Source organism: Strix aluco, chromosome 25 (assembly GCF_031877795.1).
Source record: "Strix aluco isolate bStrAlu1 chromosome 25, bStrAlu1.hap1, whole genome shotgun sequence".
NCBI classification, from domain to species: Eukaryota; Metazoa; Chordata; class Aves; order Strigiformes; family Strigidae; genus Strix; species Strix aluco.
The window spans coordinates 2,673,437-2,797,044 of record NC_133955.1 but is presented as its reverse complement, the minus strand read 5'-3'; the positions used below and the strand labels follow the sequence as shown (position 1 = coordinate 2,797,044).

Here is a 123,608-nt window from a genome sequence, read left to right as displayed (position 1 = left end):
TTGGTCCCCAGACTGGGATCCAGGCTGGGATCCAATGGAGGTCAGGGCACCCACTAATATCCCCAGACTGGGATCCAGTGGACTGGTGTGTTGAGGCACCCAGTATTGTCCCCAGAATGCGATTCAGTGGACTGGCAGCCACTCACCCACCAACATGTCTCTGCTGATACCCTCCCCATCCCAGATCAAACCTGGAACAATAGTTAATTACCAAAATACAACCATTCTCCAGCTGGACTTTATACCTCCACCATTATCCCTGATTTCCTGATGGGGAAACTGAGGCACGGAGGCTGGCACCTGGAGCTGTGGGGATGAGAGGTGAGGTGGGGACTGAGGACACCAAGCTCCGTGGGGACACAGAGCTGCAGGGGCATGAGCAGCCCCATCCCATCACCCTACCAACCCCCCAGCGAACCCAAGCTGGGTGAACTGACACACATGGGTGAGGAAGGTGTTGTTGGCTGGTCCTGCCACCACTGCTCCCGTCCCAGCCAGGGACAGACAGCAGGACACCGTCCCCCATCACTCCCCATGGGCTGGACTTAAAACCAGTCCTGAATCCCCATCAGGCTGAGAGTTGACTGCACAAAGCTAGCGGCTGGTGGGGATGAGGTTGAAGGGGCAAGCTCTGCTGTGGCCCCATCGCGGCCGAGCAGCTGTTGCCGTCCCAAATCTCCGGCGAGCAGGCACGTCGGAAATCCCGGGTGTCGGAGGAGAGGTCTGCTCCGCATTCCTCGGCCAGGAGTGGGGAGAGGGCCAAGCATCTCCCCGCCGCCTGCAGCTGCTCCCAAATATGTTATGACTTGTCACTGCGGCAGGAAGGGATGTCGGCAAGCCTGGAAAGTGAGAGGGGATGTGGGGCAGTGGGGTGCCTGGGGGGACGGGAAGGTGGGTCCCATTGGAAAAGGTATTTTGGTTGCACTCCTTTCCTGTTCTGAAATCCCAGCAGGATGATCTCTTGGCTGCGTCCTGGCCAGTTCCAGCCTTTCTCCCCATCAGCAGGATGGTGCCCACACTCTGGGGGTGTAGATGCCACCTTGACCACCTGGCTTGCTTCACCAGCTCCTAAAACCTGTTGCTTTTTCTGCCCTTTCCAGTGGAAGGAGCCAGCCAGCACCATCCCCACCATTGCTGCTCCAGTGCAGGGGCTGTGCAGCTCCGTGCACTGAGCAGGAATGTGCAACCAGTGTGTTCAGCTCCGTGCCCCAGGCAGGGACATGCACCACGTATGTGCAGCTCCATGCACCAGTCTGCAACACACTTCTGTGCTTCTCCAAAACTCAGCAAATCAAGACCATTGGCCATAGTGGGAAAGCAAAACAGTTGGGGCAGCCCCCAGACATCTCTCCGTGACCCCGCACTGTGGACCTGGCCACTGACTTGGGAAGCTGCCCTTAAGGAACAAGGACAAACCCTCCTCACTGAGATTTTCTCAATGGACGGGTATTTTTAGCTCGGGCCTCGTGGCTGCCTGTCCCCGCCGGCTGTGACGGGGTGAGCCGTCCCCGCGAGGCCTCCAGCAGCGGGGGGAAGGTCACCCCGTGACAGATCGCAGCACGTTCTGCCCGGGGCTCACACAGCATCGCCTTTGTGTGCCTCCCAGCCGCCACCATCCATCACGGGCTAACCTGACAGCCGGCAGCAGAGCCCTAATCCCCCGCCGGCTCCGAATTACCCGGGGCGCAGCCTGCAGCCGCCGTGGGCACCCATGGGACCCGGGAAAAGCTGCCCTGCTTGTCCTTCCTCCAGCAATCATCTTTATAGGGAGCTCAGGGTGGTGCGGGGTATGACGGGAGCCCCCCAGTAGTCCATATGCCAGGGTCCCTCAGTGATGGCTACTTGCTCAGGAGTTATTGTTATACCTGATTCAAAATTTGCTGGGATGAGCCTGCTGGACCGCTGGAACCCAGACCCTGCTGTGTCCCCCCACCATGTCTGGGCTTTGGGTCATCCTTGGCACAGAGGGTCTGATGGAGCAGCAGAGCCATGGCTGGGCAGGCACAGCGTTATCCCAGCTCCCCGTATTGGTGGCAGCATGGGCAGCCTGGATGAGACCCCCCCAGAAGGAGCTGGGGCTGCCACCCCAGCACAGGGTCCCTTGTTCCCAGTCCCCATCCCATGCTGGCACTAGCTGCCCTTTCGTCCCCACCTCTAAGGGCTGCCTCCTGCCTCCGCTGCCCACTTGGCCATGGGGACATGATGGCCCCAGTGGTCCATCGGGGCTGGATCTATCCACGTCCCTCCCTGCTCCTCTCCTGGCTGGGGAAAGGCCACAGCGGCGGCCAGTGCCTGCTCTGCCGATGCTGCCCCTCTTTTATGAAGTGCTAAATGCTTGACCGCGCTCTTGTATGGGTCCGCCACGTGCCCTGCAGAGCTGGTTATGTCACTGCTGGGTTCCTCATCTTCCAAACACACTCTTGCAATTAAAAAGACCCCATTTATATAGTACATCCAGGGCGGTCCTGCAGGCATTCCTCACCCAGTGACCTGGCTGTAGCTCCAAGGGCTCACCAGTGTTGTGTCCACCAGTAAATGCCACCGAGAAAGGTCCCCAGAAGCAAGTCAAACTGCTTGATGTGATGATCTGAAGTCCTTGGGCTTGGGTTATCCCTTCCTAACGGCTTCACGCCTGTCACCATCTGCTCTGCACACTCTCAGGGATGAATCCTGCATCTTCTGGACCGTTTTAGTGCTTTTGCTTAATGCAGGGGCCAAGCTGGCACTCTGATTTCTTTCCTTCTTGAGTATTTTGGGAGTTTGATTGATCTTGGGGAGAACAGGGTGAGCCTTGAGGATGTGGGTCCTGCTTTCCTTACTTAGAATTTTTTATAGATTCTAAAACTATGGGGAGAGGAAATCCCCAGGGCTGAGACCCCAGGAGAGCTGAAATCAGGGTGAGGATGCATCATACAGATCCTAGTCCCAAAGAAATCACTGCAAAGAGAGAAGAGCATTGTGGCAGGTTCCAAAAAGAGAAGAAATCAACACAAAGTGAGCAAGGGTGTCGGCAGTGAGCACAGGGAATGCAACATGGCATGGACTCTCCAGGGAGGGGGGATTTGGGGAAGGAAAATCCCAGCAGGGTTGGCCCTGCTCTTTGCTGACATTCTTTCCACTGACCGATCCCTCGGCTGGAATCTGGCCTGGAGCAGGAATAGGAGGAGATGGGAGATGGTTTCTGACGTTCCCAATGGAAAAAAAAAAATCCCTTCTGAATTAAAGACAACGCTGGTGAGACACAGTCAAGTGGTTGGAGTCAGTAGGGAAGGGCTGGGGATGGGTTAAAATCCCACCCATGCTGCTGCTCATGGTGCCCATGATTGTGCCTCAGTTTCCCCATTGGGAAGGTGGGAACAATGCATCTTTGCTGGGAGAGGGGTGTGGCAGGAGGGTGTTGGGGCTTTGATTATCCACACATAAGAAGCTGGTGCTGGAGAGCAGCTCGGATGAGGTAGATCTGGGGTGGGAGGGGATCCAGCCCAGTTAGACTCCTCTGACGGGGTGTGGAGACACATGGGACAAGGTGTCCTTTGGGCTTGGTGCATGACAAAAGCCACGATCATGGATTTTTGTGCCAAAAATGCCACTCTGGGATAAGGGACTCAGCCAGGGACCTTCAGGAAGCCGATGGTGGAGGAAAGGCTGGGCCTGGCGCTCTCCTGCCTGCTCCTGCCTGCCCGCCTGCTCCATTCCTGCAGGACAGGCAGGAGGGATGGGCAGCAGAGTGCAGGGGCTGGCACCGGGATGGGTGTTGCCCATCAAGGGGTGCCCACGAGGAAAGGGCTGGACCCTGGGGTTCTCCCTGCATCGGGACGTCTCTCCCAGGGGTGTATTCCTCCACTTCTTCATGGCTTCTGCAGGAACAGGATCAGGCCTTTTACACTGTGACATGTGCCAGCAGGATGGGGCCATGGGAAATATGGGGGGTGATTGGGAGCAGTTGGGGGGGAGGTGGAAAAGGCCAAGCAGTGGAGGATGCTGTGCTGGTGTCGGGTCCAACTGCAGGGAACCCATGGATCCGGGGTGTCGTGGGATTGAGGGAGGTAGCCATGAAATATGAGGGTGCCCCGTCTGGGCAGGCTGGCTACGAGGCCACCTTGGGCTCCCCCCACCCCAGCCGTAACTGAAGGGACCAGATGATGTAGGAATGCTGGGAGGGAGCTGGCAGCCACCCGCCATCCCCTGTGGCATCCTGGGTTCAAACAAAGCCCTTGTTCGCGGGGCAGCCGAGCTGCCCTCCCCGCCATGCCAGCTCCCCCAGACCCCCCCCGGCACGGCCACGGTCCGGGCAGTGTAATCCCCGCAGGGAGAGCACATGAAATCAGATGGACAAGTTTTGATGTGAGGCAGCAGCTTAGGGTGGGCTCAGGTTTCCTTTAGGTTTTCTATATTTATCTCCGTGATTTAATGCCAGCGCCGGGGTTTAAATGGCACCAAACAGTTGGTGTGGGGAGAGGGAGCAGCCGTCCCTGAGCCGCACACACATCCCCGAGCCGCCTGCGTGCCCATGGAGCTCTTTGAGACCAACCCTTATTTTTTCCCGGACCAGAGGTTTTATGATGGGGAAAATTTCCTGGGCTCCCGCTTGCAGGGCTACGAGCCAGCGGCGTTCCCCGAGCGGCCTGAGGTGGCCCTGTGTCCCGAGGGCAGGGTGGCTTTGGAGGAGAAGGACTCAGCCCTGCCCGAGCATTGTCCCGGGCAGTGCCTGCCCTGGGCCTGCAAGGTCTGCAAGCGGAAGACGGTCTCCATCGACCGGCGGCGGGCAGCCACCCTACGGGAGAAGCGCAGGTTGAAGAAGGTGAACGAAGCCTTCGAGGCGTTGAAACGCAGCACCCTGCTCAACCCCAACCAGCGGCTGCCCAAGGTGGAGATCCTGCGCAGCGCCATCCAGTACATCGAGCGCCTGCAGAGCTTGCTCAGCACCCTCAACCAGCAGGAGCGGGAGCAGAGGGACCTGCGCTTCCGCCCCACCGCTCCCCAGCCCGGGGTAAGTGCTCTGGGCATCCCCTGGGGTCCCCAAACCATGACTGGGGACCAGTGCAGGGATGATGCCTTATGGGGGTGATGCTCTGTGGGGTTGATGCTCTATGGGGGTGATGCCCTATGGGGGTAATCCCAAGCTCTGGGGCACTGGGTCCTGCTGGGGGAGCAGGATCCCCAACCCTGGGGCAAGGCAGATGCTGATGTTGTGGGCTGGTGAATGTGTCCTGCCTAAGGGCACGGGGCAGCAATGAGCCAGCCCCAGCTGTGTGCTCAGATCGCGGGGGAAAGGGGCCGAGAGCCGTCCTTCCCTGTGCATGGATGTAGTAGGGGCTGCGTGGTCCAGTGCTGGACACTGCATTGAACGTGGCATATGTGCCTGGGCTTGGGAGGGATAATAAAGACAAAAATGAAATAAATAACATAAATCTAATAAAATAAAATAGAATCTAATAAAAAGAAAAGGAAAGGAAAGGAAAGGAAAGGAAAGGAAAGGAAAGGAAAGGAAAGGAAAGGAAAGGAAAGGAAAGGAAAGGAAAGGAAAGGAAAGGAAAGGAAAGGAAAGGAAAGGAAAGGAAAGGAAAGGAAAGGAAAGGAAAGAAAAGAAAAGAAAAGAAAAGAAAAGAAAAGAAAAGAAAAGAAAAGAAAAGAAAAGAAAAGAAAAGAAAAGAAAAGAAAAGAAAAGAAAAGAAAAGAAAAGAAAAGAAAAGAAAAGAAAAGAAAAGAAAGAAAAAATGAAATTAAATCAAATAAAACAGAAAATAAAATTAAATCCCCCTGCTCACAGACACATGCCCACACTCGTGGTTTCTCCCCATCAAGTCTTGGGGTGACACAACCCACAAGGCCTCCAACCAAACACCATCGGGGGGTCACCGCCCGCTGCCTCCCCGGACACCCTCACAGGTACCAGCGCTCCTGGGCACAAACCCCAGAGCCTCCCTCCCCTCTCCCCCGCCGCCATGCCACTGCCGGTGCCACCACACGCTGGGGCACGGGGACTGTTTCCTGGTGGTCGCTGTGGCGCAGCACCCCCGGGCAGGGGACAGGGGACGAGGGGGTCGGCGTGGGGCCACCTCTGGTTTCTCGGACTGAAAGTGCCCATCTGGGAGCTGGGCGAGGATGCTGGCAGAGGTTGTGTCTTGCCGCAGCCCTGAGCACGGAGATGCTGCAAGCCAGGCCCCATTGCGCTGCAAGATTTTGGTCGTTTAACCAAGTTTTTGAGAGATATTTTTATCTGCCTTCTGATTTCTGGGGAGATGTTGGGTGTGCGCTTCCTTGCTGCTCTGAGCGAACTGTATGGAGAGCTATAGCTATCTGTGCATATGGAAAGGTATAGATAGCTACAGCTATAGATATAAGTAGAGATGATATAGGTAGGGATGATCTAGATGGTCTAGATAAATGTAGATGTACGTGTAGGTATAGGCATTGATCATATAGATACAAATATACATTATATAAATAGTTGCAGATATAGAAGTAGATGTAGATGGTATGGATATGGATCTAGCTATAGCTATATAGACAGGTATATAGATAGAGCGTCACAGAAATTCATCTTTCAGACTAAAGGATTTAAGGACCAGAACTGCGGGTACCCGGGTAGCCCAACATTTAGAGCTGAATAACGGACTGAAAAAGCTTTTAGGCTCCATCCTATATATTCTTGGGCTTTCCTGGTGCAAACCTAATTAATCCACTTGGGTTTGATTTGGGTGGATTTGCTGGCTGTCCCTGAAAATGTGCCCAAGACCGTGCTGAGCAGTTACCGTGTCACTGCTGCTCTGAGCTGTCCCTTCTCCCAGGCATAGTCAGGGGTTCACATTTTTTTTTTCTGGGAAAAAAAAAATCATATCTGTAAGAATTTCCTACTTTAGTGGGAAATAAATCCAAGTGTTAATTAATTTGCCAGTGCTGCTGGGAGCTTGTAGACCCAAAGTACCATTTCTAAGCTGCTACAAATAGTGGGGTCCTTGGGGTTGCTCCTATAAATCATATTTTGGGTTTAACCCCAGCTGGCATCCACTTCCAGATAAAGACACACACACACACAAAAAAAAAGTTAATTCAGAGCTTTGCTGAGTAACGGTCTCATTTTTCAGGCTGTCAGCTCTTTTCTCTGAAATAGCTGTTCAGCCCCAAATCCACAAATCAAACTGCCAAAAGATCTTCCCAGAAATCCCCTTGGGATGGCCTGAGGGTGTCCAGCCCGTGTGTCATTTTTTATGAGCCTGATTAGGTGATTTTTAGCAAAAAGCTGTTTTGCCCAAGGACATTCTTCCATCTCTAGCCCTTTCTCATAGTCACCAGGTAAAGAGACACCTTTTTTGCCTGCAGTGAGTGGATGGCCCCGTTTCCCCTGTGTCCAGAGGCTAAAAAGGAGGTTTTTCAGCCTTTATGGTTAACAAAGCATCTGGCCCATCCTGGAGACCCCAAATGCTGTTGGCTCCTCCAGCCGCTTTGCAGGTCAGGAGGGACATGCCCATCTCCGCAGGGGCGTTGTGCTGCCAACCCCCCCCCCACTGGGTGTTTTTGGGGTGGCTGGTGGGGTTTGGCCGGGATGGAGGAGATGATGGTCGGCATCTCGGCTCCTTGCAGGCGGCCAGTGAGTGCGGGTCCGGCAGCTCGTCCTGCAGCCCTGAGTGGAGCAGCCAGCTGGAGTTTGGCACCAACCCTGCAGGTAAGGTCCTCCCCGCCTCACCCCGGTGTCCTGCAGCCTTGCCGGAGTGGGGGGGGCAGCAGTGGGGGACACCACAGTCCTGAGGCAGAGCATTGCTGAGCCAACCCTCCCCAGGCAGGAGATGCTCAGAGCGGAGGACAAAAGGAGCCTTGTCCTCTCCCCACCCTGCTGTTGCAGAGAGATGAGCTCCCCCCAGGCTCATAAATCCTCCAACACCTCCTTGGCTCAATGCTCAGCAGGTTCAGGCTTCTCCCACTGCCTGATTTCACCAAGACCCCTGCTCTTAGGAGCTGAGAAACTGGACTGCAGCAGCTCAGGGCCCCAACAGCTTGATCCCCATCAAGGGTTTGTCCATCGCCGTCCCTCAGCTTGGCTTTGCCCGCTGCGGTGCTGAGCATTGCTGAGCATCACTGAGCATTGCTGCCCCGCGTTCCCTTTCCCTGCCCACGACCTCTCTGCAGCTGCAGATTTTTTTTTTTTCCATTATTGCAGTTATCCGCCCCCCACCCAAATCCACCTGCTTTTTTCCCTAGATGGCAGAAACTTCAATCTCATTTTCCAGTGGGGAATAAAACCTAAAAAGTTTCCAAAAGTTTCACTCCTTGTCGCCCTCTCCAGGGGAAGATCTGGTTGCCCCCTGGGTGGGAGTTGGGAGCAGGTCCCCAGGTCACTCTGGCTGCGCAGGAGGTCACAGGGTCCCCCCTGCGCGGAGCCAGGAGCCATCCCCAGCACACGGTCCCTGTCCTCAGCAGAGTCACCATCACCTTGCTCTCCGCAGATCACCTCCTGGCTGATGACGCAGCGGAGGACCGCAACCTCCACTCGCTCTCCTCCATCGTGGAGAGCATCGCGGTGGAGGACGTGGCCGTGACGTTCCAGGAGGAGCGGGTTCAAAACTGAGCCGGCGCAAAACCCAGCGGCTCTTTGAGCTGGTAATGGTTGGGAATAAGATGCCGGAAGGGTCCAGCTGCTGGAAATTGTATTTACCCCTCCAGCATCGTGGACTGCACTGCTGAAACCACTCGCCTCCTTTCCTACTCCTTGCAAAATGCTCCTGCCTGCCCAGCTGAAAAAAAATAATGGCGAGAGGTGGGATTTCAGCAGCGCCACTGCCCCATGCTGGTGGCAGCCCCAGTTCCCGCAAGGGCGGCCGCCCAGCGTTGGGCTCAGCTTTGCTCCTCGTCCGGGGGCGATCGGTTTTTGGGGGCCAATGTGTGTGCTGGGTTCGCTTGCTGATTTTTTTTCTAAGATGCTCTTCGACCAATGTCTCTCTCTGGCTGGTGTCCTGCGGGTGCCGAGCCCCGCAGAGGCTGCCTGCACCGTCTTTTCTACTGAACGCTGTGTGGAGTTGCCTTTTTTTTTTTTTTTTAATTATTATTTTTGCTAATTTATTTGGATTTTTTTTTAAAATAAAGGCATTCTTGTTTGAACTGCTTGGGGCTTCCTTTACTGCTGTCTCCCTCTGTGCAGGTCTCCCCTAATTCCCAGGTTGGGGATTTCTCCATATCAGAAAATCCAGCTGGACCTCAGTGTGGTAACTCAGTGGTGGGAACTGGATGTCCCATGCTTAAATCAGCCCAGTAGAGACCAGTGATTACAATGGTTTGCAACTGGGGCTCAGCCCTGTACCCCAAAATCTCTTGGGGGAGCTAAAGATTAATTATGCTTTTTATCTGGGCTCTAGAAAGAAGGCTCAAACCAGCACTGTTTTAAAATCCTGTTTATTGGAACACACATACATCCTTTCCTGACCCGATCCAGGGTTTGGAGTCCATGCAGTACCAATAATATGACGAAAGAAATAGGGCATCGATATAAAGGGCTCACTGACTCTTCAAATTAAAAAAATATTTAATACTGTATTAGGCAAATAATACACCGAAAAGACATTGTGACTGTATAGCCTCTCAGATATTGCACTTCCAGACAGCACATGATAAGTATAAGGTCATTCCAGCCATCAATAAATATCACATCAGAAATAGGGGCCACACAAGGCAAACGTGGCGTGAGGAGACGAAGAGATCCTACCCTACGGGGAAGAAATGGGAAGAGTTAAGAGCCTCCTGGATTGATCCCTGCCAGTTAGCCTGGAGGCAGGAGGGGAGAGCATCTCCTCTGCACCCAGAGGGGAAGGGATGAGCACGTCCCGGGGCAGTGGGTGCCCCTGTTGTGTCTCCACAGGCACCCAAGGAGGGTCCCCTCTCCTGTGGGTGCTGGGTACCGTCCCGGCTGGCAGCGAGCCGTATGGGGCGGTTCCAGCCCTTCCCCACGCAGCCCTTCGTGGACCCGCCATGCAGGCGCAGCCTCCCCGCTATGTGGCATCTGGCAGCACCCCCAAAATGCAGCACCCTGACTGCCCACCCCTTGGCAGACAGCTGCCCTCCTCACCCCTATGATGGCCGGTCCTCACCCCATCCCATGCAGCGCCGACCCCAGCACTGGCCCCAGCCCACCCTGGGGGCAGCCCCTTGCCCGGCCACCCTGGCGTGAGGATTTTCACGAGCCTGAATCTTCCTTGGCTTCAAGTCCTGTGGGCAGCAGCATCCCTGATGCCCGGGGCTCGGGCGAGTCAGTGCAGCAGCCCATGGTGTATTGGCAACATGAACCAGGCAGGAGAAAGGTATCCAGATATTGCAGCCCACTTTTGGGGTGTCTCTGCCGCTCCACCGGATCGCACCACGCTTCTGCCTGCGATGGAGCGGGCACCCAGCGAGCACATCCGTTAGCCCGGCCAGCATGGGGAGAGGTGGGAGACGAGCCACAGGCGGGAGCCACAGGGAGCTGGGGGAAGCGGTGGGGTGCACAAGCAGAAGGGACAGCATCCTTTTCGGTCCACAGCAGTGAGACTGCAGTGTCTGTTGGTTTAGGCCGAGGAACAGGCGCAGGCTGGGCTCTTGTCCTGAAAGGCAGCCAGCACGTGGCCATACGGATAGTGGGGATGTGCTGAGAAATGAAGTGGGAAAGGCCCCGTGAGGATGGCGGCTCACCTCCACCTGTGCACCCACAGGCCAACAGACCCAGATGGAGTCAGTAATGAATCCTCCTGGCACAGGGAACCACACCCAGGGTACAGCAGCATCCCAGGAGCCTCTCTGAAGTGCTTGACTATCTTTCCCTCACCCCAGTGGGACCCCCCCATCTAGTCCTGGGGTCCCCAGTGGAGCTGTCTGTCCAGGGACTGGACAAACTGTACGTGGTTGGGATGCTGAGCATCCCTTCTGTGTCATCTCTGGGTCCTGTGAGCCTCAGGCAGCAGTGGGCTGTTCCTCCACCACTGAGGTCACCCATGGTCCTCCATGGCATGGTGAACCTTGGTGAAGGCAGACACCCTGCCTGGGTGATGCCAGGCAGAGGACGCTGGGCCTCGTGGTCTCCTCTTGGTCCCCATCCAGCTCCAAGGCCTCAGTCCTCCTCGCACTTACCCAGGGCCAGGCTGGTTCCCATCACGCTGACCCTCAGCAGGAGTACGTCCGGACCGTGGAGGTCTCCAGCCTTGGTGACCCAGAGGCACCAACTAGAAGGGAGTCAAAGAGCAGAGCATGCAATTAGTGACTGGTCCAATTAGCTCTCAGCTTCTCACCAAAACATTTATTAGGCAGCATCTGTGCACTGAAGCCACATGAAAATGAGGGTCAAAGGAAGAGACACGTTTGGCCAGCTTTGATGCTCCCAAGGCTCCAGGGTATTTGGAAAGCTGCTGCTCGCCAGCCCTGCTCTTGGGCAGCCAGCATCCTGCTACCTATGTCTGGGGAGCAGACGCAGGAGTTTTGTCCCAGGCTTTTGTCCTCAGCTGGGTAGGAACTGCAGCTTCCAGGGATGGGGTGGAAAAGGTTGAACAGAAGTTTGATCCAAACCGCTGGATAAAAAGCTGTGAAATTTGAGCAAATCTGGAGACAGGAGGAGAGCTGAGCCAGGAGCTTGGGCTGGAAGGTGAAAGCATAACTTTCTAATTCTCATTCACACATTCATTTCTGAGCTTGCTGAAGACAGCTCTGCACCACTGGGGATGTGGCAGGTGGCTTGGGACAGTGGGACCACGGTGCCTGGTCCCGAGACAAACCAGGGTGACCTAGCAGGAGCTTGTGCCTCCCTACAGCTTTGGAAGGGACCAAGATACCTTCTAGAAAGGAGTCATGTGGTGGTAGGGCAGAGCCTGGGCCGTGTGTGGTCAGCTAAAACACACGACAGTCAGCAGCATGGGCAGCAAGCGTGTCAAAGCAGGTCCTTGCCAGCCCTGGGAGAGCGGCGGCTCAGCAGCACTCGGACTGAATAGAGCTGGTTAATTCAGTCCCTTCGGGGATGGTTTCCAAAACGCACGATGGATAAGACTGGCCCAGACTGGGCTGCTGCTTCCTGACAGCCCCCAATGCTACCCCAAGAGGCCCTGACCTGGATGCCAAACTCAGGGGGGAGTGACAGATATTTCATGGCCCAATCGAGTCCTCTCTCTCATCCTGGTGGTTTGAAACAAAGAAATCACACACCAGACCAGAGTCTGAAACAACTGAAAAAACATTTACAGCAGACAACGGCTCACAGATCACATGGATTCAGCATCACAGGCAATCAGCAAGCCTCTCTCCCTCCCTGACTTGGCACATCATTCCCTGTATTCACCATGAGGTCTGACCGGGGGTGGGAGAGGACCCTGGGGAGAAGGGGGTGACCTACCTTCTGGGGGCATTTTCTTGGCAGGGGCGGATGGAGGGGGCAGGGGCACCAGGCTGGTGACGCGGAAGCCGGCGGGCAGCGTCTCGGCTGAGCCACTGAGCATGTTGATGCTGTGAACATCTCGTGGGCGGAAGCGCTTTCGCCAGGACGGGGTTCGACGGAAGGTCTTGTCATCACCCTGTGAGGGAAGAGCAGGTTATGGGTCTGCCCCTGTGAGATACCAGCACTGCTTCCACCTATCAAGGGTGTGCCTGTACATGGACACCAACTCAGACAGTGCAGAAGTGTGTGATCAAATTGAGCCAAGGACACAGGAGACCTCTCTGGGATCCCATGACATAGGCTTTATCCTTTCCAGCTTGCCTATCTCTTTTCTCCAGCCTGCCTGAAAAGATGCCTTGGAGACACCAACACACAAGCCCCAGTGAAGACCCCAAGGGATGCATCTAACCTTGGCCAGATAATGGGATTTGGAAGTGCCTGCTCCTCTCCACGCTCTGCTGTCATATTGCATGGAGGAAAGCTACACATAGGTGAGATCTAGATAAATTCCCACCTTCAGTGACCCAGTGTGAATAGTTTTCTGGCTGCTTAACAGGGCATCTCTAACCCAGCAGCTTTACCCGCCGCAGATGTGTCATGCCCAATATTAAAGCAGCTGGGAAGGAAAGCCAGGTGAGCCTACTTGAAATTCAGCCCACTGAGCACGAGGCTAGAAATGATGCACATGACTCTTCCTCACCTGCCTCCACAGCCTGGCAGCACGTTCCTCGGGGATTTGTCTAATAGTTTTAGCTTATTCCACTGATACTGCTCATGCGACTGCTCTAGAAAGTCTGTAACGCACTATTTGACACCCCTGAACAAGGAGGGAGAGAGCAGAGGTCCTGCCTCTCCTGTTTCTTGTACAAGAACGGGCACTCAGCATGATCTGGACATGGGAGAGGTTTGGTACTCACATCGTCCAGCCTCCGATCTGTGCCCAAGGCGAGCAGGTTGTTGAACTCCCTCTCCAGCACTTGTCGAGCCTGAAATTAATAAAAAATTAGTATGCCCTGTCGATGGAAACAGTTTCCAGAACAAACTTCCATCCCAGTAAAGCCTGAGAATGACAGAGATAAAGCCCATGAGCCATTTGAAAGGCAGAATTGAATTGGCACTGGTGGAGTCACACCACAGCCGTGTCCCACGCTGGCCACCCTCCTCCAAAAATCCCCCAAGGATGCTGCTCTCACCTGCGTGTTCTGTGTGGGGATTTGCAACACGAGCGCCAGACTGTTGTGGTCGAAGTTTTCATCGAGGGCCAGGAGCGCCCCGTGCACCCCACTCTCAACGAGGTTGTTTGCATACTCGCGAAGCCCGATGGACTGGATCCAGTGAATGACCTGGTCATTGGTCCACACCAACACGTCTGCAAAAGAGCAAGGGCATGTGTCAGGGCCAGCTCAGACCACGCTCTTAGTTGTGTGTGGACCTGACGACGTCCTGAAGCCCTTTCACACCTCCCCAGACTGATCCTGCGACTCTCCTTCCCGAGCCAACAGCAATACCGGGTGCTCAAGAGCCAGGAACAGCTCGCTGCAATTTACTGAACTAAATGCTGAAACAACAGGCAGAAAACAACTGTGAAAATTAATCCTAAAAACCCACGGCTGCTGGTGTAATTAGGGGCATTATCAATAATGGGATGTAATCTAAGCAGCAGCCAGATGCGCAGGGAATCTCAGGACAGCCAACGAGGAAGCGGAGGCTGAGCAAGCTGGGGGGTTGTCCTGAGCATCTGAAATGGGCAGGGGAAGATGATCTGATGCTCAGACTGGATCTTTTCTTTCTTGACATCCTTCCTCCCTCCTCATGCCTGACTGGGGTAAAGCTGCATAAAGGCACTTGGAGCAATCTGTTGGGGAAATACTGCAGGGAAGTCCCCCCTGGAGAACAGCCCTGTGGGCATGGTTGCTCAGAAATAACGATCTTCCCACGGCAAATGCTGTGATAAAAATAAGGGGTAGGAGAGAGACCATCACTGGGCATCTCTTGGGAGGTTTCTCATCTCCTTTTCCAGTATTCGGCTGCTGACCTTTGATTTCGTGTTGGGTCTCTTCTCGCCTCCTCTCGAGCTCTTTGCGGTCGTAGTTGAGCCTCTTCAGGCACATGATGCCGTACTGCAGGCTGGTGCTGCAAGGACACGAGATGTCACCCAACCCTTAGGAGGGTTCAGCATCGCGGAGCAGGCGGCTTGTAGGGACCTGTGGAGGGACCCACTTCCCTGCTTGCTCTCCATGTGCCCGAAGGATGTTTTGGCTCAGGGCTGGGTCAGAACAGACTCAGCCCAAAGGGAAGATCTCAGCTGGAAAATGAGGAATGTCCCTTGCTTCCATGTTAATTCCCCGCTCCATCAGTTTTACCCTGCTCTACCTGCCTGAGAGCACATGGATCCAAATAACGATACTCTGTACTTGGCTGGAGAGGGAAGGGAGAACCAGCCCATGGGGGCTGCTCCAGGCTGAAGGGTTCATCCCCAGAGCAGGGAGGGCCCTGACAGGCCCACAGACACGGCCCTGTGGGTTGGAGTAGATGGTGGTACCCCATGACAGGGCTGGATACTGTGTTTGACGATCGTGGTTGGGATGGCATAAGCCTTCTCCAAGCTGGGCTGCTGGCAGATGACTGCTCTGCTTACCAGTGGGGTACCAGGTGGGACAAGCCTTTATTTTTGCCCATGGTTTGCTCCACAGCCAGGAAAAGGCTTGGTTCTCTGCAATTTTGCTGCAAGGAGTGTGGTGAAGGAGAAAGTTTGCTCCTATGAGCTGCCCCAGACCAAGCAGTTGAGTTTAGTCTAGAAGAGCCATCCTCCAGCACCAGGGATGGCCAAGACAGGAGAGAATCCCTCAGACTGCCCCATCCTCTGCTCCATGTGCAGACATTGCACCCCAGGGACCTCCCAAAGGAGAGGACTCACCGGTGGAAGCTGTCCACCATCTTCAAGTGCACTCTGAGATCTTTCTTGGTGAGATGGTCCAGCATCCGTGCATCAACAAGACACTCCATGAAGTAGCTGCGATACTGTGGGAGACCCAAGCTGGGCAGCCACTCGTTCCCAATCCACTCATGGTTCATGTCCCCATAGGCCAGTGTCTGCAGAGAAGCAAACAGAGAAGCTAGGAAGAAACCAGGGCTGATGGAGCTGCCAGGAGACTCCCAGGAGACCAGTGACAGTTCAGTGCTGCAGCCTGGGGGTCACTGTCCTGAGGACCAAACCTAGGTCAGAGGAGTTTAATTGTAGTTTGTACTGAAGGAGCCGCAGGGAACAGTCCTGTTGGCCATGGTCTGTGTCCTACTGATGTCCCTCAAGGAGACAAGGCAGTAGCCAAAAGACAAGCATAAGGGACAGCTGGACTTTATGACCAGCTTCTTCTGGAAAAAGCACATTCATATAAGTTGAAACAACTGAAAATAGGTTTCAGTGCATTCCCAACTGATTTTTAAGAAGCTTAGAAATCACCAAAAGATCTAATTTATGACTTCAAAATGAAAAAAAAGGTCAGTTTTGGGCAGAAAAACATCCACTCACTTTCACTGCAAGCTGATTCTGGGTCCAAAAATGAAATAAAATCCACCAGAAGAGAAGTAAAACATTTGAGAGTGACAAAACCAGAAGAGATGGATCCAAGCAGGACTCTTTCCTCCCACCTTTTCAATTCATAAAATGGTCTATATCCTGATCTCAGGGCTAAAAAAACAGTGGAAACTAAATATCTGTGCAGCTAGAAACCTGCCTCCCATGCAGGGCAGCTGGTCACTCTTAAGTGGGGGTTTTTAACACAGGATCTGTAACTTACAGAGGAGGTCCCAGAAAAAGCACTCTGCCTGAAGCACAGAAAGACACTGCTTGATGCAAGGTCCCAGGAGGACCACCCCATACTTGGAAGATGGCTCAGAGGAGCAACCACAGGGTGCAGGTTCAGACTCCAACAAGGACTTGGCGAATACTGATGCCCCAAGCTCATGTCCCGGGTGGCCCGTGATGTCCAGCAATCCCTCCCATAACCACCCCATGTACCGCCCACGGAAAAGGGTGACACAGGGACCTCACCTGTGCCCAGCTGCCTTCCTCTGTGTCCTAAGCGTGACACATGCAGCATGTCAATAGAAAGGACAGGTAAAGTCAGTACCCGGCGGCTCTGCACGGTGAAAGCATGTGCCACACACGCTGCATGGCATGACCCAGAGGGGATGGGGATTGGGCTCGGGAAGTTCGGCCTTGTCAACAGGGTGCTGGGGACTCCCTGACCCTGCTGGGCCCAGGTTTCACCCCATCTCTCAGACAAGTAGGGAGGATACAGGATGAGGCTTTTCACATGGGCCTTGGGCTGGAGATGGCACAGACACTGTATCAAAGACAGATGGATGCAGAGAGAAACCTAAGCCTCAGCTCATGGGTCACAACCCCCAGAGGGGCTGCCCAACCCAACTTGCTGATTTTGTAGCTATTTCCTCCCTTGTCAACCTGTGCTGGTTTTGCTCAGCCTCACAAAACCTGCCAAGGGAAAGGGTCATGTCCTGCCATAACTGTGAGCTCTCCTTCCCCAAAAGGCACCTGCCAGTTACAGGTCTGTGGTACTCAACCAGCAGACAAAAGCATCAATAAAATATCTAATTCACACAACAAATCCAAAATGCCCCTGCTCTGAGACATGGACATGGGGTTGTTGTAAGTTGCAGAGAGGGGAGAATGGCTACATCTCTCCAAAGAAGCCAGAGCTTTTGGGAGCACAGCCACATCCCTGCGAGGGACCCCATGCTATCAGCCAGTGGTAGGGACAGACACTGGGGACAATATTTGGGTGTGCTAAGGTCAATGGGAGATGACATTGACTTCTCTGGGTGCAGAATGACCAATGTGGGCCTCAATCTCATGCATTTATCTTGAGATCACTCTTGGTTTTGTCTTTCATTTCTTTCCTCTAGCTCACAACTGACAAGCTACTCTAGAAACCCAGCAAAACCCACAGGGGCTTGACAAAGGAAAATGCATCTGATGGTTTTTAAGCCAGTTTTAGAAATTATTGGGATATTAAAGGTTGAAAGATGGTTTCTAAACAGGTGCATGGTGCTGGCCAAGAGCTGACACATGAGACGCAGCAAAGATCCCCTTCCCTCGCGGGGTTTAGCGCGTTAATGCATGCCCGGAGCTCAGCTTGGTAACCGATACGCTGTGCAGCAGCAGTGGGGCCGGTCAGCCTCACCGTCTTGGTGGAAGTCGCCATGTTCTCCATCTCCTCGTGGGTCACCCAGACGTTTCCAGAGGACTGCAGGGAAAAGCGCAGAGTGGTCAGGGTAAACCAGCATGGAGCCATGGCCTCAGTTCACAGCCGTGCCTGATAGAGAATCAGGCCAGCATTGCGCTTGGAGCTGTACCGGGGAGACCCTGCAGTGTCCTTGCAGCTCAGGCTGGTGGCACCCCACTGCACATGGGGACCCTTGGGCTGCCTGTGCAGCCACGGAGAGCGCAGCAAGGACCACTGGCCCTTTGGCTGCCTTTTGGTGTTATGCTCATGGAGCCTACAGGCTTCTCTCTGACAGCTGTGACCTCAGCCATGGCCATCCAAGGCTTGGGGCCCTTCTGCTGGCTGCATCTCTACAGATGTGTCTTGGCATTACCGGGGCACCATTAACCCCTCAAGGGGTTCAGGGACCAGCACAAGACACGATCCCTCCATCTGCTCCATGTCCTATCCAGGGCAAGGCCGGGATCTGCAGTTGCTCTGTCTTGCCCCAGGAATTTCACACGGTCCCAAGGTATTGAAATGATTGAGAAAACGGCTGTGTATAACCGAGTTGGCCCTGTAAATCACACATGTGCTGTTTGGATGGGATTTTATCCTCTCCACGGCACAGTCCCTGAGCTTTGCTCTTTGCAGGCTGCTCAGCAGGGTCAGCCTCTTGCTGACAACCTCTGAGTGTGAGGACAAGAGAATTTGCTGGTGCCTCAAGCAAGGAAAGTGCTTCACGCTTGATGGCCATAAGTGATCTTTGTGCCTGAGGACAAGTGTCTGGTGGTTTGACTGGTCCATGAGGGAACGTCATCCCCTCCACAGCTGCACTTGCCTGTAACACTGGGACTCCCTGGTGACGGTGGACCACTGTGGTCCCAAGGAGCCAGGGAAAGGAGGGAAACAAGCGTGTTGTCCTGTGCCATGGTCTGTGGTCTGTCTGGGGGAAGAGCAGGTCTGTAGCATGGAGCACTTACCGTCCGTGAGGTGGGTGGTGCCGAGGGGCTTGTGAGTGAGACCATCTCCTGGATGGCCAGACGCAGCTTCAGGCGATGCAACGCGTTGCTGATGCCAATCTCCCTCTGGATCTCAGTGTCGGACAGGGCTGACATGATGGCTCCGCTCTTCACGTTGGCTCGGCAAGCAGCAACGTACCAGGCGGGCATCCCCACCCAGAGCTGCCAAAACAGGGCAAAGCCAGTGACTGCCTGGTTGACCTACCCTAACTTCCTCTGTCAGGATCAAGGCTGTCCTGTTTGAAGCTCAGTATCAAAGCTGGATACCCACATGGGGTCCATTTCTTTGTAGCTTGCACAGATGGCCTGAAGCAGCCCAGCATCCCTCTATCTGATGGACACAGCACAGGGAAAGAGCACTCACTGAGCCTTTCAACTAAAAGCTCTACTCAAACCACAACTCTACAGAATATGTGAGGGATCTGGGGATTTGCTGGGCTCCCCCACGTTTTGCAACCACCAACCGTGTGCATGGACCAAGCATGGTGGGACTGCGCAGGGCTGTACCGCTACCGGGGGAGCACACTACAGACCGGCAGTGACTGCAAAGCCGTTGGTGCATGGGGCTGATGCATGGGCACACTCTGCCTCACCTCCAGCCAGGAGACAACAGTGGGGCCATCCCAGTGAGCAAAGGGCAATCCTTTCCTCCGAGCTTCTTCCAGGAGTTCATGCCTGGAGGGGACAGAAGCAGAAGAGTGGTTTATTGGCAGCTTGTGGGGAAGGGAGCAGCTCTTGACCATGGGCAGTAAGAACCAGCTGGCAGCAAAGCAATAAAGGAGTTAAAAGGGCTCAGGAGAGGGTGGAGATGAGAAGCCTTTCCAGAAATTCCCAGTCCCACGCCATGGCTTCTCAGCCATCAGGCAGGACATTTTCTTACTGGGGCAGGGAAGGAGGTTCACTCACTTCTTCCGCAGGCGCCGATCCTTCTCGGCCTGAGCACCCAGCTTGCCAAGTCCCAGAGGGTCCTGCATGCCCACGTCCATGTCGGTCAGCAGCACTGTTGGGCAAGTAAGACATCCTCAGGTCAGCGTGACATCCCCAGGGTCAGCATGACATCCCCCAGGGCCAGTGTGGGCACTGTCACAGTCCCCATGCCAGGGAGTTGGGGGTGCACAACTGCAGCACAGGAGGTGAGAGTCTCCATTTCCAACCCACCCCCACAACCCCTCTGCATCCCTGGAAAGACCAGGGGGATCCCCACCTGCCATCCCTCCCATTTCAAGATGCTCAACATCAAAGCAGTGAAGGATTTAGGAGTGGAAAAGCAGCTCCTACCACAGAGCTCTGCAAAATCAGGGTCCCATGGGGAGGGAAGCAGATTTGGGGATACTAAAGATACATTGATGGGAGGTCACTATCCTCACTGCAGCTCTTGCAGAGTATTAAGAGTGATACCATGCTCAGGCCAGAAAGGGCCACGGGGCAGAAAGCACCAGGACCCAACTGCCCTGAAGCTGCAGGGAACCCAGAGCCAGTGGCCCCAACATCCCCCAAACCAGCAGGGGTGGCCCTGCTCCTCCCCCTGTCACCCCAACAGCACCCCAAAGCCAGACAGTGCCAGGAGGCGTGCAGAGAGCCTGGCCTGAGGACACCCGCCCGGCACGCACAGGAATAGGGCTGCTCACGGACCCTGCCCCGTGGCCCCTTCTCTGCTCAGCTGAATCAAGCGACCCTTCTCTTTTTTCCCGAACAAGCGCCCGATGGAGGATTTGATCCCCTTCCTCTTGGAGCCCTTGTGCAGGGAGTCCTGGCTGCTGTTGCTGCTGGGGTTGCTGGCCTGCTCCTCCAGCGAGCTGGGGATGGAGGAGGGAGAGGAACAGCAAAGCCTTCAGGTTATTCCCGAGCAGCGCACAAGCCATGGCAAACCCCAGACCATCCCACAATCCCACGCTTGCCCCATGTAAATCCTCAAACCAACAGAGCAGGCACTGGTGTGAGATCCAAAGGGTGCTCCACATACCTCTTCCCATCCTCCTGACTTAGTGCGGGGTGGCCCAGCTTCTCCAGCCGCAATGTCCTGGGTGAGGATGGGGGGGATGTTTCGCATTTGATGGTGGTTTTATCCTCTCGGCTTTCATCCCGAGCTGCAGGTGACTGAACAAGCAGAGAAGCCATGAGGCTGGGTGGCCAAAGCCCAGCTCCATCGTTGCCCTGCTGCCTGCCTCTCTCTTGCTCCATGGAGGCATGGCCAAAAGAGCCACCAGGGCCCTGAGGCTTTGCCACGCTCCAGGACTGACCTGAACTAGAGCTCTGGCAATGGCTCGAGATGCCCAAGCAGATGGGGAGGATGTGGCCATATGGCCAAGATCCTGGGACTAGGGAGGAGGGAGGATGCAGCCCCATGGTCCATGTCAGGGTGTGGGGACAGAAGCTGCTGGCCCTCAGCAGAGGGCTCTGAGGAGCACTGATGGGAATGTCCCAAAGACACCCTGTCGCCAGAGGGGACACACAACGTTTGAGGACCCAGAGGCTTTCTGAACTTCCCCATGTCCTGCCAGACCCCCCAGGCTGCCAGCCAGCACATCTCCAAGCACCTTACGGGATCCCCATGATCCTCCTGCTGAATCCCTGGGGTCCCCAGCTCCATCCCGCGCCTGCTGCACCCTGACCTGGTGTGGACAAAGCCAGGAGCAGGCTGGAAAATGGGCTTGGACAAAAACCAACGGGATGGGAGCCACTCACTAGCAGTTTCCTCCGGTGCTTCCTCAAGTCGCTGGGCTGATTGCAAGGGGGAAAGCGAGAGAGACACAGAAAGGGGGGCAGTTAATGGAGAACCCCCCCGCAGAGCAGTCCCGGGGCCAGGCGTGCCAGGCTGGGAGACAGCAAACGTGGGCACCCCTGTTCCACATCACCCTCCCGCACACCCGTGCGGATGCTGGGGCACCGCTCCCACCCTAGGCAGCCACACGCACACCCTGTCCAGCCCCCCCGTCCGCCCTGCGTGCCTCCTCACCAACGTCATGATCCCCATACGGTCGAGGTCCTGAGCGGCGCTGCGGGAGGAGAGCTTAGGGGTGGAGCGGCCACTGAGCGGTGGGGATGAGCTGGCCAGGGACAGGGCCGTCAGCGAGGTGGGGATGGAAGCCCTTTTGCAGAGCTGGGTGAGGTTGAGGCCCTCCATGCTGCCACTCGTGACACGGGTCTCCAGCTCCTCTGCACGGAGCTCCGTGGACTCCTTCTCCTCTTGGATCATCCTGGGGGAGCAGCGGGGCTCAGGTCTCCTGGCTCCCCACCTTTTTGGGAAGTTGACTCACACCTCCCTGCCATAGGATCTCCCTACCCTGGGGAAATGCACCTTGGGTGTTGTGACTCAAGCCCCCGATCTCCAGGAATGGCAGCAAGATCCATCAGGATCCAGATAAACCAGAGCTGAGACACACCATGATTTCTTTTAATATTCATGGGGAACTTTTTTTAAAAATAATGATCCTTTCTGTGAGACAGCACTGATGCAGCGGAGGGACAGGGAGACACGTGCAGGAAGGACCAAGCCCTGTGGCTGGATGTCCTGGAGCCATTTCCCTGGCTGAAACAGGACCAAGACCTCAGTTTTAGGGCATCAGAGCCTCCTTCCACTGCCTGGCAGTTTGTTGCCCCCCCCGAGCTATATCAGAGCAAGGCAGTGGTGGGTTTTGGCCATGGTCACTACCTGATCTCCTCGTTAATGGCATCCAGCTGCTCCTGGAGCATCATGGCCAACGTCTGGGCATCCGAGTGCCCACCAGGGGAGAGCACGTCCATGGAGCTGAAGAGTGTCTCGCGGTCATCCTCATCCACATCCGAGATCTCGGGGTCGCTGTCGAAGGCATGAGGCCCCGTGGCCAGAACACTGCCTGCCTGGGCCTGCTCCCAGTCCTGGGGGAACAAGGTCCACTGGTCCTACACGGCACCCCCATGTTTCCAAAAGCCAAACTGGAGACTTCCATGCAACAGTCACACCTCAGCACAACTCCAAAGGGAAACACTTCCTACTGTGTTAACCCCATCCATGTACCAGGTAAAGGAAATTGCCCCATGTCCCCAGATCATATGAGACCAGCATGCAAGGCAGGAGGAGTCCCCAACCCCAACTCTGCCCCCATGCTGGCATGAAGATGAATTACCTTGGCTGGCTCCTCTCGCCGGGCGGCAAATCGGCCTTTCTGTGCCCGAGGCAGTCCCGGGGCTGTCCCAAAGGGCTCAGCGGGGGCATGGACCACAGCGCTAAGTGGGAAGCGCAGGTCCGTGGCGCTGCCCATATGGGACCTGGGGAGAAAGAGCCCTGTTGCAGACATTGCTCCATGCAAGGATGCCCTCATCCCCAGACTGCTCCCCTTGCAGTCCAGGCTTGCTCAGGACAGAGGAAGAGGACAAGGACACTCTGGGATGCCCACCCCAGTGATGCTTGCCTGCTCTGCATGAAACGATGCAGAACCAGATTCTGGAAAAAGGTGCCCCATCTGCCCCCACTGGCCCTGGAGATGTGCTCACAGACCGTAGGAAGCTCAGCCTTGGGCCTACCCTCCTGCCACCTCCTCCTTCGCTGCAGTACCCACCGGGGCATCCACCCAGTTCTGGCCAAAACCACGCTGTGCAGTGGGTCTGCCGCAAAGCCGTGGGCTGAACAGTCCCCTCCTGTCCTCCTCTCTTGAGAACAGCTTGCACCTCCCAACTTGTACAGCACGTCTTGTGCCTGTCTTCCCCATTCCCATGGTACAGAACAAGGGCCAGCCAGGGAGATTTTCTCCTTTCTTTTTATGTTTTCTTCAACGTTTTTATGAAAAAAAAACCCTGTTGAATAAAATCCCATTTGAAACAGATCTTCCAGATGCAGGGACGTGAGCATTGTCTGAGATGTCCCAGCAGAAACCAGCTGGGACTTCTTCATCCTCCTCCTCCATACTCAGGTTAGTGCTTGGGAGTAGGTCCCCATGCCAGGTGGAGCAATGGCTGCTGTTGGACATGAGGCCACTTTTTGCCACTTGTGGTACTCACTGAATATCTCCACATTGCCTGGTTGCTCCTCCTCACCCTGAAGACCCAGCCACACAGCTGAGCAAAGCGCCTTCCCGGAGCATGGGGTCATTACTCCCTATATCCATTTCCAGAGGAAGCATGAGGGTTTTTTTAATTTGAGATGACAAAAGCAGTTGTCTAAGGCAGATCAGTGTTTTTTCCACCATGGTGGGTCTGGGTTGCAGTACAGATGCAGATCTGGGCTCCCCAACCCAGCATTCTACCAAACCCAGACGAAACCGCTAACACGAGCAGCTTGGCTTGGCGTCAGCTTGGTGTTTGCAGACGAAGGCGCAGACCAAGTTTCTAGGGAATTTAAGCTGTGGAGCCGCTGACAAGCTGCTCCAGAGCTAAAAACAGATAAAGGTGCCTTAGACAAAAGCTGACATTTCAGCTGAGGGATTATTCTAGCCTCTGTAACTCTTTCTGATGATTTTTCTCCCAAGAAATTAAAAAAAGAATAAATCACCCATCTTGTTCTTATTCAAAGAGGTCCCACACATGCTCCAGACACTCCTCTGGCTCTCAGCTATCGTTCACCCTCACAAGCTCTTCCCCATTCTCCCCATTTCTTCTCTCCATGACAGATACAGGGCCTCCAGGCCTTCTCTCAGCCACAGCTGCTGACAGATTTGAAGCTGGTTACACCAGCTCCTTTCCATCTTTTCCAGCCTTCCTGAGAGGTGAATTTTCCCACTGGTGGTCGCTCTCATTGTTCTCTCGCTGACTCAAGCCCACATCAAAAGTGCTCAGGAGAGGATGTGGTCTCCCAGGTGGCCACAGCAATGCAGTGGGGTGCGTGTCATGCTGGCACCCTCCTTTTCTACCCCCCTGGTTTCTTGCAGCAGTGCTGGGTACCCCGGTCAGTGCTGAAGGGTGAGACCTCTCCTCCTGGTGCTCTGGGCTGGGACCTTCCTATCTCCCAGCTGACTTTAAATGAAAGGGTGTGAGAGGACCATTACAGAGAGGAAGGGAAAAAAATGGGGTGGTCACTCTCCTTTGCCTGCAGCACCTCAAAAGAGGTTCCTCTTTCTTCACTGGCCCACCCCCAGAATACCACAGCGGGGAAAGGCATTCGGTGAACATCCAGCTTTCATAGAAAATTAAATCCTAAGCCCTTTATGTTGAAAAAGAAATGATGCCCAGCAGTTTTTCACCCTTAGAAGACCAAATTTTTGGCCATTCAGTTGGGCTGGGCCATTCTCAATGGTCTGTGTCTCATCCCAGGACAGATCTGCATCGGGGACGGTACATCTGGAGCCAACGCTGCTGGCTTCAGCTTCGTGAAACCAGAAATACCTGAAGCCAACAGCACTTGGGGCCCTAAAAGCAAAAGACCCCCAAAGCCGTGGGTGTGGGATGGAAGTGGGGCACGCACAGGCTGGCAGGGTTTTGGCAGGCAGCCCTTACCTTGTGTGCACGCTCTCCACGAACGTCCCACTTCTGGTCTTGAGCTGATCGACCTCCAGCCTCAGTTTGTCGATCTCGTCAGACAACCGTCGCTGTTCGAGGAGACAAAAGACAGGCAGAGGTTGGTTTTACTCTGAAAAACAGCCAGGTTTGGGGCAATCCACATCCTTAGCTATTTCCAGGTTTATATTCCCTTTAAAAATCCCTGTCCAAGGTTCAAAGCACTTTTGACACATTGGTAAAGAAACAGCTCATGCAGGCAACAGTGAATGACGATGCTGGGGCGATGCTGCAAGGGGAGTGATCACAGGCCAGACAGACAGACACACGTGTGCTTGAAGCGATGCTGGTTTGAGAGACAAAGGAAAATCGGTCCCACTAGGGTGCTCTGGTTTTGCTCCAGACCACACAGACACATTTGCCTTGGCAAAGGGCTGGCAGCGAGCGACCCACTAGCCAAATTTGATGCTGGCCCCGTCCCTCCCGCTGCCAGCCCCGTCCTCATCAGGAACCTGCACCTGCACTAAGTGCTGTCCTGCGGGAGATGTGAGGTGGGAGGCTGTGGGCAGGCAGGGAGGGAGGGGAGATGGGATCCTTCAGGCACAGCAGGATCCAGTCCCACGGGCAAACAGGCTGAACCAAGGTGGGTAACATGCAGGCAGCATCATGCAAGACTTTGAGCTCTGCTCCGAGCTGAGCAGCCATGGCCGGGGAGCACGAGCAGTGCCCACACATCCTCACTGTGGGCAGGGAGTATCTGGGAGAGAAAGGCCCTGGGCAAGGGGGAAAGCAACCCCCTGATCCTCCCAACCATGCATGAGACATGGGGCACATCTCAAAAGCTCCCTTTGCTTCAAAAAGCTGCAACCCTCAAGCTTTCCAGCACAGGCCAATGTGGACTCATGTTGCAGACCCTACTTAGATGCTTTAGCTGAGAGCAGGGGAGGCACGAAGACCTATGGGGCCTTCTGCAAGCTGGGCATGGAGCAGATCTTCCCACCAATTTGAGTGAGAGGGTTGAGAAAGCCTTGGGGGCGAAGGGGACATGGCTGTCTGAGCAGCACTGTCCCTCACAGCCAGGCTGCACCAAAGAGCACTGGGGTAAACCCTCCTCTAGACACGTGGGCGAAGCCACCCCGGCCTCGCTGCTGTCCTCGGCAGGGGGTCAGGGATGGATGAGCATGATAGAAATATGGAGACGGGACAGAACGTGCCTGTTAGGGAACCGAACCGGGGGTCTCCGGGGAGGTGGGTGGCAGCTTCCATCCAGCCACTGCGTGGGTTAGTTTGTGGCCTCCTGCTGCTGGGCGCTTTGGGATCCCAGCTCCTCCGAAACTAGGGTATTTTAGGAGGCGCCACTGCCACTAGCCGGGGATTAGAAGCGAGGAAGCGCAGTCACTAGAGCAGGCTCCCTGCAGCGGCATTTACCTTGTCGTGCTGGTGTTCCTCTATCTGCTTTTGGGTATTTTCCAGCTCTTGTAACAATGTGTTCTTTGAAAAACGAAACAAAAGAAAGGGGAACAAAAACAGGAAAGAAAAAGAGAGACCGTTTAGAAAACGGCCATGTGGCCTCCCGGGGATGGCCAGTGTGGAATCGATGCGTGGATGGTGTGACGGATGCCTGGCAGGAGGGACTGCAATGGCTCCCTGATCTGTCCCTCACCTAGCTGCCCATGAACTAGTCTCCTCTGCAAACCTCCCACTCCTCAAGCAGGGCTGCCACAGCCCAACTCCTGCCCCACACCAGGGCCAGGGCATGGTCATGGAGAGCAAACAGCAATTAGAGATTTGATGGGCAGGGCTTGAAGATTAGGAAATATGTCTGAGAGATCAACTCCTCAAGCACCTGGATAAAGGGCAAAAATTCCCTACATCTAAGGTAGGGAGTAAGCAGGGGGAAAAGAACATGTTTGCAGCTGCCTGACCTACTGGTCTTTTTTGGGATGTGCTGGCAGCCAAACAGCATCATTTTTGCCCACAGAAGACCTGGAGGAACTCTCTTGGGTGAGCCAGTGCCAGCAGCAGGCTGGGGAGCAGACTATGCCCCTTCTCAAGGCACCACTGCTCTGACCCCTGTTCCTTCCTGGGGTGGGAATTTGGACTCAGCCCTATGTGTTGGGTCCTGCTTTTTATCCAGAGCCACTGAGCTGCTGAACGACTGGACACGCTGACACAGTTGGGTCTGGTCGGGGACGGGAGGTGCAGAGCAACAGGGAGACAGACCTGGATCTGGAGGGATCAGCTGAGGGATGCAATCCCTCTGTGCTCTGACTTGCCAAGGGGAGGCTGGTCCCTGCAGGAACCCAAATAGAGGTGAATTATCAAGGGCTGACCTCCTATTGGCGTTGTGAGGTTAATCCTCACTCTGAGACACCTGCTTTCCCAACTAATTGCATTCACGCTGGGGCAGCAGCAACTCCAGCTGGCTCCTCAAAGGAAAGCCCAGTTCCCCAGGGGGAGTGTGGTGGGATCTGGGAGGCTGCTCACAGACTCTGCCCTGGCTTGGAGAAGGCAGATCAGTCTGGGCTTGGGAGACAGGAGGGTTTCAAGGCAGCATGTGGAGGGGATGGGGAGGTGGAAGAGGATGAACGCTGAATTTTCTCCTGCAAAATGCACTAGGGTTTTGCTCCGACAGCCAGGCGCAGGCTGCAGTTGAGGCTGTGCCGGAGGAGACACAGGGAAGTGAGGGAACAGAGAAGGACAAATCCTACTGCTGTTGGAGGTGAAAGGCAGTGGGGAGTGGGTCTTGCTGAGCAAGGGCCAGCCAGAGGCGAGGGTGTGATGCAGAGCACGCTTCCCTGTGCTCCCACCAACCCCGGTGCCCGGCTGGCGTCCTGCATGTGATCATTTCTCCATCCCTGCACAGGTATTTCCAACCCGCTGTGCTGTGGCTGGCCAGGGCTCTGTGCTGGAGGGGCTGCGGACCCCTCCACCCCCCAACCAGCCCCCCAGAAGACCCCCTGCCCCCCAGCCACTACCTTCTCCTCCAAGGCCGCCATCCTCTCCTTGAGGTGCAGCTGCAGTCGCTCATTGGACTCGCTCAGCAGACGGTCCACAGTGTCCGAGAGACGCTTGTTGTGCTCCTCGTTCATCTTCTCCCGCTGGCGGGCCTGCAATGGCAAAGAGTGACCAGCCACATCAGACCATCAGCTCCTCCTGCCATGAGGGGCTCAGTGCCCTCCTGCCATCCCATGCTTCCTGGTGGTGTCAGAGCTGATCTACCAGGCCCAGCTTTTGTGGACAAATGCAGCCCTTCCAGCACAGATTGGATCCTCCACTGGGGCTCTGCTGGTCTCTGCCATTTCCCAGCCAAGGATGAACAGGAGAGAGGACAGGATCCCAAGAGATCCTGCCAGCCTGACCCTCAAGAAAAAGTTTGACCTGTGCACCTGCCAGGTACAGCCACAATGGGGGCACAGCCCAGACCCCAATGTGTGCTGATCCTCTGGATTTGCAAAGGTCTCTCCAAGTCTCTGCCCTAGCCCAAAACAACCCTGGGTTTCTCCAGGGGCACACACTCCACCTGGGCAACCCAGGAAAGGGGCATCACAGCCTCCTGTGTGGACAGCCCAGCCACGGGCTAAGGAGCATGGCAGGGATTGTGCAGCCCATGACACATCAGCTCGGCCTCTCTGGCTTTCTGAGGGGCAGCACCCTTTGCTCCCAGTGCCCATCCATCTTGCCCTGCTGCTGATCCAGGCTTGGGGGAAGAGCTGCTCCTGCATTTGGGATCCCCGCTGCTCCAGGAGGTGATGCTGGGAGAGCAGTGGATGTGGCCAGCTAACAGCAAGAGTTGGATGCCTGGGAGAGGGGGAAACCACAGCAGAGAGTGTCATAGCTCTTGTGTGGCTCTAGTTTAAGAGATCCTGGATGGGGATGAGGCTCCTCTCCCCATTCTGCTTCAGAGACACCAGCAAGACAGACCTTTGTGGCATGCCCGGGTACCCAGCCACCAAGGCAACCTGGAGGCAAGGACCCACAAGGACTCTCCGGTCCAGGCTGAGTAGCACTTACCCTGGCCAGCTCCTGGTTCTTCTCCTCTAGCTGACTCTCTAGCTGCCGGAGGTGCTCCTCGATGCTCCCGTGCCTCTCTTCTGCCTGGGAAAAGCAGAGCAGCCCTCTCGGATGACGCTCCCCAAAACCACGTGGGCCCTCTTGCATCCCTCCCTCCATCCCTGCACCCACATCCTTCCCTGGGATGTGATGTTCTCTCCCACTGCCTGCACCCCTGCCACGGTTCACGGTGTGCTGTGAGCCCAGGACAGCCCTGCTAGCAACGTGATGGGAGATGGAAGTGCTCTGTGAGCAACTAGGCACCCGTTCCAGCACCTGGGAAGGGCAGGACTGGCCATATTCACACTTCCCTCCAGGCCTGCACTCTCCCAGATCCAGCCTGGGTCCTTCCTCTTCCTCCTCATCCCAGAGTGGTCCCAGCACAAGCCAAAGGCCATCCACACCGACAGGACCATCTCTGCCTTGCAGAAAGGAGCTGAGGGAAGGGAGCAAACCCCACGCATTCAGGACTTGTCGAGAGCTTTAAAAACAGTGCATTGTCCCTGCAGCCATGGGGGAGGCAGAGGATAGCAAAACTCAGAGGCTGGGAATGAGAGCAGGTGCCTTGGGCCTGCCAGGGGTTCCATCGCTGCAGGGGGTGGTCAGACCTGCCTCTTCCTCTGGTTCTTGCAGTCCCTTCTGGCTCTGGTCCCTGATCACCCATCACACTTGCCTTGGTGAGTGCAGCAATGCGCTGGGCCAGCTCCGCTTCCACCTCAGGCAGCGTCTCCGCCTTCCGCATCGTCTGCTGCAGCTTCTGCTCCGCCAGCTCCAGCAGCTCCTGCAGGTGCCGGGCTTTCTCCTCGCACTGCGGGACAGGGCAGGATGGGTGCCCAGCACCAAGGCTTGCCCGCTTGTCCCATCCCCAGTACCCACTTCTCCCTCCCAAGTCCCTGGGGTGGTGGTGGGAGTCTTTGGGTCCAGTTTTGGTACCTGGCGGTGCAGGGACTCCTTGTTGGCCAACTCGCTTTCCAACTTGTCATTGAGGTCATGGATGGAGGTGGCTTCTCGCTGGGCTGCCAGGTAGCGTTTCTCCAGTGTGGTGATCCTCTCCTCCATGTCCTCTTTCTGAGCCAGGGCCTGGGGAAGTGATGGGGCTATCACATCTTGATCTGTGACCACCAATTTGGGAATAACTGGGCCACCCAGCTCCTGTGAGCCTGGGACACCCCAAGTCCAAGCATGCAATGAGAACCCTGCTTCACATGGGGATGAGGGACAGCAGAGTGGGAGAGTGATATAGAGAGTCAAGCAATCACAGAAGAACCTTCTAGCATGGACACAGCTCATTGCCCCAGGTCTGCAGCACACCTGGATATCTCAGTGTCTGCTTATAACCTCAGGGAAGTCCTGCTGGGGGAACAATCTCCCAAAGGCAGTGGCCTCTTTTGGGGAACACAGGTCTTTACCCTGCATACAACAGGAGCTACAATCCCTTCCCAACCCAGAACAGAAGCTGCTGTGAATGTCTCTGCAACTGCAACAGGCTTGGCAGTGCAGGAGGGCAGCATCTAACCTCTCGGAGGTCCCTCTGGTACTTGCTGCTCATCTCCTCCGATTTGATCAGATCCTTTCTGGCGGTGCCCAGATCCTCCTCCAGCTCGGTGACGCTGGCAGCCAACGCAGAGATGCGCTCCTTGGCCTGGACCACTTCGAAATTCTGCTTCTCCAGGAGCTCCTGCAGCTCCACCACCCGCCCTGCCTCATCGTCCGGGTGGACGGAGCCATTGGAGAGCCGCTGCAAGGCAGCAGAGAGGGAGGCAGATGCTGGGCTGCCCCAAAGCATGGGCTGGCATTGCCTGCAGCTACGCAATGGGGGAACATGGCCCTGCAGGGACCCAGTGAGGTGGTGGGGAGTGGGGACGTGGGGCTCTGGGACCCTCTGTCAACAGTCTCCGCTAGCCAGGGATGTGGCTTCTCACAGGCACGATGGAATATGGATGGCTGAGGGCTTCCCAGAGCATCTCTGGAAATCAGAGCCCCTAGGAGCATCTGAGCGTGAGCACAAATTCCCCTCCTCTCAGAAATGGCCTGTATCCACGAGGAAGGGCATTTCCCAGCGGGCTGGACCCAGGGGAGAGGGAAAAAAGTTTTCACCACCCTGAAGCCAGCAACAAGGGGGTTGGAGAAACGATAGCCTCAGTGAGCATGTTCAGAGCAGGGGTTTCTGGGGCTCTCACCTTCCAGGGAAGCTTCTGTGCTGGCTCCTTGGGCTCCCTCTCATCCCGCTCACCCGCCGGGGCCTCCCGCGTGGTGCCTTGCTGCAGAGCCGCCACCTGCATGACAACAGGGCTTAATTAATGAGAAGAAGCAGATGAAACCAGCTGGTCTGGCCACAGGTGAGGCCAGCCGTGGTGCACACAGGTCTGCAACCACCGTCATATTCAGCTATTGCCTATGGCTGGGGAGGAACTGGAGGGGTAGGGTGAAGAAAAGAGGGAAGGCAGAGGTGCTGTGAAGGCTCAGCACTGATGAAGGATAAAGCCTGTCCATCTTGCATGGACAAAATGGTGTTTGCTACAGGCCTGCAAGGAACCTGACCCCAGCAGTAAGGTTGTCCTGGTGAGCCCTCAGGACCTGAGCCCTGCATCCCAGGACTCACTCCCAACTCATTTCTCTAGTTTACAGCCAGACAGACTCCAAAGTCAGTGCAGACGTAGCCAGTAGGAACAGGGGATAAACACTGACATATCTCACCCTGCTCTGCTGGGGGAGGATGGGGAAAGGTCCCTGCAAGGTGAGCAAAGGCCAGGCAATTCCTCCCTGCTGAGTCTGGGGAAGTACTATGAGAGACATCCTGGGAACTGGAAAAGGAGCAAAATTTGGCCAGGCAGAGGCTATACGGATGGCTCTTTCCTTTGGCAGTAGCGGCTAGGCACAAACTTCAGGAAGGAAAACAGGGTTAATATCTCTCCGAGATGAAAAGGGCTAGATATTGGGGACAGTGAAGTTCCCATGCCAGGGCCCCAGCAAGGAAGGAGATGGGGGATGCAAGATGAGGTGCTTGGAGCAGTGAGGTTTGGGTCTTTGCTGAGGCAGGGAAAATCGCAAGTCACTCTCAGCCCCCTGAAATGATTCAAGTCCAGGTTGCTTTTGTCAGTGAAATAAACACCAAACAGCAAAAAGACACAACCTTGCCTGAGAGACAAAAGTTTTCAGAATATTTACAAGATTTCCTTAATTACAGGCAATTCTTCATGTAAACAGCAATTTTAGAATAAAAGCCTTACATTAAAAATACCAAAACACCATTTCTCTGATCTGCATGACCATTTGAGGGTGGTATTCCAGCAAATTCAACACAAATTCACAAATGTAACACAGAGCAGTCCCAGCCCAGCAGGCACCCCAGCAAGAGCCCAGGGGAGGCTCCCCAAATACCTCTTACCTGCCGATGGGCATCCACAAGCTGCTCCTCCAAGGTTGCCACTCGCTCTAAGGCTGCTCGCAAGCGTTCCCTGACCTGCAGTCATGTAAGACAACAGGAAAGACCATTATTCATCCGTGATGGTGGTGCCCAGGATCTAGGCAACCTCCCGCCCCTTTCTTTCAGGCTGATAGCCAGGCTCTGGTGGATTAATATCCAGGGCACAGCCTCAGGGATGCTCCAGCCCATTGCCTGGGAGAGCGAAAGCATGTTGGAGAGGAACAGCCTGGGCCAAGCTCACTCTTGGAGACCTATGGCCAGGACAGCTTGAAGACATCTTTTAGCAGAGGAAGGAGATGCTTGAGGCAAATGAATCAGGAGGAACAAGAGTTGTAATGCAAAGACTGAACCAGGGTGCTAAATGCCAGCACTCACCACCACCACGTGAGTGACCTGGGGAAGCAAGTTCCCCATCCTAGACAGCCTCAAACCCAAAGCATTCATGCAGCAGCCCCACCACCTCCTAAAATGAGGGTGCTGTAGCTTTTGGATATCCAAGACCTTCCTCCTGAGGGACCTCATGTCACCACCCAGCTTAACAACAAGGGAGGGAGAGGGTTGGGAGGTTAGCTCTGAGCAGGGGACGTTCACGGAGCGAGCTGGGAGAGGTCCCAGCAGCCTGTCTCACCTTTTCATCTAGCGCCTTGTGATGCTCAAAGAGTGACTTGAGCGCCTTGAGCACCTCGACCTCACTGGAAACCCCGGACGGCGACTGGGCCTGACGCTTGACCACGGTCATCCTCAGGGACCGCTCATGCCTTGACACCAGGCACTCCAGGTGCTCCAGCAAGAGCTGCAAGAGGGCAAGCGTGAGGCTCTCACCACCCCGGGGGCTGTCAATGCCGATATCGGCCCAGCAGCCTGCGGTGTCCCACATTTCTGAGGACTGAAAGCCAGACAGCAGGTTTTATATGCTTACCCGGGTGTTATTGCGCTCGGCTTTCAGCTCTGAGATCTCCTCTTCTCTCTCCAGGAGCTGCTCCCGGCACGCACTGAGCTCCCGTGTCAGCGTTGCAAACTCCTGTAGAAATCAGGGCACGGCCATGAGCAGGGAGAGCAGTATGGAGATGGGCCCAGCATCACGGCCCCACTCCTGGGACCTCCAGTGCAGAGCACTTCCCATTCGAACCCAACCAGTGAGAGACGGTGACACCAAGGGGAACACTGAGAAATCAGTGGAGAACCACAGCCAGGCTGGGAGGTGATCTGTTCCTGGCTTCCTTAAGTGCTTTGGACAAGGGAGAACACAGCATGCCAAAATTTATCCAACTGGTTTGCTGTCCAGAGACACAAGAAACTGCTCTACAGCTCCAGAGGCACTCGATGGCATTTAAAGCAACCCAGTCAAGGCCACTAATATGTTCTCATCCCCACTGTGCCCTTGATGCCACCCAGCAGAGCACCCACCCTGGAGCATCCCATCAGGCTAAAACTCACCACAAAGCCGCAGCCGGCCAGGATGGGTCCCCTGGCCCCAAGCCAGTCTCCACCACGGCCTCAGGACCTGGCATCACCCAAAATCTCCTTCCAAAGAAAAGAGCAAGATCTGCCCCAGCCCAGTGGGGCCCCATCGGGCTTCTTACGGCACAACCCCAAGCCCCGAATCCCAGCTGAGAGAGATGGGGCACAGCAGGAGATGTGGCAGATGCCACCAGTTCTCGCTCCAGCCACCGCTCCCTCCAGGGAGGTGACAGCCAGCAGAGAAGAAGAGCCGTGCACAGAGCGATGCCAAAGTAGAGCTGCAAAGTCAGCACATCCTTTGGAAACAGAACAATCGCACTTGTGACTGTGTCCGAGGCGAAAGGAAACTCGCTCTGAAGTTCCTAGGATGCAGGAGAGTTCATTTTCCCTTAAAAAATGAAAACCAAGCACCTGGGTTAGCCCAGGCACACTCTTCCATTGCTCCCAGTTGCTCTTTCAGTCTCCAAGCAGTGCCAGGACTAAGCGACATTTTGCAGCTGGGATTTTTTTGGGTGAAAAATGCAAATGCTGAAATGCTTCATGAATTTACACCAGTTTCACAGTGTTGTTGAGAAGAACTTAAAAAGGAAAAGGGTTTTAGAAGAAGCTGAGAAGGATTTGATTGAGCATTAACAAACCAAATTTCGACTGGGGGCTGAGAGCCGTTTTACAGCATGAAATTCTCTTTCACTTTAATTTTCAAGTTAAACAAATAAAACCCCTTCAAACTGAAGCAAAACATTGAGGCTTAGGTTGAATCAAATGCTCTGCTCAGCTCAAAGTGAAACCTTTTGCAACAGCTCACATCCCTCCAAGAAATCAAGAGCTTTTTAATCTCTGTTTGTCCCAGCTAGATTTTCCCTCTCCCTTTCCTCCCCAAACTGCTCGCACTGGTGTGGCTCTCAGCCTGGGGTTGGTGGGGATGGTGGTGTCACTGGTGATGCTGAGACCCCACAGTGGGACAGGACCCAAACATGCCACAATGTGGAGGAAGGGAAAGAGCAACCACAGCGGCCGAAGTCAGTCATTGTCCCTATAAATAGCTGCTTTTCTGCCCATCACCACGCCTCAGGGCTGCTGCCATCAGACATCCTTACTCCAGCATCACCCCAGGGCCTGAGTCCTTCGGCTCCTTTCCAGACCCACTCCTGTCCCATCGCTTGCCCAGGGACCACTTCAGGCTTGGGGTCATCCCTGTCCCCAACAGTTTTCTCCCCAATCAGTCACAGCACCCCAAACCTCCATCACCACCCTCTGCCATGCCCAGGCACCATCCCATGTTTGCTCTCAGACCATCTCACAGACCCCCAAAGCACGGTGAACCCCACTGCTGAGCCAGTCCCCCCAGGAGACCGCTGTGCCAGCCAAGCCTTTGCCGGAGCCGTGCTCTCCCAGCCAGTGGGGATTATGGCTCGGCACAGCCCAGTGGCACATGCATGTGCGTGCGCACCGCTGGGTTATGCAAGCGCTGCGCGCAAGAGCGAGCAGCTCGTGAGCATCCCTGCGGATTATATCAGGGCTGGGAACGCCAGTGAGCAGAAAGGGTGTGAGAGTGGCAGCGAGAGGTGCCAGATTTGGTGCCTGTGCACCACTGGATGCTTCAGATTTAGAGATATGTCACTCCCCCAGTCCCTCAATACACCAAGAGACAGGCAGAAAGGCTTAAGGAGCTCAGCAAAAGCATCCTTGCAGCCGTGATGGCCCCAGGAACGTCTTTCAGCAGCCCAAGATATAGCGGCAGGTGACACATTGGCAGTGGACTCTCTCCCAGCACCAGGGCAGGGACACTGTGAATCCAAAGCTCACCAGATCTGCAAAGGGTGGAAACCTCTTGCTCTGCCCCATGGCTGGCAGGGGAAACCAGGGCTGCGGACATGGATGGATGCTCTCCCCACTGGGGTGAACAGGACTACGTGCAGCGTGGGATGGATGGGATAAGGCATCGGAGGCAGCAAGGGAAGAGGAATGCCACGCTGGGGACAGTGATTGCCAGTGCTCAGCCCTCCTCACCCCCCGTTGCTTGCATAGCCCGCACGGGCTGGCCAAGCTGTACAGATTGCGCCAGCAATCAGGCTTTCATCCCGAAAGGCAAGGAGATTAAAAGAGAGAGAAAATCCGCTGGAGAGAGGCAGGCAGCCCCCACCCCAGTCAGCCCGATGCAATTCACGGTTAGCGGGTCAAAGCGTGGTAGTAGCTCCCCTTCTGGGCGCAGCACAAAGCTCCTGCCCAAGCCTATCCCATCGGGGTGCTCCTCTCTGAGCCCTCCACCCTGCCAGGAATGGCTGGCTCGATCCTGTGCTGTGTGCCCCAGCAAGGCTGTCAGGCCTGGAGCATCCCAGGGCAAATAAAAGAGACCATGATAACTGTCCTTGCTTGGGGAAAGTTTGCAAAAAGGAGCATTTACCACCAAAAATAGCAACACCCCTGCAGGGGGATGGGACAGCTGTAAGGGCTAGCTGAGTACACAGGACAGGGGGCACTTGCAAGCCTGATTTTATTGCCTCGGGAATAAAAAAAAATAGGAATAAATCACTTCAGCACCCTCCTGTAGTTACATCCATCAGCCCCGGCTATGCCAGACGTCTGCCCTAGCATTGTCACTTTGCTTCTGGGCCACTGCCGGGCACCAGATGAGTTTGGGAACCATGAGGACAAGCTGTCCCCAGCTCCTGGCTGCAGTGTCACACCGTGGAGTGCAGCTTTCACCCCCATCCGCAGATATGCCATTGCCCTAACTCCCAGCAAAGTGGCAAAAAAGGGGATCTGGGTGATTTTCCTCTGTCCTGGCCATGGCCAGGAGTATTCCAGAAGATGCAGAGGTACCTGTCCCTGGCTCTGATAAGCTCTCAAACTAAGCAGGGACACTGATAAATGGATTAGAAAGTGAAGGAGAGGTGCCTGATCTTTGATCAAAGGACAGATGATAAGACACAGCCCTGGGAGTCCTCGGGAGCCCTGTGGGAAGCCCAGCAGCCCAGGAAGTGGCTAATTTGGGTTCAAACCAAACCACCCAAAGCATGACTGGCTGGGCTCAGCCCCAAGCCCTGGGGCAGGAGGGACAGGGTGGACGGATACTATTTTCACCATCGGAGCAGAGAGGGAGACCCGCAGCACCACACAAGGTATTGAAACAGGGCGCTGTGGCTGAGGGCTCAGATCTTTGGTCAGCACCAGGCATGTTCAGGGTTTGGGGTCTTCCCCCTTAGCTGCATCAACAGGGAAGAGCTGGAGGGAGGCCAGAAACCAGCTACACGGAGACGACTGGGAAAGCAAGGAGAGGTTTAGGAAGCTCAGAGAGAGAAGGCTTGTAGCATGAAAAAGCCCTCAGCCCAGAACCGTCTTCTGCCTTTCCCTGTGCTGCCTGCAGCACAGACAAGGATGCAGTGAGATTGCACCAAAGCAAGCAAAATTCCCCTGTTTGCAGCAGGAGCGTGGCTGCTGCTCCAATGCACCCAAGCCTTGGTAACAAACTGGCTCCAGCTGTGGGATTAATGGCATTTTAAAGCCCCTAATTGGAGTGATTGCTCCTGACGGGCCAGGCGTGCGATGGAGGGTGCTGTGGGAAGGACGCCCACGCTGGGAAATCAGCACTGCTGACTCAGCATGCGAAGGATGGAGCCCCATCTGTCTGTCTGTCCATGCTGGGAGTTGGCAGAGTCATCACCCCGGTTTCTCCTTGCTGTCCCAGGAGCAGTGAAGAATTACAAGAAAGCTCTAAGTCACAGTCAAGGGGATAAACACAACCGCAGCAGTGTGTAGCATGGGATTACAGAGACTAAATCTTGCTGGGTAAACCCAGGGCTTTGACCATCACCCACCCTCCGCACCAGGCAGTGCAGTGGCACATTCTGGATCTCTTGGCTACAGCACTGTGACTCTGCGGGGACCATCCATGGGGAATTGGTGTCCTCCCTTCTCAACATGCAGTCACAATGTGTATTTCCACCCAGGATTGCTCAGGGAGCAGCACTGTGCAGCTGAGCAAGTAGGAATCCAGCACCTCGGTGCCCTGGTCTTGTGGGAGCAAAACCAGCTCCTATGGTTTAACACTGAGCCGCCAGATCCCTCCATCCTTCCCCAAAATCTTGAGGCACTTCAAAGGTCTTACCCAGTGGGTAAGAAGTTTCTATTTTCATGCTGCTTTTTGCAAGTGTTATCTCTAGATATATTTTTAAGTTAAATGGGAGGAATCTGGGGTAATTGTTTGATGCCAGGACCCCCTCCAGCTCCTGGGGGACCTCCAGGGAGCTCAAGGAGTCTTAGGGAGTCTGCCCACCCCAAAAAGCCCAGTTCTCAGCTCCCCAGGCAGCCCTAAGAGGCAGCAAAGGCACAGCAGAGCAGGGCCCAGAAGGAAGAACTGCAGGAGGTTTTGGCAGCCATCAGTAGCCCTCAGCACAGCAGTCCCTGTGAAATCTGGGAGCCTGTTTTCCCCCTGACACAGCTGGGGACAGGGACTCCTGTCAAACTCCCAAGCCCTGTCAGGACAGAGGAGTGTCATCCCACACAGGGCCCTGCACCAGAACACATCCGGATACACCTGGAGCCCCACTTGTTGCATCCTTGCGTGGTACCTACACCCAGAGAGCAGAGGAGAAACCGAGCTGAGTGGCCAGGCAGGAGGGAGCTGGCAACCACAGCAGAGCCCCGGGGGGCTGCTGAGAGCACTCAGACCCCAGACCCCTTGGTCCTCGGCCACATGTCCCCTGCACAAGCGGGGAGGGCAGAGGGATTGGAGCCGAGAGCTTTCAGTCTGATTAAGTAGCGTTCAGCGCTCCCACATGAATAAATAAATCATGTAGGAAGCATTAAGACAGCTTAGTCTCCCCAGGAAATCGTCCTGGAATTCTGCCTTTTAGGGGCTGAGGGATATCCCCATGGATTAGTGGGGGGACAGCTTGGCCATGTGGCAACAAAACCCCACATGGGCAAGGGGGAATGGGAGCTACAGGGAGCATCCCTGCAAGCCCTTTTCCATAGACAAGCACATCCCCTGCCTGCCCCATGCATGGGTTTGCACCAGACACGCATTCCCTGCCTGCCCCATTGACAGCTCTGCCAGCACTCTGGATCCGGTGCCAACACGGCGGCAGCATCCAGCTGCCACAGCACCCTGAAAGGATGCAGAGTGCCACGTCCCCCTGCCACCATCCACCCCAACCTCCCCAGGCAGCACGTCCTCCTCACAGCCAGAGCGTGGCTCTTTTGTGACACTGAGGAAGGGCTGTTAGTCTCATGGGTGGCCAGCCACAAGCCTGGGTGCCTAACCCTGCCCCATAAAACAGGGTTTATTCAAGCAATCCAGCTTGAATCCTGCCCCAGGGGCATCTGACACATTGCAGTAAGCTCCTGGGCAAAAGGGCTCACAAAGAAGGAGGAAGAGGATGGGACAGACCCCTGGAATGCCCCCACGCAGTGCCCTGGGGAAGAGACCCGTCGCGTCCTGCTTACCTGGTACATGCACATGCTGGGATTAATCCCATTGGGCAGGTGAGCGCCTTTGGGTTTGCTCCCCACGTTCATGCTGAGCCCTCAACTCCCACGAGGGCAGCCAGTGCAGCCCCAAGGGTGAGCAGCACAGTGGGCACTGGGGGCCATTGTGCCCGGGCGCAGAGCCCCCCTGCCCACGTAGGGACAGGCAGAGAAACGGGAGGCAGCGGGAGCTCAGGGAAATTCCCCATCTGCCACCCGTCCTAATTACATCCCTCACCACGGTGCAGGGAGCCGGAGGCAGCCCCGGCTGGAGCAGGGCACCCAGCGAGCTCGTGGGTGCAGCACTGCCACCGAGTCCCTTTGCACTGACCCAGTTTGCTCCGTCTGCATGCTGCCCGTGCCGAGGCACCGACGACTTTTTATTGGAGCAGGAGTGGAGACTAAATCCGTGCGGTCCCTTAATCCGAGGCGGCTGTGGCGGGGCGGGCAGTGTGGGCTCAGGGTGACCTGGCTTGCTCTCTTTGGTGTGCACTGGCAGGGGATCCAGGAGGAGAGGGGACGTGAGCCCCTGACACATGGGACATGGTGGTGGCCCTGACTGCACACAACACTTGGGTACATCTCAGCACATCTTAGGACAGTGAGCAACTCATCAGTGGGGACCCCCAGAGCTCCTGGGGAAGCACTGTTGGGTTTTTTGCTTTCAGCAACCTAGGTAGAGCCAGGACCAGCCCAGCTCTGTGCATGGAGGGATGGGCTGCTTTCCTCCCGAGCTGCTTTCCCCCATCCAGAGCGGAGGAGGGATGCCGAGAGTTGGCCAGCCACCAGCCCAAGCTCTGTCCTGGCTTGTATCACCAGTTTTGATCCATTAGTCATTTCCCATCTCCCTAGGGTGCTCCAAACCCCAGCATTCAAGCAAGGAGGATCTGAGGTCTCCAGCACCAGCACAGTCAGAATGGATATAAATGGTTGAAGCCTCCTGCTTCCCCTGGCTGTGGGGCTCCTCCCCATATCACATCCGCAATGGAGCTGTGAAAAAGCCTCCCAATTCCTGCTTCCCCCAAGTCTGGGCCTTGGGACACTGTGTGCCACCCCACAAGACCCTGCGGGGAAGGTGGGCAACTTGGATCCACCCTGCACAGCCTTGCGACGCTGATCCACCTCATCCTCTTCTGACCTGAGCATCTTTGTGGAGGCCAAGCTCAAGTCCAGGTCTCTGGAGTACCTGGAGTGGGTCCTGCAGGTGGAGGAGCAGAGCAACACCAGAAACCCCAGTTGACCCACGGCAAGCCCTGATTTCCTCCTGCCCTGTGCTGCTCACTGAGCACAGACGTCTGGCAGCCTCCTTGCCCACTGCCCATCTGCTCCAGTGCAGGGAACAAATGAGCACATTGCAATGTCCCAATCCCCACTTTGCACCCAGCTCTGACTTCAGTGTCCCCTCTCAGGACCAAGTTCAAGACAAAGAAAGTCCTATCATCCCACCGGGCAAGGGGGCTGATGGAAAGGAGCCATGCTGGTGCGGGAAGGGGCAGGGAGTGGGGCCTTCCCTCCACCAGTGGGATGTAATGTGATTAATGTTCCCATTTGGGAACGCTGGAAATGCCAGTGTGGGATCATGAAACCAAGGACTTCCTGACATCTCAAGGAGCTGGCTGGAGGCAGCGAGCCAGATTTGCTACCTGAAATGTGCCGTCTGCTCCCCAGGCACTGTTCCCTAACGGGCTGTCCCCAAAGGCCCAGCACAGGCTCCGTGTCTGCCTTGCTGTCACCCTGGGGTGTCCTCGAGAAGGTTTTGCCCCTCCTCCATACTCATTCCCCTGTGCAACAGGAGGGATTGCAGTCCCACACCTCCCCGCATGAACTCACAGACCAACAAGGGGTACAGAGGAGAAGGGGAGATGTCCAAGCTGGCTGTGGCTCAGCCTGGGAGAACCTACAGGGTTTACTATTGGCATGACGTGCAACACACCTGGCAGCATCACCACTATCACACCAGGTCAATCTTCCTAAAGGCATGAGCTAAAAAACACATCCAAGCGGCCAGTCGCCCTTATATGCCTCAATATAGGCTCCTGCTCATCCCAGGGCCAGATCCTTACCTGTGGGAGTGCCGAGTTGAGTTGCCTCTGGAGCTGGTCACGCTCCCGTAGGGTCTCCTGCAAGCGGCTCTGGGTGACAGAGAGCGTCTCGCGGGTCTCCCGCAGGTTGTCCAGCAGCTTGTCCCTCTCATCCAACATGTTCACCATCAGCTGCTCGAAGTCGGCATCTGCCTCGGAGCCCTGTGGGGGACCCAGAGGGTCCCCCTCGCTGATGGTGGGCATCACCTCGCACATCATGGCGGAGTGTGACAGGTGGGCGGGGGTCCTGAAGGTGCCTGGTGGGGCAGGTGGTGGGTGCTGCTGAGCCGCAGGGCCCCAATCACATCACTATGGGCTCCTGCGGGTCGGGGGAGCCAGCACTGTTGGGGGCAATGGGGTGGTGAAGGTGGAGGGGATCCCCCATCCCTTCTTGGGTGCTAAGCAGAAGCTGGCATCACTCCAGCAGGGGTGGAAGGACGTCCTTGGCACCAACAAGGCCCTCACAGTCTTCAATCTCCCTGCTCGGCTGCTTGTCACTGCCAGAGTCCCTTGTGTCACCTCTCTGATGCCTTTCGGAGAGGCTGCAGCATCAGTCAGCCGTAGGGGTGTTCAGAAGGGGACAAAGCGACCCTTGAGGACTCATCCCAATGGGGAGCCCAAGCTGGCAGCAGCACAGGGAGGGTCCAGGGGATATTTGGGCTGCCCAGGCATGCTGAGGAAGAGTCTGGTGATGGTGGGCTGTTCTTCCCAAGGCTGGATCAGATGGTCACTGCTGATGAGGGAACGTGTCTCTGTTTGGCATCACAGCTCTTCAAACACGCAGTGGTGACCTACAGGAGAGGGGACAGAGATCAGATCCCTCCTGCTGCCCTCAAAATGCACAGGGCACCTGCCCAGCACCTTTTGCCCCCATCAAAGCCTGGAGGGCTGCAACAGGCAGGCTCAGCACCCACAGGAATGGTCTGTGTCAGGTTGCACCATGCTGCACCCATGTGGTCACTACGCTGCCTCCAGGGTACCAAGCTGCAGGGAACAGCATCCCTGGGACCCAAAATCCTGCAAACATCTTTGGCATTCACATATCCTGGGCCAGGATCCCGACCCCTTCGCAGAGCACCTGGCTGCTGAGGGACCCCGTGGCCCAAGCGTCCTCCAGATGCAGAAACTCTTTTTGCAGAAAATCAGACTCAAACCTGAGTTTGGCCCAAACCTTTCATGAAGTCACAGCAACAAATGAGTTGAATGATCAGATTAATGTTCACCCCTTGTCTCCCTGAGGCACAAACGGGGACAGATGCAGTGGGACCAGCCGATGACTGAACTTCAGCGCATCCTCCGTTGGTCAGACCTTTACCCAGGGGATGGAGGCAGCAGCATCCCTGAATTACTGCTCAAGCACAAGCACTGTTCCCCGGCCAGTGCCAGGGATGAGAGGCTGGAGGGGAGAGGCAGAGCTGCCAGTTTGAGCGGCAGCCTGTATTTAGACTGGACTAAAGTGTGGCTGGACCTGGGGACTCGGCCTGGGGGTGATGCTGGTATGTGCAGCCTCACCTCCCCTTCTGCAGCCCAAAACTGTCGCAAGCGAGGTGCCAGATGGGGATTTCTACTGACACAGCCCTTTGGGTGAGCTTCAGCCCACTACAGCTAGACAAGGGTCCCCAGCAGCGAGGGTTGGTGTGCTGCTGTCACCCCAGCCACCCTGGGGACCTGCCCACCCCTTATCACCATCTTTTATGGTCCAACCAAGGGCAGGACTTGAGCCAAGCAGCAAAACATGATGTGGCAAGCTTGGGGCGAGGGCCGCTGGTCTAATGCTGGTTAGGGGTAGTCCCCCCTAAGTTATTAAATCTTTACAACAGATATAATGCTCAAGGATAAGTCTGAATATCCTATATATCACTCCCCTTTCAAACTAACATACGCACATGGACAAAAAGGACCTGCATGCAGTCACGGGCCAGATCAGCCCGTTCTGGCCCTTTGGACTGGAATAAAAGCTCGTGTCTCAAACAGCTCGGCAGCACAGCGGGGAACTTCTCCTCCGTTCAAAGGCAGCGTGCGTAAGGAGATGCTTTTGTGCACACCCAGACGCGCAGACACACGCTGCCAGGGCCAGGGCAACCGTAGCTCTGTTCTTGGGATGACATTGGCTCATCAGCTGATGGGAAGTTTGACATAAAAAACTCTCTAAAAATAGAGAAGCTCTGGCAAAAGCAGCAGCCCCTCAAAGTGCATCCAGCACGTTATACTGAAAGCCGGCTCCCACACGCTGGGAACGTGGGACAGGCTTTTCCCACAGGTGGCTGTCCGACCTCCTCCCCCTTTACAGATTTAAGTCATGTTCCTCAAGTGGGACAAAACCCATCATGGGCACGTAACGCTGTCCTGAACCTTTGAGGCTTGTTCACGCTCCTTCCTGGCTGTTGGGACATGGATGACCGGGATAACTGTGCACTGAGGACATCCCATCCCGCAGCATCCCTGCAAAATGGAAGCTGGTGGAGGAAAAGACATAAAGTGAGGGACCATTCCAGTCCCCTTCTCTCCTTGGGTTGAGTGGGACGTGAGCCTTGTCCCCATAATTAAGCTGGTAAAATGTTTTCCAGTCCTCTTTCCCCTAATTAGCAGCCCCAGTGGTACCCCCACATGAGCACAGCCATGCCACCAGCCTTCCTGGAGGGCAGATGCCCCAGGCTCTAGGGAGACTCGGGGCCAAGAATAGCAGAAATCAGCCTTACCCCAGGGCTAAGCTCTATTAATTTGGGTGCAAAACCCAAATGAGGTGACTTTCATGTATCATTTCGCTGCTGTACCTCTGCTTGTGGGATGAGTGTGGAGAAAGCATGTCCACACTGTGGAAAGCCAGATGGCCTCCCAAGCGTGACATGAATGGCAAAATCAGCCACGTGGCTGCGTCCCCACCTCAGCTGCTGACGAGGAATTGAATGAATTAGCAGGTGAATTAAGAGATATCAATCAAGGCACGGAGGGAAGAGCCCTGCAGGCTCTCAAGGAGGGGAAATGCTGCAGGGAATGGCCAAGACATAAATCTGACAGGAGCAATGATGGGATGGAAATTTAACCCAGCTGCAAAGGAGAGACTCACTTACCACAAGGACACTCTGAAGACGCCAGTCCCAGCGGGGCCATGGCAGCTCCCTGTACCCTGTGGAGGTAATCCAAGGGGCTGGCCCCACATGGTGCAGGAGGATGCACAGATTTACCCCACGCATCACCCAAGGGATGATTTTTTTTGCTTCCCCCACAGTTGAGCAGGTTTGGGTAAGCCCATGTGCTACTTTGCTTCCCTGCAACCTGCTCCTATACATAGTTATATTCTGTTATATCTGCTGTTCTTGTGAAGGGAGACAGGGGGTGATAAGTGAGCCCGATTCCTCAGCCTGGAGAGGGTGATAACAGGATCACAGGTACCTTGCACAGCACTGATGCTGGTCCAGGACATCCCACCCCAGGATGGACTCATCCCATCTCACTGGTCCCCAAAAGCGTCTGTGCTCTGTCCTCCTGAGCATGCTCAGCAAAGACGTGATACAGCACAAAACTGTTCACCCAGGACAAGGCAACGCTTAGTGACTCAAAGTTCCTCCATGCCCAGGGCTTGGGGGATGTCTTCACTAGAGGGTGGTCACATTCTCCCCTTGCACCGTGGGCCACCAGGCATGGGTGCTATGGACACACTGTAGCATAAGGCAAGGAGAGCTGCTACAATCCTCTGCAGCTGGAGAAGCACTACAACCAGGGATGAGACTTCCTACCACCACAAAGAGCTGCCAAAGCCCCCCTTGTCCTGACCTGAAGCCCCCAGGCAGGTGGTGGGCAGCCAGCCCAGGGCTTTCAGGGCTCTCTGCACTCCTCATGACACTGCTGCACCGTGAGCATCCCTCTGCCAGCGGGTCCCTGGCAGGTAAATCCAGGCTGATGCTCTGCCGCCTCTGAGTGTGGCTCTGGAAACAATTCAGCCACATGTGCCCACCTCCTGGCTGAAACCACGGCAGACCCCAAGAGTGGAAAAATCCCTGCGCTGCGGGAGGCACCATCCACATCCATAACCACTACAGACAGACACTGAGCTGCCTCTAGCATCCCTGTCACAGAGCCACCCCGCCGACAACCACTGGGCAACTCTCCCATGGACTTGGGAACGATTATTTCTGGATTCAACCACAGCAGCTTTCACTGCAAAACCAGAGCAACAGCAAAACCACAAGTCCCAGGAGCTGCTCAGCTAAAGGGAAGGACCATCATCCAGGGTCAGGGTGGTTGCAAAGGTTTTATTTGTGATGCCAAGTGAGAAAGCCAGGATCAGGCTGGGTTTGATACCTGCTGTCTTCAAGCCTTTTGGAGTGGGAAGTGTGTTCAGTGAGCAACAGGCACAAGCGAGGGTGCAGGGGTGTGCGCGCACGCGGGGACACGCACACATGCAGCAACATCCACACGTGCAGGGACGTGTAGGAATGTGCATGGGTGCAGGGGCGTGCAGGGACACGTGTGCAGGAAGCTCCTGCCTAGGGTCAGCTCCCCTCGTTATCCCCTCATTTCTGTACCACCTCAAACCCTGGGATTTTCTCTGTTCTCCAAAAGCAACAGAAAATCACCGATTCCCACGCAGCTCTTCCCCCGGCAGCCCAGCTGGCAGTTGCATACACAAGATGCCATCCCCACATAGCAAAGCTCAGCATTTCTTAGGCAGACCTGCACATCCAACCAGTCGCTTTTAAGGACCTTGGGGATGTCAGTGTGGACGACAGCCCAAACACATCACACACTTTGCCGGTGATTTTGGCAGCAGCGAGGGCAGATTGAAAGCAGCCCTTTGGCGCTGGATGTCGGAGGGGCCTGAGCTTGCTCGCAATTAGCAGCAAAACACTGCCTGTGAATCTCAACCTTTCAACTGTAGCTGGTAAAACTACATAAATGTTACTGCCTGGGTTTAGAGGGCCTTAACTGATGGGATAATCATTGGGTAGAGGAGTGAAGATGCGAGGAGACAGCTGGTGAGCTGAGAAAACAGACACTGCGCAGCTCTAGCCCTTTGCTGGGTATTTTTAGTCCCATGGGGCTGCCAGGCACAGACTTGCTGGAAGCAGGTTTGTTGTCAGTGAAAACGTGCTTGCTTTACTACCCCTTCCCCCCAAAAAATGATGCTTTCCCCACTCTTTGGAATGGAAAATAGCACAGTCACAGGCTTCCCACTTGGAGAGGCCAGTTTGCAACAGTGGTGCCCAGATGTAGAGCAGCTGATAGAGAGCAGAGGGGGTTTTTTGCCCTTGAGCTGATTATTTGCTCGGCACGACTCCGGGCAGCCTCCAGCTTGACTCTGAGCAAGTCAAGCTGCCTGTGGGATGCTCAGTCCCAGGGAGCACCCTGGCTTTCCCTTCTCCGCCAGGGCGAGAAGCACACCCAGCGTTACCCACATACTGCACTGCCTGTGCACTGAGGCAGAGACAGACTTGCGTTTTTTTTTCTGAACAGCTTCACTCTCATCTCAGCCCTGACAAGAGAAAGGAAAAAAACCTCCATGGCTCTGTCAGCAAGATCATCACCCCAGCAGGCAGCTGGCAAAGAGGGTTTAACGCACACCTTGGAGGCAACAAGCTCACAGAGATTGATCATCCCATAAAAACGTCAGTTTGATCTTTTCCGCTCCTGGAAAATCCTCGTCAGCCGCCCAACCTGGCCTTAAAAGAGCAGCACAGGCAGGGTGGCAGAGCCCACACCATTGTCCATTGTTTGCAGGTGGAGGGGAAGCAGAGGACAGGGTCCCAGCATCCAGCGCTGACCCCTTCCCAGTCAGACCCAGGAGGAAGAAGGAGGGTGATGTCCTTTTGCTATTGGTTTTCCTTGCGGGACTTCTTTTTTCACCTTTTCTTTGTGATCCTGCGTTAAACATGGACAGGCTGCAAAAGTGTCGTATCCCAGCAAGCTCATCCCAACCACTGCTCCCACAGACGGAGCCGTCTCCCGGCATAAGTCCTTCCCACCCTCGTTAAAGTCAGACACCACTTTGGAGCAGTCAGGACATGTTGAGCCACCAATCCCCTGGTCTGCCCCGGGGAAGGCCAGTCCTTACCCACTGAGCTGTGGGATGGCTTGCAGATGGCAGAGCAGGAACATCCTCAACATCTCCACCAACCCACGGAGCATGCTTTTGGGAGATGTGGTAATTAGAGGCTGAGGAAATGGAGGTTACTACTGCACACAAGACAGAGAGGATGCAGAAGTGCCCTGGCTCAATGGTGGAAATTGCCATTTTAAGCGCAGTCTAGAAATGGAAATCTTCACCCACAGCAAGTCTCAGAGATGCCTTTGCCATGTGCTCGCGTGAGACACGGGCTGAGATTTCACCTCCCAAGGCATTTCTGCCCTGAGACTGCAGGAGAGGTGCTGCTCATGCCACGGTGTCTGGATGGGGCTTGTCTGCACTGGAGATGGCCAGTCGAGCTCTGCGTGGGCCACGAGCAACTCGCATCCCTCTCTACAACCCCGCAGACCCCAAGGGCCCCTCTCCATCCTTCCTTTCCTCGCTCTATCCCCTGCCTGGGCACAGACTGCTATCTATATACTCCACAGCTTTCTTACAGCTTTACAACCCCAGACCTGAGCAGCCACGTCTGCAAGCTCAAGCACCCTGGCTTCTCCATCCTGGGCAATCCATGGGGAAAAAGCTGCATATCAATAAGAAAACCAATTGGCAGATATAACCTCATCCCAGCATCTCTCCTGAGTCCTTGTATTTACTCCCAGGATGCACTGTGGCCTCTGGGGACCTCCAGTCCCCTGAGAAGGACGAGGAAGATCCGAGTTACTATGGGGCCCATATGGTGATGGTGCCTCCACATTCCCTAACGCAGCCCCGACGACGGCAGGGTATCGCGCAGATGGTACCTGGCTGATGCCAGGGACAGCCCGTGGCCAGGACACCCAGGGATAATAAGGGAAATGAGGCATTCTGGATAGAAATAAGATGCCAATTTTTAGCAGCAAAGGATTAGATTCACATGCTAAAGGGTGAGATGGATTCGCAGAGGGGGAGAGTCACTGCTGTGGAGATCCATGCTATGGATGTGATTGAGACCTGAGAAAAGATGTAGCGGTGCCTCCTGTCCAGGCCCAGGAAGTCAACTGGGGTCCCCAGACCTGCAGCAACGTGTCCCTTGCTCCCTAGGGGACAACGTCCAACCTTTCCCTTGCTGGAGGTGCAACCCTGGCAAGACAGGACATTTGGGCAGCATGTCCAGGTCCTGTCTCAGAGGTGGCAGGGAAGCAGTGGGTGCCCCTAAAGCATGGGGACAGGGGACACTGCAAGCAATAAAAGACAGCTACTCCCAATATCTTACCTTAATGGGCACACTTCTGCCCCAAAGACTTGCTCCAAAACCAAAAAGTAGTTCCCATCCTCAGCCCTTGCTTGCTCCAAGCTGCTAAGCCAGAGGAGAAACCAGGAGGAAAAATGTCCAGATCTGGCTGTTTCTTTGCAGGGAGAAGTAAGTGTTAGTATTCAACTGATATTTATAGTTCGCAGTGGGAGGGGAGGCATTACACACAACTTCCAGTGGGTATTTTCAGAAAGCCACCTGCTCCTCGCCATTGTGCAGAAACCCAATTGTTCTGCAACAAAAAGCTCGTCAGACGATGAACCGAAATCTCTGCCGGGTCCTCCAGCGTGGATATGGGGCGCACAGTGCGGAGGATGGTGAACACCCCAAACAGTGGTTGGCACCTAACTCAGTCACATATGCCAATTCACAGGACCATGTCACCCCTTGGGGAGTGCTGTATCAGTTGTGTGTTGTTCCTGACTCAGTTTCCCTGTTTCCAAAATGGGCCACATGTCCTCAACTGACCCCAGAGGAAGGTGCAATCTCAGTTTATTGCAAGGAGGAATCTGGCATGGGAAGGGACTGCTGGGATAAAGACACACCAAAACACAAACCTCCTGCCTTTGCACTTTGGGTTGAGATGACAGACGGGAATGAGTCTTGGAGGGGCTCCAAACTGGATGATCCCTCTGACAAGTGGGATCCCAAAGCCTGGCCAAGAGACTCAGCAAGCCCAGGCTCACCTTCAAACTTCATCTCTGGGTTTGCAACAGCCGAAAACATGACCGAGGGGAGGGAGGACAACAGGTCTGAAGTTGCTGTTAAACCCGTGAGGATCCCAGTGTGGCCAGAAGCTCACGTGGGACCCCAGCAAGCGTGCTCGTGAAGCAAGGGAATACGGCCACTGTAACAAGCTCACGAGCTGGATTTCACCCTGCTGCAGGTCTGCCTCAGCAGGCAAAGCAGTTACCCCAAACCATTAGAAACACAAATCAAATCCCCCAAATCCTGTCACCACAATCCCACTCCAGTCACCTGCACTGGTAACGTTTTGTAGCGGGTTTCCACAAAAATCCAGCAGCATCACTGAAACGATGAGACTGCTGGCAATGCTGGAGAAATACCGATTCCTTCAATGGGTGAGCAGTTGGGAAACCACTCTGTGCCGTGAACTGGACTCCCTGGAAGGGAGGAGAAGGATGCGCCTGATGCATGACACTGAGCTCACATCCCTCTTCCAGGATGTGGTCTGCACTCAGATGCACCCACAGAGACAAGGAGGGGTATTAACAGCAACCGACCCGACGCAAAAAAGCCACAAAGCTGGTTACAATCGTTTCCTTTTTCAATAGCTGGCCTGCTCGCCACCTCTGTGCGTGCATGTGGCTATTTCATCCTTTTTATCTGTAACTTTGCAACCAAACCCTACGTCCTTTGCTCTGTTAGGACAAAGCTTTTGACTTGTGCTTCATTCAAGGTTAGTTTAAACAAGCAGTAGAGGGACATACAATCACCACAGCTCTTCTAGAAGCAGCATGTCGAGGTGAACCAGCCCCTAGATGAATCTGCAAGTGAAGGTGAGCACTGGGATCCCAGCAGTCGGGCTGGTTTCCAGACCAAGGTGGATGCAGACTCCTTTGAGAGGGAGCAAAGCACAGGGAAGCAGTCTATAACCATGGGGAGAAAACCATGTGCTTGTCACAGAGGCGGTATCACTGCAAAAGTCCCCTCACCTTTGGGAGAGTGAGGCTTTGTGCCTCAGTTTCCCGACTTGCAGGATATAACTTCAATCATTGCTGAGACTTGGAGGGGTGGCTGGTGATTTTCCATGATTTCACTTGAGGTTTTGCCACGGGTACATCCCTCCCACCCCCATGACACTTTTGATGAGGAGTTATTTCATCTGGGAGCCTGACGGCCTGGAGCCGGGGGCCCTCCTCCTCGCTGCCAAACCAGCCCCTGCCCTGCTTTAGTCACACACTGTGAGCACTTGCTGGTGCTAATTTATTCAGTGATGGGGGAAGAGTCACCAGCACGAAGGGGGGCTGCTGAAATCTGCACCGCGGGTGCACCCAAGCCCTATGGAAAGATACAGAGGTGCCTCTTCACCCACCCAGGCCCTGGCACCTACGCTACAGCAGGCAGCTCGGGCTTCTGCGCCTAGCCCAGGGGACACGGGAGGCTGCTGCTTGTAAAGAAACCTAGTGACAAACACCATGTGCATCCTAACGCAGAGGTCGCCCACCCTGAGCAGCTTGCATGCCTCGTCTGCCCAAGATCCAGGGTTTCCACTGCGTTGCCCAGCTCACTGGCATCTCTTCCACACCCAGGAGCATCATCCACACTCTAAGCATGGCCCTCCATGCAACAACCCTCAGCAATACTAATCGCTCCCACACATCTGCTGCACATTTGCCCATTTCCCATTGTAAAATTTGGCCGCCAACTCCATGAACGGTAGAAAGGGGAAGTGGCTCAGTTTGCTCCCGGGGGTCCAGAGCAGCACCCCACTCCCTGCACCGCTCAGGCACATCTTAAGCATTTTGCCACTATCCTATGCCAGATCACAAATTTTGAGTGGTGTTGAGGAAGTGCACAGAGAGGTAATTTGGAGAGCCAGGGAAGAGGCAGACTGGGCTTTTAATGTGAAATTTGGGAAGTATTAGAGGGTATTCAGAGCCATAGAAGTCAGACCAGGGAAATGCCTAGTGCTGCTGGCTCCAGTTTGGACTGCGGCAGACTTGGGAACACGTCCCGACATCACAGAGGGAGATTTTGCAGCCAACACAACCTGAAAGGGAAAAGCAGTGGTCCTGGAGCATGACCCACACCATGAGGAGGCCTCCAGAGCTCAGTAATTCACCATCAACCACTTTAGCACACAAGCAGAGATAATGGCAGTGAGATGTGCACCCCAAGCCCTCCTCGTGCTCCCCATTCCACCTGCAGACAATTCAGGAGCTCCCCAGATGCACCAGGACATCGCTCTCCTCCATCCTCCCAAAACACGGGGTGTTTTAGTCTTTCCTATTCAAGAAGAGCAGTGACATCTTGGCTTGGGCATTGGATGACCCCAACCAGAGGCAACTTGGATGGTTTTGGTAACTCAAGAGAAGTGGGAGGGTTCCCTCTTGTATTCATCCCTTCTGCTTTCCCTTCCTTGTGCTAAGTAACTTTAGCAACTTACTTAATCCCTTTGCTGATGGTGCAGCTAATTACCCAACAGCTTTCGCCCAGCTGTGGGGAGTGGGATACCAGTGTGATTCTCAGCTCTGTGCAGTCAGGCTCCGAGGACGATCGGGACAGATCCAGTACCAGGACAGCTCTGTGACATCTACGGGGAAAAAAACCCAGACATACCCCATGCATCTCCACCTCTACTGGGACACGTGGGTGGATGGCATCTCAGAGCTGTGGTTGCTCAGCTCTGTGTAGAGCAAAGCAGGATCGTAGAGTTAAATCCCCACTTGGTTGGAACCTGCTCTTCCTCCCAAGCATCCTCACACTGGGAATAACCACAACTATCCCTGGCCAAGTCGTGGTCCTTTGGCATCTTGGCTGTCCCCCTACGTGGTTTGGAAGGGATGGAAGAAGCCACCAGAGAAGCATAGAAGGCAGGACTGGTCCCAGTAAGGAGCAGGCAGAGGTGGAGATGAACTGTAGCACAGCCCCTGTTCACCCCCAACCCAGGCTGGAATAACCCTGCTGCCGCTCCCACGGTGCCCGTGCCCACGTGCCAGCGAGGGCCCAGGCAACTGGGTAACAGCTCCCGGTGTCTCATCTCTGCGGTTCATGGCAAGTGACAGGACATGGCACGGCGTGGCAGAGGCAGCCATGAGGGGACATCTGAGGACAGTGACATTTAAAAGGCATCTGGGGGCAAGGCACAGGCACTAGAGCTCTGTCTGCTTCTGTTTGACCCACATTGAGCAAGTCCACATCTTCAACCCAAACTCTTCATTATGCAAAATTAACCCACAGAGGAAGCTCACCCCGTACACAGCCTCCAGCCCCAGCAGCAGGAAAGTGCCAAGTGCTGGCCTCAGCCAGACAGCGCTGCAGGAAGGCTTCTCCTACGTTTGTCTTGTGTTTTAAGCCTTGTTTCTTGCAAGAAGGAGTTTTTGGTGATGACTCTGGCCCTTCACATCCCCAAACACCATGAAGCAGAGGACTATGTTCCCAGCTCACTGCACCAGCAAAGCAGAGGTCCTGAAGATGCTGTGCTTTGAGAACTGAATTGAGAAGGGAAGTCCAAGTTGTTCCCCTTTAGAAGAATAGTAGAATTAGCTTAACCCATATTAGCCATCAGAGAAACCACAGAGAGCACCTCAAAAATACCCTGCCATGGAAAAAGCTCCATCTGGAGCTCATTCCTCCTAGATATAGTTCACAAGGAAGATATAAGGGATATATAAGTCCAGTTCCCGCCAGAGATCCCACGTACTAGAGAAGATTAGGAAGAATAAATCAAGGTTTTTGTGAATGTCATGAGCTGCATAAGACCCAGCAGGGAGCTTTGAGCAGAGCCCCTGAGGGCTTAACCCAGCTCCACCAGCCCCCTGCTTCCCCTCTCTCTTCATTAACTGGCACCCTCGTACTCCAGCTAATGACCCCCATGGCTTATGGGACAGAAAGGCCACCTCCTGCAGCCCAGGCTTAGGAACTGAGGGAACTAACACAAAATTGCTCCAGAAAGCGTGAGAAGCGTTGTGGTTTGCAGTGGGGTGGCAGCTCTTCTCTGTGTCAGCACAGCTCTCATCTGAGCATTTATTGTCACAAAAAACAGCGCTGGGCATTAGTTCAGCTCAATTTCCAACTCGTTCCCTCTTAAAATGTCAGCTCCGTGGAGCTAAGCTAATGCAGTGAGCTCTGTGTCCTTGCTGGCAGCACCCAGTGCACCCCAGGCAAAGCCCCATGCCTGTCACCGAGGGCCCCAAGACCTTGTGCCCTTGTCCCCACTGTGCCTCCTGTAAGGCCCCATGGCCATGCCCAGCTCACCCAAGAGGACTGCAAAGGTGGTGGCCCCAACCATGCCATCATCAAGCCTGGCCCGTGTTTCCGTTCATCACCCCCAAAGGGTGTCCAAAAAGCATCCACCCCCATTACGCCCATCGGCACAAAGCCCCTCGACACAGCACTTTGGAATCTCACCCCCCAGCACTTCCAGGAGCTCCTGCACACACTGAGCTGTGGCAAGTGGCCCTGTGACCAAGCACTGGCCCCAGGGACGATCCCCCGAGCCACCCCAGGAGGAGGTGAGAGCAGGATTTGGCCAGTCCATGTGAGACATCACCAAGAAAGGGGGGAATGGCATTTGCAGCTCAGCAGGCTTTTAAAGAAATTAAATGTAGGTAATTACATTGGTGCATGACTGACTGGAAGAGATGCAGGTGTGGTGGTTTCCATCCTGGTCCATCCGTTTGAGCGGCGCTCCTGTGGGCACTCAAAAATGTGGTGGCCAGGAAACCTTAAAATCCCTGGAGGGGGGATGAAGGGAAGGGGATGACCCAATGCGTTGGCAACACATCTGCTGCCTGAGATGACGATGTTGTGACAATGTTGTGCCAACGTTGTGTGTTGTCTCTATTAAAGCTCACAGGCCGACAGGATGCATACAGGGTTGGGAGTCCCTCTCCACACACAACTCAAGCACAGCAGCTGAGCCAACATTTTCTAGAAGGTTCAGTGACTGGTTTTGCAGACAGCTTTAAATTTCTGGCTTCTTTATGACACAGTTTTGGACCCTGGGCATCCTACAGTGCCCTGCTCCTGCAGATGTTAGAGGAAGCAGAACCCAGCTCCACCAGCAGCCTGTCCCCGAGATGCACCACGTCACCGTTGCAGTGCCAGCACTGTGTTGCTGCAATGCTGCAGTCCCTCCAGGGCAATGTAGGGGGAAAAAAATAACGTGTGTCATGGGGTGGTGGGATGCTCACCCGAGCAGAAGTGGCTTCCGGTGCTGTGCCCTCCTCCCCGCTTCCCAAGATCAGAAGCTGCCTGCAGCCACCAGCGCACCTCAGATGACCTCTACCTGCTGTGCTGATACAGGGGCATTTGCTGAGTGATGCTCAGGACGTGCGCACCTGATAGACAGAGCTCCCTGACCTTGTCTCCACTAGGTAAATGCAACCAGTTTATCTTAACCAATTTTGGAAGGGGGCTGCTGCAAGCCCTTCCCTACTGAAATACAGTGATTCAAGGCCAGCTCGTCTGAAGCGATGCTTGCTGCTGGGTTCCACCTTGCTACCACCCACATTGGGACCTTCAGTCTACACAGACAGAGCAGCAGCACCTCCCTGACGCAAAAATTCATCAAGTGCAGGAGCTCAAAAGGATTGAATTTACCCTGGACCCAGAATTCTGAAAATGGGAGGTGGGATTTTTATGCATTGGACTTTGCAAAGAGCTTGGCCCTGCTGAAGGACCTGGTGGACTTCAGGCTTCACTAGCCTCAGGCAAAGCATTCATGGCACCTCTGGGTATGCACGTTAACACCTACCCTGTAGATCTGCATGTCATGGCATAGCATGAAGTGACATCCAAAGACCGTTTCTGCCCTCCAACATCACAACCACTCCTGTTGGTCACCACGTTTCAGCTCAGCAGAGCCACATCCACCTATTTGGACCTGCTCAGAGCTTACACCTCACAATAACTCAAAGGCTGGGTTCATATCCAGCCATGCACTGCATCCTTACAGGTGATGCAGCATACAAAACCTCTCCCAAGGTGCTCCCACCTCAAATGTGGAGTCAACCTGAACAAGACTCATCTCTCCCTACAGCCAAAGCCACTGTGTCCCTGTGGCACCTTTGTAGGTCCAAATCCTTCCATCCATGGAGCAGGCATAGATACGAGCCCACTTTTCTCCTAGATCTCAAGGGATTTCCAAAGAGCATCAGCCAAGCCTGAGGGCTGAAAGAAGATAAAGACCAAATCTTCCAGAGATATGGAGGAATCTAGTTCCTGAGGTCTTCCCAGATTGGGTCTCACCATCTCCTCTGCCCTTCGCAAAGCATATGGCCATCCTCTAACATGGGACAGGACAAGACAAGAGGGTTTCTGGGTCAATCTTGGTCTCGTGAGGGGGAACAGATGGGTTTTCTGGTGGGATTGATGTTCTGAAAAGCAATTACACATGAAGACATCCCCAACAGACTATGCTGTGCTCTGGCCCAGAGCCCAAGTCATCCTGGGTTTGGATTTTAATTAGCCCCGTTCTGGTATCTGTTCTCCACTTCCCTCCAGATAATGATTTAATTATTACAGACATGTCTTCAAATTAGCAGTTTCCTTAGTGGATTATTCAGCTGGGATCTCCTCAATTACAGAGTCCATCTCACCGCCATCAAAAGAGAGGCTGGAAAGAACAAAGGAAAACCGAAACCCTTCCTGGAAAGAGAAACCCCAGAAGCACCCAGCTCCTGAGCAGTGGCCACTGCCAAGCCCTTCTCCTACCTTTATCCATGTCTCAGTTTGTTAAGAAATCTAGCTTCAAAATACACCCTAAACATCTGCATCATCCATGACCATGGTGGCATCAAGGCTGGTCTTGTTTTCCCACGATCAAGCCTTCTTACCCAGCAGACCACAAGTAGGTAGAGATGCCAAGCAAGGTGAAAGGGATGCACCATGAGCTGGGACACAGAGCCACTGCTGTGCGTCCCCCCTAATGGGATCGCATGTTTGTGGATCCCCTAGGAGAAGGGAGTCCATGGAGACCTGGTGAGGACCCCGCTCATTGCCAGGCTAGAAGGACCCTTGTGCTCTCTGCAGGGTTGGTGCCACCCAGCAAGCCCCCATGTTGGGAAGGATCACAAGGGAGAGGGAAGGCAGGTGCCTGGTGGGACCAGGCAGAGAACGGGGCATGGCTCCTGGCAGCAAGCCCAGTCTCCTTCTTTGGCAGTGGGACTGGGCAGGGGCCATGCTGAGGTTCAAGCAAGGCTCCAGGCCTGAGGGACGAAGGCTGAAGAGAGAAGAGCAGAACAGCTTGCCCAAAAGAAATACCAGATGTACATGCAAAGTGAACGACATGGCACAGCGAGGGTGAAACCTTCAGAGTGCGGCTCTACAACTCAACTCGGTGCCAACGAGCAGTAACTCACCTGCAGAAAAGCTAAGTTCCCGGCTAAATTGCCAAGCAGACAGGTTGCTCCCCTGCTGTGAGACCTGGGCAGAGCATCTCCATGCTGCAGGGCTTCAGCAAACCCTCCTCCCCAGCCTGGTGTGATCCCTCTCCCCAGGCTAGGCTGGGAAAGGAGGGGACACACTCATGAGGTACCCCATCCCTTGTTGCAAAGGGAAATGAGCTCCAGGGACGCACTAAGAAGCACTCTGATCCTTTTCCACTAATGCACTTGAACTACCGATTGCACATTGTGCTTCTCCCAGGATGCCCAAGATTTCCCTCACCGGCAGTGCTACAATCCCCATGTTACTACCAGGGAACCACATTTTGCAACAGCCACTGGAAAAACTCTACCTCCTCTCCCTGCTGTAGTACGGACAGCAGTGGAAAATCTCCGCTGGCTCCTCTGTCACTGCAGTTCACACTCCACCAGATTAGCTTAAACCAGCTGCAGCTCCTGCTGCTGCAGAAAGAGCCCTCAAACACAGCCACGCGTGAGTCGGCGGCTGAAATCACAGCCCAGGTCTCTTGAAACCCAGACTAACACCCCATCTGCAAGGCTAGAGTGACTCTCCTCCTCTGGTTCCTTTCCTGAACACAGGCAGCAAAAATAGCCAGGTGATGCAGGCTGTCATCCCAGCTAACGGGCTTGGGGATACAGCCCTGGCACCCCTCGGGCTCCCAGTGGGATCGCAGCCCTGTTCTCTTGGTAACAAGCCCCAGCCCACTGCCCCACCACTGGCCCCTTGCACCGCGCCCCTCTGGGACATCACCTGGCTCTGTCCTCCCCACCAGCCATCACAAGCCCCCGAGTGTTTCAAGCTCTCCACCCCATTAGACTTACTAAGAGAGACCAACACATTCGAGAGCAAGTGGGGGGAGAGAAAAGGCCTTGATGACACAAGCCTTTTAGTTTTATTTCCTTAAGAAACCGGGCTAAAGAAGATGGGAGTGCAAGTGACACTCAGGAGAAAGAGAGAAGGATTTTCATTAACCTGATCAAACCTCCTGGAATATGATAACAGAGGCAATAACAGTCCTCTCCCCTCTGGCTGAGGACAAAGAAAGGCTTCCTAGTTATGAAGAAGAAAATTGGAGTAGAAGAAAGGAAATGACTCAAAAATGGCTGAAAAGTCAGATGTTATTAAAAAGCCTTTCCCTAGACAGACAGAATGACTGATGAGAACAGGGATATGATGGGGGAAGCTGAACAGCTGGAGAACAAGCGGGATGGGGAGCAAACACCTGAGAACGGCTCCACTCACCCCTGAAAGCCGCCCTGGTGACTACAGTGGTGGGCTGGGTGTGCCTGGGGTGACCCGCGAGAAATTTGGGGTGCTGAGAGGCTGTGCTGGCAAGGAGGGCAACAGCAGCTGCAGGAGACGGTAGTCTCAGGCTAGCCTCACCCCACCACAGACCAGCCAGTCCCCTAGGAGCCGCGGTTAAATGCCTCCATATTTTGAAGCATCCTTTACAGAGGCCCTCATTCCACTCTCCTGTCGCCCCCAGCCACATTACCGCTGTACAACATCGCAGGGTCCCGGCTCTGACTGCCCGAGGAGAGGAGCGTGGATGCTACCTTGTTTTCTCAGGGTACTTGCGGCGCCATCGGCACGGCCGGGAACCCAGCTGCCAGAATCCCAAGCGGAAGAGCAAACTGAGCAGTCCCTTTGGCATCCCCGCAAGCATCACCCTGCGAGGGGAAACCCACGCCTCTGACCCCTGGAGACCATTCTGCCTTCAGAGGAGCTGAACCATCGCAGCCAATGGTAGCTGGCAGCAGCCAGTGCCCATGTTAGGCAAGTGCGGCCTCACGCGGCCCCGGCTTTTTCAGGCTGCCACGGTGATGGCCGGGGAGAGGAGCGTCTGGGCTGTATCAGTGTCACACACCGTTGTGGGCTTGCTGGCTCCTGCTCCAGAGCAAAGGCAGCTCCATCCCAGCCTGGGAGGTTGAGCTGAAGTCACACTGCTCTTGCTCTTCCAGTGCTGACACAAAGCCTCTTTCCCCCAGCCGATTTGTCTCTCCGGCATCTCACAAGCAGCGGCGTGAGGAGTTTTGCAGGCAGGAGCAACTCAGATTCCTCACGGCAGCCTCCCCTCTTGGCATCTCTCTCCACCACTTCCCCAGCTGTCTTGTGAGCTGCGTTTGCAGATAACATCCCTCTGAACCCAGCAGAGACCCCAACGTGCATATACCAGCTCCCGCCCCGGCTATCCACGGAGGCAGACACATGTGTACCAAGCCCTGCCTGGGCTCCACATTAATATGCACACAGTATGACCAGAGTTGCTCTCAATCTGACAATATTCGCTTTTTGTAAAACAAGAAGTGAGAGCCAAACCTCACGCATCTCCCTGCTGGAGCAAGGTTGAGGCTGGCAGGGAGCTGGGAGCTGCAGCTGCACAGAGGCTGGGCTCTTTCAAACCCAGACCATCATCTTTGGAGGAAGATATAGAGGCAATAAAGCCACCACAGTGGCCACCATCTCCTTCTCTTTAGCAGCATCCTCCCACCACCACCAGTCCGGACCAGCTCTCCCCAGCCAGCCTGCTGTGGCTACTGGTGTTATCAGCACCCGTCCTGTACCCACGAGTCCTCACAGATTTATGAACACTTTGGGTACCATCAAGTGCACTTGGCAATTGCCTCAGAGCAGATCAGGCTTAATCCAAGCCAATGGGGATGGAGAGGGGCAACAGGAGATCATGGAGGTCCCAGCTGCCCCAGAGACTGCTTAACCTGGGTGCTCACAAGCAGCTCCTGATCATTTGGGGATAAGTCCTGCAAAATCTCACACTTTTGGGAGAACAGGCTCAGGCAAACATCCAGCTCACCTGCAATTACATGGTTGCACTCCTTGTGTACACACCTGCACTGAAGAAAAGAGGGGGAAAAAAGCTCAGGGTGAAGGCAGCAGCATGGAAAGGTCCTTCTGCTTCCTTCTCTGCATTTTGGCATTCTTTTGGCATTTCGAGGCACACCAGGTCAGCCCATGTGGAGCCAACAGTCCTTAGAAGGAGAAAGTCCAGGCACTGAGTGATGGAGGACCTGCCACATCTTGGTCTGACAGACCAGGGCGGCTCTTCCTGATGGGTCACTACACTCATCTCCACCCCAGGGCAGTGCCAGCACCTCCCTGGCATCTCCAGTGGTTGGATTTCCTCCTACTTGCAGTGGAGAGAGGTAGAAACCAAGCGGCCAGTATCTGTCAGCTATGCAGCGTTGGTGGCTCGTTTCCTCACCTTTACAGCCTCCAAAATAATTTATTTTTTCTTTTTTGCAAGACTGGGGGAATTATCAGTGCTTGGATCCATGGCTGAACCACACTGAGGCAGGGTGTAGGACTCCTAGCTACCAGTCAACCCCAAGAGCTGTGTGTGCCTTGAGCCTGTGCTCACCCACTGCTCCAGGCTGCACCCACAGCTCAGAAACGAGCTCCGCCAGCAGCATAAGGGTTTATCGCATGGAGATGGAGAGAGGAAAATCCAAATACCTTCAATCCACAGTCTTCTAAAGAAACACATCCATTTAGAGCATCACTCATGTTTTATAGCCTCAGCACCTCCCAGCTATGCTAAACCTCAGTTTTCACACCCACCGCATCCAGCACTGCTTCAAAATCCCCCAGTCAATGCCACAAAGCCAGTAAAGCCAGTTTGCCACTTCACCCCAAGATCACAGCATGTGACATTAGCCCTTGGCTTCATTCACAGACCAACCGATGAGCTCTCCCTGCCCTGCCAGCAAGCCAGTAAGGTCAAGGGGCTGAAATCTGCTGGAGGAAAAGCCTGTTTGCTTCTGAGTTACACACTGGTGTGCCCAGTGCCCTGTATGAACTGCAAACACCAGCATGCCCTTTGCATTTACCCATTAAAGAGACCCAGCTGCTCAAACCAAAGCAGTCAGTCCCCTTCCCTGTATTACACATCTCAAAGCCAGACATGTAAATGTAAATTATATATTTACTGCAAAGAGGATGGAATAGACATCTGGGACACACACATGGAGGGTTAACAGGGATGAAGTGCAATACACTGCGTTTTCGACAGCTCCTAAAGCATGCAGCGATTTGGACACGAGAGCATCCCCGTGGGTAATGCTGGAGGGTTCTGGTATTGGGCTGGAAGGGATTTTGGAAGTGCCTTTCCCATGCCCTGTCCTGAGAACAGCCCTCGCTGGCCACTGCCAGCACACGTGGCCAGCCCTTCCCCGGGAAGGCCACCAGCAAGGATGGCATTTTCTTTGGCGGCTGCTGAGGGTCCATCTCCTTGGTGAAAGGATGAGTTTTGGGGGGGGTGTTGCTTGATGCCACAGCAGGGATGAGTTTCCCCTCCTGGACTCTGCTTCCCTGAACACTGCTGCACCCCTGATTAACACACCTCACAGCAAGGAGAGTAAAAGTAATAAATGTTCATTTACCCCAAAGATCTACACAGCCGCTGCGTTACTTAAAGGCCAGATCTTGAAAGCAGGATTTCACCCTTTGTAGCGTAACAGATGTCCTGCACTGAGGCATGCAGCAATATTTAAATAAAAAATGGTGGCTGTACAATAGCCAAGTCATTTGAGAATTAAAGCACTGGTATTTTTAGGCAGCGGGAGTACGTGTGGGAGAGATCTCAAAGTGCAGGCTGATGCCATTTGCTGCAGGGCAGTTAGAATTAGATTTATTGACGACGTGTGATTTGAAAGTGACACCAGCACTCATGAAGAGCCATGCAGTGATCAGCAATGCTGGGGCTTATTTCAGCTTCATTTTAAGAGACAAAATTTCTTTATATAAGTGTAAACACAAAGGACACGCAGAAGGAAAGCCATTTCTGCTTGCAGAGATGCTCTGATTGCCATCTCCAAAAATGGCCACTGCAAAAGTCTTGTAACTAAATTAACAGAAGCAGATGATCAAAAGGGGAAAAAAATGCTCTTTTTTTAATATGGCAGCCCCTGAGTGTTGCCAACAGTCGAGTGATTATCATCCATGTTTTGATGCTGGGGAGGAGGAAAGAGAAGTCTTCTCTCCATCAAACACTAGCTGCTCTCGGTGGCACATCTGGATATCAGACAGGTAACAGCAGCGAAGCAAAGCCCTTCTGGATCCTGGCTCAAAGGAAAGGCAGCTCAGATCAGAAGAGACGAGCCGTCTGGCTCCAATTAAACACTTAATGGGTTAAAATGAGTTAAGCCATATTATTCTGCACATGATGACTGAAAAGCCCAAGCCCTGGGAAGGGTTCAGGGAGGTGTCTCTCCAGAGATGCTGGCAGTGACATTAGACACCCCGCTCTGTCCCCTGTGTCCCAATGAACCTCGCGGGCACCTGCCTCCAGGCGCTGTGATGCTGGAGGACTGAGGACAGCAACTCTTAGCAGGCAGATGGGGATCTCCAGGACTTCCACCCATCCACTCTGTAGCACAGCCTGGTTTTCCAAGCGGCAAAGCAGCACCCAACATTTGGTTTGCTCAGCACCTCCATGGGTCCTTTAGGGGCTTGGGTTTGCAGCTCCTCTGCCCCCACAAAGCCTCTCGCAATCCTCCCCAGGCTGCCCAAACACCCTGCTCGCTTTCGCCATGTAGACTCGGCCCTGCCTGCCTCCTCGCTGCAGGAGATGTGGGGATCAGGTCCCCCTTCGCCATGCCAGCAGTGCATCCATGGTTGGACATCACCACTGCTGACACACCCCAGCCACAGCAACGACGAGGGTGGCACAGGGACAGGATCTCCGCTGGAGCCGGCACCTCTGGGGGGGGATGCAGCTGACAGCGATGCCATCCTCAGCTGGGGTGGGAAACATGTTACCAGCACAACGGGATGGCAAAGGCACCAGCAATGCCACGTCCCTGTGATGCCCACCCTGGCTGAACCCCACTAGCCTGGGCCAGAAACCAGCTGCGGCAACAACAGGAAGCCCCACAGAAACAATCTCTTGTGCAGACACAGGAGAAAAGCAGGATCTGGCCGTGCCACTCTCAGACTTCATTTCCATCACCCCTTCCTGAGAGCGAGGAACTCAGCTTCACAGCATGCCAGGGAAAGCAAGCACAGGGAGAAGACATTCAGCAGCACCACAGCTACCTCACCCTGCAGAGAAACTGGCTAAGACACCGCAGCGCTTCCTGAGCCTCAAAACGATGCCGTGCCCAAACTAAGCCTTGAAACGCTGTCCTGCACTCCCTAAACCCAGGTCTCGCCCAGAGAGACCCACAATCTAGACAGGTGCTCCCTTGGATGGAGCAGCAATTTCAAGGCACAGTGCTTTCCACCACCCCAGGGACACAGGGCTCAGGTCTATCCCCTACGGACCAAGGACAGGAGGGTGCAGGGCTTGTATTGCCTGGCTGTGGGGCTCTGGCCTGATTTGAGCTCCCTGAGCGGGCTCACAGGACAATGAGCCATCAAGGTGCTTTATGAGAGCTCGCTCCCCAAAACAAGAACGTCACCTTGCAACCTCGCCTGGAGAAATCACACTCGCACAAGGTACTTGCGCATTATGTGGGACAGTTTGGAACCAGAATAACTTCCTCTCCTGGCTGATCAGTGTGTGAATAAATCAGCAACAGCCAAAAATAACCTCTGGACCTTTTCTGACTCCTTCCTGCAAAACAGTTTGGGGGGGATGCTAGAAAGAGGCCAAGATCTAGTTAGTACAGCTGCCAGGCACTGAATTACAGTGCAGATTAACTGGATTATGGAGGCTGTAAACTTTGTACAAGCCCATCTTTACCCTCACTGTCTGCAGCCCCTGGCACCATGAATTTATGCACGGAGAATAGTGGTAGGCACCACCATCAAGCCTATTTAATTCATGATTAAGAGCGTGAGATCAGGTTTACGACACCTGTGTTAATGCCACAGCAAGGCTATAAACACCCTTTCCGATTTTGGAAGCCAGAAAGGCCAGGCTTTGGCAGGAGAGGATCTGTTTGAGGATGTACTGCATTAAAGAGACTCTCGGAAAGGTAAGTGTTGAGCTGGCAGTGCAGCCAAGCATCCCCCTTTCCCCAGGCTCTGCCATCCAACGTGCAGCCCAGCTCCTACCTCTTGGCTATCGAACCCCGCAGGGCACCGCGCTGCCGCCAGCCCCACAGCAGCGCGTTTCTTCTGTCCCAGCACATTAGTCACATCACAAACGATGCTGGCCGGGGAGGTAAAACCCATCTGTAATTAAGGAGAAAATTGCTATCTACCAAGAAAGGGTGGAAACGAGGGCTTTAAATCAATGCGCCTGGTGGATGAGCAGCAATTTTGGGAGGGGGTCGCTTCCCCTGATGTGCCATCCTGCCCTGGCAATGGATCCTCTCCCCTCCGGGCAGCTGGATGGAGAGGCCAGGGGGGAAGAGCATCCTTCCCTGCTGCACATCCCCGCGGCACAGCGCTCGCTATTTAAAGAAATCGGCCACATGCTGTCAACATCTTGTGTCCCCGTGGAGGAGCTGGGCCCATGCCCCGGCATGCACTGCCTCCACGACCCACGCGCAGCGGCTGGGGCTCAGCACTGTGGATGCTGGCTTGGAGGCTGCAGGGGAGAGAGGAGGCATCACGCAGCAAAAAACCCTGGGAACTGCCCTCTCCTGGAAATCAGTCGCAATGGACAGGAGGATGGGGGAAATGAGCTCTCATCTGCCACTTGTTTTCTTTTTTTTTTTTCTTTTGATGCAATTAAAGGCAGCCACCCAGCCGGTACCTCCTTGCGCTTGCTAAGAGAAGCGTGGCAGAAACTGAAAACCCGGAGCTGAAAAAAAAATAATAATCTGCATTTCAGATAAATTCCAGCCTTGTCAGTCCTGCAGGATTACAGTGCTGGAGACAGCGACCTGTGAGCTGATTTAAAACACCAAGGTGGAGATTCAGGAAAAGAAGGGGGACTTGGAGGACACAGGGTCAGTCCTCTCCTGGCCCTGTCTTTTGGAGAAGGTTTGGCACCCAGCTCCAAGATCCCTCCACCTCCCCGCTGCAGGATGGAAATCTCTGCACTGGGGCTGGGGGGCAGGCAGAGCTGCTCCATGCATGGCTTTGTGCAAAAATAATTGAGATGAACACCCATTTCATTCTTTAGGGTATCCTCACTGTGCAAATTAAAGAGAAGGCTTTACGATGCCCCCACAAGGATTTTAACCGGCTTGACCACAACACAAACAGAAGTAAAATCCAATTGTATCAGCGCAACTTTCTTTAACAGAGAGCCTTGAATCATTTTTCACTACTTCTGCTCCAGATGGGCCCAAATGCAGACCTGTCCCCCAATGCTGCAGTTGTTTCATGTGATATTTTCCCCTCCTCCCTCCCAAATGCCAGCTCGTGTGAGCACACCCACACGTGCAGCCACCTCCAAGCCTTTTGGCATCATTTGCTCGCAGAGGAGACCTTTAAGCACTGAAAACTCCCAACCACGTCCCTCAGGAGCCTGGCAAGGGCTTGGACCTACCTGCGAAGGCCACACCAGAGCCCATCAAGCTCGGTCAAGACCTTGATCAGAACTGTCACCCCCACACTTGGTGCTTGGCATTTCACAGAAAGCATCTGTAAAGTGGGGGGGCTCTTATTGCATTTTATGCCTCTCTGGGAAGAAAAGCCAGGCAACGGATCCAACATTCTTTCCCTCCAGTTAATAGCCCAGAGATGTCCCAGCTCACTTTTAGGAGCCACCTGGGAAACCTCAGACTCACCAAAACATTCTTTAGAAGGAAATTAATTGTAAAATAAGGTTTCCATGTTTGCTAAAGAATCCAGTATCCTTCTGCTTTGCTGGAAAACATGAAATAGCCCTGCCCACGCAGTAGACAGACACTCATTCCAAAATTGCTCCTGTCCCCAGAGACTGGAGACCTCCAGAAGCATTTCCAGTTGGGTCTCAGTTTGGGTTCAGCACCCTCTGAGGTTCCAGGGCTGTCTCCCCGCAACTTCAGCACAAACTCCCAGCTCTTTCCCATCACGGACTCACAGCCACGATCTTCCCACCCAGCACACCACAACCCCATCACCCGCCCAGTTCTCACTCACTCAGCCCCCTCCTCCTCACACCACCGTCCTCATCCCTGTCCCTATGCCCCTGCACCCCAGTGGGAGTTGCCTGAAAGGGCAAGGCTTGCAAAAAGGGCCCTCAAAAGATACAGACGTGGAGGTTTTCAGGGTGGTGTTTACTCATGACATCTTCTGAGACAATTGAAACAGGCAGGAACTCAACTCTCCAGCAGGTTCAATCCCTCAGCATCTGCACTTCAACAGTTGGCAAGTGCCGAGGCACAGCTGGACCGAGCCACCAGTGCAGAGCAAGACCCACTCACCCTCGCCATGAAGCCAGAAAGCTGCACAGAGATGGACGAGTCATTTAATCCTACATCTGCCAAGCCACAGCTGAGCTGGCTGTCCCAGAGAGCCAGATCCGTCCATCAGTCCCACCCACCACTGGTGTCTCAGGAACCTGCCAGTTTGGGGGCTCCCCCCTACCCTCCAGTCGGTGATACAGGTCCCAGACAACCTTCGTCTGTCTCCTGGAAAAGAGATGCAGGAGGAGCAACCACTGAAACTGGGAAGTCATCCATGCACCTGAGCATCTCTGGGTGCTGGGGGGACAGAACCAGCAACCTGTGCTGGTGGTTCCCTGACAAATCTACAAGGAAGTCCCCAGAGATCAGTTCTGCTTCCCAACCAGCACTGTCCTGAGACACAGGGAGCAGCACATCGTGGCATTCCCAAGAGCACAGATACCCGAGACTCCCAGATCATCAGAGCTACAAAGACAGCAATTTTCCATCTCCTCTAAAGCCCCGACAGCACCGCAGCCAAGAAATTCCTGAACCACACAGGCATGTTCATCCAGGTACCAAACTCCAGCTCACACCTTGCCTCTGTACCAGCTTGTGCTTGTGAAGTGGCACAGTGGTGTCAAATGCACCAGGAGAACATCATTCCAGCATACGAGCAGATGGTGGCAAACGAGCTTAAATGAATACTTTGCCAACCCTGATTTGGCCAAAACCAGGATGTCCCCAGAAGGTTTTGCACAGCTTTAACAAAACCCGGCTTCCTAAGCCAATTGCTGTTATAATGATGTAATTTAGGGGATAAACAAGCCCTTAAAGGCTGGTGTTATTCAGGAGAAAATCACGGTGTCTGGAGGCAGCTTGCCGTGGCCATGACGAGACGGCACCAGCCGACTGAGGATGGGAACCAGTGTGAGCACAGCTGGAGCTAGCCAAGCTGGCCAGATGCTCACCGGGCTGATCCAGCCCCAGGCGCAGTGGGCATCTGCCCTGTGCCAATGTCCAGGCTGGACCAGCTTAGTGAGCATCTGCCCAGTTAAGAGCTGGACCAGCTTGGCAAGCATTTACCTGGTGGCAAGCATTTACCTGGTGGCGAGCTCTGGGCTGAACCAGCCCCACAAGCTTCAGTCTAGCGAGTACCCCCAGGAGCCGGTCCAGCCCGGAGCTCAGTGCCAGGCAGATGCTCAGTGGGACTGATACAGCCCAGAGCTCGGCACTGGGTGGATGCTCGCAGGGCGGATGCTGGAGGGCTGGAGACAGTACTAAGGGAGGCGGGAGGATACGGCGCTGGGAAACCAGAGGAGCAGGAGAAGGCCAGGATAGGATCGGGAAGCCTGCCCTCCCCCTCAGCGTATGGTGAAAGCATGGGGAGGAGGAGGGGTGCAAAGGGACAGCTTGGGACCATATTGGGGGGCTGTCAGGGGCAGAGAGCAGCTGAAAATCAAGGAACCCCCCTCCCCATGCCTGGGTTGGAGGAATCACTGCTCCTCTCCTCCATACCATGCAGCCTCCGGGGGGGTGGATGTGTCCACCCTTCACCCCTCCTGCCTGCACACCCAGCGGGGACGTGGCAGCACATCTGCCTAGGGCCGGTGGTGTGGGGGGATGAGCAACTCCTTGGCTCAGATGCCCGGCCTGGGGGTAATGTCGGGGGACAGCAAGTCACCGCCACAACCCAGCTTGGGGGGAGGATGACATCCCCCCAGCTCAGACTCCACCCAAGGGAAACGGGGGAGCTCAGCACACCCCCTGACTCAGACACCCCCTCCAAGGGGTAACGGGGTGGGAGACAAAGCACCCCCGGACTCAGGCACCCCCTCCCAGGGTCAGAGCATCCCCAGCCCAGCCCCACCCGAGGGGCAGTGGGGAGCAAAGCCGCAGCTGCCCAGCCCCACGGAGCCGCAGAGCATCCCCTCGGGGAGGGGGAAGAGCACCCCCGGGGGCAGACAAAAAGGGTAGAGCCCCCCGAGTCCAGCCCCAGCAGGGGGGCAGAAGCGGCGCTGAGCATCCCCTGCCCGGTCCCACTGGGGAGCCCACTGGGCAGAGCATCCTCCGCCCGGCTCCGCGGGGGGCGAAGCATCTCCCGTGGGCAGCGTGGGGCCGCCCGGCCCCGCCCGCACTCACCGACCGCCGAAGTCGCTGGAAGCCGCCGCCACCGCCGCTGCCTCCCGCTGCCCGCCCCGCCCCGCCCACTGCGTCACCGTCCCCGCCTGGCCACGCCCTCCGGCCACGCCCTCCAGGGTGGCCACGCCCCGTGGGGTGAGGTGGGGGTCGGGGGTGGGGGGCTGGGGGTGCAGAGCAGGATCTGGGGGGCAGAAATGTCCTGGCGGGGCAAGACCGCCCCTGGGGGCAGGATCCCACCTGGGGGGGCAGGATCCCCCCCGGGGGGGGCAGGAACACCCCTTGGGAAAACGACGTGGGTGGGAGGAATCCCCCTGGCGGGAGCAGAGAACTCTCTTGGGGGGCAGGAACCCCCCTGGGGTTTATTAGCCCCCATGGGGGTAGGACTCTCCCGGGGGCCTCATCCAGCCCTAGAGGGAGGGAGGCAGGAGTAGCCCTGGGCTGTGGGGCAGAGACCGCACCATGTGGGGAGCAAAGATGGGGCCAGGGGGTGAGCCCCATGCTCTGCCATGTCTCTCTCCTCGCCCTGCCGAGGCCCAGCTCTGAGTCGTGGGGTGACGGGGCACATTGTCCCTCCTGATTTCGGTGGTGGTGGATGTACCATCGCCCTTGGCTCCCTCCCTGGGGAGAGTCTCTTGCACCCTCAAATGGGGTTTGACACAGAGACCGTCCATGAACTGCAGTGGGAGCAGCCAAAGGACGAACCCACCCCAGCACCCTGCCCAGCACAGGGAGGTGTCATTAGCAAATAATCAATTAATCTGGGGCCCTGAAACCACAAGATGTTGCTCTTACCCTTGCACAGCCATCAGCATCCTCAGGCGGCCTCACCCAGGAGCTCTTCTCAGAGATGCAGCTGGGAACGAGCGGGATCACTGGGATCATCAGAGAGCAGCACCAGCTCCTTCAGCTCACCGGGTTTTATCAGGGACGTTGAGCTCATTCCTCAGCACTTTTGCTGGAGGACTTTGGGGAGGTCTCACATAAATGCCCCCAACCTGCTGGAGGAGTAAGTGTGCTGGATCCGAACGCCAGCCCGTCTCGGAAACAACTGCCTTCATGTTGTGTTTGTTGCATCCTGGTAAAATTTCATCCGTTTTCAACGTGCCAGAGTTTTCCAAGCCAAGACAACGTCTACTTTTTAAAAATAATACTGTGATACAGTTCTCAAATAACGACGATGAATAGCGTAGTCCAAGGAAAACATTTTCAGGTATGGAAGAGGTGGGTAAAGCCACCAGTGCCAGAATCTGGTTGTATTAACTGATATTCCCCTTAATTCGTATCAATTGTTTTAAAAACAGATTAATTAGAAATAGCATTTCTGTCAAGGAGTGTCCTTTCCTGTCTGGGATGATCAAAAGTCTTCTCAACCATCAGATATGTTCTTTGCTGATAAAATACTCTTAATGTATTTTAAGAAATGCTGAGAGAAAGAAATACAGTCAGGAATGTAAGTTATAGATGCCGTTAACTCCTGGCCATGCTTGAAAGAAGAAATTTGGATTTCTCTGTACCCAGTGTGTTACCTCACCCCGGGGAGGAGCGAGAGCTGAAGCCATGGCCCTGAAAGCATCTCACTGTGGCCCTGGCCTCCCAAGAGCCGAATCATCTCCTGTGGTCTTGTAGTAAAGCAGCACAGGCGGAAAATGCAGCACACTGGGGGCTGTTCGGTGCCTGTCAAGGGAGAGCGAGTGGCACAGGGCTTGTGCTCTTCTGCTGTTCTGTAAATCCCAAAGGAAGGGAGCAGGACCCCACCAGCCTCCCAATTCAGACACCCCCAGGACTCATCAGGACTCGCTATCAGCTTCTGTTCTTGGCAGCACCCAAATCCCCGTTTCTGTATGGCACAAGCATTCAGGGGGGCACAGGGCCCGAAATCACCATCAGACTCTGGGCTGCCATTCCTGTTTTCCCTCTGCAGATCCTCTTTAAGCAATTCCTCCCCCATGAGGTGGCATCACTTCTTTGACAAGCACCGAGCACCAAATTTAGCCCTAAAAGAAACAGTAAATACAGTTTACAGCTGGTGACCACCCATCACCACACCCACAGGCGAGGTGTCGCCCACCACAGAGGCGTGGGGTGGGCACTGGGAGCCAGTGGTGCAGGCTGCGCGCCCAGGCACTGGTCGGTGGTAGTTTGCAGGGTGGTGATGGGGGTTCAGCCGGGGCACCCCAGGATGGGGGGAGACACCTGGGGTTGGGGGCATGGCCAGATCCTGGGACTTGAGGGAGAGTGGGGGGGAGCAGGAGGGGGATCACACAGGCATCGGCACTGGGGAAGTGCTCAAGGGCGCTATGGACACAAGACAGTCATTACTGGGAGGGACAATTGCCTCAGAAACCCTCATTACTGGGAGGACTGGGGGTGGTGCAAGTACCTTAGAGGTCCTCGTGACTGGGAGGACTGGGAGCAGGGGCACAATCAACCCAGGAGCCCTTGTTACTGGCAGGACTGGGAGGGGGGGGAAATCCCCCCAGGAGCCCTCGGGGGGGCAGTCAATTAGCTCAGAGGTCCCTGTCACTGGGAGGACTGGGGACCCAGTTACCTCTGAGGCCCTCATTACTGGCAGCACTGGGAGCTAGCTACCCTAGAGGCCTTTGTAACTGGGGAGACTGGGCGGCAATTACCTCAGAGACCCTCATTACTGGGAGCACTGGAGGGGGGAGGAGGAAATCCCTTCAAGTGCCCTCATTACTGTGAGGGGGCAACGACCTCAGAGACCCTCATTACTGGAAGGGGGAATCGTTACTGGGAGGACTGGTGAGGCTGGCTCGGGGTGACTATCACAGGGGCTGTTCTTACTGAGAGGACTGGGGGTTCTGGCAGCACACACAGCGGCCCATCTCCCCCGCCGTGACGTCAGCGCTGCGCGCCGGTAGGGTCGCGGCCGGGTGACGTCACGGTCTCGCGCGGGGCGGGCGGGGGCGGCGCTGTCCCCGCTGTCCCCGCGGCCCCGCTGCGGCCCGGGCGGGACATGGCCCCGCGCGGCCGCCCCGACGCCGCCGCCATGCCCAAGAGGGGCGCCCGCAAACGCCTCAAGTTCCGGGCCGACGATGTGTGCTCCGAGCGCGGTGAGGGCCGGGCCTGGAGCAGGGCCTGGGGGGAGCGGGACCAGGCCGGGGCCCGGCCCCACTGTGGGAAGGCGGCCTGGGCTGGGCCTGGGCTTGGATTGGGGCCTGAGGGGCGAAGTGGCCTCGCCCGCGGGGTTGAGGGGCCTGGGTTTAGCCTGGGTGAGGAGAGATGGGGACGGTCCGGGCTCCCCCGGGCCGTGAGCCGGGCCCGCTCGCGCTTGTGGAGGGAGGGAGCTGCCTCCAGCGGGAGTGGGGGGACCTGGCCTGATGTGGGAGTTAGGAATGAGCCGTCGTGGTCTGTGAAGGAGGAGCCTGGGCCTAGAGGATCAGCCAGGCTTGGGTTAGGCTGCGTGTGAGGGGGCCTGTGGGGTTTGGTGTTGATTGAGGCGGAGGGATAGGGGAGAGCTGGGCTGAGCTGGGCAGGGGGGTGGATCCCTTGAGTGTGGTGGGCTGGGTACAGGCCTGCTGGGGACTCCTGGCCTGCATCTCTCTGCTGGGGCTCCTTCACCTGCTTGTGCATCTCCAGCTCGAGCCTCAGATCCTGTGGGGAGTGTCCCTTTGAGGGACCATGGCTCCTAAACCTTCTATCCCCTCCCCTATAATCCATAATCCCACTGATGCCCTGTCTCCTGACTTCTGCAGTGACGGTGGCAGATTATGCTAACTCAGACCCAGCTGTCGTGAAATCTGGACGGGTGAAAAAAGCTGTGGCCAATGCAGTTCAGCAGGAAGGTGAGTCTACACTGGGGAGCCTGCCTTCCCTAGGCTGCCTCCCTTTTTTGCTAGCCTTTGTGTGATGTGGGAAACTCCCCTTTTGTGGCCTGAGAAAATCTGTCTCGTTTGGTGCCTGAAAAGGAGTCTGTGTTCCTCGGCAGAATCAGGTTTTTAGGATTTTAGGAGGTTTTGCAGAAAGCCTGTTGCAAGTCCAGTAAGAATTGCTGAGTCTTTGTTAGTGCCTGAAATGGAAGGCTTCTTTCCATTAACTATTGGGTGTGATCTCCTGCTTGAAGCAGAAAATAACATGATTGGAGTCTTTATTACGTCATATAAAACTGTAGACAACTTCATTAGGTAAAATTCTTTGCAGTGGGGATAAACTTATGATAGTTCTGGCAAACATGTTCCTCCCTGTACTGCAAACTTTAAGAGTTTTGCTGTTTCCTTGGTGAACTGTATAAACAAGCAGTTTCCTGGAAAGGTATTGCAATATTTTGTTATCTACTTCCTCCTTGGTTTTAGGTGCTGGGAGCAATCTGAACTAACACACCCTGTTTGAGAAATGTTAATGATTAGGCCTCCACTCTTAGACATAGCTGGTCACACATGTTGGAGGTGAATGTTACTACATTGACAGTGACAACTGAAAGCTTCATGTAGGAAAACTCTCCTTATGTTGCTGAAATCTTACACGTTTAACGAAAATACATGTTCTTTGCATGAGTGCCTGTTAGGTGGTAGCTGTTTCGGGCAGTGGTGGTGGTGAATGTTCTTTTAAGCTGCTACTTCTTAAGATTTTAAGATCAGGGCACCTCCCTCTTTTGTTGCCTCCTTTGTAATAGGCTGGGGGGTCCCCATTCCCTCTCCTGTTCACCCTTTTATATTCTTCTTCGAGGCACTGCCTCAAAGTACTGCACTCCAGCATCATACCTGGCAAACTGTTGTCTTTTCTTTCTCCCTGCCCCACCCCGAGTCCTTGCATCCAGCATCACCTGCTTTGTCCAGCCTAAACCCTCTCCTAAAATCCTGCTCTGTTTCTGGCTCACCTCCAGGCGGTCTAGATGAGCCCAGGTCACAGCAGTTCCCTGCCCACCCCTTTCTCAGGTCTTTGCAGTGCAGGATCACAGGGACTTTCCCTCCTTATGGGGGGATCCTGGGGTTCTCTCCTCCCCAGCCCCAGGGCTGTGCTACAGCCTTATCTGGTGCAGTCATGACATGTGCTGCAGCCTTATCTGGCGCAGCCTGTGCCACGGGTGGGGACAGCAGCCTCTGCCCAGGGAGCTTCAGCCTTTGGCCTCGCTCACCTCCTGTCTCTCAGCTCCAAGTAAACATCACGCTGCCTGTGACTGCCAGCAAGCGGAGAGCTTCACGGGTGGGGGGAAGCAAACACCAAGTGGAATTTTCCTGACCTTTTTTCCTCCCCATCCTAACCCCCAGGGATGAGGTGGGATTACGGCTGTGAGATGGAGAGGGTGCCTCTGCAAGATTGCAATGCAGTGTGATTCAGTCGACTCAGATGTTGATCTTTCCTTTGCAGAGTGTGGCCGTTTCTTTTTCTAAACCCATCTCTGAGTCTCTGTCAATTCAGTCCTTTCTTGCTGGGCTGTATTTGATGTCACAACTTACTGCCATTCATGGTGCCCATCTATTTCTCTTTGCCTGTAAAAGGTCATGTAGAGAGGGCAGTACGATTTGACAGTGAGGGATGCCACTGTCATGTCATACAGTTTACAGAGTAAATTGTGCAAAGCGAGGTAGAACTGGTTTAGCAAAGCACTGAAAGTATCTCTAGTCAGTGGGTACAGTCAAGGTTTATCTTAAGACTGTCCTTTCATCTGCTGTCTTACCATTTCAAAACCTTGTTTTGTGGTTAGAAATGAGAACATCTCTTGCCTGAATTTACTTATGGTCAGTTCCTGATCTCTTTTTCTTTTTTTTTTTTTTCTTTCCTTCTTCCTGCTACTTTATCCCTTTAATTCAAGTAGCATGTCTTGCTCTCCAGTGGCTCTGGGGGCTGTACCTGTGATGTATAAAACCTCCCTGGGCTTCAGTTTGTGCCAGGTTAGAAAAGCTTGAGCAGTGTAAGCCTCCTCTGGCGTGGTCAGGTGCCTCTTGGTAGAAGTCCTTTTCTTCACCCAGCGCATTAAGTTGAAATTAAGCTTTCTTGAATGAATTTTACAGACTATGTGCAAAGTGCTTGTAATGCTGTTACAATGCTGGTCTGTTTATGACAGCGCCTCATGCAGCTGTAATGTAGGACTGCACCTTTCTTTTTCAAAACTGTCAATCCTTCCATCACATGTGGATTTTTCTGCCCTAAGGACTTCCTGGTTTACAGACCAAGTTCTAAAAATAATATTTCCTGACAGGGATGTGTCTAAACATCTCCCAGAGGCAGCAAAAAAGCCCCAAACCCAACCGTCCGGACCTGCTGTTTTCCTCATTAGGCCAGACTCTTTCCCTCCACTAAATTCTAGGATAAGTGGAGCTCCTGTATGCTTGGCACTGAGTTATATCGCTGATGGGTTGTGTGTCGTCAGCCACGGGATCTCTCTTTATCCTGCTGAGAAGGGAGTGTATCTTCTCTGTGTTCACAGAACAATTCCAGAGTAGGTGCTGGCGCTGTAGAGGCTGAACGGTGGTCATGCAGGGAAGCTCTGGTATGCCGGGGAACCTGTTAGCGCTGTAGAAAAAGAGCCTGTCTATACTGTTTTATTCAGAATTGTAAACAGCTTCAGCTAAACCAATGGGATCATCTGCGTAATGTGCTGGTAATCATCCTCATTGTTCATTCTTTAAAACAAGAAGCTGAATAATTATGTTTCCAATTCGCTCAGCCTTGCTAATCTTTCTCTGACAAGGTAATCCTCTGGCCCAGGATTTACTTGCTTGTGTCACTCGCCAGAAAGCTAATGCAGTTAACATTCTTAGCAGTGGCTGGGGCAGTGGCTCCACTGAAGTGTCTCCTGAACTTGGATCACCTTTTTCTCTCTGCTGGTCTGCTTACTGTGTCGTTGCTTGTCATTCTAGTTAAATCCCTCTGTGGTTTGGAAGCTTCTTGTGTTCCTGCTGAGGAAGTTCTCTCCATGTCGGGAGAGTCTTGTGACAGCAGCGATGAAATGGATACAAAGGAAAGCATCAACGGGCGAACTGCATCTAGAAAAAAGAAAAGCAAAAGGCACAAAGGTATGGTTGCCAGCCTCTTTGTGGGGCCTCTGCGTGGGCTGCTTGTGCATCTTCTGCCTGTGTGACATTTGCTATTTACAGGCTAGTCACGGGGCTCTTCGGGGCCTTCTGCAGCTTGTACGTGTGCAAAGAAACGCCAAGGGTTAAATCACTTTTAAACCTGCTGGGACTCGACAGAGGTGTTGTCTTTGCACAAAGAACCCTGGGCGTGAAAGCAAAGCCTGAGCGTTCATTGCTTTCTTTCAATAAACTTCTCTCAACCTTGGGAAATGAATGCTGCTCTTTGAAAGAGTTGTGAAACTTTGCCACTGGACGTGTTACTTCATTGAACACACGTTGGTGAAAGCGGGGTTTGCTTTGGGGGAAAAAAACCCAACGCTGCTGTCCGTGACGCATTTGCTGGCAAAATCCAAGCTCTGTCTTCAGGGTGTTTCCAAGGCTGCGGGTTGTTACAAATGAGTTTAGAGGGCTCTTTTTCCAGCAAGCAAGTGAATTTGGCCCTAGTGGCATCATAGTAAGTTAATTCCAGGGAGATGTATCCTTCAGCATTTACACTTTGTGCAACTCTATAGAAAGCAATTTGCAACACAGTGTAAGGAGCAAACTGCTCTGCTGTGCTGTGGAATCGTTCAGGAGTTTCTGATAACAGGTTGCTTTCAGGCTGAGAAACAAATTTTAACTTGGTTTCTCCAACTTAAGAAAAACTTAACTTTATGAATGCTGATACTAATTTATGTAACATATCAACATCCACCATGGACTTAAGGTGCACAGCACTCCTCTGGGGTAAGAGTTTAATCTCTTAAGACATCCTTCAGAATCCCGGGAAAACAAGAACATCTGAGTGGCTAGAGTTATGGGAGTTATGAGTCTGGAAGGACAGTATTCTGTTCTACCACAACCTTGGCTTACTTATTTCTGCTACATATTTAGGGAAGAAAAAATGATAATAGATCAGTGATGCTTCTGGCTACACTCTGCAGTTTGGCAGTTGTGTAGTTTGATGGTTTCTTGAGTCAGAGCTGAAACAGCAAAGTGGATGTTACAGCCCATTGTGGGTGTGCCTGCCATAAATCTGTAGTGGTGTAGGGAAGTGATCAAATCCAGAGCTTTCTTTGGCAATGGATGTAGCAATTATCACGTGAGGATAAAGTACTGCCCTCTGTTATTGACCTGCTGTCTCAGGATTAGATCTGGCACCCTCAAGTTCTTACACACCTTTATGCCACTTGTTCACAAACCTCATGGCAGTTTTTTTCTGTTAGCACTGTGCACAAGTTGTATGTTTTCTTTTCCTTAATGTTCCTAGTGCTCGGTATTGTTTAGCTCTTTGTGTTCTTAAAAAGTGTTTTTCCTGTTAAAGTTGGAACAATGTCTGTGGAAAAAAACATGTGGTGTTAACTTAAAAACACTGCAGGAGTGAAAGGAGATGATCTTCAAGGTCCTTTCCAACCTAGTTGATTCTGTGATTCTGAGTTTCTGAACCTTCAGTTCTGGCTGAGCAGTTCTGACACCTCTGAGAGGAGGAACAGGCCATTCTGTTCATCTGAATTGCACTGAGTTTCCCATCCAAGAAGCTTTAATGAAATGACAGATTTAAGAAAAGCAGCTGATTATCCAGTTGCAGAAGAGAATTGCTTGCCCTCCCTAGCAAAGCTCCTACAAAAATGTTGTGACAATTCGAACAAAGAATTGACAAGCTTGGCAGTGTCTTAATGTTCAGGGATGTCTAATGTAAAGCATTTTTTGATGACCTGTTAAATCAGCAGTTCTGATAAAAATGCATGAGCTTGGCCCTCCTTTACATGAAGTTACCTCTGTATTTGCCATCCAATTTTTATTTCTCCACTTTCATGTTATATTTTAGGTGTGAAGGGGTCAAGTGTTGAAACAGGGTCTGGAAAAGCTGTGGGATTTCCATCCTTGGATACGGTTAGAACTTGAATGGACGAGATCCTGAACAAAATTATCTAATTCAGCCCCTGCTTTGAGCTGGGCTCTTTGGACTAGAGACCTCCAGAGAACCTTTTCAGCCTGAATTATTCTTTGAATCTGCCACTTTGCATACTTGTGCAAACAGTGCAGCAGGGATTAATGGTGGCATATATCCAGCTAAGGGAAAGCGTGATGGTTGCGCAGATGGTGGCAGTGATAATGAGGTTGTACTACCTTGGGCTTGTTTGGCTGACTGTGTACATATATATATATACATATTTCAGCTTCCTGCCCTGTGCTACCAGTAGTAAAGCACATGCCTCTAGATGTGACTTGATAAAGAAGTTATTTACTACACTAACATACCTTCATTGCATTTAGAAAATCCTGATGGGGGTGGCGGAGAAGAATACCCCATTGATATCTGGCTGTTGTTGGCTTCCTACATCCGCCCTGAAGACATTGTCCGGTTTTCTTTGATTTGTAAGAAAGCCTGGACTGTTACTTGCACTGCTGCCTTTTGGACCAGACTCTACAGAAGGTGAGGCTCTAGAGAATTTTTAAACTATTCAGCAGTGACCAGCTCTCTGCAGAGCTGTAAATAAGGGAGTAATTCCTGTAGGCTAGGGACCTCAAATGTTTGTATGTTGACATGGTGGTGTGGGCCTTGTTTAGCAAGGGGTTGTGGCATATTGCATCTGCTTTGGATCTGGAAGTGGATCTGTGGCATATTCCCATATGCTCTGTATAAAATCTCAAAGCATCGTGTGCTTTTCTGCTTGCCAGGCCTACACACTCCTGTTTGTAGCAGTCTGCTTTGTGCGTAAAGCACCCAAAGTGCTTACAACAGGGTCAGTGCCATGACCTTACTGAAAGACAGGTAAACATGCCCTGCCTCAAGCTTTGATCATGGCCACCTTCCTGTAATTAGGGTGGCCCAAGAGAAACTAAAGCATTTTTGAGCTGTCTTGGAGGCAGAGGTGAGTTATAAATTTAAAAAAAAGAGCAAAGAGGTGGTCAAAATTTGAAACAAATCCTTCTGTCCTGGTGCGTGTCACTTGGACTTTCCTTCAGGACAGAATATTTTCTTTACGTTTCTCTATCTGTTGGCCAGGAGGCACAAGCAGCAGGAGTACAGAGCAGATAGCAGCCACGCTCATCCTCGCCCTTGCTTTTTAGTGTGGAGTTCCCTAGCAAAGCCTCCTTTGGCATCTGATCAAAGAATCACCCTTGGGCTCAGGCTGTTGTCTGCAAGCATGCAGTCAAGCTTGGCTAACGTGAGTCCTTGAGAACCTGCAGGAATCTGCAGGCCTTTGTGCATCCTGCAGCTGAAATACCATCTGGTCTCTCAGGGCAAGCTGTCTGCAAGGAATTGTTGGGAAATTGTAGCCTGATATGCTTCTGTGTGCGCTGGAAACCTGGCTGAGGCAGGTGCAGTCTTTGAGACTGTCACGTGGTTTCACGTGGGGCAGCACAGCACCCGTGAAGCACTCGGAGCTGACAGGAGGTCCTCTGGGCAATGAGATGTTCGCTTTTCTCTCAACACTGATCTCTTCATTGCTCTGTTCTGTGCGTCTCTGGCATTCTGACCCTTCAGCATGTGTTGGGTTTGTGGTTGGTTTTGCAGGCACTACAGTCTGGACGCGTACCTGCCTCTCCGCTTGCGGCCAGAGTCCATGGAGAAGCTGCACTGTCTCCGGGCATGTGTCATCCGGTCGCTGTACCACATGTACGAGCCTTTCGCGTCTCGAGTCTCCAGGAATCCAGCTATTCCAGACAGTACTCCCAGCACTTTAAAAAATTCCAGAGTAAGTGGAATCACTAAGGAAGTTGGATATGTCTGAGATGTTGCTCCTTCTGGTTTTTTGTTCTCTCTCTAGAAGAAGAATAGATGATGTTTAGATGGTCACCAGTGAAGCTTGGGTGTAGGGTGACTGCTAACTCCAATAGTGATTTTTAAAGGTACACTGGTTACTTGTACAGTTGCTGCTGCAGAGGATTTTAGTTACTCTTCTGGGTAACTTCTGCCTAAGTCCTACCACAACATCTTGGTAATCAACAAAAAGGCACTTGCTTCACTGAATGTCAGAACTGCTAGGGATGTTTGCAGCTCTCCCTCCTCTGTTGAAAACCTGTTGCTGAAAGGAGGTTGCAGTAGGATCAGCTTTTATATCTTCTGCTTTATTCTGACACTGCCAGAATACATCTTTTCTCCGTAGCAGGCATCTGGAGAGATCAGAAGTGACACTGATAACCTCTGAAAGGGAGTCATTTCATACTACGTTCCTGTAGGTCATCCATCGTCTTTGGTGTCTGGGCGAGGGAGGGCAGTGAGGTTGTGAGCATGGCAAATGTGCAGAGCCAATGTCTGCTTTGGGACTGGGGCTGCAGTTGTGTTGGGCTGTAAAGGGTTTGTCTCTGGTGTGGGCAGGCAGTTCCCTTTGCTATCCCAGCTTGGAGCACTTGCATATCCATTCCTCTTTAATTGCTGTTGAGCATTAACTCGGAAATGCCTCTGTGTCTCTTGTTTGGTTTTAACTTGCAACTGGCTGATACTCTGTGAGCAGCTTAAGCAACAATGTGAATTCTCCACCCTCCAAATCCAAAGTCAAAAACCTGTTAAATGAGGTTTTTGGAGCCAAACTGAAGTGGGTTTGGTTCAAGAGTTGTACTTTCTTTTCCATGCAAGATAGAACAACCTCATCTATCTGTGTGTGACATCCCTCCTTTCTTCCTCTGCCTGGATGGATACTGGAAAAAAATGGCATTCCACTTAGGGAGCATCTAGCAGTAACACAGGCAGGTGGTGCTGCAGAGCAGGAGGAGAGCGCACGGTTCTGTGTGTAGTCTTATCTCTTCATCCAGAGCTCTTCATTCTCTTCCTGAATACCCAGTTTGGATATCATCTTTCTTAAAAAACAAAAAGCAAAGCATTTCTAGGAAATTCCAACCTAACCATAGTCTTTCTGAGTCCAACTTCCTACCCCTGCTCGGATCTGGTAGCGTGGCTGTAAGAGCTGGAAACCCTGAGGTGGTGCTGGCAGGGTCGGCATTTTGGAAGCATTCATGTTGACATCATAACGGCTTTGGTGCCCACTACTAGTGCTTCTACTGTACTAACAGTTTGAGGAAGATTCTTGAAGTGCAGTCTTTTATGATTCAGCTTTTAAAAAAGGAAATTAAATGGTGACGAGGCTTTGTTAGAACAGTAGAGGTTTGACCTAACCCCTTGGAGCATACGAGAGCCATCCCGAGTCTGGTCTTGCTGTACTACTGCATTGCAAGACTCTGAGCTCCACCTGTGTTACTGTGCACAGAAATGCCTCGGCGCAGCGGGTACGGAGGAGGATCAGACATGGCCTCCTCACGTTTTTGCTTTCATGGGCTTTGGTTATACCTTTACGGGTCGTTGAAACTAACGGCAAATGCCTCCATAAACTGCATGTGGCAAGAGGAGACCCCAGACCCGGGTGTTATCAAATCTAGCTTTTCCTCTTTAATTTCCTTTTTTCTTTCCCTAGCCTAGCTTGTGTGGGACACTGGAGCCGTTATGGTGTCAGCAGAAGTGTTTGCCCTTTAAAGACACCCCCATTATTTTTGGTGGAGCGGCAGGCCGTACGGCGCGTCTGAAGGGCAGGACGGCTGACCCGTGGACGACATCCTCTGCCCCTTAGGAGGTACTGACCATTTTGTGCTTCACTACTTGCCATGACCAAACAAGCTGCTAGACCAGGCTGTCTCTGCAGGTGAACTACAAATGCCACTGATGGTGGAGTTAAACTCAGCAGCATCTGCTGCTTGCCTGAGTTAAAAAAAAGATCTGAAGAACATTTTTATTGGAAAAAACTGAGGGCCACCTCCTCCCAGGTGGAGGTTACTTGACGCGTGTTTCTGAGCTTGACTCCACGTAGCTTTGTTGTTCGCCTCATGAAGATTGTTGAGATAAAGGTCCTTTAAGGACTCTTGTATATGGACATGACTCAGAGTTGAAGTAAAGGGTCTCGTATCACCTGTAGTCTCTAATTATGGAGCCCCCATGGTGGAGGCTGGCTCTGGCTTTGTCTCATTTGGGGTCACGCTATCCTGGAATGAAATTAAATCTGTGCGTCGCCTTTCAAACAAGTCAGGCCTTCTCTTGGCATGGGAGAGACTCTGTGTGGGTCATGGGGAGTTGTCTTTACCCATATTGTTCTTCCTTTTCCTGCTGACACTGTTAAAAGATAAGACCAGCTGTGGTGGGCTGGCACCTGTGGTGTGGAAACACTTTCAGTGATGGCTGGGCTGACTTGCTGGATTCTCTTCTCGGCTGTTGAAGGCTGGTTGGTTCTACTCCCTGGCAGGCAGTGAATTTCCCTCCTACTCAGTTTAATACAGGAGTTCTGTTGAGACTCCTGCTCTAGAGCGAGTGCTGCATGCTGGGATGGATCCTGTGGACCACACAGTGATAGCTGGATTAAACTGGAGGACTCCTGGTGTATGTCCTGGTGTATGGCAGTGCTGGGTATCTCTGATGCTGTTTGAGGCCCTTTTCTCATTTTCTTTTAAAAAGGGACAGTAGGTTGATCAGACCATGCTATCCTGGCAATATTTTTATACTCTGAAGTATGACAGTGGGTGCCTAGTGATGTCAAGACCTTCTTTTGACACCACAGTGGCTTAGGAATTTTCTCATCTGTCACCTCATAGCTCATGTACTGGCCTTAGCATTTCCCTCTGGATTCTCCTTCTCGATCCTCATTCTGTTTTCAGTTGTTCCTCGCTTTAATCTTGTTTGCAGTCCAGTCTGGTGGGAGTTCTTGGTGGGTGGGGGAAATGGATTAATCTGTACCGCTCAGCTCTGCCTGTTGAAAGGCACAAATTGTGCAACGGTGTTTTCCTGTTTAGCACGTCAGTAGCTACATGTTGTGTCATCAGTTGCATGACAAGTTGGCCAACTTGAAACTGGGAGATTTAAACTGCTGAGTGTGTTCTTTGAACATAATTAATTTGAATAAATGGCTCCTAACTGCTCCTATATAATTGTGTTTGTAATTGGAAGCCTTTATGCTCTGCTAAAATTTATTTAAAGTGGTGCCTCTAAGGGTTTCATAATCTTGTGTTTCTTTTTCCCCACCTCAGTGTCTGCTTTTCTGGTGCAAAAAGATTGAAGGGAACAGACAAGAAGCAATGTGGGAATTCAACTTCAAGTTCAAAAAGCAGGTATGAAAGAAGAACCAGAATGACTGTGACTTTTTTGAAGCAGTAATGATTTTTCTGGATGGTAGAAAGGAAGATGGAAACTTTTTATGCTTTCAGACAATAAGTGGAAACTCTGACTCCCTTGATAAAGCAATTCTGAAACTACACTCAGTTTTCAGTCTGTATCACCAAGACATTTAGAATCCTACATTTTTATTTCCTCATTTGGAATCCTTTCTCCACTGTAAGATGTAGATCATTTGTTACTCCAGATAATCTCATCTTTGGGTCATCGCTACTGGTTACTACCAAAAACTGGATTATGAGACTTTAGTGGTCAAAACGTAGACCAAAATCTGAAACTTCTTGTTTTACCATTAGAAAGATTTCCCAGAGAAATGAAAAAAGCCAGCGTTGCCAGTGAAAACCTCCAGTAATGGGTCTGAGGAGAAACAAGTAGTTTCAGGCAACCTTGGGAATTCTGCAGCTTTCCCCTCTGAAGAAACGGTCCCGCCGGTTGCCTGTCCCGAGTGATGGCTTTTTGTTGCTTGTGTAGTGCTCTGCCCAAGCACGTGGGAATGCAGCGAGAACCTGCTAGTCAGCACCGGTGAGAAGCAGCCACACTCTCATCAGAGGTTCCTGCTTAGCTAAATAAGTCTCTCTTTTTCTTTCCAGTCTCCCAGATTTAAGAGCAAGTGTTGCAAAGGTCTTCAGCCACCGATTCAGTATGAAGAAGTCCATACAAATCCGGATCAGGATTGCTGTCTTCTGCAGATCACCACCTTTAACTTCATATTCGTGCCAATAGTCATGGGTATGACATTCACCTTGGTAAGTGTTTCAGAAATCTGCTGGGCAGACTTTGCTTGTGCAGTTTCTGTAAGGAGATGAGGAGGACATCTCTTTGATGTTGTGTAAATTACACCGCCTCATCCACAAACCAGTTCCGGGAATCTTAAGGTTAATGATCAGAGGAAGTGCTGAGGATCTCAGTTCAGCTTCTGCATTTCCATCAGCTCTTCCCTATTTGGTGCAGCAAATACAGATGACGTAGAGAATCTGCGAGCAGCTGTGGTTTTGCAGCATCTGGGGGCAGATTAGTTGTCAATACGCTGGCAGGGTACAAGAGGTAGGGATGCAGGAGAAGAGGTGGTCTTCCCTCCTCCAGAAAATATCTCCTTACTTTACAGCAATAAATTCTGAGAGCAAACACCTATATGAGCAGACTCTTTCAGTGTGTATACGGTCCCTGACTGCCAGTGGTTGGCGGAAGGAGCAGCTTTTGACCCACCTTTCACAAACTTGGCTCCAGGCAGCAGTGGCGCAGGTGTGCTTAGGCAAGAGCAGTGCTAAAGTGTGGGGCAGCACGTGTGGCTGTCGGGGTTTCAGAAGCAGCCTGTGCCCAAGAGAGGTTCAGTCTGCCTTCGTTTAAGAGTAGGGCGGTGAGTTCCAGACTTCCTCTGACAGCCACTTGCTTTCAGGTTCACTTCAGGCATTAGTATTTGGGGTTGTCGGCCAGAGAGAAGGGGTTTCAATCCAGCGCTGTAGATTCAGCGTGTAACTGCCAGCACCTGAGATACCTTAGACTTGTACAATTTAGAAGAATTCCAAAAAAATAACTAAAAGTGTAGTGTTAGTAACTATTTATTCATCACTTTGATTTTCTGAAGCACCTCCTGGTCTCTTTTCTTGCAGTTCACCATCAATGTGAGCACAGACATGAGGCATCATCGCGTGCGCCTGGTGTTCCAGGACGCCCCAGTTCGCAACGGCAAGAAACCTCGCCTTGACCAAGGAGTGCAGGTCGTGCTGGACCCCGTGCACAGTGTGCGGCTCCTGGATTGGTGGCACCCACAGTACCCCTTCTCTCCAAAAGCTTAGTGCTTTCCTGAGTCTGCAGGAACTGGCAGGTGACTGAATCTGGCAGGCTGAAGAGAATTTATAGGAACCAGGAAATCCTATTTTTATTTCTTAAATAAATTCTGCAGTCTCCTTGCAAGTGGTTGAAGCTACTGAGCTAGTCTGTATGTATATAACTTCTGGTCAGTGATGGGCAGAGCTAAGTGTAAAGCAGAAACTATTTGTAAACACACTTTTATGTAAAATTCACGTTTTATGATTTGAAAGGAGCTCCCTGGAACTGTTCATTTAAAATCCTTTTGGTGCTAATGAAAGTGGTCCTGTTTTCTGTTGGTTGGGAAGAAGCAGGAGGTTTTACTTTCCGGCTTTAATATGACCAGAAACAATTTACAAACAAAATCCCTGTTTGTTTTACTGCAGCAGGATTGCATTCAAACACAGTGTGACATTTCAGTGCCTGAGAAGCAGTAAGCAAAGCAGCAGTGATCAACAGTCATGCTAATTCACAGTCCAACAGGTATGAGTTTAAGGAAAGAAAAAAGCATAAATGATCAAACAAAGGAATTATTTCAAAGAGGATTTGTAAGGCAAAAGGCTTTCTTGAATGTAAAGATTCTCTCACTGATGTTTGCTCTTTGAATGAAGATCTAAACCTTTAAAACCAGAAGGTGCTTTTCAGAGGAAATGAAGGGAGGGAGAAGAGATGAGGCGATAAGCTAAAATAACTGAAGCAGTGATGAAGGACTTGACTCTGTGTCTTTTCGAAGAGCAGTGGAGCAGTGTTGGCCCGTTGACACTGGAAAGCCCAGAAGCAATCAGTGATCTGGTTCTTGACTAAACAAGTTGATTTCTGTGAGGAAGAAGCAGCCCTGAAATTTTCTGTGGCTCTGGGTTGATTGAGGAGGGAAGGACACAGAGGCTGGGCCTGTCTGTTGTGTCCAGAATAAATTGGGCTGGAGAATTAATTCAGCAGGTAAACGTCTTGCTGCTGACAGATGGGGTCTCGTGGAAGAGCAGTGGCAGCAGAGTTGGTGCTGGGGTGCAGGTGAGCAACAGTGGGAATAGGAACTCTGGGCTGCGTTTTGCTGCCTATCGATGATTAGCTCCTATTTCACATCGCGTCTTGTCTCAAGGGGGAGTAACTGAACACTTTTCCATGTATAATGTTTAGTGAAGCTCCTGGAAGGAGAGGGAGGGAGTTCTGCCATCTCACTTTGAATTTAATATGCAAATACCCCGTGATCTCTGTGCAGCTGCCTGCGAGGAGCTGCTTGGGTGTGTGTCTGCCACTCTGTAAATCACCACCAAGGACAGTTTTGGGCCCCTCACTCCAGAAAGGCCATTGAATGACTCGAGCGTGTCCAGAGAAGGGCAACGGAGCTGGTGCAGGGTCTGGAGCACAGGTCTGATGGGGAGCGGCTGAGGGAACTGGGGGGGTTTAGTGTGGAGAAGAGGAGGCTGAGGGGAGACCTCATGGCCCTCTGCAACTCCCTGAAAGGAGGGTGCAGAGAGGGGGGATGAGTCTCTGGAACCAAGGACCCAGTGCCAGGACAAGAGGGAATGGCCTCAAGCTGCGCCAGGGCAGGGTCAGACTGGCTCTTAGGAAGGATTTCTTTGCAGAAGGGGTTGTTGGGCGTTGGAATGGGCTGCCCAGGGCAGGGGGGGAGTCCCCATCCCTGGAGGGGTTGAAGAGTCGGGTTGACCCAGCGCTGAGGGATCTGGTGGAGTTGGGAACGGTCAGGGTGAGGTTCATGGTTGGGCTGGAGGAGCTTCAAGGGCTTTTCCAACTGAGATGATTCTGGGATTCTGTGACATCTGCCCCACACTTGGACTGTGTTAGAGGCTCTGTGATGCTGACTTCAAACAAACATATTTGGGAAAACTGCCTCACAGTTCTCCTTTTCACTGCTGCTGAACATGTGTTGACCCCACCAGGTAAGTTTTGAAAGTAGGTCAGTCAAAGTAGAGATACTGGGCAAGAAAACGTGCTGTAACGGTGTTAACGGAGCTGCCTCCCACGATAGTGCAGCCAGGTCTGAGCTGTGGCTGCTTTGTGGTGCAGGAGGGGAAGGCAGCTGTGTGTAAAGGCTGCGGCTGCACGCTCTGAGTGTTCTGCAACACGTGGCAGCGTCTGTGCAGAAGGAAACTGCTCCAGGGCAACGGGTGAACCACAGCTCCCTTTTTCCGGTGGGGTTCAATACTGCTGAACTCAGTGATGAGCCCTCAGTGGTCATGTGGAGTTGAGTAAGTGAAACACAGTCAGCTTGCACAGTTACCCCTGTCTTGGGCAGGGGCTCTTCTTGGCTGGTGTGCGCTCTCCTAGGGAGGTCTCTGTTCCATCAAAGCCTGTTTCCTGCAGAGTCTGAGGCGTTTGAAGAACATGCTTCAAGGTGTTTTCCTCTATGCACCCCGAAAGCTCTGTTTTGCACGGTGATGCCAGCACCGTGTGCCTGGTTGCTGCTGCTGCTGCTGCACCCAGGATACAGATGTGGAGGGTGGGGGCAGAGATGTTCGGGTCCTGGCCCTGGGCTGGGTGGCAGGAGGACAGAGCAGGGTGGTGTCCCTCTAAAACTGCCCTCAGCTGCACCAGCTGAATGGGGATGGGAACAGCAGCCTGGGCCGTGCTCTTGCTTCCCTGAAGAAATACAGAACAAACCTTAGGACTGCGTGTTTCTGACATCAGTGAGAGCAGGAATATGTTCTCATCGGGCGTGTGGCATGTCCAGGATGTGCTTAACGTTCTGGGGCAGAGAGACTCCAGCACATCTGCTCCAGACAGTGAATGGCTTTGAGCCCCGTAACCCCCTGGGCCGCGGGTCCTCGCGTGGTGCAGGCAGTAAGGGCAGGAGCAGGGGGATGGGATGTTTCCTGCTCCCATCAGACGGGCTGGTTTCAAATAAGGATATTTCAGTATGGAGAGATGCCCTTAACCCAAAGAGGTGCCTCTCCTGTGCCCGCCTTTTTCAAGGCTGAAATGTATAAAATGCAGAAGAACGATTTTTAATCTTTTCCTTTGCAAGTAGCAAAGCTTACGCTGACTCCAGTGAGGGAGCCGTGCTGACCAGCAGCGCTGGCAGGGATCGGCGTGGGGACGCCCGTGAGGTGGCAGGGATGCTGCGGAGGCTGGGTGTGTTTTCCCCTTCCCCCTTTACCTGGGGCATGGGAACCTCACGCTGAGGTTTGCTCAGTGATGTCTGTGACTCCTGGCCAGACCTCAGCCCCAAGCACGGGGGTTTCCACCCCCTGTCCCCCAAGCCCAGCCTTTCTTGAAGGCTGCTTGCCAAAAAAATCCATTTTCTGTGTTCTTTAGGGGCGGGATGCAGTGAGGCTGGGATCCAGCTGGTCTCCACGGTCCCTGCCAGGGCTCTGGGCAGGAGAGAGTGCAGTTTGGTGTAAGATAATCACTTTTTCCTGTAGGATGTGACTCACAAGGGTCCCTGGTGGTGTGGAAACGGAGCCCCAGATTGGCCTTGTGATGGCCGGAGCCCCGATGCTCTCCCTGCTGCGTGGGGCCCTGTTTTACCTCTGCTTTGTCCTGCTCGGGCTCCTGAATAATGGAAGGACTGTAAGTGGATCTGGCCTGGCTCTCTGGTTTCCCCAGGGGAAACATGGAGGCTTGGCCACCCCCCTGGGCTCACCCTGCCCCTCTCCTTGTCCAGGATCAGGTGTCAGACAGGAGCTGAGCCAGGGCAGGGCGAGGGCTGGGTGCTGTGGGGAGGGTGGCCGGTACCTGCTGTGGGTCCCCGTGGGCCTGTTCCTCCCTGGCCCCCCGGGCTGGGTCTGCGCCCGCACAGTCGTGTGCCCACATCAAAACAGCCTTTGCACCCTGGGGCTTCTCTCTTCTCCAGTTTATTCCAAGAACAAGCAAAAATAGAATAGAATTGGAATAGAATAGTTGGAAGGGACAGAAACGTGCCTTTTAGCCCCATTTAAGCCACCTCTCTGTCCCCCAGGAAAATAATAATTATTTATTATTCAGCGAGTAGAAAGTGTGAGCACCATGTTTTGGGCCAGAGCGGGGTTTGTGAGCAGCTCTGGGGGCCGGGCCCCGGTTGTGCCTGGGTGCTGAGGCTGCGCCATGGCCCTTGCTGGGGGTGGAAATAGGAGAAGGGGCCTTTTTCCAGAACCCCAACCAGCATTTGGGATTTGCCCCGTAGCTCAGGGGGGTGACGGGATGAGCTGCCTCAGGCTGGGCTTGCAGGACTTGCTTGGAGGGCAGGAGGACCCAGGACCACATTGCGGTGGGCACTGGGGGCTGTGTCCTGGCTGTGGATTCCTCTCCCGCTCTGGGCCGGCTCATGGATGTGCCTGGAGGGGGTCAAATCCTGCCCTAGCTCTGCACCCTGAGATGGCTCGTGGGGATTCTGGTGGCTCTGCTGCACCCCGTAGCATGCTGTGTGTTCCCTGAAAGGCAAATATTTCTGCCTGTTGCACCCATGAGTGTTGGGGACCTCAGAGCTGCACTGGGCACCATGGGCCCCCCCCACCCTTCCCTTCTTCCCTGCAAGGGCAGGAAGGACCGAGCCCTGGTTCCTTCCTGCACAGGGATGGGGGTCATGGGGCATCTGCAGTGAGAAAAGCCCTCCCCGTCCTGCAGCTGCTGCCAGTCGTTTCAATACCCCACGTGAGCCACTAAACCCCACATCCCTTCCTTACCATGTGTGATTAAACAGCAAATCTGCTGGGTTGCGCCATCCCACCCTCTTGGGCCCTCACGGCCTCTTCCAGCCCCTGCCTGGGTGCAAATACCAACCTGCTGCTGCTCCAATGCAGGCAGGGCGTCCCCACTGACCTCCCTGTGACCCCACGGACACAGAGCCTGGCATCCCATCACGGGAATTTAAGGATTTAAAAATCAAAACAGCGTGGGAAGAGCGAAAGAAGCAGATCCAGGAGCCTGCAGACATCTCTTCCTCTCCTGCCCGGTGCCACCACCTGCTTCCTGCCCTACCTTGTCTCTCCACAGCGACCTTTGTCCTTGCGGAGGTGTCTGAGGCTGGTGGTTCCATCTGAACCGGGCAGCCCGGGCTTTGTGGGGGATTTGTAGAAGACTGAGCCTGGGAAGAGGCGCTGGGGCCTGTCCAAAGGTAGGAGAGGTCCAGGACAGTGAGGAGAGGAGGGAAATGGGATCCGAGCTTCTGTGTGGGTAAAGGGGGAGGATGGGAGGGAGGGAAAGGGAAGGATCTTCCTCTCCATGTGTAGTGTCGGAAGATGAGAAGCTCCTGGCTCTGAGCTGGGTGCAAGCAATGCTGTTGGGTGACTTGTGGGTGCTCTGGGGCCAGGTTCCTGCTGTGGGTCTGGAGGAGAGAAGTGGGGGGAGAAAAACAAGTCTTGGAGGTGGAGGAGCTGGGCACAAACTGGGCCATGGGAAGGGCCCCCACAAGGCCCCCGTTGGCTCGTGGGGACGGACGGGGCTTCGTTCCCAGCCAGCGCTGCGCTGCCCGGCGCTCCGGCCAGAAGCTGGAGTGTGTGGGGAAACTGGTGCCCCGTGGGGTGCATCCAGGGTGGGATCCTGGCAGCCAGCTCTGCCCTGGCCTGGGGTGCTGGGGGCTGCGGTTCTGGCTCAGCAGCCCTGGAGGTTTCTGCTGTCTCAGCACAAGGGCTGAAAAACAAATGGGGGTGAAAAGATGCAACAGCTCCACGGCACCAGACTCCTGGCTCAGCACACAGCGTGTCTTCACCCCAGCGCCACCCAAGTGGCAGGTTTGCGCGGGAGTTTGGGGTGCTGGAGCCTGGCGAGAGCCCTCGCGGGGGGCTCATACTGCCTGGGGGACTGGGGCTGCAGATAGCGGATGGGTGGGACCCAGCTGCTGCCATCGTGGGACGCCCAGTCCTGGGGGAGGAAGCTGAGGCTGCCCTACGGGGACCCTTTGCCCCATCCTGACTGGGGTCCCCACCAGCGTGGCCGGTTCACCGGGCGCTCGGCGGTGCGGGGCAGAGGCTGCTGGCGGACGCTCCTCCCGTGCGGGAGGCAGGCGAGGACTCGGGGTGGGGCTTTGCTGAGCGAGAAACCAGAGTCCAGCCAGTCCTTGGGAAGTTGCCAGGGCCGAGCACCCCAGCGAGACGGCGACGCTGCCTGGCTGCTCCACCGGGCGCCCCCACGCCGGGCGGCCGCGCACCCCGTAAGTCTCCGCTGCCTCGGTGGGCCCGTCCGGAGCGGTGCTGGGCAGGAGCCATCTCGCTGGTGTCACGGGATGCGGCTGCACGGGAGAGGGGTGCCCTGGGCCAGGGGTGCCTGGGGGACCTGGGTGGGGTGAGGGCACGTTTGTGGGCTGGGGGTCCCCATGCTGTCAGCTGCAGGGATTGGATCAGACCCAAGCGTCCCCGGGCCAGGCTGCCTGCGGAGACCCCCCTGTGCCGTGGGGGCTGTGGGAGACCTGGGTTGACCTAAAACTTTGGCTCCTGGAGTCCTGAGCTACTGAAATGCAGCTTTTCCCTTGCTCCTGCGGGATGAGCCCTAGAGCAGAGACCCCACCCCACACTGGCTGCCAGGATCATCCTGTCCCACGCAGCCCCAAACAGCCGCGATTTGCCCGCGGGGACATAGTGCTGCTACAACTTGCCATGTCCTCTGCTCAGGCCAGGGGTGATTTCTGGCACTGGGTTACACCCTGCCCCTCTCCATCCTGGGGACCCCCACGGGGAGGCGGTGAGGGGCACTGACCCACGATGCAGGAGACTTGGCCGTTACCCCACTGGGTGACACAACCTTTTTCCGTGCCTCAGTTTCCCCCAGCATGGAAAGGTGCTTCTGGCAGTGGGAGGGTGAGCCCTGGTTCTTCCCCCCTCCTCCTGTACAAACAGCCCCGCTCGCCCCAGCGCTGGAGGAAGCAGCTGGAGCCGCCTGCGCGTGGGGAGCATCCGGCCATTCCTCGGAGCCTCGTGGGACAGAGGCCGTGTATTTACTCGTTCTCCTTCCCCTCCACTGCTGGACTGAGTCATGGCTGCTGCGTCACATAGCCCGTTTGGCTGGGAGTCTCCTAACAAAGTGGAGGAGTTTGGCTCTGGGCGAGCGGCTCTCAGCAGCCAGCTGCTCCTGGCCACTGGCCCAATGTCCCCACAGGGGGATGGCTTTTGGGGACATCCCCAGTGGGGTGCTGAGCGTGGGGAAGGTGAACGAGGTGCTGGGCAGGAGTGGGGACAGGGATGCTCTGTGGAGGCCCCCAGAGCAGGAGCAGAGAGGATGCTGCGTCCCAGTGGTGTGGCCCCTGGTTGTGCCCATCTAGCTGGGCTGCTTTGTTCCTCCATGGGCCCAATTCGGGGCGAGTTACGGGGCAGCATTCCTTACCCCCTGTTCTGCTAAGCCCGTGATGCTGGACGGGCGAGGTGTTTGCCACCCCCTGTTCCCCACAGGCTCCCTGCTCCCACTCCATGGAGGAAACTGCTGCCTGTGGGGGCTGGGGGTGCGGAGCAGCACCTTGTTTTCCATCCAGGATGGGCCGCTGGCAGCCAGATGCCCTTTTAGCAGCCAGAAAAACCTTTGGCCACCCAGAGCATAAATACGCCCAGCCCGTGGCTGGCTGCCAAGCCTCGCCTTTCCAAGCTTGCCCCGTGGCCTCGGTGCTGCACCACAGATCATGGAGGTCCGGGCTCAGAAATCCACCTCCAGGGTGGCTTCAGGGCACGATGTCCCCTGGCCCAGGATGGGTCCCTAAAGCTGCTCCCCACTCAGCTGTGGCCCTGTTGCTGTGGGGGAAGGAGAGGCCGGGGGGCTTTGGGCCCATGGCAGTGAGCGCCCCCACTTCTCCCCACTCTGCTGTGACCAGGACAGAGATTTTTAAGCAGCTCCAGGACCTTGTTGTCCCCACGAGCGCTTCAAAGAACCAGCACTAACCAGAGCTCAGTCACTGCTGGGTTCAAGCTTAGGGGAGGCTGCTCCTCTGCTCCCCTTGGCTGAGATGGGTCTCACTAATGCCACAGCTCAGCTCAACCCTCCCTGAGAGAGAGCAGCTCGCTCTGTTTTAATCACTTATCTCTAAGTAAGGAGCCACGTTCCTGGGTGAGGTCAGCACGGCAAGGACAGCACCAGCTGCTGCATCACAGGGACCAGCTCTGCACTGGCCTGTTGAGATGCTAACAATCCCCAAAAGGACTTCTGGGCAGGAAAACAGTGGTTTTCTCCTTAAAACAAGCCCAGTCCACACTCCAGAACAATGGCAACAGAGGTGCTGCGCCAGCCTCTGCTGTTTGGGTGCCACGGGTGGGCCAGGAGCATCCGCTACGCACTGGCGGTTGACACAGTGATGAATTTAAGGAGAAGTCCTGGGTAAAGCCCAGCCTGTGTCCAGGAGGGCCGGCAGCTTTCTCAGTGTTTTACTACATGGCTTTTCCTCCCCGTTTACAGTCAAAGATGCTTTGAGCAAAACAAGCTGGCGCGCTGTGAGCAGTTTGGATGGGGCTGTCTGTGTCTGCCCCACGGGGCTGGGCTCTCACTTGGTCTCCAGTTTCTCCTCTTCCAGGGCAGACCTGGTCATATTTATAATGGAAAAACCCCAGGCGAACACAGGAGCCTTTTAGCCTCCTGCCACGCCTCTGCTACAAGGTGAAGTATCTCAAGGGCAGTACAAATTCCTTGAAGGTGACACTCTTTCCTCCTCCGGGATGGCTTTCTTGTCCTACCAAGCAAGGGACAGGGCAAGCGCAGCTGCCGGTGGTGGCTGCCCAGAGGCAGATGGGGAGCAGGGCAGGCAGGAGGGGCTGGGAGAGCAGCCCAGGCTCCTTTGAGACCTGAGCATTTCCCAGGGCTTGGTGCCACGTCCAGAGATCTTGGTGACTGCTCCTGGGGTGCCACCCCAACCTGAAAGCCTTCCCTGAGGTGTGTCACCTGCGTTTCTTCTGCCTGCAGCTGCTGCACAGGGTGTTGGTGGGGCTGGCAGGGAGGATTGTATCATCTGGCTGATTTTTTTCCTGGCTGGATTGCAGTGTCCCTCGCCTGCCTGCCTGAAGGGACGGTGTGTGGGTGCCTCCCGATACCCCGTGGCTGCCCCAGGGTGCGCACCCCTGGGGGCTCTGGGCAGAGGGGTCAGCCCCGGGGGTGCAGCCAGGTGCCACCTCTCCATCCTGCCCAGGGAGGGTGGTTTTGCCCAGGCTGTGTCCTGACCTGACACACCCCTTCCTCCTGCAGGCCTCAGCGTGCCGGCCCGGTGCTATGCGATGCTCCCTGAAGCGCTACCTCACGGCTGCGCTCACAGCCTCCTTCCTCCTCCTCCTCCTCTTTCTCCTCCATGGGGGCAGCCAGCAAGAACAGGATCCCCTGGAGGTGAGTCCTCTGTCCCACTGGGGCATCCTCCCTCCCCACCTGACCCACACAGACCCCAACCCCAGCTCTGCTCCCTTCCCTGCACTGTATCACCCCCACACCCCAGCTCTGCCTTCTCTCCCTGGGGCTGCCCCTCCACCTGAGTCTCCCCTGTGCTGGGAGGGCAGGACAGGGGCTCCCCCTAATTTCTGCCCTCCCCTGTTGTCATTCCCCCTCGCTCATGCATGCCCATGGTGCTCTGGGGTCTGACCTGGTTGCCTGCGGCTCCCATCCAGGTGGAGCTTAGGGGCTTGGCCCCAGCCACGGTCCTGCAGATGCTGCAGCCCGAAGGAGCCCAGCGCATCCTCCAGAACACGGATGACCTCTCTGCACTCCACAATGTCTCCTACCACCTCCTCGCTGGCTCCCTGTCACCCCACAAAAGTGAGTGGTCCCAGCACCCCGGGCTGAGCAGGGCTCCGGGTTTGCACATCTCTCCCAGCATGGACCTGCCCCATCACCACTGGGGTGGGGAGGGGTCTGCTTCCAGCCTTTGTGGGATTGGGGAACCCACTCATACCTGGTGCCCTCCTCCCCAGCCAGCCCTCGGTGCTCTGCCTGGGGAGATGGAGGGGGTAGAGAAAGGTCTGTGTGCTCCAAGCTTCTGCACTTTGGGACTGGGGTGACTACAGACATTTTGAGTTTCCCAGACCTCTATGGAGAGGGTGGCTGAGAGCCCATCTCCCTGGGGTTGAGTTTCCTGCTCTCCCATCAGGAAGATGGAGATAGTGGGGCTGGAGGAGCAGGACAGCCGCATAGTGTGGGAGATGTGGGTCAAGCTCTTGGACAGGCGCACGAAAAGCAACTCACACGCAAAGACCATGGGAAGGAGCTTAGGGCAGCCCCAGGCGAGCCCGCGCTGAAGCCAGAGGTCGAGTATGTGTGCGGTGCAGCACAGACCAGCAGCAAGAGAAGGTGCAGCGAGGCTGAACAAACGCAGCCACAGCTGGGCTGCGGGGAGGGCAGAAGGATGCCTCACCCCAGCCAGGTTGCACCCACAATGCGGAGCCACACCACAAAGCCATCTCTGCCACACAGACTGTCTCTGCACTGTTCCTTCCCCAGGTTTGGCTTTTTTTTTTTTTTTTTTTTTAAGGTGTTTTTCCCAAGTATTTCTTCTTCAGAGGAGCCCTGGCTTCCATCCTGTCCTCTTCCTGCTATTTGGGCCAATTTTGGGCACCTCCTGAGGCGCTGGGGGCTTCAGCTTCAGAAAGGACCTGCCAGCCTTGGACGTGGGGCCATAAATAGCATTGGCCATGGGGGCTGGCCATGCAAAGAGCTTTTTGCAGCCCCCTCCTTGTGGCTTGCAGGGGAAAACTTCACCATGGTGCATCCCAGATCATCCCTCAGCCTGCTAACGCCCACCCTTTGCCTTGCAGAATTCTTGGCGGTGGGACTGGCGTCAGTGCGGCGGCCACGTGGCTACTACCTCCCAGCCACGCTCCAATCCCTCTTCAAGCAGTCGACGGAGGAGGAGCTGCAGGAGATGGTGGTGGTGGTGCACCTGGCTGATGCAGACCCCAGGTGGAACATGCGTGTGGCTGCCAACATCGCCCACAAGTTTGCCCACCACATCCTCCTGGGCCGGCTCCTGCTTATCCACGCTCCCCACGAGTCTTACCCCACCCTGAAGGGCCTCAAGAGAAACTACAACGACCCGGAGGAGCGGGTGAGGTTCAGGTCCAAGCAGAACGTGGACTACGCCTTCCTCCTCGCCTTTGCTGCCAACCTCTCCTCCTACTACTTGATGATCGAGGACGATGTGTGGTGCGCCAAGTCCTTCCTGACAGCCATCCGCAAGGCACTGGCCTCCCAGGAAGGCTCCAACTGGGCCACCCTCGAGTTCTCCAAGCTGGGCTACATCGGTAAGCTCTACCGCTCCAGTGACCTTCCTCGCCTGGCTCGCTTCCTCCTCCTCTTCTACCAGGAGATGCCCTGCGACTGGCTGCTGGTCCACTTCCGCCTCCTGCTCACGCAGAAGGACGTCATCCGCTTCAAGCCCTCCCTCTTCCAGCACATGGGCCTCTACTCCTCCTTCCAGGGCACCGTCAACCGGCTGGAGGACGACGAGTTCCAGGCCGATGCGTTGGACCTTCCAGACAACCCACCAGCGGCCGTGTTCACCAGCATGTCTGTCTTTGAGAACTACGAGCCCCTCAAGGCTTACAGCACAGCAGAGGGGTATTTTTGGGGTAAAGACCCAGCAGCTGGCAGCGTTTTCTCCATCGTCTTCCAGCAGCCGGCGCGTGTCACCCGTGTCCGGGTGCGCACGGGCTCCGATGAGCGCCGGGGTGATTTCCTGCACGCAGGGGTGCTGGAGCTGGGCCGGCGGCGGCGGGCTGATGGCCGGGACTGCTCTGCCTACACCACCGTGGGCACCTTCGAGAAGGGAACCTTCGAGCAGCGGGGGCTGGAGAGGGGCACACCCGGCCCCGTGGAGTGCGTGAGGATCCGCGTAACCCGGGACCAGAGCGAGTGGCTCATCATCCAGAGCATCGATGTCTGGACCGCGTCAGGTACCTGACCACCCCTGTGGCGGGCTGCCGAAGCGGCTGGACTTTGTACTGAGAGGGCCTTTAATTCTTCTGCCTTTTTTGATAAGGAATTAAATTATTGAGTCCCACTGGCACTGCTGCTGGTCTCCAGAGGGTCGGCAGGTGCTGCTGGGAGGGGGCTGGGAGCAGGGCAGGGCGTACAGGCAGTGGCAGAGGCTTGGGAGTTTCAGGCTGGGCAGTAGAAAACATTTCCTCCTGGGGAGGATGGTATTACAGGACAAAGCTAATCAGCTAATTGACAAACCAAATAATTAACCAGGCAGTGGCATTTCTGTAATCTCTCCACGCCATTCCTTCCCCATTTAAGTTTTCTAACCTGCCCAACTCCTGATTTCTAACCTGCATTTTTTTTTTCCCTCTCCTATCCCGTTTCAAGCAGTTCCTGGGAGGGGTCAGGGGAAGGTGTGGGGATGCTGCTCCCCAAACCCCTCATCCTCCAGGATCAGGGATGTGGGGAGCAGGAGCCCTGCTGCTGGTGGCCCCGATGTCTCAGTGCCAATCAGAGGGGCACCGGCCACCAGATGGACCCAGCACACCGGCTCGGTCTCTGGTCAACAGCCACGGCAGCTGTTCAGACCCTTCCAACACATCTTCCTCCCTCTCGGGGGGCTGCAGTTCCCAGGCACCACTCCCTGTGTGCATGAAGGATTCACACTGAGGGGGAAGGATGGGGAAGATGGGCTTTCTAAAACGGGGAGAGAGGTCCAACGATTGAACACCACGGAATGTGGGAAACGTGACCTTAGTACAGCAAGGAGCTCTGGGTGCTTTATAGCCCAGCGAGGTGCTGAAGGGTAACACACAAAGCCCCCAGAAAGCTTCTGCTGGGATTGGTCTGGCAGGATCAGCTTGGAGGGCTGGATCCTGCTGGGCAGCTCGACCAAAAGCTGTTGGCACTTGCATGTGAGGCGGTGACCAGCACCTCTCCCAGTTCAGCTTTTAGCAACAATTGCTCAGCTTTAAACAAACGAGGAATTCTGCTCTGCTCAGCCTTCCCGCGAGACCGTGCAGAGCAGCCTGTCACTGACTTGTGCCAAGCAGGACTGGTCTGGTTTGCCAGTGTTTAAGCCCAGCTCTCCCCGAGTGAGACAATCCCGCTGTGAGCACAGAGGGGCACAGAGGACCCACCTGCAGTGCCAAAACACCCGAGGGCCGTAACCACAGCTCGGTCCTGAGGTCTTGCATCAACTCACCTCTGAGCACTGGAAGGCAGCCTGGAGAGCAGCCGCGCAGTGCTGGGAGCCCCAGACCTGGTATGATGGGACTTTTCCCTGAAAAAAAAAGCCAGCCGTGTAATAGATCTTTGTCTGCATTTAATACAGAGATGCTACATGATTAACTCCAGCACCTTCCTGACATTGTGAGTGTTCTCAGTGGGATCAATACACACAGTACGGAATCCCTTCGGTCTCCTCCACCCAGCCCAGTGCAGTCAGAGCTCTCGGAGTGTTTTGAGCAGCACAAGTGTCCCCTTTGTAAGGCCTCAGGACCCAGACAAGTGTTTACAGTGCTCCAGTAGAGCCTTTGCTCCAGTTCTCTTGGACACAAATGCTCCTGACCACACTGTGAGAGTATCAAGAGTTACCAATGTGGGTACAAACAGGAAGCTTTCTCCTCAGTATGTTTTTATCCACTGCTAAAGCAGGAAGACACATAAATGTAAATCAACCTGTTGGTCTCTTACTTGTGAATGTACTAATCAGGTTTGTGATATTCACCTACACAGAAACAAGCTGCAGTCTCAGTTATGCTGGTGTAAATCTGGATGGACTCCACTAAAGAGAGTGGAAACCCACTCCGTTTACACCAGGGTAAGTGCAAGCAGCAGCTGAGCACTGGCAGGGAGCTCCCTCCTCCTCCTCCCGCCAGGGCAACGCACCGCGACGCCCAGTTAACATCAGTGCAAACTGGAGGAGGCGGTGGCTTCTTCATCCTGGAGGAGTGCCACACAATTTACCCCACCAAAAAATTATCCCACTACTTTTATCCCAGGAAGACTCAGCCAGCTTCCAACGCTCCGTACTGAGACCCCTGTCTCCGATGCAGGGGTGGGCTGGCCGAGACTTCAGTCCCAGTGCGCGGTGCCCGCAGGGTCCGGCCGAGCACAGAGCGCTGGAGCTGCAGCCCCCGCTCGAGCCAGCCCCCGAGGCGGGCAGCAGCGCTGCGTACGACCGTTCACATGCAGCCACGGGGCTAACGATCAGCGCGGATCTCAGCCGGGCAAGGGTTAAGGAGCCTCTGGGCTGAGAGGTAAAGGGCAGGGGGACAAAACCAGAGGCAAGCATTGTGGTCTGCTTCTCTCTACGAAGACGGTAAATCAGAGAGGTTTAGAGCTTTCAGTCAAACACCACGGATGTCCCGAAGGATGACTCGCTGTCCGTCTCGACCAGCGCAGCTATCCTGTCTCTTGGGAAGTGGTGCTGCATTGCTCAGCAGAGATCTAGCTCAGCATCTTGTGGCGGTCGAAAACTGTCTTCCTCTGCTCCTGCACTTGGCGCTTCCAGCGCTGCTGGGCCCCCTCCACCCTCTCCAGCACTGTGTTGGCTCTAGCACCAGACGGGGTGGGGGCTGCGGCCAAGGAGCGAGCATCCTGCAATGGAAAGAAACGGTGAAAGAGATCAAGGCATGCCCAGCCCAAACACAGAAGGTGGTGGGAGAAATTTCAACTGAAAGAGCAATTCAAGGCTTGAGTTGTCCTGATGAAGAACCTCACTTTCAGAGCTCCTCAACACCACCCCCCCAGCTCCAGCTCTTGGGGACCACCCATGGCAAAGTCACAGGCCCCAAATAAAAAGTTGCCAGGAGAGGAACTGCACTAAGTCTAAACCTGTGCTGGAAATCCACTGCCAGGAGTCTGCACTGAGCCACTGCTTAAACAAACTGCATCACCCTGCGAAATCGGGCCAACAATTTCCGTTGTCTGCAGCGCACGAGCTTACACAGTAGCTGCTCATCTGTTTCTCGGACGGTGCTGCAGGACTTTTGTCCCACCCTGCTGTCCAGGCTGCTCCAAACAACCACATTTACACCGCAGTAATGTCAGAAGGTCCCTTGGCTCCATCGTGGCACACAAACACTGCGGCAATCACAAGGCCTGTCCCAAAGAGTTTACAGTCCAGCACAGTGAAGCTAAGATAAGCCTCACCTAATATCAGGCACTTACAGTGTGCACCTAGATCTAAACCTGAATTACTGCTGTGGAGCAAAAGCATACTTTTAGGATACAATTCATCTCCTCCTGCAGGACCTCCTTTTTTCAGCAGAGGGAGGTAATGGATAGACTGTGCATGTCAGAGCAGCTACTCCTCACTTACATCAGCGTATGAAAGAGCTGGGCCAAATAGTTTATACTTACAACAAAGTATAAACGGGACAGTCTGATCCAGTGGTTTTCTCAGACTAGGAAAGGAGAGTATCTTCAAACATTGCAGCTTCCCTTCTCAAAGTGCAACTGAGCTCCTCAGTAGCATCCAGAGTCACCCAGTGCTAGGGAACTGCCTCCTCAGGAGCCTCCTCCCAGCAAGCGGGGGCTTGGGGCAGCAGCCCAAGCACAGCCCTGGGGCTCCACCAAGGGAAGGAGCTCAGCTCCAGGAGAGAGCTCTGCCTGGCACTGCACCGTGTAAACTGCCTGTGTCTGACTGAGAAAGCCCCAGGGGAAGCTTTGTCGCAGAGCCACACGCTGCACTAACAGGCAGCAAGTCTTGGACAGCTCTTGCAACCCGCAAACAGAGCGGGAGCCACAGATGCAATCAAGCATGAGAGCTAATCACTGTGCCTGCAGCCACTCCTCCACACTGGCCATCAGCTCTGCCTCCACCTCCTCTCAGAGAGCATCCCCATTTCAGCCTCCTGTATTTCCCTACAAGAGAAGGGAAGCCTCAGGGGAAGGAGAAAAGATTTACAAGTCAGGGTGCTCTCGTTCTGAAATCCCCCAGGAATCATTCCCCCTAAAGCACCGCCTCTCTCCCAAGGGGAAGGATGTTGTATGCTGGATGCTGAAATTGCATGAATTTCATGCAGCAAGAAATTTGTCCTCCCCCAAAATCTGAGGGGGAGGGGGAGCTCTCTCTTTGCTGCTGGGTCCTAATCTTCTTGTCCAAGATGTTGTACGCCAATGTACCCCAAAAAGATGGGATCTGAGTGAAATTCTGCTCTGGGGAGAGGCACAAGGAACAAGATACAACAGGGCCCAGCCCCAGAGCAGGGTCAACAGCCAGCGCCATGTTTTAGCAAATAATTAAACCCATCCTTTCCTGGAAGCTCACCACCACGTAAGTACAACCAGGGCACTGCACAAACAGGAACCGTTTGACTTCTGGTTTCATCTAGATGGACATACCAAATTCAGGCCACTTGGTGAAAAGCCACCCCCTGCCCCAGAGGATGGGTCTTGTCTTGGGCTCGTGATACAGAACTTGTACTTCAAATATTCCCTTCTGCTTCAGCACGATCTGCACAGATTTGAGTCTAAATGTTTACCTCTGGTAAGTGCCCCAAAAGCAATGGCACTGGCCCCATGCTGGGTCAGAGGGGACATGCACTAGGTCACTCTGTTTCCCCGTCAGCCATTCTCTTGTCACCCTACCACCCTGCCTCACCATGACTGCAACCACCCATGTGCACCCTCACCTCATTCTCCTCCTCATTGTGCAGGGGCTGGGTATAAGCATCTGGCTTCCGGATCAGAGGGTCCACCAGCACAAGGAAAGCCATGTAAAGCAGCAGTGCCCCCACCACCGACAAGTAAATGATGATGATCACCTGCAGTTAAGGACAGCACAGTGGAAAAGGATCAGTAGTGTAGGTAAGAAGCACCACAGAGGCCAGGAAGCTCCCTTCACAGCTGCCTCTGATCTTTGATCTCTTCTCTCATTCTAATTTTGCGCACTGGAAAGTCTCTTGCACTTGGGGGAAGGCGGATGAGACGCAAGTGCCATCACCGCATAAACCGTACAGATCTTCTCCGCGCTGTGCCAATTTAGAACACGTAAAACCAACAAGACCAACAAGCTGTGTCCCCGCTCAGAGGTGCTTGGCACTGTCACACCTCCTCAGCAAGAAGACTGGGCTCCTGTGCAGCCTGCTCCTTGCTGCCAGCAGCCCTCCTGACTCGGACACGGTGCTCCGGGCACTACCACCGTGTACTAGCTGTGATAGTTTTATTTTCCTTTTCTGGGCTCTTCTCCAGGAACCCACCGGTCCAGCTGTGCCTGGGAAGGTGTGGCACAGCAAGGAGAAGGAGCCAGCCACAGGGAGCAGACCCGCAGTTACCTTGATGGTGGTGGTGCTGCGCTCCTCGTACTTGCACTCACAGAGCAGGCAGTAGGCCTCCACATCATTCCCCGGCACCGGCATTGGCTCCACAACATGCAGGCAGTTGCTGCAACACAAAGAAACAAAAATCAGCAACAGGAGAAGGTGAAACCAATGCTCCGTGGAAGGACGCTGGGGTGACTTTTTCTGTGTCCCAGCTTGCCTGTCAGGCTGATAATGCTGATCTGGTTTTACGAGTTCCCCTTGCAGCTCAGCTAGCCCAGAGTCCCTGGGATAGACTGTCCAAGTGCCTTCTGCAGGGATTCGGTCCAGCTGAAAGGGACTGGAGGGTTACACCCTCCATCTGCTGAGAGCCATGACTTTAAAAAAAAAAAAAAAGAAAAAAAAAAAAAATCACACCTCCCAGATTCCTCAATCTCTGTTCAAGAAATGCCCCTCGCCTGGGTTGGACATCACCTACCAAAACAACTTCCTCTGCAAATGCACAGGCAGGGAATTCACTTCCTTAGCACCAGTTGGAGACTCCCGAGCGTTGGCTTTCCTGGACTGACCCCTCAGGCTTCAACCCACAACTCACCAGTCCTTCTGCGACACATTCTTGTTGTAAATGTGCCCACTGATGTTCCGGTACGGGGGACAGATGCACTTGCAGCGGATGTCCTCCGAGCTCTGCAGAAGCAAGAGGAGATGGCATCAGCGAGCAAACACATACATATTCTGCTGCCCTCACCACCCGGGGGTGTGGGAAAAGACAAAACGCTCTCCAAGAGAGCGAGGGCTTCACACCATGTCTCTTCTTCCTGCACGGCTTCTTTCACATCAGTAACTTCACAGTTTTAAGATGTCTTGAGCACCTCTGCTCCAGACACCAGGTACTTTTCAAATAAGTTTTAAAACGCACTCCAAAACGCAGCAGAGGTCATTGTCACATACATCCACAGCTTTACATATCACAAATACATATCTGCTATAGCATTCTTTATCTTTGCAAACTTCCACAGAAAAATGGTTGCTTCTCTGCCATTTTTGGGTTTTGTGCCTGAAGCTGTTCACTCACCTTGCTGGCTTGTGCTGGAGGAGAAAGGATGCAGCACAGCAGCGTGATCAGCAGCACGGAGCTCACACACTTCTGAGTGCACTGCGCAAACATCATGGAAACCTGAGAAAATAAAAATTCACATCCAGGACAGAGGATCTCAGCTGAATGGAGCCAGAATGAGTTAGTTTGAGCTATTTTTTTTGGCCCACTTGCCTCTATTTTGCCCAGGAAGTAGAAATTTATCCCTGAATCAAGGCTGATGCCAGTCAGAAACTCCTGGAAACGCACAGATCCCAAGAAACACTCCTATCAAAAAAGCTTCCACCATCTAAAGCCACACATCCAAACTACCGCAGTCCTGCAAAAAATATTGCTGACTTCCCTACAATTTGACCTCTGCAACTCCGCATAACCTCCTGTTACTCTCTTACTATTGTGGAGATCTGCAACAGGTATTTCACTGCTGACAATTCTGCTCAGTAAAAGATACAGAACCGGGAGAAACATGGACCAAAAGTGACCTAAAGAAGTACACTGGGGCCTCACTGCAGCACTGTATAATAAATGTTAAATCATTCATCTTCTGATACTCAAAGTTTTGCTTTGAGTCAGCATATGGCTCAATGTATTTTCCCCTCTTGTGAGCCATGAACTATGGCAAGGGGGTGGAATATTTACCAATGCCTAAACCTCCTGTACCCCAAAACACCTGTTGAGTAAAAATCCTAATTTTTTAAAACGATTTCAAGTTGCTAGCTTGGTAGCCTTTTGCTATATATGCATAGATGAAATTGTTCTAGAGACGTGCGTTTGCACAAATCCAAAAGAATAGGAGTTCATTTTTATTTTGCCACAAAAAGCAAAGTTAGTCTTAAGGCTGGCAACAGCAGCACGATTGGAGACCAAAGGCACAGCAGGCCTCCTGGTGCCACCTTGGGGAGAGCTCTGAAAAGCCACTTCAGCACAGCTTTATTCAGGGAAGGTAATTTACACCTTCATTAATCAGCTCCATACGGCACACATAATCCCACTGCTACTCCAGGAGATTACACTCTATTACCTAACATAATTCCATTAGTATTTACATCACTGGAATATTCTATCACTGTTTGCTTTATCTTATGTCAATACTCTAAAAATTAATGTTATGGATTACAAACACCAAATTCCTCTCTTCTTTATCTAAACAAAACACTAGCCGCTTCTAACAAACTGACCTGCCAAAACATATTAAAATGCATTCCAGTCCTATCATCTTATCACAGGATTTCTTAACCCTTTGCACCCGATAGCAGAAATCTCCTGAAACAAAGGTTGTTTCTTTGGAGACACCCTTGCACATCAGGGTTTTAGCCCTTTACCAAAAATTCTGGCTAAACTATGACTTATTTGAGCTGCACAGTGCACATTCCCCATCGTGGTTTTGGGCTGCTACTTGTTCGAATTTTTAACTCAACAATGCAGCATGTAGCTGAAATTTAGGTTTAGCCTGCTCAACTAAATTCAGATCATCCCAACAACTCGTAACTCTCATTTTTAATAAAAGCAAAGTAAAACACGTGATTTAATAAAAGCAGGGGAAAATACCATGTTTACTAGTAACAAAATAAAAACTTGGAATGACACCTAAACAGACTCCACCCATCATGAACTGTAAAACACCAGCGGCCACACAAATGGCGATTTACACAAAGCTCTTTCCAGCTTTGACCTGTGTCCAAAGGGGCCCTTCATACGTGCCTTAAAGCTATTGTCTCCCAGACAATCAGCCAAGTTTACAGCAGCCACCTGCCTAAAAGCACCTGGACCTGCACCAAAACCCAACAGCACTCTGAATGCCAGTGGAGGAGGGGGACTCACGCGTGGTGAAGGTCTCAGAGGTCGTGACTGAGGAGCGTGGCAGCTCCCAGGCGTGACCCCCCAGGCGAATGCCCACAGCACGACTGGACGCACCATCCCGGACCCTTCTCCTGGGGAGCAACCCCAGTAAACTCTTCACATTTAACATCATCTGAAGCCCTTCTAAGACTAAATCTCCGACGGCTCCAACACGTTGCCCACCACTGCCCCACGCCGGGATCTGTGCTCTAACCACCCCCGACCCACTCGGGCTCCCGGTCCTACGCCAGGAGTGGGATTTCCCCCGGTGGCGACTCCTCAATTCCCATCGGCGGGCCACGGATGCTCAGCCCCTCAGGGGCTTCCACAGCTCAGCTCCACCCCGCTGCAGGGGCCCGGCCTGCGGGACGCCTCCGGTCATCCAGGCCGCAGGCAGCCGCCGTCACCGGCGCGCCCCGACCCACCGAGCAACCGACCACCGGGGTTCCCCACAGCCCCGCTCCGGCGAGGCCCCTCACAGCCCAGGCCCCGGCGGGGAAGCGGAGCAGGGAAAGGAGGGGAACCGGCCGGGCCTCCCCTCAGCCCGCCCCAAGCGTAGCCCCCACCGGCCCTACCTGCCCCGCCACACCGGCGCGCGACGCTCACCGGCCCCGGCCCCGGCAAGCCCCGCCCCCCGCCCCGCTCCCTGCGCGCCTATTGGTTTCGGCGGGTGACGTGCGGTGACAGGCAGTACCCGCGGCCAGTCGGAAGGCCAGGTCGCCCGGCCGAGTCCTGAGGAGCAGGTCCGCGCCCCCTTCCCGCCCTCAGTGCTGAGGGGACGGGCTGGCTCCGCCGCGGTGCTCGGCCCTGAGCGGCGTCCCTGTTGCTGAGCGGTGTTAGGCAGACCTGGCCTGGGCAGTCCCGCCTGGCTTCCCCTTCGTCGGGCCGGCCAGGCTGCCCCGTCCTGGGGCTGAGCCGCGGGAGAGCCCCGTTGTCCCTCAGAGCAGCGGGCTCTCCCTTCAGCTGGCCGCGTGAGGCAACCAAAGGTGTTGCAGTGTCCATCAAAGGGGAAACACGTAGTGACCTGCGTTATGTTTTTTGGCTGATATGTGGTTCTAAATGATAATCCTGATCCTCTAGGCTCAAAACTGCAGGTCTGCAATCTTGTATTGGAAACCAATGACTCATTTTTGCTCCATCATTGTGCCAAGAAGAATGTTGTGCCTCTCCAAGGCCATGGGGTCTTGTGTTTGCCCAAAGAGAACATTTCTGAGATGTGGCTACAGAAGTATCTTGAGTTCTGCCCCATTTTCTGTGGCCGCACCCTTAAATTCAGGCATGCAAATACCCTTGGCCCTGCTCCTGTGGCAGCTCCCTGGGAAGCTCGATTCTGCAGCTGGGTGGCTCAAAGTGCTTCTCCACTCTTTTTTTTTTTTTTTTTTTTCTGATTTGCCTGAGCTTTATGTCGTGGCACCAGATAAAGTCAGGAGCTGATTCTCTTTCAGGTAAAAAGCATCCACTGATGAAAGGGGGGAAAAAAAAGAGACCCCAACCTCTGGTTTAACTTCTTGAAGCCTGGTGGCTGGAGCGGCTGTGCCTCGCCTGGGGTGGGCCCGGGCAGGGGCAGGCGTTTCTGGCCGTGTCTCTGTAGCTCCACTGCAGCCCCATCCCACCTCCGTGACAGGAACCTGCCTGCAACAAATGCTGTGTGGAGCCATGGCCCGTCATGAGAGGGGTGTCCTGACAGAGTCTGCTTTTTGATGAAAATAAAAGTGAGAAGACTAAGGTGAGATATACTCACGCAGAAACATGTGTAAATCACAGGGGAATGTCTGTCTGGCATAGATAGTTTTAACTTTTTAGAAGGGGATAAATTGATTGAAAATTCTTGTTTTAGGTTTTGTAGAATGTATAGACTGTGAAGACTGCCAGCCTTTAAAATGTCCCACGTGCACCCACGTACAGGAATTACTGATGTAAAAGTGTTTTTTCACCTCATTGCCATAATGAGTAAAATCCTGACCCTGACACAGCTGCATTCCCCCCACACTCAGTTGGAGTCTGTTACAGGACTGAGGCCTACATCAGCTGGACGGATCCAAGGAAATATTCCATGAGAATAATCCTGGGTATTAGATGCACAAGGGACTTCTAATTCCTTCCTCCTACTCCAGTGTTGCCGAGCGGAAGAACCTCTTTGGTGATAACTCGCGGATCCCACTTCAGAGCGGAACCTTAGGCCTGGCTGTGGGACACTGTCAATGTTGTGAAATGACTTTTTACAGGTTTGAAAGCCAGATGACCACGGGGATTTTATGTTACTAACATTCCCCGCATGATTGGTGAGGAGGTATTTTTATCTTCTCTGACATGCCTGTTGTCACAGCAATCTGTTTTTTCGTGTTCTTTTGCAGCCCAAAGGTACACATCACCGCTTCTTGTGGGGCTGCAGTAAGCTGGATGACACCTGGAGGAAGCAGCCTGAACTGGTGACAAGACACTGAGTGATCCCTTTGGAGTAAATAAAGGAAAGGCCCAGGCAGTTGAGACACCGAATGCAGGGATCAGGTTTTTAGGTCAGTGCTTCAAAGACAGACACACCAAATATAAGGTGAGCTTGAAAGTTGCATTTCAGTTTCAAGTCTCTTCTTCAGGAGACTGGTTTCCAATTCCTTGGAAGGGAGGGTTTAGCTGCGTGTGCATTTCCTTCATAGTCATGGGAGGAAGATCTCACACACAACACCTCCAGGAGACCGTTTTCTGTTCCCTTTCTTGCTGGCTTTCCCTCTGCCCAGCAGCCCTCTTGCCTGTCCCAGGTAACTCGGATGCAGCCGGCTCAGTTATCTTCTGGATGTCATCCCTGTCACTGTGTTTAAAGCACAGCAGCAGTGGAATGAGAGAGAGTTTGGCTGGAGGGAGCAGGATTTGCTACTTTATGTCTCTCTACCTGTTGCTCAGTCTTGTCCTCATTTCTAAGTGCACCACTATAGAGATCCAACAGATTGTGGTCATGTTTCCTGAATTTCTCAGAGTGCTGAATGCAGGTCCCTTCAAAAATCTAGCTGCAGTAGTGGGACCTGAACCCTTAGAGATCTTGCCCTGGATTCTGAGTAATTTGGGTTGATGTTAGTCACTGAAACTGGCCTGCAGAGATCTGAGACTTGCACAGTGGTCTGGCAAGAGGCTTCATCGTACTCTGGAGACCGCAGGATTAACAATGACTTTGTGGGGCTGTTCATGCCTGATTTCTGCCTCTCACTGTGTTGGCAGCAGACAGGTGAGAGAGGTGCCTCAGAGGAGCTTTCCACAGGCAGTGTCCTGGGAGTAGAGGCCAAACACAATTCATTTGGCAGGGAGGGAGAAGGAATAAGAAGTCAGCGTAGGCAACAAAGAAACACAAATATGTAGAAGAGGGGAAATGCATCAGGCGCTGCTGTTAATGCCCTGAACTCTCCCCTTACTGGTGTAATTAGTTGTTACTGGTATTCGTGGTGTCAGCTTCTGAAGGACAGGTGGCATTTTTGTTAACATGACCAGTGGCTACGGACACACAAGAACAACCTGTCCTTGTTCTTTCTGGAAATGGGTGTTAGCGACTACACAGTAAAGCTTCCGGCACAATGATGGGGTCATATCAGCTGCCAGATATTTAAAGGGCAATTTATTTTAAATTGTAAAGAGATTGACTCATAAATATCTTAGAGATACCACCTACCATTGTAAAAGGCATCGTATAATTCAGGGAGAAGACACTTCATTCTTCACCTGCAACAAAATGATCTCGTCTTTGTATTAAGCACAAAATTAAATTTGCTTGCAAAATGCTTTCAGAATTGTAAACTGGCAAGAGAGGATGCAAGAGTGCTTGGGCATTGGGCCAACCTGCCTGAGCTCTCTTCCTTGCGCAGGATGGTTGGTTAGACCAAGGAATAGCAATTCTTCCTCTCTTTTTGCTGTCAGCTCCCTTACAACTCCAAGGAAGTGGCTTCTGGTGACATGCCTCAGTTTCCTCAATCCAGTTGTACGCAGCAGTGCTATAGGGTTGTGTGAGGGTGACTGAAGAATTTGTGAGGATCACAAGAACTGCTTGTGAGGGTGCATTAAGATCTCAACATGAAAGACCTGATGATCTTAAAAAGACGTGTAGAAGCCTCATAGAGATTTCTGAGCATATGTTAATGGACAAACATTGTCAATCAGAGCCAGGAGCAGCTGGTGTGTGCGTGGGGGTTGACAGGAGATGTGGCTTTCCCAGCAGGCTGGACTGATAACCCGGGAGATACAGTGTCAGTGTGTGTCCTTTGGTCATGCACAGACAGGCTGGCGTTGTGAAGGACCTTCTGTCAAGCATGACCTCCCATGGGATGAACGGGGTAGAGAACAACCATTAATGTAACAGCCATGAAAGGATAAATCTGGACCATGGAATTTGGTGTTGGGTCTCAGGGCTCACAGCTGTGCAGCAATTGCTCACTCACACCTTGAAGCGTGATGGTGAGGAGACTCGTAGTGTTGGTGGCAGGGTGTCTGGGGTGGTGGTGGTGAAACAACCCAGACATGGTTTATGTCCCAAAGGGCTTGACTCGTGCTTCTCCACCTCAGTTGCGTTTAACCGTTTCGTAGGCTGCTTCTGCCCCTAGATTGGAAACCATTTCCAGTCGAAATACTCACAAACAGGACAGCTGAAGAGAGAGGCCTTGTCCAAGTTCACCCAAGCCTCTTGCAGGGCGAAGACTAGAAGAGGGAGCTGCTACCCCTCTTCTGCTAGTGTTCTAGCCACTGGTCCACACTGCTTCCCACTGCTTGAGTTCGGTGTGCTTTCCCAAGTAAAGAACAGAGGCCTTGTTAGAGGGAAAAAGGAATTCTCTGGGGCGAGAAGTATTTTTCAAGAGCGGATGCTCTGTCCTGGAGCCTGTGTGGTGATGCAGCCCGACTGTGAACCACCCAGGAGCTTGAGAAGTAGCCTCATCTGCTGGAGCTGCCATCTGAAGGGGTAGGGGACTGCGCTTTTATGGTGTTGGGGCTGACAGAGACTTTGCAGAGCCAGACACATAGCGTTTTCATCCTCTAAGCCACCAGTGTAGAGCACTGCCTACAGAGGTGGCACTTACAGCACATTTGGGTGTCTGTGAAGCATCAGTGACACCCTTCCTGCTATCCTCCTGCTAATGTGTGTGTGATGTGGGGGAAGAGGGGAAGGAATGAAAGCAGGCTGAGTGTGATCGATCATGTTTGTGAGACTGAGCGGCTGCAGCCTCTGGTGACAGTCCTCTGCTGTTTGGTTGCTTTGCACCCATCTCTGCACTGCGCAGGCTTCCCTGTAAGTCTCCTCCTGACTTGACAGAGAAACACTGCAGTTGGCACTCTTTTCTGTGACACCTGGTTCAGCCAAAAATAAGTTTCTCCAAGATTTTTGATGGAATGACGTGAAACACTGGAACATTTAGGCCTAAGTGTATTATTGGCATCAGGCCTGCTGTGGCTCGGTTCTGCCTTCTAAGGTCATGCTCCTGCTGGGCTGCGGTCATCCCAGCCCACCTCACACTGTGATCTACTCCTGTAAACTCCATCAGCTAAGAGCTGTTGAGCTGGGCTGATAGTCAGGGATCCCTCCTGGTTCAGAGTGGGGGAAGATACTTCATGCGAGACCAAGGAAGCCTTTCCTGCCAGAGCTCACTGCTTAGGGGGCAGTTTAAAGCCGAGTCCCCGTGTTTGGAAGGGTTGCTTGGTGCAGTTTTGGGAGCAGCAGTATTGGACCAGGTGTCTCAGCCCTCTTCCAGCTTACACAGCTGGCGTTTTGTTTCCCTAAAAATTCCCAAGTCTCAACTGGATATGGGATTCGTCATCTTCTGACCTGCCATGCTGAGCCACTGCTAAACAGCTGCTCTGTTTTGGAAAGGATGAAGTGATTTCTGTGGAGACCCCTGAGCAGGATGAATTTTCAGTGTGTGAAAGGGCTGGTGGGGCTGGGAGGGGGCTGTGGTTGCAGGATCCCGTCTGTATTTGCCTCCCTTGGAGCAGGGTGCTCTCCAGAAATGTTAGTAGCAACTTGGAGAAATTATTCAGTTGTGTTTGGAGGAGGTAGTTTTCAGTGTAAGTAAAGTATATACTCCGTGTCTCTGGCAAAGAAGAGAATGCAAAAATGTTGATAAGTGGACAAGTTCCCTCAGTACAACCCAAACGCTGTGCCTTCTTTGCTGTGCCATCAGCTTTTAATCTGGGAGTCCCCAGATGGGCCATCCCTGCGTATCCATCAATATGGACGGGAGTTCTGCCCCTCGCTTCAGGGCTGAGCCTCAAGGAGCCGGGCAGCAGAGACTCCAGCTCCAGCAGCTTGTCACCTTCTGTGTGGACCAGCACTAGAGAGGGCTGAGAGGGTTTGTCAGTGGGTTTTTCAGCTCTTGACAAAGGGACAGGAGTGATCATAATCCTTTTATTTCTATATTACTTGGAAGAATTAAAGTGTAAGCCAGAAAAGCAAGCACTAACATGCTGGTGGGAAGCTCCTGAAGGCTTCCCATATTGCAGGGGTCACTTTAATACAGGTACATAAGAACACCTACATGGCCTCCCAGCAGAGCATCCAGCCAAACAGCCTGCTTCTTCCTCTGTGTGATAGCGATGCGTAGGGCAGGGTACGAGAGCCGTGCTAGTGCACAAGGATTCACTCCCTGGTTTGCCTCACAGATCCATCTGTCTGTGTCTCAGGAACCTCCTGAACTCATTTTAGTATTTAATAGCCGCTTGATCACCTTTCCTCAGACAACAGGCATGTAGGCCTCATCCACTGTTATCTCCACAGCTTTTGTTGTCAGCTGTAGTGGAATACATATATTTATGATCAATTATAGTGACTTATTACAGTCACATGATGTCATCAGCAGTCACCCCAGCTGTGCTGATGTTAACCCAAACTGTTGTATTTCCAGCGAGGGGACTCCCATCCATGAGGGATTGCCTGTGGTGTGGGATTTCCCTGTACGTGATCTTTTCAGGTCAGACTTCCTCCCCAGAAGGCAGTGACTGTTTCGGTAGAAAATATTCCATCCTATCTAAATTAATCTTTTTGTTGCTAATCTTGGAAGTAATAAGATAGTGGTGTGACAGGCAGCGCTCTCATCACACATGTAGGTTGTATTAAAAATAGACTTTAAAAAATAATTTCTTAGGCACTTTCAAAATGATCCTGGACCTTTGTCAAGAGAAGTCCATGCTCTTCATCCCCCAGCATTCCTCTCTCCTTGGAATCCTGCTTCCCTTACGGCTTTTCAGTTAGCCTTGCTTGCTACTGTAGATATTATTTCTCATATTATATTTCATCTTCCCCTCTCCATGTCTCACTGCAGCCACTGAACAGGACAATCTCTCATCCCAGTCTCAGCAGGAGGGGAGGGGATAATGTTGCTGACAGAAGACTATACGAGGCAATTAACAGCTTTTACCAGCAAGCAGACACTGGTTGGAAAGCGGGTTATTCTGTACTCGTCAAAGAGCCATTTCATACTTGTCAAAGAGCCTTCTGCTTGGAAGGGAAGACAAAAGAGGGCCTGGACATAGAAGCTGCTCTGCACTACTGCTGCAGTGGCTTTCTGCTTGGTCAGGATTTTTTCAAGAGTAGGTTCCAAGTGGTATTTTTTGACAGGAGTGGCCTGTGCAAATGTGACACACCACCACGGAATGCTTCCACATCACCAGGACCTGCTCTGGATTGTTCTGGGCTTCTGGCTCTGTGTAACAAATGGTCCCATGAGCAGTAGGAGTGAGCCAAAAATCCTGTTTCCCTCCATTGCTCTTTTGGGTTCAGTGAAAAAGGGGTGTGTAATGCAGAGCAAGATTCAGCCTCTGGCTGTACAAGAAAGTCTGTGGAGGGAGGTATTTGGCCTTGCTATGGAAACATGGGTGACCTGCACTGCTGGGACTTGCAAATCACTGAGAGCAGCCTTTGTGCAGAGAGACAGGGATGGGGGCTGCTGTGCCAGAGGGGTTTGGTGCAACACTGGAAGATACTGGAAGGTTACTGGAGGGTGCTGGTAGGTGGTTGGTGGTATCCTGCTTCAGAACACATGGGCAGCGATGGAGAGGCTGACACTGAGGTCAGTGAGCGCTGCACCCCGCGGGCATCACCAGCATCTCCTGAACCTCACCATCAGCTCAGCTTGGTCTGCTGCAGGGATGGGGGCTCCGCTGGAGCCTTGCTGCAGGCATGGGAGCAGTGTGGGCCTGTGCTCCTGAGGTGGACGGGAGCTGGAGAAACGCCTGGAGCCACTCTGCTCTGGAGGCAGCTCCAGATTGAGTAGTGATCCACCAGACTGCCTCAGCCTTGCAGGGTCAGGCCTCTGCTGCCTAGTGCTGTGTTGTTTAGTAACCACTAGCTTCCTCCAGACGTATGCCCTCGCCTAACAGATATCTAGTGGGTGGCAGTGTACATCCCCTGTCCCTCTCCCAGTTGGCCCTATTTATAGATTTCACATGTTGGCAGGTAGGGGAAGTGAGACATCTGAAGTATGAGGGACTGTCACTGAGGAGGCAGGGATATTTATCTGAGTTGATGAAACTTCTTGTCATTGCACAGTATTAGGAACTCTGCACATATGTTCCGAATCATCATTTCCAGGGCATTGGTGGGCTTGTTATTCAGGACAGAACAAACAAAACGTTGTTAGAGTGGGAAGAGGCATTTCTACCTGAATAAATTATACCCAGTTATCACCACCTGGATGGCAGTCACATGCCAGGAAATTTCTCCTGAGGGCTAAGATAACATCTCTCCCTTTATATTTCAGCAGTCTGATCTCCCAGAGCAGTATCATTTGTCTTTTCTACATGTACAGTGCAAGCTGAGGGAAAGCCCAGTCAGCTGCATGTCAGATGGACAGAAATCTCTCCTGGGGATTTAAAGACAGTGGAGAGTGTCTCCATTATTGCCCTCATTCCTTCTTTTGTCTGGTCTACAGAAAGCTACTGCTGATGTGCAGTTTCTCAGCAGGAACCTTCACTGCTTGCTGTTCAGTGCTTGGTTCCTCCAAACTCTTGGAGGAGGACCCTCGCTGTGCTGTGAGACCCCCTTAGATTTCTATAGGTCTTCTACCTCACGTGCAACAGAAATAAAAAAAATTCTCCTGAAAACTGATCTTGTAGCACTGGGCAGATTTCACAGTCCCCTCCCAGTCTTGATGACTCTTTCCTTGTTGGGGAATACTCGTGACTGGTGGTACAGGGATGGCCAGATAGTCCATAGGAGTGGTGGCCAGGTGTGCAGGGTGTCCCAGTGGCAGGGGTTAACCTTGTGTTCACAATAACCACCTCGTACTGGTGCAGAGAGCTGCGATCCTGTAAACCACTGCTATTTTTTCTGCTTGCTCCCATGACAGAGCTCTAGCCTGGCAAAAATACTTTAGCAGGTACAACTCTGGAAAAGTTTGGGCTTGGACTAGAGACTTCTGAAGTCCCATCCCTTCTGTGATTCTGTGTTTTATGACGCAGACATGGTTCAAGGCATTGCACAGGGACCAGTGCCCATCATAGCACCACTCGGTAGATGTCTTTTCCAGAAGGGATTTATTTCAAACCCAAGACAGCTAATACTTAAGCGTCTCTGCATACTCATCTCCCATTTGCCCAAAAGCAATCTCATACTGCACAGGCCAGACAGACAGTGGCATGCACACCTTGAACACTCACAGCCCAGGCATCCCACAGCCCAAATGGCCCCAAATGGTGCTACCAACATCGCCATCCATCACAGCTGCCCATGACAGCCCAGTTACTTCTGCTGGCTGAAGGTGCTCTCTTGCTCCCCAAGGCCCAGGAGGTCTCTACCACAATTTAGAGAGCCAGGGTTGGAGCAACAAAGCTGCTGGAAAAGAAAGGGATTTTACTGCTTTTTTTCTCCTTTGACAAATATTTCAGTGCAGATGCTCAGTACCTTTTAATTCACATTAATTTGCCTATGTGTGCCATTTCTTCCAAAGTCAGTCCCTTTTTGGGGGTCCTTAGGTCTGTCCACAGGGCTGAAGAGCTAGGTTCTGTGTGTGTACAGTCCTGTTCTGGGGCAGAGAAATGAATTCACCCTCCTCAAAGGACTGGTGAAATACCTTAGTGCTGGTCACTCATCTGAGCATAACCAGGAGCTGGAAGGAGCCAGCTGGCAGGACATTAATGGCAGCACTAGTTTGCACTCTCAAGAGACCAGAGAAACATGGCACCAGATCAAACCAGGGATCCACGTCCTCCAGGATCTCGCCTCTCCCAGTACCCAAAGTGGTGGCCATGCTCCTGGAGGAGAGGCTGCCCTGACCTCCAAGCTCTTCTTTTCCTTTGGGCAAGTCCTGCAGGGCAGTAGTCCCCACCCACCCATTAGTCCCAGCCCCTTGGAGATCCTGTTCCGGTCACCCTCTGTGTGCCACCCACACAGGCTGCCAAAAGCTGCAGTCACACATATGAAGACTGAGGGCAGTGCCAAGGAGCACTGCAGAATGGAAGGGGGGTTCATGCTTCCCCGAGACCTTTTTTTCTGAGGGCAATAAAGCTGAAAGCTCAAACGGGCTCTCAGACCTGACTGGACAGTGGATGGCTGGAGTAGGAGCCATCTTCATAAAAGTTAACTGAGCCTGTGTGATCCAGAGCCTTGAAGGGACAGCATACATCCAGCGGTTTTTCCTGAGTCGCTCTCTTGCAGAGGAACATTTCACTGATATGAAAATCAGACTCTCTTCTTTGGGGGCTAGTTTAGGCACTGGCAGCTAAGCCTGCCGAGACAGCAGATGCAGATACAGTGGTTAGTGCTTCAGCCAGGCACAGCTTTCCTCGTCCAGATGTGGGGCCATAACAGTGGTGATGGGCAGACAGAGGGAAAGGGACCTGAGGAAGCAGAGGGGAGAGTGGTTGTGTGCCCCTTCTCCACAGCCTCCTCCCACTGCAAAGGTGTTTATCCTAGTGACAAGTGCTGTGGTCCTTTCATAACTGCTGCATTAGCAGAGGATCAAGTAGCACTTAATGGGAGCAGTCTCCCTCATGAAGTGTGATTGAAAAGGTCACTGAGGTGGAAGGGAAAATATTTGCAGCAGGCTGACATAAGCCTTGGCTTCTGGTTGACAACAGGTGTATATTTTATGGGCTGCCCTCCCCTCCTTCCATGTATTGGCTCAATGTTTTGCAGTGGCGCCATGGAGCATCTGCTGAGCTCAGTGGGTGGCAGACAGGGAATACAGCCCAGCCACAGGGTTCAGGGAAAAGGTAATTTGAGGCCAAGTGTTGGCTTCTGAATTAGCAAAACCAAGGGAGTCAGACGAGGTGTAAACAAACTTTCTTGTGAAACTCCTCCGAGCTGAATTGGTCGTTTGACCATGGCTGGGCTCTTCACTTTAACGGTACAATAATTTGTTACAGCCTTTATTCCTCAAGGCTACTGATTTTGCTGGGTTTTGTCTCTCCCTTCTGCTGGCCCTACGGTGGATTTGCTGAAATGAGGTTGCTGGGTCTCAGCCAACCTACATTTTGAACATCCTTGGTTTGTCCAAGCCTGCTGAAATCTTACTACTGCCCCTGGCAAGCCTGTTCCTGAAGTCACAGACACATACTGATTGCTTTGCATGTCTTCTCACCCTACTCTTTTGATGCTTTTGGTGTCCCATTTGTCTTATTTGGTTTCATTTGGGAGAATGCAGGGTATTCAAGCCAGGCCAAGTTGCTGATGACAAGCTAATTAAAGATCTAGCAAGAGAAGAGTAGTCTAATGAGGGAGGAGTGGGAGGAAGGGCAGTTTGCCAGGAGTGCTGTGACACTCTCGCTTAGTGGAGCTAATAGTGTGTTGTAATTGATGGTTCAGGGCAGCTATTCACCACACAGACTGTAGTGAAGAGTAACAGAGACCTCTTTTGATGGCGTGTTCTGAAAGGCTGCGATGGGATCACAACTTCCCAGGTCCAGTTCTTCCTCTACGGTGTCAAGTAAGGAGCTTTAACATGGAGTTATGCTGTTTTACACGGTTGTAATAGGTGATCTGTGGAGTATGCTACGGCCGTGTCAATGGAGGCAAAAAGCCTAGCACAGGAGTGACATCTCCGGACTATTTGTGGTCGTGCTGAAGGTCATGTGCCACCCAGCAGCCCTAATCACGGGCCAGCTCACCTTCCTGCAGTGTACAGTGCACAGAAAACAACGGTCCGCGTGAAAGGGAGGTGGATTCTGGCACTGGCTGGAGTAGCTGCTCTGCTGGACCATTTCATTAGGAACGTGTGTGCCGGGAAGTCGCGGGGTAACGTGGGGCTGGCCCAGCCCATACTCGCAGGGAGTCAGCGGCAAACGGCCAAGTGACAGCAGCATGCTGGCCCTGAGGCTGCTGAGGGAGCCACACAGCAGGACACTGGTCTCAGTGCCCCACCCTGCGTCTGCTTCTCCCACTTCATCCAAATTAGTGAAAGCAAGACACTCCTTCACCTCTGGGGGATGCTGGAGCGTGAGGAAAAGCTGATTTATGAGTATGAAGAGAATTCTGTTTGGTTTTGCTTCTTGGCTACTGTTTCCATGATGAGTTTCCTTTCTGAATGGTGGCACTGAGATTCTGATTCACAACCGAATTAGTCAGTGCATCTCACCAAACATGGAGAAATGAATCAGAGAGACCCTGGATTCTCTTTGTAGCTCTGAAAGGGACTGTGGACTGTAGAATGGTTGTGTGTGTTTTGTCCTAAAGTCTGGAGAAAGGTTTTTATAGTAGTTGCCTCATGAATGCTCATTTCTCATGTTAAACAAATCATGCAATAGCTCCCACCTCCTTAGGAAACAGTCTGGCGATTCATGGTCCAGCAAAATGTTCTTAACCAAAAGGCACAGTACAAGTACTGTTGTTGTTGTAGCTGTTGTGTTTGGCACAGGCCTCTGCCAGGGAGATCTATTTGCAGAGAGAGCTCCCATCCTTGAAGCCAAGTGCCCAGGGGTGTCAGTAGGTGCACACAGCCACATTCACACTGTCCTCCCTGCAACTGCGACCTCTCCTCACAGCTTCTAAAATTCCTCTCACCGGGGGGGTTATTTCCTTATTATTGACACCTGTTTGGACAGGCAGATGCACTGACCACTTACAGAGACACTAGGACTGAAAGCTTTTATGCATAACTATATCAAGAGGTGTTAAAACTGGCCGTATGTAATTTATAGTCTGCGGCAGGGGACTCAGCCACTAGACGCAGCATGCTGGAGCATTAGCTCTGCTGTCAGCTCAATTGTCAGCCGGATGCCGAAGGAGGTGGAGTGGATACTCTTTGGGTCACAGGTTTCCACATTCTTGATTGCTAGTCAGCAGGGTCATGAACCCTAGGACAACTGTTGTGATTCTGAGGCCCCAAAGCACTCATCCCAATAAAATGCTGTCATGCAGACATGTACACAGATACATACACACACACGTACGCAACGAATGATGGAAGAATCATCACTATGACTGGCAGAGGAGCAGACACACACACAAAAGTGGTATTTCTCTCTGGATGAAATACCAATCTGTGTTTTCTAGCTAAAGGATCATAGAATCATAGAACGGTTTGGGTTGGAGGGGACCTTAAAGATCATCCAGTCCCAACCCCCCTGCCCCGGGCAGGGACACCTTCCACTTGCCCAAAGCCCCGTCCAACCTGGCCTTGAACCCTTCCAGGGAGGGGGCAGCCACAGCTTCTCTGGGCAACCTGTGCCAGTGTCTCACCACCCTCACAGGGAAGAATTTCTTCCTTACATCTGATCTAAATCTCCCCTCTGTCAGTTTAAAGCCGTTACCCCTTGTGTGGAGGTCTTGCTAGCAGGTAAGAATTGGGACCTCCTATTCTAAGGGCTTCACTGGCAGGGATGTTGGTAGCACTTAAAGCTTGTGTAATGCTGCCTTGTTAGTTCAAGTGAGTCCACTGTCTTACTTAAAGCTTCCTTCATTGCCCTACTGCTGGCCCAGTACATGAGTGCACTATCATGCAGTGTACAAAGTTCACTCTAGTTTGGCTATTGAAAGAGAATGGCCAAGGGTAGGGACAACAAAGTGCCAAAATAACTGTACAGCAAGTCACTCCAGACTGGCATTTACTGCAACCAAGAGTTTCTGACTTCAGTGTGTCCTGGCCGTTTGTCCTCCCAGACTTCATTCTTGACCTTAGAAAAGACCTCTGAATTTGAGTGGCAGAAAGCTGTGTCACAGAGTTCCCACTATAAAATAAATAAATCAGTGTTAACTTTGTCAGAGGCTCTGCCTTATTACTCCAACTAGGAGGCTGTGTTAGCCAGATCTGATAGTTAAAAATCACCTGATATTCCTCCTTATGGTTAGTTATTTCCATTTGTCCTCCCTTTTGGTATTTACCTTTGTAAGTTATTTGATAGTTTTTCCCCCCTCTCCCTTTTGTTGGGCTGAACAAACTAACCTTATTCACTCTTTTTTAATAGAGCTTGCCCTCCACTACCTTGAGCAGCCCGTGATACCATCTGCATACATCTTCCTGCTTGAGCAAATCATTCCTGAATATGGACAAACAGCAGTGTCCCCCATACTCTGGTGGAGGCCTCAAAAGTTGAGATCAAAAGCTGGCACTGATATTTTTCTAACAGCAATAATTTATCAGCTTGTGCTGGAATTGCACTTGGAGTTTTCTTTTCACTGCTCCCAGTAATTTCCATTTCTGTATCGTCTGTTCTCAGATCAGCTTTGTCCTCATCACTATCACCATCATTATTATTTAAAACTGAGGGTTCACCACATTTTCACCCTTTCAGCACTGCAGAGCGAACCCATTTCCTCTTCTTTTTTTTTTTTTTTGTCTAGATTTTTTCACTGTTTGTTTTAAAGAATGTGTACCATCCTACCTAGGTTGATATTTCATAGAATCACAGAATGGTTTAGGTTGGAGGGAACCTTAAAGATCATCCAGTTCCACCCCCCTGCTGTGGGCAGGGACACCTTCCACTAGCCCAGGTTGCCCAAAGCCCTGTCCAACCTGGCCTTGAACCCTTCCAGGGAGGGGGCAGCCACAACTCTGGGCAACCTGTGCTAGTCAATATTTGTCAATTCTTACTGGGTCATGGCACGTCTTGATTTTGAAAACATACCAGGTTGGAAAAACCTAGTAAAATGTCCTTTCTCAAACTCATCAGGACAAGAAACTTGACAGAATCTTCAGGTGTGAAAAAAGTATGAAAGAGGTACACTGAGAAATTAAGGTCATAGCAGAAAAAACCCCAATATTTTGTTTATATCTGTTTTCAGTGTGGAGGTCCCAACACTTACATCTCCCATTTGTGCCTCCACCGGAGTCTGTTTCAGACTGAAGTCTCAGAAAGTTATGGAACATATAGATGAAATGAACCCAACAGATTTCAAGGACCAGATAGATGAAACTCTGCCCCAGTGTAGGGATGAAATAGCTGAACTACTGTCTTACACTTAAAATTGACTTTGTACCATGACAAAGACTTGAGGGTTAGAGTCAGGGTCCTGAGTGAAATAATAGACCATAATGGCCCTGGCAGGAGTGGCACTTTCATACCACCTATGCAAGGTCAAAGGGACCTGATCTCTCAAGGTCTCTTCCTCACTGAAGGCAGATGAAAGCAACTTGTATCCTCTCTGAGCATGCACAGATTTACTCCTTTAATAATCTAGGACTTCTCAGTTATTGATAATAACTGATATCAGACTGCAGCATGTCAGCAATTATTCACAGAGCCTTAATGACAGACTTCATGGCAAGCAAAACCATTAGAAGAAAAATGTTGCCAGGAATCCTCAATCACTGACTCTGGCATGCTGAGGTTTGGAAGCTTCCACCCCAACCTGCCTTATGGGGTTTTTTGACTCTCAGTTCTCTTTTCTTCAGTGCTTGCCCTTCTTTTTTCATGACCATGCCATTGCTGATATGCACTGTCACTTCACTTTCATCTTGATCTCTATTGTACTCTTAATTGCTACCTCCTCTTAGCCCTTTTCCACATTTTTTAACAAGTTCCTTCAGTTTTGCCCTAGTACTTGTACCCAGAAACTTCATTTGACCATCTCATGTTTACTGATTAAAATTAGCACAATCATTCTGCTTGCTATAATTACTATTTTGACAAATTTCATTAACTTCAGTTTTATTTTTCCTCCTTCTCCACCCTTTTGCCCACTGATGCCTTTATCCTTCACGTTGTCCTTTTTTTTGCTAGACTTTCCATATTCTGAGTCAAACTTCACACTGAAAGAATGACCAGTTTTGAGAGTAGATTCCTCTTCAAAACTACATCAGGTTGATTATGATTAGGGCCTTATCCAGTAAAATTTTTAATATCTCCAAGGATGGAGATATGATCTCTCTGGGGTGTTGTTCCAGTGTTTGATCATTCTCACAGGTTATTTTTTCCCTAACATGTAACTGGAACTGCTCTTGTTGCACCTTGTGTCCATTGTTTCTCGTCCTTCACTGCTGATGGGAGTTTGGCTCTGCTTTCTGTATAAGCCACCCTAGGTAACAGGAGATTGAAATTCAGTCTCCCCACATCCTTACTTCTCTAGGCTGAACAAATCCAGCTCCTTGAGCCTCTCTTCTACCTCATGGACCTCTCCTCTAACCCCCCACTGAACATCCTATTTGTTGGCTCTCCACTGGACTCACTCCAGTATGTCCAGGCCTTTATTTGTAACTGGGCAGCCCAAAACCGTACGTAGTCCTTCAGATGTGGCCTCATAAAAGGAGGGGAAGAATCACCTCCCTCGAGCAGCTGGCTGTGCTCTTGCTGATGCAGCCCAGGGTGCTGTTGGCCGCCTTTGCTGCAAGGGCTCACTGCTGACTCCTGTTCAATCTGTTGTCTGTCAAGTCCTTTTCTTCAGAGATACCTCCTAGCCAGTCGGCCCTCAGCCTGCCCTGCTCCATGGGTGTATTCTGACCCAGGTTCAGGACTTTGTATTAGCCTTCAGTGAATTTCAGAAGGTTTCTGTCAGCCCATTTCTTCAGCCTGTCCAGGTCCCTCTGAATAGGGATACCCTGCTCTTCAGCATATTGACTGTACCCTGCCTGCATTTTGAGTTTAGAATAGGAGAAGAAAGGATAGAAGAATGTCCCCACATAGATTTGAGTCACTGCACCCAAGTTGTACTTCCCGCAGCTGCTGTCAAGATCTGAACGTGGGGTCCCAAGTTACCATCTGGGTTTGGCTAGAAAGCCTGATCCTTTACTTACGCCTTTCTTTTCACTGCTTTTGGATCCCAAAGACTCTGTCCCAAGGAGAACTATGAGACTTTCTATGTGAGGCCTTTCCTGAGACCTCTTACAGTTTTCACACCCTCTGCTCCTTCCTGTCTCGGCTGCCATTTGGTAGCACCATCACAACTCCCTTCCAATGGGGCTTCATGATTGCAGCCCCCAACCTCTGCTTCCATCCCAAATACAGTGGATCCTGAGGCCTGTGGGGCTGTTCTGCAAGGCAAAAATCCTCATGTCTCCAAGGGAAAAGGGATGAGGCAATGTCCTCCCGTGTGAGTGGCTTTTCTGTCTAGTCCCCAACTTGCCGTTCCTTGGATCTGTTTCAAATTATGTAATTGATTGTCTGCAGAGAAAACATGCTGCTACAATGAGCAGCCTGGAAAAGGACCTGGGGTCCTTTAGGAAAGGACACAGATGTTATGGTGGATGCCAAGTTGAATATGAACCAGCTGTGTGTGCTCATCATAGAGCTACCTGCATCCTGGGTTAAATCAGAAGCCATGTTGCCAACAGAGCAAGGGGTGGTCACAAAGGTGATGGGGCCAAACACTTCTTGGTGGTGCCAAATTATAACGGGCAATGGCCACAAGTTGCAGCTCAGGAGGTTCAGGTTGGGAACTAGGAAAAGGCTTCTCCAGGAACCTGGTTCAGGCCTGGGACAGGTCGTCAGAGAGGAGGGAACCTCTGTCCTTGGTGGAGTACAGGGTGGTTGTTAATACTCAGTGGAAAAGGCATGGCTGCTCCGATCCAGTGGTCAGGATAGTCCTGCCCTGAGTGGGAGGTTGGATTGGGGACCTCCAGAGCCCCCTTTCACTGACACCTCTGTGATTCAGTGACCATCAGTGACTCAGCTGCAGCTCTCTTTCAGCTGCCAGGTTAGGTGGCTTCCGGGTTCACCAGGGCTTTGCTCGGACCTGAGTCTTGTATGATTGCTGTGACCTTGTGTCTCTGGAAACAGTGTGATGTCCTAATAAATCCTTTTTAATAAATACAGCAGAGAGCACTACAGGCCTCAGCTGCTTTGTAGAATCTCACAGCTTTCCTGCCGCCTTCTGTGTGGTCAGCGTGACTGGCTGCCTGGGACCTTGCAGATGGCTTGCCTGATACACCACATAGCTGAGTGTTAAAGAACATTTCCTGGGTGAAACATCTGAGGAACTACTATAACTACTTGTGTTTGAAAGAGGCCTCAATTCATTAAGACTTGTAAAAGTAAACTGGGACCATGCTTCTCATTTCACTCTCTGGTTGAGCTCAGAAATCAGCTGACATTGTTAAGCTGACAGTCATTAGATTTATATGTCCTTTGCTTCTGGCATTCTGTCCTGTCTGATCCGGCAATTTGGGTCTCTTGACCTTTGTGGCATGTGGCAAGGCCAGTGTATCTTGGCTTCTGCCTCAGATGGCTGTGGCTTGTTGTTTAAGGAAGTTTATTTCTCAAAGATATGGTCATAAGTCAGCAATGCGCATGTTCTATTTTTGCAGGCATACCTAGAGAGTTGGGAAGGAGGCCAAAACCCTTGCAGAGAAGACAAACTGCAGATCTAAATGCTCTTATCAATGAGATGGAAGTTCATAAGCTACAAAGAAGATATAAATTGTCCAACAGGATAAATAAAGAGAGAGGACAGGGAAAAGAAAGGCACCTGGAATATGAGATAGCCATTTACAAGATGATGGATAGATAGGAAAATACTACACGAGGAAGAAAAAGCTGAAATTTTAGTGTAGATGTGTAAGACAGAGAACTAAAATTATACGTTCAAAGATCGGCATGGAGTCAATAAACACAAAGCCCAGAAATTTTGTCTTCATACTCTTGCAGGTGAGCAGCAACAGTTAATGGTTTACTTGATTGTTCCCTGCTTTTTAGAGCTCTTTAGAGTTTTTCTTGGTATCTTCCTGGGCTGCTAGGAGTCTTGTTCCCAGTGCTAGATTGACCCTCCTGCATCAGCAGCCTCCCACTCTGCTCCTGCTGCCAGTTTGGAGTGCGACCCAAGTTCCTTAATATTGCCATGAAAGGAATGGTAAGGATGGCCAAGAGGAACATCTCACTAGTGCATTCCTCCTCCCAGTGAGGGTTGGGAAATAGTCAGTGTGACCCAGCTGGCCCTGAAG

At 53.2% G+C, this 123,608-nt stretch overlaps 5 protein-coding genes across 20 annotated transcripts; 3 read left to right on the top strand and 2 right to left on the bottom strand.

Annotated features, from left to right (window-relative positions):
- Window positions 1–3,405: 3,405 nt before the first annotated feature.
- On the top strand, window positions 3,406–9,289 carry MYOG (myogenin). The gene is made up of 3 exons (XM_074850365.1): window positions 3,406–4,990; window positions 7,585–7,666; window positions 8,445–9,289. The coding sequence occupies exons 1-3, from the start codon at window positions 4,511–4,513 to the stop codon at window positions 8,564–8,566; spliced, it is 684 nt and encodes a 227-aa protein (XP_074706466.1). The 5' UTR covers window positions 3,406–4,510; the 3' UTR covers window positions 8,567–9,289.
- Window positions 9,290–10,341: 1,052 nt separating this feature from the next.
- PPFIA4 (PTPRF interacting protein alpha 4) lies at window positions 10,342–69,375 on the bottom strand. 9 transcript variants are annotated; one of them, XM_074850599.1, is made up of 31 exons: window positions 69,136–69,375; window positions 41,511–42,319; window positions 33,437–33,538; window positions 33,146–33,310; window positions 32,479–32,553; window positions 31,271–31,366; window positions 30,607–30,828; window positions 30,024–30,170; window positions 29,760–29,898; window positions 29,052–29,131; window positions 28,016–28,147; window positions 26,466–26,528; window positions 25,038–25,129; window positions 22,736–22,877; window positions 22,282–22,487; window positions 21,586–21,826; window positions 21,315–21,350; window positions 20,593–20,726; window positions 20,262–20,425; window positions 19,536–19,629; window positions 19,223–19,304; window positions 18,591–18,791; window positions 17,587–17,649; window positions 16,434–16,460; window positions 15,300–15,475; window positions 14,418–14,515; window positions 13,576–13,751; window positions 13,300–13,368; window positions 12,341–12,518; window positions 11,092–11,183; window positions 10,342–10,612 (listed from the first exon to the last, which is right to left on the bottom strand). In XM_074850599.1, exons 2-30 carry the CDS (start codon window positions 41,745–41,747, stop codon window positions 11,125–11,127), a joined length of 3,696 nt encoding a protein of 1,231 aa, XP_074706700.1. In that variant the 5' UTR covers window positions 41,748–42,319; window positions 69,136–69,375; the 3' UTR covers window positions 10,342–10,612; window positions 11,092–11,124. The 9 variants fall into 9 exon arrangements, with proteins under 9 accessions (XP_074706700.1, XP_074706699.1, XP_074706701.1 ...); XM_074850598.1 differs by lacking the exon at window positions 69,136–69,375 and adding an exon at window positions 68,344–68,409; XM_074850600.1 differs by lacking the exon at window positions 69,136–69,375 and adding an exon at window positions 44,600–44,619.
- Window positions 69,376–71,263: 1,888 nt separating this feature from the next.
- TMEM183A (transmembrane protein 183A) lies at window positions 71,264–84,445 on the top strand. The gene is made up of 8 exons (XM_074850618.1): window positions 71,264–71,417; window positions 72,060–72,149; window positions 75,165–75,320; window positions 77,637–77,796; window positions 78,883–79,063; window positions 82,374–82,454; window positions 83,109–83,264; window positions 84,129–84,445. The coding sequence occupies exons 1-8, from the start codon at window positions 71,321–71,323 to the stop codon at window positions 84,312–84,314; spliced, it is 1,107 nt and encodes a 368-aa protein (XP_074706719.1). The 5' UTR covers window positions 71,264–71,320; the 3' UTR covers window positions 84,315–84,445.
- Window positions 84,446–84,693: 248 nt separating this feature from the next.
- On the top strand, window positions 84,694–96,214 carry LOC141934832 (alpha-1,6-mannosyl-glycoprotein 4-beta-N-acetylglucosaminyltransferase). 7 transcript variants are annotated; one of them, XM_074850613.1, is made up of 6 exons: window positions 84,694–84,810; window positions 87,711–87,858; window positions 89,067–89,380; window positions 93,418–93,552; window positions 93,828–93,975; window positions 94,971–96,214. In XM_074850613.1, exons 4-6 carry the CDS (start codon window positions 93,442–93,444, stop codon window positions 96,113–96,115), a joined length of 1,404 nt encoding a protein of 467 aa, XP_074706714.1. In that variant the 5' UTR covers window positions 84,694–84,810; window positions 87,711–87,858; window positions 89,067–89,380; window positions 93,418–93,441; the 3' UTR covers window positions 96,116–96,214. The 7 variants fall into 7 exon arrangements, with proteins under 7 accessions (XP_074706714.1, XP_074706713.1, XP_074706712.1 ...); XM_074850612.1 differs by lacking the exons at window positions 84,694–84,810; window positions 87,711–87,858; window positions 89,067–89,380 and adding an exon at window positions 89,640–89,996 and having other exon boundaries at window positions 94,971–95,783; window positions 95,901–96,214; XM_074850615.1 differs by lacking the exons at window positions 84,694–84,810; window positions 87,711–87,858; window positions 89,067–89,380 and adding exons at window positions 90,384–90,415; window positions 92,638–92,835.
- A 1,228-nt stretch (window positions 96,215–97,442) lies between these two features.
- Window positions 97,443–104,953, bottom strand: TMEM9 (transmembrane protein 9). Of its 2 annotated transcripts, none has more exons than XM_074850620.1 (6): window positions 104,913–104,953; window positions 102,478–102,579; window positions 101,998–102,089; window positions 101,418–101,526; window positions 100,776–100,907; window positions 97,443–98,736 (listed from the first exon to the last, which is right to left on the bottom strand). In XM_074850620.1, the coding sequence occupies exons 2-6, from the start codon at window positions 102,571–102,573 to the stop codon at window positions 98,587–98,589; spliced, it is 579 nt and encodes a 192-aa protein (XP_074706721.1). In that variant the 5' UTR covers window positions 102,574–102,579; window positions 104,913–104,953; the 3' UTR covers window positions 97,443–98,586. The 2 variants fall into 2 exon arrangements, with proteins under 2 accessions (XP_074706721.1, XP_074706720.1); XM_074850619.1 differs by lacking the exon at window positions 104,913–104,953 and adding an exon at window positions 104,320–104,436.
- Window positions 104,954–123,608: the final 18,655 nt, after the last annotated feature.

Excerpts from the sequence above, each read along its gene's own strand:
- MYOG (XM_074850365.1), top strand. The coding sequence starts at position 4,511 with ATGGAGCTCTTTGAGACCAACCCTTATTTTTTCCCGGACCAGAGGTTT. Across the intron at positions 4,991-7,584 it reads CCACCGCTCCCCAGCCCGGG|GCGGCCAGTGAGTGCGGGTC; the intron begins GTAAGTGCTCTG and ends GGCTCCTTGCAG. Across the intron at positions 7,667-8,444 it reads GTTTGGCACCAACCCTGCAG|ATCACCTCCTGGCTGATGAC; the intron begins GTAAGGTCCTCC and ends TGCTCTCCGCAG.
- PPFIA4 (XM_074850599.1), bottom strand. The coding sequence starts at position 41,747 with ATGATGTGCGAGGTGATGCCCACCATCAGCGAGGGGGACCCTCTGGGT. Across the intron at positions 28,148-29,051 it reads AGAACCAGGAGCTGGCCAGG|GCCCGCCAGCGGGAGAAGAT; the intron begins GTAAGTGCTACT and ends TTGCCATTGCAG. Across the intron at positions 21,827-22,281 it reads GCCATTAACGAGGAGATCAG|GATGATCCAAGAGGAGAAGG; the intron begins GTAGTGACCATG and ends CTGCTCCCCCAG.
- TMEM183A (XM_074850618.1), top strand. The coding sequence starts at position 71,321 with ATGGCCCCGCGCGGCCGCCCCGACGCCGCCGCCATGCCCAAGAGGGGC. Across the intron at positions 77,797-78,882 it reads TGGACCAGACTCTACAGAAG|GCACTACAGTCTGGACGCGT; the intron begins GTGAGGCTCTAG and ends TTGGTTTTGCAG. Across the intron at positions 79,064-82,373 it reads GCACTTTAAAAAATTCCAGA|TGTCTGCTTTTCTGGTGCAA; the intron begins GTAAGTGGAATC and ends TCCCCACCTCAG.
- LOC141934832 (XM_074850611.1), top strand. The coding sequence starts at position 89,658 with ATGGGAAGGGCCCCCACAAGGCCCCCGTTGGCTCGTGGGGACGGACGG. Across the intron at positions 89,997-93,417 it reads CAGCGCCACCCAAGTGGCAG|GCCTCAGCGTGCCGGCCCGG; the intron begins GTTTGCGCGGGA and ends TTCCTCCTGCAG. Across the intron at positions 93,553-93,827 it reads AAGAACAGGATCCCCTGGAG|GTGGAGCTTAGGGGCTTGGC; the intron begins GTGAGTCCTCTG and ends GCTCCCATCCAG.
- TMEM9 (XM_074850619.1), bottom strand. The coding sequence starts at position 104,415 with ATGGTGCGTCCAGTCGTGCTGTGGGCATTCGCCTGGGGGGTCACGCCT. Across the intron at positions 101,527-101,997 it reads AATGTGTCGCAGAAGGACTG|CAACTGCCTGCATGTTGTGG; the intron begins GTGAGTTGTGGG and ends TTTGTGTTGCAG. Across the intron at positions 98,737-100,775 it reads ACAATGAGGAGGAGAATGAG|GATGCTCGCTCCTTGGCCGC; the intron begins GTGAGGGTGCAC and ends TTTCCATTGCAG.